General features: G+C 41.2%; 6 protein-coding genes, 4 non-coding genes and 1 pseudogene across 12 annotated transcripts; 3 read left to right on the top strand and 8 right to left on the bottom strand.

Annotated features, from left to right (window-relative positions):
* Positions 1–3,549: 3,549 nt before the first annotated feature.
* Positions 3,550–36,909, bottom strand: camk1b (calcium/calmodulin-dependent protein kinase Ib). 2 transcript variants are annotated; one of them, XM_034218305.1, is made up of 12 exons: positions 36,775–36,909; positions 31,671–31,784; positions 15,125–15,256; positions 11,161–11,235; positions 9,533–9,671; positions 9,281–9,407; positions 8,862–8,937; positions 8,585–8,697; positions 7,739–7,817; positions 7,504–7,591; positions 6,818–6,905; positions 3,550–6,619 (listed from the first exon to the last, which is right to left on the bottom strand). In XM_034218305.1, exons 2-12 carry the CDS (start codon positions 31,754–31,756, stop codon positions 6,522–6,524), a joined length of 1,101 nt encoding a protein of 366 aa, XP_034074196.1. In that variant the 5' UTR covers positions 31,757–31,784; positions 36,775–36,909; the 3' UTR covers positions 3,550–6,521. The 2 variants fall into 2 exon arrangements, with proteins under 2 accessions (XP_034074196.1, XP_034074195.1); XM_034218304.1 differs by lacking the exon at positions 36,775–36,909 and adding an exon at positions 35,127–35,139.
* Positions 36,910–38,914: 2,005 nt separating this feature from the next.
* Positions 38,915–48,360, top strand: nek4 (NIMA-related kinase 4). 2 transcript variants are annotated; one of them, XM_034218380.1, is made up of 16 exons: positions 38,915–39,209; positions 40,021–40,287; positions 40,378–40,575; positions 40,665–40,772; positions 40,902–41,056; positions 41,275–41,410; positions 43,839–44,498; positions 44,604–44,654; positions 45,341–45,490; positions 45,848–46,012; positions 46,172–46,238; positions 46,347–46,459; positions 46,594–46,682; positions 46,814–47,031; positions 47,115–47,248; positions 47,737–48,360. In XM_034218380.1, exons 1-16 carry the CDS (start codon positions 39,123–39,125, stop codon positions 47,833–47,835), a joined length of 2,697 nt encoding a protein of 898 aa, XP_034074271.1. In that variant the 5' UTR covers positions 38,915–39,122; the 3' UTR covers positions 47,836–48,360. The 2 variants fall into 2 exon arrangements, with proteins under 2 accessions (XP_034074271.1, XP_034074269.1); XM_034218378.1 differs by having other exon boundaries at positions 46,591–46,682; positions 47,737–48,359.
* A 158-nt stretch (positions 48,361–48,518) lies between these two features.
* On the bottom strand, positions 48,519–50,334 carry spcs1 (signal peptidase complex subunit 1). Its single transcript, XM_034218381.1, has 4 exons — positions 50,030–50,334; positions 49,270–49,329; positions 48,998–49,084; positions 48,519–48,815 (listed from the first exon to the last, which is right to left on the bottom strand). Exons 1-4 carry the CDS (start codon positions 50,063–50,065, stop codon positions 48,690–48,692), a joined length of 309 nt encoding a protein of 102 aa, XP_034074272.1. The 5' UTR covers positions 50,066–50,334; the 3' UTR covers positions 48,519–48,689.
* Positions 50,335–50,738: 404 nt separating this feature from the next.
* Positions 50,739–54,877, top strand: glt8d1 (glycosyltransferase 8 domain containing 1). The gene is made up of 9 exons (XM_034218286.1): positions 50,739–51,081; positions 51,212–51,310; positions 51,449–51,659; positions 51,796–51,913; positions 51,997–52,081; positions 52,276–52,388; positions 52,507–52,673; positions 52,759–52,871; positions 53,821–54,877. Exons 1-9 carry the CDS (start codon positions 51,072–51,074, stop codon positions 54,000–54,002), a joined length of 1,098 nt encoding a protein of 365 aa, XP_034074177.1. The 5' UTR covers positions 50,739–51,071; the 3' UTR covers positions 54,003–54,877.
* A 1,084-nt stretch (positions 54,878–55,961) lies between these two features.
* LOC117547520 lies at positions 55,962–59,161 on the bottom strand (annotated as a pseudogene).
* LOC117547546 lies at positions 57,265–57,401 on the bottom strand. Its single transcript, XR_004569202.1, has one exon. It is a non-coding gene; the product is annotated as a small nucleolar RNA SNORA47 (small nucleolar RNA).
* Positions 59,162–59,212: 51 nt separating the features above from the next.
* On the bottom strand, positions 59,213–59,346 carry LOC117547548. Its single transcript, XR_004569204.1, has one exon. It is a non-coding gene; the product is annotated as a small nucleolar RNA SNORA47 (small nucleolar RNA).
* A 1,406-nt stretch (positions 59,347–60,752) lies between these two features.
* On the bottom strand, positions 60,753–66,380 carry LOC117547497 (guanine nucleotide-binding protein-like 3). The gene is made up of 15 exons (XM_034218284.1): positions 66,274–66,380; positions 66,005–66,063; positions 65,691–65,834; positions 64,724–64,843; positions 64,552–64,632; positions 64,326–64,461; positions 64,091–64,194; positions 63,394–63,544; positions 63,160–63,247; positions 62,770–62,947; positions 62,344–62,486; positions 62,006–62,142; positions 61,591–61,769; positions 61,316–61,373; positions 60,753–61,231 (listed from the first exon to the last, which is right to left on the bottom strand). The coding sequence occupies exons 1-15, from the start codon at positions 66,284–66,286 to the stop codon at positions 61,131–61,133; spliced, it is 1,692 nt and encodes a 563-aa protein (XP_034074175.1). The 5' UTR covers positions 66,287–66,380; the 3' UTR covers positions 60,753–61,130.
* Positions 62,535–62,671, bottom strand: LOC117547545. Its single transcript, XR_004569201.1, has one exon. It is a non-coding gene; the product is annotated as a small nucleolar RNA SNORA47 (small nucleolar RNA).
* Positions 63,647–63,783, bottom strand: LOC117547547. Its single transcript, XR_004569203.1, has one exon. It is a non-coding gene; the product is annotated as a small nucleolar RNA SNORA47 (small nucleolar RNA).
* Positions 66,381–67,352: 972 nt separating the features above from the next.
* LOC117547498 (zinc finger and SCAN domain-containing protein 22-like) lies at positions 67,353–71,396 on the top strand. The gene is made up of 2 exons (XM_034218285.1): positions 67,353–67,728; positions 68,848–71,396. The coding sequence occupies exons 1-2, from the start codon at positions 67,548–67,550 to the stop codon at positions 69,765–69,767; spliced, it is 1,101 nt and encodes a 366-aa protein (XP_034074176.1). The 5' UTR covers positions 67,353–67,547; the 3' UTR covers positions 69,768–71,396.
* The last annotated feature ends 53,768 nt before the right edge of the window (positions 71,397–125,164 follow it).

Below are 125,164 nucleotides of genomic sequence, written 5' to 3'. Positions count from 1 at the left end.
CATTGTTCCTGAAATAAATCAGTCAAATCCTATTCTAGATCAGCAAAGGTTTTTAAAAAAACACTCTTTCATGATTTTCCTTGCTATCTATCCTGCTCTTTTCATGTGTTCTTCCTGACCCTATTTTTCCTTTTCATCTGCCGTGGTCGTCTGACGGACAGAGTCGGGGGTGAACTTCCAGCGAAGGCCAGTATCAGATATATATTACTAATGCAAGTAACATGGATATCAAGTTTCTGGCAACGTTTGACCCTAATTGCAGGCTGAATTTCTATAAAAGTGGAAAATTAGTGGCTATCCTCATACTGCCAGATACTCTCCATCGTGCTCCGCATCCTGTTTGTTATTACCCGCTGCGGTTTGCACAGTCATGCAGAACTTTGAGGGTCTGCAAGTTTTCATAAACTGCTATGCTTTGGCTTCAGGAGTGCTGCTGCAGTAATCCTCAGAGAAGGCCAAGAGTCCATTTGTTTCAGAAAGAGATTTCTGGGCAAACTTTGAAGAAATAGCCTTTGGGACTTTGTAGAAAAACACTTTCCCATCGTCTCACCCACTCAGATCGGCTAAAAGGAGTCATTCACAGCGAGTGAATTGTTCACAAACTGCATGTCACTCATCTCCAGGGCCAGGGAGAGGAGGGTGATCTCACTGCGTTAAGTCCCCCCCCTCCGCTTTGTTCCAGCCCCTCGGGGGACATTGCTTTAGATCAGTTGCTCAAACTCATACAACCTGGTTTTGCTCCTAAAACAATGCGAGTCTAAACGACTGAGGAGAAATGGAACTGGAAAATCTTTCAACATTAATGATTTCTGTCTGTTTTTCCGTGTTTTGGTCCAAAGAAAATATTTGGCCAAGATCTTTGGAGCTATCTGATGCTGCATCCAAAACAAATGCAAAACTGAGATATAAGGAAAAGTTCACAGTGATTAAGTGTAGAACTGTGTTTGTGTGTGTGTGTGTGTGTGTGTGTGTGTGTGTGTGTGTGTGTGTGTGTGTGTGTGTGTGTGTGTGTGTGTGTGTGTGTGTGTGTGTGTGTGTGTGTGTGTGTATGTGTATTGGTGCTGGCCAGTTCAACACACCATCTGAAACATTTGTGTGTGTGTGAGTTTAGTTTATATTATTATATTATCATTACAAGCCCCTGCAAAACCTCAACCTTCTCCTAATCAACACACACTGGTTTTTTTAACAACATATCATATGGCATTACACAGTTTGTGCAGCATGATGAGTTTTCATTTTGGAATTTTCCCTCTCATATGAAAATAAACAGAATATTAGACTAGACGTGGCGTGTCATTTAATTTGTTACCATTATTTTTTGTATTTGTCTGCTTCTACTGAGAGTTAAATGAAGTTGAGTTCAGCCATGGGCCGAGAAAGAACTGAGAAAATGGTGATGCAGGTGCTTTTATGAATGAAAGGTCAAGTACAAATTGAACTGTTTTAACGGCATGAATGGAGTTTTGTATTCCCTCAAATGTGTTCTAATAGCAATAGAGGAAGGTCAGTCAAGAGATTTTCCAAATAATTCCAAATAACGTTTTTGCACAGAAAATAGTGGGAAGAAGTGAAAAGCCCAACAACTATAGGGAAATCTCTCCGCACCTATAGACAGCACAAATGTTGAAGGACGACGCAAATATAATAGGCACATAAACCTCCCGAGAGCACTGACAGACAGAAGCACAATCGTTTCCTGCTGACAGAGAGGAGGGCAGTTTGTGTGCTCGCTCTTTCACTCTGCACACAACGCTTTTAAACCCTTACTCTTTGACAGAAGGTGAAACAGGTCACCTTGAATAATACAGGGTTAGTACAGGGCTATCCGAAAAGATGCCATTATAAGTTCAATTACAGCTTGACCACAGTATCTATCTCATAATTGTAATTAGAGTATACATTTATACCAGGTTCAGATTTATCCAAGGTTTCATTTTGTGTTCATCTCTATTTCAAACCAATAGGCATGTGCTTACACTAAATTAAGATTGTGAACTTGATAAACATTATACCTAGCATTGGCACTTAAACATTGACATTGTAAGCCTCATAGCATGTTTACGTTAGCATTTAGTTTTAAGTAACAAATGGCTGATTGAATAAACAAAGTATGATCTCTGCCAGTTATAAAGAACTGAAATGTGTAAGTGTTTTTCAAACAGTACTGTTTTAAAAACACTGCCATTTTATAAGATGGCAGCGTACTTGCTTACATTTCTAGATTCTGCATTCAATGTAAGTAGCTATGCTAGGGATTGTGTGTCTTGTTTGGTTGAGAGCAACCCATCAACACTCGGCACACTAGGAATTTACGTATGGTGCTCATTAGACAAACGTTTGAAAATATTGCTGACCTCGCTCACATAAATCAATTGTGCAAATGATTAAATTGTGAGTCGGCCGTAGTCAAAGAGTGTACTTTTGGCTGTTTCAGTATCGAGTCTCTATTTCACATTCCATGAAAGCACAGGCGAAAGTGCTCCATGATAAGAGCAGGATGTGAAGTAAGCACAATCTTTATCTGCAATAATATTGGGGAAATTAAACCCAGGCATAAATATGTTTGTCAGCCCTAAAATGTCCTCTGGTCCCATCCTAGATGTAATGTTCTACAGTGCCAAATTTCACTCTTGGTAATGTTTCACTGTGTTTCTTCCATTTGTCCACATCTAAACACCACATCCCTCTACCTTGTGATCACTGCAATCTCCTTCCCATTATTTTTGAATCAGTCCCCTGTTTCTGGTTTGACCGCATCATTTTTACTCTGTCTACTGAATGAGGTTGACCACCAGACTTACGCTCTCGCTCTGCTCTCCGGTCTCTTCCAGCGCAAATGCTCCAGAGAGCCAGACCACAAGACTCAATTACCCAGCATTCCTTGGAGAGGACGCGAGAGGCCTCGTGTAGCAGACTATGAAATTAACATTCATTACAAACCTCTAAAGCCACACAACTATTTAATGAAAGCAATAGTTGCAGAAGTTTACCATTGATAAAAGTATATCTCTCCTTTTATTTCATTAGTTTTTTCTTGCTGTTTTTTGTTTCTGACAAAGGACAGTAGAAGAAACCGTGATATTCTGCCTTACAAAGCTAAAACTACATTGAGTCAAAATGTAGACATTTATGATACGATTTGAATATGTTTTTATTGCCATATGATATAAATATATAATTTCAAAGACAGCAGCATGTTTTGTTATGTTATTGTTATGTTAGCAGTGTTGTGTAACAGACCTAAGCTAGTCAGGAGCAAGACCTAGTTAGCATTGATTGATATGAGCCACTGATATTGTCTCCTGTAATCAAAATGTATACATTTTGGTGAATTAAATAATAATAATGATCATATTATTATTATTATTATTATTATTATTGCGCTGTCCCTCTTAAACAAGGCAGCATCACATAGTCTTGGAGAAAAATGAGTTCTGCTAACAAGCTAAGTAGCTAACCTAGCAGAGTAGCAGTAATGGTGCCCAGGTTAGCTTTACATTGCATCTTTTTTCTTTCTTAAAAATTAACTCAGACAGACTCCTAATGCATAGACAAGGATTTTAATGTTTCACTTTTAAATCTTTTTCAAGCACAAATCGCTGGATTTCACAAAGAGCAGTATAGTCACTTTTCAATATCCCATGATGCTTTGCATGTGTATTAAACAGCAGTTACTGTAGCCTGAAACAGCATTTGCTAAAAGGCAACATACTTATAGTACAAATACTTGTCCTATCATACAATTGTCATCCGCAGAAGAAGCCTTCACACAAATCGACTATTTCCTTCTGTCTTATGCACTGTAAAATCCATAAATGAAATGTGTGCAGTCATATCAGTCCTGCTGTTTCCCTAAGGAGGTTGAGCGGTGAGGTCATGGGATACTTCTCATTTATGTGTTTCATCGTCACTTGTTTCATTCTCATTACACTGGAATTTCAAAATATTTTCCTTTACCAGGTTCCTTGCCTAAAAAAACACTTTTTTGTCAGGTTTTTTTGTTTAATCCTCACTCACACTGCTCAACTATAACAAGTTCTCATATAAGACTTTTCCTCCACAGTTTGTGAGGAACCTTTTCATTTGAGTATTTTTGGGATTCGCTGTGCTGAACCAAAAGGAGCTGGAGTATGATTTTCATTTTGTATATTGATAAAAATAATCCTCATCAGTCTGCAAATTACAGGAGCTGTAGCGACATTTAACTGCAGAAGATCAATGGCAGTGTTTGTGGCTACATGTCAAATTAGCCGAGTGGTTTTCATTGTCAGGAGATAAATTGTGATATTGTCAGCCTGCCAACATTTATAAATCTGCGGACACTGCATCAGCTTTCCTGTGTTTGTGTTTGGGTCATCCTCTGTCACAGTTATACAAGCACAGTACACACTATAAATCTCAGATGAATAAATAACTCTCAATTACGCTTTACAGTTTGGAGTCACAAGTTACTGTCCAAATATATTTAACAACACAATATAAATGCAGAATGAAGCTCAAACATGTTGAAGCAGCCCATTGAAGTTGTTGCTTGAAGCTTTGTTGAAATGTTAATAAAACCTTCTTTTTTTTTGCTTTTTACCCATCTGCATGGCACACTTTGGAAGAGCATTCTCAACTTGTTAAAAGACAAAACTCTCCTTTTAGACTCATCTCATGGCAACTGTTACATTATCACAATCAGTGTGCACACTATTCATTGTTGATCATAGGATTGGCACAATTCAAGCCACTTCATGCAAATCACATCAATACCAAATGTGTATTTTGTTGTTTTGGAGAAATAGACGATTCAAAAGAAACATGTGATTTGAATAATCAGAGAACAAATTAAGCTGAATGAGTTTAAAAATCTGTGAGCCATCTCGGACAATCCCTTAGTTCCTGAGTGTAACAGGCCAAACATAAATTAAAGAGGATTAAACTAATGTAAATAAAGCTCCTATACTTCTGATACTTACGCACTTAATGTCTTTGCATGTTTGAAAAACAATTGGATGAATGAAAAGTAAATACAGTATGCTTAACACATACCAACATAAGAAGCATTGATGGATGTACAGTAAAGATGAAATGAGTCAATCTGATGCATATTCACATTCTTTAATCCAGATTTCCTCTCTAAACAGGCTGCATGTAGAGGAATCGGGCCTGTGAAAGAAGTAAAGAAGTCAAGGGTAGGAATGACGAAATGATTACAGTACATGGTGAAAGATGCATATCAAATTTAGTTTTTTTGCTTTGACACAATCTGCTTAATCCTTCTAAATCAGCCTTCTCTGAATATGACTCTTCATCAATGCTCATCAGGCTTGCAACAACTATATTTTAGGATTTGTATCCAAATAAATAAACATAATTCTTGAATGTGTGTCATTGACTGGGCTGGCAATAATAATATTTCTGAAAAACATGAATTTAAGTATTTTAAACACTATTCATTATCTAATTTTGTATTGTTTATGTTATTTGTATTTAGTCAGTGCACAGTGTGTACTTCAATCTGATCTTACAGTACTTTACTACACAGCAAAAAGCATAGAACTGCATTTTAAAGCTTACAATGTGATACATACAAAATATTATTTATAGAGCCTGTGCTTCAAGGAACAGACAGAACGTTTCCAAAGCTACCCGAAAATAAACTCATCATACTGCATTTCCTAAAGGCACCTTAGACAAAGATATATCCCTGTGCTTGAGTGGTTAAAAAGGTTTGGGATTTGAAAAGGAGATAGGAGAAGCCCTTTCCTCTCAAGAAGCCTTACCGCTGCATGGAAACACTACATCGCCACGGGAAAGGCTGAATAATAGATAGATGGCGTGTTCATTGCATTTGAACTATTCTGTTACTGATTGTCTAAAAGCATCACTTAAAGACATCGATTAATTTCTGTAAAATTACAAGATTTGCTTTAATTCCTTTTAAATATGGGAACATGTGAAAAAATACCTTTCCAGCATAAACAACTTTGCATCAAACTGCATTTCTGCAAGCGGGTATATTTCTAAAACATGCATGGGGAAAACTCTCTCCTGATCATGCAGATATCGTCTCTGGATTTACACTCCACAGTAGGAGGTTAAAAAGACAACAACACACAAATATATAAAACAAACAAAGAGACAGGTTAAACAGAAGTAAAAACAGTGTCCAACAAGCTCTGTCCTGCCTCAGCAAAAACAATCCCCCCTGACATGCTGGTGGAGGAGGTTATCTTCCCCTGCTTTCTTTGTATCCTCTCCCCATTTTAAACTGATCCCAAACTAACAGCCCAGTCTTAAAAAGTAATCCTCCTGTGCATCATCATCACGTCTCCCTACTCCTCCTTTCATCCCATTTTAGGTCTTCATTCTCAGGCTGGACAGACGTGCTCCCCCTGCAGGCAAGAGGTTGGAACGACGCTGTATTCCCAACCAGACAAGGGGGGAGATGGTGCCTCCGGTTCCACCGATGGGGGTTAAAATTGGAAAGTCACTGGGATTGATTGGGCAAGTAAGTGGAGCGGGTGCTGGGATCACACCCTGCTGGTCGAGTGGCAGCGGTAGGTGCATGTGGACAGAGCGTCAGCGTCGCCATCTACGTTCGGGGAGCAGCCTCCTTCGCAACAAGCCTCTGAGAGGGAGAGAGGACATGCTATCAGCACTGTTTGTCATTAAAGCCATTACATGTGTGACATTAGATTACAACAGATAGAGTTTTTCACTGTGATTGGCTAAAGTGTTACTTTTGAACAGTGAGTGTGTGAGATAAGCAAATAACTCTGCTGCCGAGGTAATATAGCGACACTAGAAACTAGACTCCAGTGGGTACCTGGCAGGGTGGGGCTGGGTCCCTCGTGGCTGGTGCCCAGCTGGAGACGCCTCATGTGACGGACCACTGCTGTGGCATTGAATGCTTGCTGCAGAGGAAAAGACACACATGGAATTCAACTGAGAAAACTGTAGAATCTCATTACACCTGAAACTGAAAGTTGACTAACTGGGATAAGGTGAGCAGACTAAAGCAGTGGTTGCTGATATGTTTATGTACAAATATACCTTATCAGACTGTTACATTTAAATAGTTTCTAGAGGCTCCAAGCCTGTACATTATTCTAGTAGAAACTAGCAAGGATTAAAGAAAATATTTCAATATTTAATAATAATTTAATACACTAAAATCCAATGCCAGAGGTTTGTTTTTTCTTATTTTCCACACTGGAAATCGTCTCATGACCCCATGGATTCATATTGCGACCCTTGATGGGGTCCCAATCCCACTGTTTGACACTACTGGCCTATCATTTGTGACAAAGCAATAATGTTTCTAGCGATTTAAACACAATCAATTACCCACAATTAACTTGAAAAAGGTACTGTACTTAACTGTGGTTTCTGAAGTTTAGAACAAGACTGGACTGTTTATTGTAGTTAAAGTTTATTCTCTTTACGTGCAATAAAGATTCAGAAAGTAAAGAAATAAGACTGTGTCTAGGATAAACTCGAATTATGACTCACCTTCCACTTGCTCTTGGCAAAATTCTTCTTAATCTGAGCGCTAACAGACTCATGGATGTTCTTGTCCAGAGCAGTATCCTCAGCAATCCTACAAAGGGGTACGGAAACTTCAAGAGTTTGTGTGCCACGGGTAGAAGTCACATATTCATAAGCACCAAAATGCATAAGAAGTTTGAGTATCCAGGTTTTACACAGCATCATGATAAGAGGAGTTACAGTATGTTATAGTCAGTACCAGGGGTGCTGCAGAGCCTGATCACAGGTGTAACGTGTGTTGGAGTCTTTTTCCATCAGGTGGACGATGAAGTCTTTAGCTGTAATCAAAGAGAAAGGTTGGAAAAAGTCAATATTAAAAAAAGACACCCATTGCCTTGATGTAATCATATTTCAGTTATGTTAACAAGAAAAACACATGTTGAGGTAATTAATATGACAGAAAGTGGACGATGTATAATTTGTATAATTTGTTCCTAATGTTGAAGATATCCTCGCCAAAAGCAGGGAAACAGGGATCAAGTACAGAGCCAGGACTCGGGGAAAAACATGTGATCATTGCCTTGGCTTGTGGGCTCACCACCTGTGAGGTCAGAAGGCAGGGACTGGATCATTTACTATCTTAGAAAAGTGAGTCTGGAAACTCAATCTTGGGTAGGGGTGTTTTTTTCAGGTGGGTGGGTGGGTGGATACTAAAGAGCCCTGGCTTCCTATTGTGTTGAAAACAGGAAAACTCCATTGTTGTTTGCACAGTAATGTGCCAAACAGCTGTTAAAAGTATTTAGTTCTCTTAAAGGAGAAGCTGCAGGAGAGGACTTCGTTAAAAAATGTCATCATATTGCAGTATTTTATATATTTTAGACATGCGTTGATGTATACAGACCCAGGACCGTTTCCAAGCTAACCTGAGATCTGGAAAGTTGTTTTATCATTGTTTTGTCCTTTAGGGTCTCGAAAAAAAACAACTAATAAAGATCGTAATGCACACTTAAGCATCTGCAGATCTAAAGATAATTTACATGTGTGTAAAAAAAGCATGTCTTTATGATAGAAGTGAATACAAAATAGATTGATAAAAGCACTGAACCTGAATCAGAGATATCGTCCCAATAAGGCGAATCAAATTCGTATTCTGCCTTCAGGATCTGTTCGAACAGTTTGGCGTCGTTCTCATCGTAGAACGGAGGGTAGCCGCACAACCTGAGACACACATCAGAGCACAGGAGATTTAAATGACATTCACTGAAGTTTTAAAAGCAGTCAGCAGCATGCAAAACTAGCAGGTGACTATTATACATTAATAATGTGAAGATATACAGTATATTCATCCTGTGTTTGGCTCGGTTTATAATTTAAAAACTCACAGAATATAGGCTATGACACCAATGGACCAGCAGTCCACTGCTTTACTGTAGGGTTTCTGAGCCAACACCTCAGGGGCTGAAAGGAGAAAACAAGACATGTTTCATGATGTTTGACGCAAATGCAGCACTAATAGAATGTCACTTTTGTATTTAAGCATGCAAGTCAAATTAGAGTAGGACCGTGGTTACAAAAGTAATTACCAAATTAAACTGGATTATTTTTTAACTAGGCTAAACTGATTCATGACTTTGAATATCTCTATGAGCTTCCAATTGGCTGTTGATGGTATTTAATGAAAGATTATGCATTACAGTACCAGTCGGATATTTGCATTGTGCTAATATTGAATGCTACAGTGTTCCCAAAATGATTAATTCAAGCAGATTTTCAAATTTCAGACAGTCATTGACGTCTTTACCAACATATCCAGGTGTTCCACACGCAGTCGACATCACACTGCCAGAGCACTCGATTTTAGAAAGACCAAAGTCACTGATCATGATCTTGGAGTCGTCGTCCATGCTGTCGTACAGCAGATTCTCTGGCTGCCATCAGGAGGGACAAAACCAGAAATGTTGATACATATCTTATCACACAAATGCACTTTTTCTTAAAAATGGTCAGTGACATTTATATGCCTGCTAACTTTCCCATCATATTTTAGACTGACCTTGAGGTCACGGTGCACAATGCCCATGTCGTGGAGGTATTTGACGGCATCCAGAATCTGCTGAATGAGCTTACTGGCATCTTTCTCCGTGTAGAAGCCCTTCTCGATGATACGATCGAAGAGTTCCCCTCCCGACACCCTGAGGCATGAGGGAGAGATTCATTCAATAAAACAAGGGGAAGTTTGTGGAACATAGAGAAAAGTACAGAGATAACATGGGATATCAGCCCATTGATTAACTGACAGAGCTAAAGGATTACATTGTTGTTAATGGTTGTGAAGGGGTATGGATTGTGTATGCAGTTGGCACATATGTATCACTTGTATTTATCAGAGTTCCTAAAGAAAAGAGAATAATAATAATAACTTTAATTCATATAGCGCCTTTCATCAACCCAAGGTCGCACAACAAAGAAACATATAAGGACAAAACATAAAACAGGGGGCAGAAATGGAAGTGTTACATTGCAGGGGGGGGGGGGGGGGGGAGAGTGAGTTAATGTTGGAACGCTTTGTTGAACAGATGAGTTTTCAGGGTTGATTTGAAGATGTTCAGAGAAGGGGCGTTACGGATTTCAGCAGGGAGGGAGTTCCAGAGGGTGGGGGCAGCGACACTGAAGGCACGGTCCCCGAAGGTGCGGAGGCGTGAATGGGGAATGGAGAGCAGGCCGGAGTCTGAGGATCGAAGGGTGCGGGACGGGATACATGGGTGGAGGAGATCTGTGAGGTACTTAGGGGAGAGGGCATGGAGGGACTTGTAGGTGATGCGGGACTTGACCGGGAGCCAGTGGAGGTTGAAGAGAGTGGGGGTGATGTGCTGTTTTAAAAGAAGCCACTAGATGGAGACTTCAGTCTGTCTTCGAGAAATCTGAGGCAGTTTGTTTGAGCAGGGCACACACACGCGCACGCACACACACACAAACTTTGAGGAAGCAAAATGAAATAGGAAGAACACAAAACAAGAACTGAATGCATCTCTTGTTGGTGGCATTTCTTGTTCTGCAAGTTGATGATAACATGTATTACACTGTGGTGAAGCACTGTGTGTTACATGAAAGAGTGTGCCACAAACACAAGTGGCACACAAATACTGTAATGACGGAAAAATAGGTTGCTGGGAAAAAGAGGAAATGCTAAGTGAAGATACATTCCTAGCTGAATGTACACCCTACACCCCTCCCTCTGTCTTGTATGTCTCTGATTTGCCATTGACAGTGATTAATGCATAAATGATTGATGTTTTCTGGAGCCTCACAGTTAACAGCGCTTCTGATCCTGATCGGTCCTTCCTCTTGTTCTCTCTTTCTCTCTCTCTGACATTTCAGTGGCTGAGGTGGGTGGGTGGCTGACAGGCTGCAGGTGTGAGGGCGAACTCCCCACTGGTGCTCATGAGTAGGCAAGGTACAATGTTTTGTGTGTGTGTGTGTGTGTGTGTGTGTGTGTGTGTGTGTGTGTGTGTGTGTGTGTGTGTGTGTGTGTGTGTGTGTGTGTGTGTGTGTGTGTGTGTGTGTGTGTGTGTGTTACAGAGTGCAATTAATGGCATGTGACGTGCAGTGTGTGGGAGCGAGTTTAAAACACACACATCGCACAAATGAGACACAAACCCACACACACATGTGAATACTCACAGCTGCATGACGAGGTAGAGGTGTGATTTGCTTTCAAATATTTCCTCCAGAGAAACAATGTTGGCGTGTTTGATCCTGCGAAGGAGAAGAGATGTGAAATAAGGAAAGGCATTTCAGTCATTTTATTTAGCAATTAGTATTTGAAAGATTTCTTAGGTAGGGTTCGGTAAATGTAGGTCTCAGGCACATAGGTAACAGCAGTCACATGTAAGGAGGAGACACTGTGTGGTGGCATTCAGCTTCCTAATTGGCTGAACTCAGTGGTCTGCTGCCCTCAAGAACCATGGGTAGTGTGACAGGGGTGGAGAGATGACTCACCACATGGAGATTGGTATGATAACTGTGTGTTTAATACCTGTATTACACTCAGTAACCACTTTATTAGCAACGCCTGTACAATGTAGTCCTATAAAACAGCTCTGCCATGAATTCAGAATTTTTGAAAAATTGAGCACACTTTATGGCTTTGTGACATGTTTCAATGTAGTATGTTTAATAAACTGGGTGAAGGGTCACATTATACATTTTCGATATGAAAGAATTTGTACATTTTAAGTGTTTTGGACTTACTTAGAGGGGCAGTGGTGCATATTGAGAAATTATTAATGTTAGTTATCATATTGCTTTGTTATTATCATACAATAATTCAGGTATTATATCGGCATGAAATATATCAAATAATACTCAGCCCTGGATACATTTGTATGTGTGCGTTTTATCATGTAATTCACAACTTTAATACCGTCAAATTAAAAGTGCTAGGTCTAACAATCAGGGAAGATGCATTTTCATTCCTATAAAAACACATTTGAATTATTCTTTTTTTAATATTTTGTTATAATAATTTAAAGGGGGTTACCCATTCATTAAATTAACGTCAGTATCTGGAGTATGACTGGGTACTTGAGGGTTATTGAGTTGACTTGGTAAGAGGACAAAGACAACACAAAGCCATGTGCTGCCCTGTATATAACGCTGTATGAGTCAGCATGAGCTCATACTGGATTACGGCAATGACTCTTATCCAGATTGTAACAATACATGGACCCGCTTAGCTCTGAGTGGAGGCAGAGATGGACCCAGGGAAGGATTGAAACTGCCTAGTGAGCACACACGTGTAAAGTGTCTGAGCTCAAGTGTGCACTCTTGCACACAATTACTAAAAAATAAAATAGAACTGTATAGGTGCATTTAATTTGGATTTCTGTGCAGGTGGGGTTGTGGTGGATACTGGCAATGGTATTTGTCTAGGTACTGACCTGTCTATTAAGGGTTGGTAAACTATCTGAACATAAGTCAACAACAGAGTTACCATCTGAGTGAAGATCTGATGATTCTTTATCCAGAATGTGTTGCTTAATAATTAGGAAGTTTATTGATTTATATGACGAAGCTATAGGAATCGCGTTTTTCTAGTTGTATTATATATGTTATTAGTTTTTTCTCTAAACTCTGACACAATTGTGGCCTCGGAGGTTCTGTTTTCAGCTCAGTCAGTTTGACTGTTTGTTTGTCAGCAATAGGGAAATACTACTGGCCTGATTTTCATGACACTTGGTGGAAGGTGTTACATGGCACAAGGAAAAACTAATTACATTTGAAATGGTTCTGAATGGTGGGAACGACACATCCACGTTTTAGATGCAGATTTTCTATAAAGCCATGTTATTTTAAAAGTGTTAAAAAATACTTTCAGTGCATTCACAGCAACTTCGCACAGACTCCTCTAATTGGCACGGCTACAAATGGCTAAGAATGCAGCGATTACTCACTGTATTTGCACATGTCTGTGTTTGAGTAAATATTTGGTCTAAAAATGGGAAGAGGATGAACAGCAAACTTACCAATGATATCATATGGCTACATATTAGCGGTATATCAAACAACCATCAGATCAACCATTTAACAAACAGCTAACCCAACACAAGAGGGGCCATTGAACTAAGAAATGATCATAAATTCTAATAGAAACATTGTCACAAGTGCTTTCCACAGGTAGGAACTGCTGAATAAACACAGATAAAGTAAAGTAAGAGAAATTACAAGAGTCTTAAAACGAAAATGACGACAGGTTTGGCTGATCCCTAAGATAATTAGAAGAGGAGATGACATGGCCAGTTTAATGTTCTGCAACCCTTTCAGTCTAAGCATGTTTATAAGAGAAATACTTGTTTGTGTGCCCATTATCTGCTATAGTAAAAGACAAACAAACAAGAGGTTTATTTCAATGTCAACCTGGATGGTTATGGGGAGGGATAAGAACACATTAGAAATGAATTTCAATACATCAGATTAGTTTGATTTAATGTTTAAAAATACTCAGGTACAGGATAAATGCTAGTGTTATCAATACTTGGACTGATTGTTAGCTGGGTTTAGCTGTTGTATTGAATCAACTTGCTGTTATTACACCTTTAAGATGACTGAATATTCTCAATGGGAGGATTTCAAGACCTCACAAACTAAGGGAAATGTTAAGAGGATGTTTGCTTATAATTAGCAGTATTCATAGTATTAGTAACTTACCCTTAAAGGCCAGATGGGAGCTGTGAGTGAATCTAAACAGTAATGTTCAGACCGTGAAACAGCTTTTACGGTCTGAACATCACAGTGATCTGAAGGACTGCAGAGCTGAGGGGGACTGATACATCTCTGTGGGTTCATCACTATGAGTCATGCCCTTCACAGTACATGTAGTCATTTGATCCATTGTTAATATAAAAACATTGATTAAAGCAGCTTCAATATAATACTCCTCAGTCGGGTCGTGCCTGTGCTCTGAGTACTGAGGGGGAGTTGAGGATGACGCGTACAAATGAGTAATGAAGTCTTTGTATGAGTCCACACAAACTTCAGACAAAGCAATCCAACCACGATTTTCAGGCCAACTTCACCTCAGTTTACTCCATTTGTCAAAAATAATAACTGCTAACTAACCCCCACCACTCTCATTCCTCCAGCCTCACCTCGGGGGGATCATAGCAGCACATTGGCGAGAGTTGTGTCTCCTGTAACCTAGGCAACAAGAGCTCTAAAAATAACTTGGGACTCGATGTAGATCAGCCATTTTCACCGCGGCCTGTAATTCCCCGCATCTGAAGAGAATTGCGTCTGAAACGCTCCACGATTACAAGGAGTGTTATCTTCACTTCCCTTTGTCTTTATATGATAAAACAGTGAATCTCTTGAGAGAGAACGTGAGCACGAGCTCGTGAGGAGGAATCATGTGAGGTAGTTTTTGAAAGTGTGAACGCACCTAAGCATAGCGTTTTACAAAAACACTTATTTTGCAACACTGAGTAGAAATGCTGCTTTTCTGTGTGAGGATCATAAAACTATAGCACTGTCATCGTCAAGTAGATCATTCTAAATCATTTGACTGTTTTGTTATCATTCACCTTAAGTACAAGAAAAACTTGGTACATTTGGGCAGAAACTGCTTGTCGGGTTTATCAACAGGACATGTTTAAACAGGTTTTACAGAAACTTTTTCCTAAGTAGTAGCTCATTCCAATGAAAACTGTACTCCAGATTAACCGGGTGATTGCTTCCTGACATACAAGCTGTTGTTGATTTTCTCATTGGATGACTCGATACTAATTTGAGTTTCGTTCAGTAACTTTAGTGGACTGGCCTTTCTTGTACTGAATATTTGGATTAATAATGTGGATCCAAGTCTTACAGTGATCAAGTGAAAAGTAGATTAAGTTCAATATGATGCATATACATTATATATATGTCAAAGCATATGATATCTAGTAATGTGATACAACTTAATGAAGATACAGAGATGAATAATGTACCATCATGAGGCTCGTGGCTAGTATTTCAGATGCAAGGTTATGCCCAACATTTTGTTTTAGAAGTGCATGTCTATGTTAAAACAATATAATACAAATGAACCTAAAAAGAACATTATACATCAGGTTAGGACGAAATTGAGGGTCAGTTGAAGTCTGCTTACTTGTGCAGGACTGCGATCTCATTCTCGATGCTGTTTTCCTTTCCCTCCAAAGCCTTCTTGGGGATGCACTTGATCGCCACCAATTTCTGGGTCCTCTTCTCCTCAGCCAGGACCACCTCGGAGAAAGCTCCTCTGAAACACAAACACACAGGTCAGTCCATCAGCCCTCAGTCCATTCATCTCCCTGTGTTTAGGGAGAGCTATTCACATGCTTCTGTGACATTGTGGACAAAAAAAGGGGGAAACTCCTGCTTTGATGTAAATTGGTCTAAAAGCTTGTGATAACTTGGCCCCTTCCATCCAAGTGCTGGTAGAACTTGCTGATGCCAGATTGCGTTTATTTTTAACTTCAGTCTGCTGTTGAAGTCTTTGGGTTGCTGATGAGTCAAGTTTTGGAAAGGAGACAACTTGGTGGGATGATTTCGAAGCACCAATTACAAACGCTTATGAAAATGATAACTTTCAAGATTTGGTCTAAAAAAGTCAAAAGTAAGACATTTTTATCAGAGTTTTTTTAAATCCCCTATATATATTATGTTGTCAGTCCTAAACTCAAAGATGTTCAGATTGATATATAACAGTGAAGAGCAGGTAAAGGTCCATCTTTTTGACATTTTTATATGAAAAATGACTCACTTCATAAAAGTTGGCGATAATTGTTTTTACCATTCGATTCAGCTCTAATAGAAAGAGGTCACTTTCTTTCATTTATGTCAACATCATTCACTGACATTACAAATAATAATAACACTGAAATATTGGCCAGCTTAGTTTGGTACTCTAGACAAAGGTATGTGTATCATACAGTTCACTGTGGCCAGGTTCTGATACAATAACCATTACCAAAGCAGAGCAGCTAACTCCATTAATTATTTAATTTACATTTTTAAGTATTGCATTTTGACACCTATTTAACCATCTAGAATTATATATTTGATATGTGTACAGAGAACACTGCTCAAAAGTGTGATGTTAGGTTGTGACATGCTGAAGTATCCACAGCGTCGCAGTCTGCCCTGACGCCTTCTACTATAAACAACCACATTTCTTTCTCTTTTTCTCTATATGTCTCCCTGCCAACTGAAATCAACAATGGAAAATAAGTAAAGCAGCAGAACTGAAACTACAAGATTCTATTTCCGCCTTTTCCCATGACCCATTTAAGAGTAGAGGCAGATGTTTTTTCTAACCACGAGCGTTTTGGCTGAGGTCCAGAGATGTATTGACTCAGATCCAAAACTCTACAATAACATTGTGGAATCCTGACCCACAATTATGAATTTCCACTGAACCTTAGACCAATAGATTGGAACAAAAACTATGATGACACATTGCACAGGCATGACAGCAAACACTGATCTAATCAAGTGGGAGCAAAGTTTGAAAACAATGCTGCGGTTACAGGTAAAGCTGGATAAGGACCAACATAACTTACTGTCACTTTGGGTTTCATATTGTCTCATGTTTGTGTGTGACAAAGACATTTCAATAACACAATCACTTTGAATTGTCATGTCTTGTGATGACTTCTTATTATGGCTGCGAGCCTGGGACTAACGATTATTTTCATCTTTGGTCAATCTGCCAATTAATTGACTAATTGTATGGTCAATAAATGTCAGAAAGTAATAATACAAATGTTAAAAGTATTTGTATATATGTATATATATAGCGAGAGAGAATTTCAGTAGGAATTCCAGTAATCAGCCCCAATGCAAAAAATCTGTTGTTGCTTCAAACATTATGATCTCTTCACGTCATGTGGGATTGTAGAGATGGGAAAGTGTGAGATTCTCGGGTAAAACTCAAGACATTGCAGAGTTAGCTAGGTCAAATGTCAAAGTTTAATACACTCCCAGTTAGCATTGTGATAAGTCTGCTGCACTGTGTCGATACATTTAAAAAGTTGAGGTCTCGTTACATCACAAAATGTACAAACTAACCGCAGGAGGTAAACACTCTTTGTATTTCACAGCTCAGAAGATGGCAGGAGTGTCACGCAGTAACAAAGACCATTCAGACCTCATGGGAAGAGAGCATCATTTCTGGATGAAAAGTGGTTGTATTTCTACAGGGAAGTTTGCGTATCAGATCTTACTCATACTTCTTATGTTTTGCTACCACGCAACTCATGGTGAACACATGCATGTTTGTTTTGGAACAGGCTATTATCTAATCATTTTACTAGCAGTGTTGCCAAAAAGAATTGGCAGCATCAGCATCTATAAACATGTCTTTTAATTTAAAGTCGGATTTTTTGCACGGCAGCTAAGAATCAGACAATGCAATAACATCCCTTCAAGTTAAGTAATGTAAACACATACTGTATATATATGTGTTTGTTTGGGGGGGTGGATGTCAGCTGTCTTACAGTATCTCTTTGGCCACATATAGCTGTATGTGTGGGCAGAGAGGAACCACAATCATCCAGTCACTAGGTGTGTAGATACTTTATCAGCTTACCGGAACAAACAAGGAAGACTGCGTGTCTCCTCCATGCCACTGTGACCAGAAATGAAAGCTCATGACCTACAGTCCACAACATCTCTATTAATCATGCTGTAAATGCATTTTCAAAATGAACAGCAATAAAGAACCTCCTCTTGTTCCAAAATGTGTCAGAAACATTGCGGTGTACTCTAATGCTTATTGATTTTCTTTTCCTCCTAACTCTTAACGAGTGTGTTGCTCAGCTCTGAAATGGAAACATGTCTCTTTTCCTCAGGCAGACAAACTGGGAGCTTTAACAGGAAAATCAGTGAGTGTTTTCTGAAAGCGCACCAAGCATGAACTCTCTGACTTATAAATGTTTATATATAGCTGCAGTATTTACATTGGCTTCCTATCCAAAAACCTACGGTGCATTTGGTGACTCCATTTTAAAAAGGTTCATACATACAAACTTAAATGTGTACATTTTACACCATTGAATCATTATGGGATTCCCAAAGTTTGCTACTGTAGATGAATGGGTTTCATTTGGAAAAGCAGCAACAATTTTCAAGAATTGAGATATGTCAGTCTTTAAAATGTCTTCTGACCCTGGCTGGATATCAAGAGATCTCCCAAGGGATCCCACCCCCAATATTTTGAAACTCAAGACAACTGTAAATCGTGTCATAGAAAAGCACATACTCAGAAAGATAGATATAGCAAAAGGTGCACTACTTAAAAAGTAGTAACTACTAGTATTTAACTTACTCGTTAATAGGATTGATTTCACAGTTTAAATGTAACCACTGGTTCCTTTAGCAATCGTTATCCAGAGTAACCCACATACAAGTTCGCTGGTGTTATTCACCTCAAAAGCTCAAAGCTAAAAAACACAGAACCCATTTACTGATAAAAAGTAACAATTATCCTGGGAGTGAGGCCTTGTGGTCACACAAGTTCAACTGTCACAGAAAGGCCATTAGCTTTGGCAGAGATCCAGCTGTGTGGAGGAGGTTGTCAGTGCTGCAAATTCCTCTAAAGCATCTGGAAGATTTAGCTGACATTCTCCATGCTCCTACTGAGGGGCTCTGGGGAAGTGCCAAACAGTGGTTCACACAAACATTGGGAAAAACTGAGAATCCTAATGTGTCTTTGGAATATAGATGGTACCATTGTTTGTTTGGTTGTTTGAAAGCAAACCTTAATGGTGGCATATAGTTGCTTTGTGATGGCACATTGCAACATATTTCCCCTTTTAATAATTCCCCAAATGAAGTGAAACCACATGCCTGGATCAGATCAGCTGCAGACTAACTCTGTTTGTCAGAAACAGAAGTCTTTAACCCCCAACTCCCTGTAGCAAAATGGCCCTGCACATACTTTTCATGTTGTCTTTTTATTTAATCGGATAAAAAACAATTGAGATAAAATCTTTTTTAAATGGTGACCATGAATCAGGCAGCAAAGTTACATTTTAACTATGCGTCCAATTCCTACATTGGCCTCCAACTAAATAAAAACAATACATTACTATGATAAAGAGTCAAATATACTTCCTCCTTTCTGTCATAGAAAAGCAGTTTAACAGTTTCACTCTAACACAACAAGGTGTTATGTATCGTCTTTGTGCTGTATCTTTTGTTCTTTGGTTCTTGCTCTCTCCCCCCTCCCTTCTCTGTTTTCCTTCTCTGCAGAGCTGGGGGCGTGGCCGGCATTCTCCTGGCTGCAGACGAGGCACACCTGTTCCCAGTCACCTAATTAACCTGTGCCATTAAAAGCCCAGTCCTTACTCCACTACTCCATGCAGTTGGATGAACCAGAGTGCCTCTCTGCAGCCTAGAGCTTTGTGTGAACTCCAGTGTTTTTTCCATGGACAACTCTCTCTGTGTTCATCGGAGATTTTTCTGCTAACCCGCTAGCTTCCTGCCATCACTGCCTGCCTTTTAGTTGTTGTTGCATACTTCATTAAACACCTTGAAAACCTTACCTGAATCAGTCTCTGCTTTGGGGTCCTTTAAAAATACCAGAGCGTCACCAAGTACATTTAGCATATTGTGGAATATGCAGCACATGCCATTAAACAAAGTATGTGCATAATAGCAATAACTATATATAGCTAACGTCTGGCAGTGGTCTGCTTAGTTCTAATGCCAATATCACTTGCCTACAATTACAACACTATTGTATCATCCAAGTTATTAATGCGGCGATAACAACAGTTTTCCTTAGCACTTGTGAAGAGTAAGAATATGAGCTGGGTGAAAATACTCAAGTGTTATGTTTAATACAAATGCTGAGATGTCACAGCAATAACACTTTTGAAACGAGGGGAATAAATACAACATGTTTCCACATGGAAACAGATAATAAAGGGAAAAGTTGAGAGAAAAAGTACATTTACACTGACACAGTGCAGGCCCAGAAAAAATGAACAGCATAATTGTGATGAATATTTGATGGGTGCTGAGTTTGCCGAGAGCTTAATCCTGGGGAAGGTTTCAACTGGATTATAAAGTAAACAACTGTGTTTGCTGAGTTGTTCCTGTTCCTAACAGGACATTCTTATCGCCATCATGAGACCAGGAAGAGGATGCACACACAGACAAATACACACCCAGGTCCACTGTGCAGCTATTTGCCACTAAACCCTTAATAAAGACACGCTTACTGCCACTATCCAAACAGTAAGGCGTGTGCAAATACCCAACAGATGCATGTAAATACAGACAGGCAGCAACAAAATGCAAATATGTGGAACCTCAAATAGATTAAATATTTACATGCTGATAAAAATCATATACTCCATTGATGAACTGCAACAATGACTGAGCAATTTGCACTGCACAAACAGTGGACAAGCAAAATGCATTTTAACTCTAAGAACTAAGTTCAAATATTAGCTCAGTTAATTCAACCAGCTGTTTATTACGTCACTTGTTTCTGTCTACCACTAAGCTGCCTGTTTAAACTACAGACTTGGCGTGCTTAGTTTCTGTCACTTCAAGCAGCGTTCTTCTTCGTGTGTATCCCTTAACGCCTCACTCGCTTCATCAACACAATTAATAACCAAAGAATAAGGATCTCACATGCACGCATTGGTGCTTCTACAAAAAACACACGGTCGCATCGCATGACATAAGATGCAAACATTTAAACAGCAGACCAATTTAAGAGGCTGTACTCACATCTACAAGCCATGAAAGCTCTCTATGATTTCCATAGATACCATCAACAAAGACTATTACTGACACAATTTACATGCCGTCACGTTAAACACAATCTGCACAGACTTCTTGCTTTTGCCCTGAAGCAAGGCCCTCTCTACGCTGTTACCGCCATTTTCTCATACAGCTGTACCTTGCTCTTTGTAGAGTTCAGTCTGACTTCTTCTAATTATCTTTTGAGGAAAACATTTGTCCTGCTTTGTTACCATCTGCTGTGTTATATATAGATGTCTGTGCCAATGATTGTAATTGTAAAAATAAAAATGAAAGCTTTCCTAGTATGCTTTGGTGTTTTTTAGAAAATGGAGCTTCCCCGTCTATCTGCCATGTCATCTTTTTGTTATAAAAAACACATTTCTCAAACTCCAACCAATTGTGCCATCTGTCCTGCTGAGAAGTTGGTCAATAAGGTATGTAACAGATGACAAAATGGTAACTGTGGAAAGGTCAGAGAGACATAGGGAAGGACCATCTGGTCCAATCAGGACGAAAAAGACACCCGACTGGGATTCTGGCCCTGAAACATGAAAAGACCATATTTGCTCTGCGGGCCGTCCAAACACAGTGATCTACAAAGACACTTTACATAACAACTAGACCTAAATGTAACGCTCAATTGAAATATAAACAGCCATTTCTAGTCTAAATAAGGTAATCTATAATATTGATGAGCGATTTTAAGAGCATAAGATTCTGTTAGGAACCCTTAGTTTTTTTAACACAAACATACGATGGATTGTTTATGTATTATTACGCCTCAACGAATTTAGCAGCAGGCTCTATGTAGCCTTTACAAGCTAAAATGTTGTAACATCATCTATTTATGACGATAATATGTCAACCTTGTGATTACAGCTCCTTATACTGTCCCCAAGTGACCAAATACATCAGCGAGTTCAGGTTTGAGCTAATGTAATCAAACATAAATCAAAGTTGTTTTAATTATTTATCATACATGAATAGTCTTAGAATTAATACATATCGTGGGGTTTGGGGGTCAACACATAGCTATTTTTTTATACAGTCTGGGAAGCTAGAAAGTGAATTTAATTAAATGTATTGATTCAAATAAAACAACATGGCTTGTGGGCCATAATTATGATGAAAACAATCCAGCCACTGATACTGGTATTGAAAAGTTGCACAACTTGTACCATTGTGTTATTTTGACGGACAATTAAATGATGCCTTAATAAGAGGGTGGCCGTGATGCTTGTGTGTTAGACTCAGTAGCTGTGTCGCATCCCTGCACTCCACAGTATGGCTCCCCGAGGGGAAAAGTCAAGAATTTGTTTACGAAATATGAAACAAATAGTTTTTTCGTCAGATCCAGTAGGGAGTATGGTGATGGCGACAGTATCACTGGAATTCAATGATTTTCTCTGACTCTTCCTCCCCAAAGTACTTCACAAACATCTCTGACCATCTGAGAATCTGAATGTTAGAATAACTAACAATTTACATTTGGACATGTACATCAAACACCAAGAACCATTAACAACAGGCATTTTCACATTTGACATAGTACTTCACATTTGTAAATATGTCAAAGTGTAACAACTTTAAATTTAGGTTAACATAATAATGTTTTTACTTTTTTAAGGGCCAGTGTGTGACGTATATTGTGGTTGTTCAACGGGATCTTATACATAGCAGAATTACATCTTAAGTCTCCTGATGTTCAAGAAAGACCTTATAGTTAACAGCTCTTGTACACAGAGGATTATAATCCACCCTGAATCTCTAAACAGATTCTTAGCCATGTTTACCTGGTTATTTTTGGTTTTATGATCTGTCAATTTACCATTTCAATCTCAAAGTTATAAACAATATACATTCCAACAGCATTATAAGCCACTATTTTCAGCAAAGAAGTTTTGACAACAAGCCTAACACCTAAAACGGACCAACTTAATGTATCTGCTAAAGAGAGTTGATGATCTAGCACGATTAACACACATATTTAGCCCTAGAGGAAAAACTGTCTCTTAAAACGGAGCAAATGTGACATAAAACTCCGAAACATGATCCCACAAATGGATGCAGGCGATATCGTGCTCACACATTAGCCATTAAGTGGCTCAATAAACCAAACTTCAAGTGGTTTGTATTCCATGTCAGGAAAGAATAGATCCAACTTCCCACCGATGCAAGTGATGAAAGGACTTGCTTTGAAATAGAGACATGAAAAAACCAATATCCCTGTGGTAAAGTGGATTGTAATTGCGCTGCAAAGCCAATAACTTGCTTCCCTTAGGATTTCTACGACCAGAGATAAAAAGCACAAGGAAAGACTTCTCAAGCCAGTTTGCTGATATGTGGGCAGCTTTTAATGAGAAGAACATGGGCAAAAAGGGATTATACAAATTGCGAAAGACTGTGGGAAGATGAACATGACAAGCCTGCAAGTGTACTTAAAACTGTTGGGGGGATATTTTTGCTGTGAGCAGATGGAGATGCATAAGTGGGCCAGACAGTGGAAATAAACGCATGTGTGTGTGCATGTTTGTGTGTTTTCCAGGAACTGCAGGCTATGCCATGCTGAGCTGTGCTGTGCTGAGACGCAGGCTTCTGTTCGAATTAGGTCAGGGCAGGGCTGAAGGGCTGATGGTGCCATAAGCAGGGATGGATTTTCAGGATTGGGTTGGGAATCGTTCCAAGTTATCATTTATCAGAATAAAGGTTAAACTGTAATTGCTAGAAAGACTGTCAAAATGAATCTGAAGCTTACTTGATTTTCCTGTAATTTCTCTTATTATGGTTGATAGCTTTAATGTAACCAAAGAAGGTCCAAGCACTGAATCAAACTGAGAGGAGATGAACAGACACAGTAGCATGCCAGAAGCCTTACTCATAACTCATATACGGTCTCATCAGGCGCTGAGATAGCGTTACAAAGACAGACACAGTAACGTGTTGTCCTGCATGTGCAAAGAGGTCCAGCACATGAGGACGAGGGCGCCGTGTGTGCCTCCTCCCCTTTAATGAAGGAAAGTCTTAGCACTATCTAATCTTACAGCTTGGACACAATCAAATGTTTAACAAAAGAGAAGCTTAGCAAAGAAAATAATGCAGTCCTTTCTAGGAAGGCCAGTGGTGTGCATGTAGGAGACACTTTTAGAAAAACAGAAACTGATTAAGAGGAGTGAAGATGAGTGTAAATGTAATAAAACAGAAATGCTATGGGATACATTTTAATATTTGAATGATATAAATGATGGGCAGAGAGGAAGAGACAAAGAAAAAGCGAAGCCTGGAGAGAGACACAGATGAAAAATAGATGAAGTGGGACAGCTCTCATGCTGGGAGACTCATCCGCCCTATAAAGGTGGCTGTTTCCTTTTGTCGGAGGACCCACTTGGTTAATACTCATTTTGATGGATTTGATCCTGACACATAAACACTGACACATTTAGGAGCAACAAAAATAGTACACGAAAAGTCAATTTGGGCTCAAATTTCCTCAAACCTGATATTGCGGCAGTAATCTTAAACAAAGTGCCGCGAGGGACTAAACAAGAGAAAAAACACTGTGGATGCGCAAAAACTCAGTCTTTCCAACACAGTATGCGTTTGACCTTTTATTTCCAAAGCAAAAATGCAATATTCCATATCCATATACGTATATCCTTGTATGCGTGCGTGCGGTCAACAACAATTGTCCTTCTCTAGCTCACTCCCCCATCTATACAAAATGCGCAGGTAAAAGCAACCGGATATAAGCACAAACGTCACCACACCAATCCAATGACACGCCCACCACCTATAGTGACTCAAAAACATGTACCGTAATAAATACAGAAAAACACTTCAAATGTGGCTCCTACACCTGATTTATGGGCTTCTTGCTGTTTATACAACTCAACTAAATGTTGGAATTGCATGCAAAAAGAAAATAAGTAGACAGATGGGTGGGCGGTCAGAGGCTGCTTTGCCTCTTCACTATCTGGACGATAAGACAATCAAAGCAATGATGCAAAAGCACTTGTAAATGAAAAGTCTGGTATATCTTTGTGCTATCAGGCAACGTTAGCAGTAATATGATTTATAATGTCCTTGGCATGATTGAGAAATGCAGTTTGTTGTGGATGACTAGTTTGTTTATACCAATGCTTAAGAATGTGTTTGTAACAATATGCCTTTTCTAGTATAATGCAAAAACCTAAGTTCTAAATGTCCAATGCTCATACTGTATATAATACGGCTGCCAGATATATTGTATCAGCATCTACGTCGCAATGTGTGCATTTGAATTATTGTCACATTGCAGGACGTGCAATGTCAAGAAGGGTAAGTCACATCATGCTACAACCTTTTTGCTGCTTGATTCAAAAAGGGAAACTTGCACGGTTGTCATTTGCCATTACTAATCTCGTCTCCTAGTGAGTGACATGAAGGCTTACCATGCACAGAGAACCAACAGTCATTCTGCATTCATTTATTAGACAAACAAAGCATGCCTGGCTTGTTAAAATATGTCTCAATGTCCTATTTTTCCAATATCCTGTTACGCCTCGTCTATAACTTTCTTAATCAAAAGAATCTTCAATATTAACAAATATGTAATTTTAGGTTGAAGTGGACCCTAAGTGGTATGTCCTGCAGTGCACAATTATTAATATAAAATAAAATAAATTGAGACGGATAACGAAGTCTCCAGCTGTATCAAATGTTACATTTCTCCTTTTAATATAGTTGCATTAAGTGATTCACTGCGTATGCTCTCACGTCTTGGACCTGGTTTATAAATGGTAACATCTATCACCTGGCTCTTTGTGCTCTCTGAATTTCCAGCATATAAGCTTCATAAATACTCCAACCTCTCTGAATTAATCAACTTTGTCCGTTGAATATTTTACAAGATAGCTCTTAAAAGGAAGATTACATTGAAATACACATTGTACATAGATCATTTGCATTAGTTTAGTTTTCATTCATTTAATTAAATTACATTTGACTTTAGGTTACAGTCAAAGCGACATGTGCTTCTGAAAGTGGACGCACAATCACTTGCGCATGCAGACACACACACAAACACACACCCTAATGAGTGTTGAGTTATTGAGCCTTTCCACTCACAACCAGAGAGCCCTCAGCCCGAGTGGTAGATCAGCGTTAAAACCCGTATAATGTAGCCAAGAGTCTGAGCGGGCACAAGTAGAGCAAAAGGCTCCTCTTTTAAGTATTTTAACCCAGCCCACCAAATTATGAATCACTAAAAAACAAGTCTGTGTGGATTCTGGGTAAAAGATTCAAATGACATGATGAAACACTAATGCCTGGGGTATTTCATTATGTGCTTTAATTCACTAAATACGGTTTAAAAAAGGCAATGTGGAAGGTAAGCTCACTCTGAAGTCGTGATGTACAAAAAATGCCTGAGAAATGTTTTAATGAGCGATCTGTCTGTGAAATAAAAAATAACAGCTTGTGGGCGAGAGGGCTCCTTGCTTTGGAAAAAAAGATGTGTGATGAATGGATGTTATGTGTTCATTTTGAGAGGGAGGGAGAGAGAGACGGGAACACTGGAGCCAAAGGTCATCAAGAAGAAAAAAGCCCACAGGAAGGACAAACAGAACAATTACAAACCAGCAATTACAAACATAGGCGCTCGTGGACATTCAGAAAAGTGCAGAAAAGAACAAACACGCAACTAGAAACAAAACAAGTGTTGTCTCTCCCTCGCCCAAATGTTCATCCACACACCACTCCTCCCAAATCAATATTGGCCAATGAGATGATGCGAGGGCTGGGGCGACTGGGTCACCGTTCGACATGAGTGACATAAACAGGCGCAGGCCAATCCATCAGTGCAAACGATTTTCGATGATTACATCACGCTCCCTTACCCTCCGCTTCCTCCCTTACCCCATGCCTCTCTTTGTGATATATTCTGGTCTGTATGCTGGGAATTTCCCCCTCACTGCTCTCAGCATTCATTTGAAAGACAGAAAGAAAACAGTTTATCAGTAGAAAAATCGCAAAAGCAGTAGAAAAAGCGCAAAAGCTGGCAGCTGAGTGTGGGAACTTTCAAATAATATAAGTCTCTTTATAATAATGTTTTCTACACTATATCCACATCACAGGACATGAAGATTGAGAATATTATTTACTCCTAATGACGACATCTGTCATAGACCTGTCAGCTGGTTGTTTGAGATGGAAATATAAGTATAAACGGTGCACTGCTAAAAATAGATTTTGCTTTAATATAACGGAGTTGCAGCAAAAACAACAAAAAATATCAATATTCATTTTCAAAATACGTGACCTGTGAGTCCATAAGCTGTCAGGTTTGAAGGATGATGTACTGAACAACATACTGTATGCTGAAGAGTGCTGGGTTAGTCAATATTTGAAATAAAGCCAAGCGGAGCGCCGGGAAGCCAAGGGGATTCAACTTGTATTTGTCCTTGAGGGGCAATTGGTTTTAGTGGCGAGATAAGATGATAAAAATAGAAAAAGCTTACATATGAATATAGATTTAAACCTTGCAAGCAAGAATGTGTGTGTGTGTGTGTGTGTGTGTGTGTGTGTGTGTGACACAGTATAAAAGGTGAATAACCGTAATTATACTAACAAATAGCAGCTTTTGAGTGTTATCCGTTTAACTGTTGAGTAGATTGTAATTTGACTGCATACTATTGGTGATGATAACTGAGGAGGAGGATTGTTTCGGCCTTACGTGTCCCGATACAATACCAGCTTTAACCTAAGCTGTTAATCAGGAACACAGTGTGAGACCAGGAAGCATTCAGAGACCAGGTGACTGGGAGGGCGAGCCAAAACGGAGCTGGATTTGTGACAGCTGGGATGTGGTTTTGGGCTTGGCTGGACAGAGATAGACAAACAGAAAGGGATACAGAGTTGGGAGGGGTAGATAAACATTAAGTAACAAATGAGAAAAAAAAGAGGATTTGAGTGGATTGCAGTGACAGTGTCTGCATTATTAATTCCCATCTGTCAGCAGCTGGAGATTCAGAGTACATCCCACGGCCGTCTGTTTTAAAGTCCCTGTATCCTTCAACTTGTGTCACAAAGGTCAGACATTTGTAAGAAATAATCAAATGCAATAACTATTTATTTGTGTATATTTCAAATGTAATTTTTACATATTAACATAGATACAAGATAATCAATCAGTCAAGAAATATATCTTTCAAGTAGAAGACAGTTTAAATATAATATACATATGGATTCATTGATTGGCTAAATCAATTTTGTTTCGTGTTATTTTTTAAATACAAATGTTTTTAATGTAGGAAACAGCATCACGTTTGGTTTAGTGATTTAGAGGTGATTTGTAGCACCTACGAAAAATCTCCTCCAGGATCCAAATATCAGTGAGGCAGGCTCCAGACACATAAACACATTTATAGAGAAGTGTCTGCATGTGTGTCGTTTTTCTGTGTTTTTAAAGAGAGAGCCAGTTCATCTCTTGCACAATGCACACATATGCACCCGTTGAAGGATTATTAATAGCAAATCAAAAACTTTGTTTCCATAGTGACTGTTTGAGTCCATTATGGAAAGTGTCTCCTGTTGTTACCAAGACAACAATCCAGCAATAGCAAATGAATGTGGCGCACAGCTGAGTGATGCGGTGAGCCGGTGATCTCTCCATAAACAAGCTGAGCGCAAAACTGGGAGCAGGTGGACGACTGGAGACTTTGTATGTATTCAGCCATCAGTGGTGCTTATAAGGCCTCTTCTAGTGGGCATGATATTGCTCTATGTACCTGTATATATTGTACACGTTATCAATGCACATAGGGTGCTAGCAAAGTAATCTAAACATTTGATAATCCAGAGTTTCCTTTTGTAGTAACTAACCCAAACTGGGAAGATCCTTTTTCTGAGTTAGCTGTGTGTGAACTACATACTCTAGGTGCTTTTAGGAGGATGTGTTGTATTATAGTGCTCAGTCAGGCGTTTGAACAACACATTGAAGTATATTTTTCCAGTTGTCTGTCACAATTGAGGGGGCATTAATTTTCCTAGTTGAGAAAAAAAAAAATCGGATTATTCCAACACCACATGATTCATGATTACCCTATCTTAACCTGTTAACCAAGATGAAATATAATACGAGTGTTTCCGCACCATGACTCGGATCTGCTCCAACATCTTATACTGTAGTCCCATGCTACAACATTCCACCAATGTTCATGAAAACCAAGCCAGAAATGTTAAAATGTTCCTGCTACAGATGAACAGACAGAGAGGAACATTGTCATTGGTGTGCACATTTCGATAGTTAGTTATTGCACATTTCACATCAAATTATTTGGCTTTCATAGCTCTTTTTGTTGGGTGGGATTTTGTCTTGGAGTGTTACAGACAGAATATATGGTGAGCTTCTTTGTCATACTTTTGTAGCAAGGTTTAAAACTGTGGTTCAGCTTCAGTCGTTCTCGTGGGATTCTTACAATAAATGTGTTTCCCTCTGTGCATCAGTGATTAAATAGGATAAGACTGGCTTTAATAAACCAACAAAACACACTTAACTTCAATCCAGGATTCAGTCTGTGTTTACAGAACTTAATCCTGTACTAACAAGGATGTCGGTGTATGCACTGTGAAGGGTGCATAAAATGAGACACCTTGGATAAACATCCTGTCTTATGACACTCAGCATCCCATGATTAATGAGCGATAATTCAAAGTGCAGTAGCATTAAAAGCTACACTTTCACTCCCAAAGCAATTTGTTATTTGAGAGCAAATTAAGGTTTTGGTTTCTGGAAGCTAAGCAACTATTTAGACAGGGGGACCAAGTCAACTCCAGGAGGGAGCCAGAAAGAGTCCTGTCCTGCAAATCGAATATTGGTGCGAGTGCCAAACTACATCTGGGTTTGGACAAGTGTACTGTATAGCTACAAGAATTATGTTCTGGCTCACTTGCATACATATAGAATATAATGCCATATAAGTCTGGATCGAGAGATGCGGCAAACAAGTTTTAAAAAATATACTCGGTAGGCACTTTAAAGGTGGGGTAGGTAATTTTGGAGAAACCAGCTTGAGTGCGCTAGAAGTTGAAAACACACAACCGGAAAAAAATCTGCCACTGGCAGGTAGGCCATCCAGTTACTTTAGCCGGGCCGGCTAAAATGATTGGTCGTGCTTTTTACAGTACTACGGCTTCCACAGATGACTTTTTTTTATGGATTGTCAAAGCACTTAAGATATTTATTGCTATCGGGATGTTAAGAGCATTCCATGGAATATAACAAAAAGTGTATCTCGAGCCGGTTTCTCAAACTTACCTACCCCACCTTTAAACCCAAGTAAGAAAAGCATAACCTAAAAGCGTATACGTTATAACACTCATGTCAAAAACTGCTGAAGTGGAATTGAACCTGCCAGTGTCTTACATTAGGCATTGTCCATTAAAATGGGAAAATATAATGAGATAAGGCTCTAGACATTGCATATTTAATTTAAAACGTATTTTTAGCAGCATAAAAATGGACCCATACCTGAAGTAAAAAAAAAAGATTATACAAAGAGCTTGTTTTTGGCTCGACTGTTGAACAAACCTGGAGCATGACTCATCCCAGCTAGAAGTTAAAGCTTGAACTGATGTCAAGGAAAACTCATAACTGAGAATGTCTGTATATTTCCACATGTAGATGCACTATGTTGGCCACTCTGGCAATACAAATTATTTTCGTTTTTGTGAAGTTTAGCTTTAGTAGATCTTTGTAGTCATGTCCTTAGAACGATCCTTGAGAGCTACCACTGTATTAAGTACACAAGTCAAATGTAATGTCTCCTTCAATAACTGCTATCTATTAAGGGTCGGTTTCGTTGACACAGTGTCAGAGGTGTTGACTCAACTCTATGGTAATTTATGGGATTGTATATTTAGTGGTGCTGTATAACTGTGAACTGCCTTCCTTAAGAGGTGATACTAATGTTCTGTCTACAATAATTTACATGCAGGGAGGAGAATATCAGCCGCTCAACATAATGTTTTGTCGTGGTTTGTTGACATTGTGTTGGAGAGGTTAATCAACAGGGTTTTTTTTATGATGCAGTGTAAACAAAGGAGTGGCATTATAATCTTCACAAATATATATTGCAGTGTTATTATACTGACAATCTACTGCAGGGCTACTATATTAACTTACTTTAGACTAAATACATTATAACAACTATCCTTTGGATTTGAAAAAGAGTGTTCCCACAGGATCTGTCATGCTGCTCATCACAAAATGTATTCACTGTATTAATGTGTATCAAATGCACAAAGAGAGTGCCTTTCTTGCTGTAAATATTGTTTTTTTTAACTGTTATTGAGCTTTTGACATAGCTATTTGTGTTAATATACAAACTAGAGGTCAAACTCTGTGCCATTACACTTACAGAGCCATGAGAAGAACAGCGCCGTTGCTACTGCTGGCTATGCACTGACACAGTTACCACATATGTGCTGCTTGCTCCACATCAGGTTCCCATCATTAGAGCCTCTTTTCTCTAATTAAGCATCGAGCTGTTTTTCTCTAGGGACAGCCCAGCATAAATATACTTTGAGCCGTAACTCGTTTACAAAATACAGAAGCTTGTAAGCAGGTTAAACTGTAATATATTCAGGTATAACACACAGTAAGATTGCACTTGCGGCATAGTGGGGACACACACATTCCTATATTTACTGCATAGTAGGGACACACACAGACGGTTATACTTGCATTATAGTTTATAAAATTCAAAGTGTTGGGAGAAGTCAAACAAATGCAAATGTTCTGTGTTTTGTCGATCTGGCTTGCAAATGAGCATTGAATGCATCGTTACTCTGCGCAATGATTCCCAGAGTGTGAAAGAGACATCATACTATGCTGAAAACACAAGGAGTTGTTTTGCCCCTGGCACTGACACACTTACGTTCCCAGGATCTCTTTGAAGTCATACTGATCCTTCACATCTGTGGTCTTCTTTTTCCAGGCATGGCAATCGTCACCCAGTGGCATCTTCTTGTTGTTACGGTCCGAAACAATGCTAGTGAAGAGAAAAGGAGGAGGAAATGCTCATTAATACCAAAAGTTGAACTGTTTCTCCCCGCTTCCTGCATGAAAAACAAAACGGTGCTGATACTGCAGCTCACTTTTCTTAAATGGTTGATTTTATTGAAGTTACTAGAATTGTCTTTGGGGATTTTTCATACAACTTGGATTACTGACATCAGCGGGTTTCTTACCGTTTTTGACTGTGATGATGCAATACATGATAACATGTTGGAAAACACTGACATATGATATGACCTGTGCATCTTCAGACATAAAGGCGATTCAAAGTACTTTACATTAACCATTTGTAAAAAAAAGAAGCAGGTCCAATTTCTGTTTAACATTGTTATGTTGTTGTGTAGCAGGCATTTCACTTTATGGTGTCAATGGCAGGTGTGTTGGAGGAGAGTACTTCCCTCAGCTTAGTGTCGCACAATGAACAGAAGTAACGCACCCATTGTTCAGCACAATTAAATGTCATGATGCTAAAAAGATTTTAAAAAATGTAAAAACAGGTTCAGGCCAGGATCTGGTCTAAACGTACTAGTTGTAATCGTATCAGCGAACAAACAAACAGATCCTTACAAAATGTGACAGTCTGATAACATCTACATCGTTGCATGGGTCCGAGGTGACATTAAGAATGTAGTCAATTCTGTTTCCTGTCTAAAAAACACACCGAACGTATCGTATGACACTGGATACAGACCAACAGGCACAGGCTGCATTCAATCTATTCTACAGAAATGCTTGTCACAGGTTATAACACTCATTGTTGTCTTGCAACTCATGACACTTTAGGGTGGTTCAAAGTGATTCCTGCCATGTTTGCAGCATGGCAGAGTGAAGAAGAGCTGCTGTGAATGTATAAGATTGTTTTATTTTTCTGGCCAAGTATCTTTATGACCTCTCCAGCTTACAGTGGAATTGATGGCAGAGAGGGTAAAAGTCATGGTCAGTATCTACTGGTTAATGAGTCAGTTCAACAATATAGTGATCCATTTGATACCACATGGTTAACAGCTGCATAAAACCCTTGTGTAATAACTTTATTGTCAAACGTTCAATGTCTGAAACACAACGAACTGTGTGTCTGTCAGAAGATTCCCACACACACTGTTGTATAGGAGACAAGCTTATCTGAATATAAAATGTCAGCTTATCTGTAATGTGTGTGCATTTACTGAGCTTGTATAATGCTCAAGCTTAGGTGAGGGGATGTGTGAAGCATAAAAACACCTTTAAAAGTAATAAAAAACAAAGGATGTTAATTATTTTTGTCTCCCTTGCTCATGTTTTCAGAGGAAGTTAACATTCAGATGTTTGTCCTCATGACATTCTCTGCTGTCACAGCTATCATCATCTAAACCCAGAAAGTGCCTTTAACTGGAGGCCTGAAGGACTAAAATAGCTCTGTTCATATCAGCGCGCCCCTCTCCTCCTCTGCTCCTGCTGCCTGCCTGGCAACTTCACAGTCTGTCTACATGAGATGATGTAACGTATTGTTCTCAACTGTACAAGAGCCATTTTGTTAAAGACATTATAATAATCATTTTCCTATTATTTCTGAGTCGAATCATTAAAATGCTGAATTGTGTTTCTGACTGGCACTGGGCCACACACACACACACACACACACACACACACACACACACACACACACACACACACACACACACACACACACACCACACACACACACACAACACACACACATACACACACACAACACACACACACACACACACACATCACACACACACACACACACACACACATAACACACACACACAACACACACACACACACACACACACACATCACACACACACACACACACACACACACACACACACACACCACACACATCACACACCCACACACACACACACCACACACACACACACACCCACAACACACACACACACCACACACACACACACACACACAACACACACCCACACACACACACACACACACACACACACACACACACACACACACACCACACACACACCACACACACACACACACACACACACACACACACACACACACACACACACACACACACGTCAGAAGTCAGCTTCATACGTGTCGTCATGGAAACCCAAAGCAGCTGTATCTGAGAGTGGACATTGCGTTAGCAGCTTAGGTGGAATTCATTCTGGACACTTGAATGGCTATATGCTGTTGATTCATTTCCAAAAACCACAACAAAACACAAGAGCGTCCATGTTTTGTTATTGGATATGAATAAGAACAGCATATCTCACACAAAAAGCAATGACAATGATATAACCTGATCAGGTATACACAGCATCTGAACAATGTAACCAAAGGTTTCAGGAACAAACTGCACAAAGGATTACATTTCAAATTGTTATCATTCATCATTTCCTCTACCGCATTTTGCATGCCATTTGAAGCAACTTAAGTAAAAGGAAGTATTTCCAAACATGGCTGGTAAAGCAGCATGCAATGTGCTTAGAGGAAGCAGTAAGAGGAAGTCCAGTCAAATGTCTGCTGGTAAATCTGCACCTTTAAAGCCTCTCTGTTGCTGGAAGGTAATAACTACTGTAGGGCACAAACAAACAATACATAGCAGACTGTAACTCTAGTCCTCAGGACGTCTTCAACTTGACACCAGTCTCTTTCTTCAGAATTGAGGATCCATTACCAAGCATGATTTTTTTGTCGTCTCACTTTGCTCATATGGAGATTCAGAGAGATTTGTGTTAATTCATTCACTGATATTGAACATCAAAAAATATCATTTTAACATCATAGCCTTTTAAAATCTATAAATGCATCTGAACTTTGATCGGTACTGGGTGTGCTCATTTCAGAAATCGACCAGAATTTACAGACAAACACCTCAATATTCTTCAAAACACACTTGGATTTCACTTCAATGGCGCAAACATCCACATATGTTTAACTTCTATATTTACATTTCATACAACACATGTCAAAGCAATTGGAGTTCAAGAGACAATGTTCAGCAAGTAGGGTCTGCTTTTCAAACAAGGCAAAAGATATTGAGTAAGGTTCAAGTTACTGACACGCAGGGGCAGATAGGGGCAAGTTTAAAAATGTGGGAGAGTAAAGGAGAGACACATGCAGGTATCGCATGAACAAGGCCAAAAACAGCCAAATCATGTCGACTTTTGGCCAACGGGTGAAGATGAGCTGCTCAAAACCCACGAAGCAAAAGGATTGAAAAGGCTGGAGGAGATGCATGATATTAAAGTCACAAACCCTGACTAGTATGTAACATGCAGTATTCATTCTTTTCACAAAGGTTTACACAAAATATAGTCGCAGTACTCACTGGTTTCCCATTCCTGTGATGTGCAGAAGACAGAAGAAAGACACACACACACACAACCACAGTTAAAGGTGACGAAACGACATGTGGTAACTGTGTTGTGTGACATTTTATTTGTAATGGTGTGAATACTTTTAGCAACACTACTCCACACACGAAGGACCTAGAACATACTAACAGACAAACTTAGAGTGCTGATACTAAAACTAGATGTCTAAAAGCTAACTTAAAGCAACTGCTCTTGAACACATCACTTGTTTTGTGTGAACTGGATGGCTCCAGTCTCAGCGGAAGACGACCAAGACTTGTCATGTTAACGGTCTGCTTTCCTTGTAGAGCAGATGCACTACACTGAAAGCCTAATAGGTCTAGTTTGTGTAATGATTTTAAACGTATTTACTTATTTCAGAGCTTTATCAGGGTATGCGCATAGGCTACGTCTCAAATATTGTAATGCTTTCAGAGCTGCAGAGGCACTACGCTCATTATCAATCTGAATACTGCCCTGAAGAGAAAAGCTGAGCATTCTCCTCACACCTGGCTGGGCAGGTTTTGTATCGGATTCCATAGAGTATAATGCATTTTTTGAAGGACAATAATAGTATTTTCTAAATCCCAGAAGTGTTATGTTTTCCCATAATGGCTTTATTCTCTCTCTGTAAAGAACATCAACCGAAGTGAAATGCATGCAGCTGGAGCCAGCACAACAAAACTCCATTCACACACTTAGTACAAAAAATACAAATGATTCATGGTTTCAAATGGTTGAACTGAAGATAAGAGGTATCTGTGGTGGGCGAGTGTATTTTCTCGTAGGCCAGTGATCCAGATAGTTCCGGATTCCATGTTTAATAACTTATACCCTTCATTATAATCTATTGATTACCTATATATTCTGTTCTGCATGTCCCTCGATCCATCAACCTATTCATCCACTGGCTCAGTGACAAACACAGAGATATTGACTAACAGCAGTCTGTAAATCTTCTTTAAAAGTGACCTTTTTAAGTCTTATTCCATAAGAGATTAGAATGTTTTTTGTGTATGAAAGAGAGATGAAAGAGAGAAACAAAAAGAGGGAAAACGAAATTAGAAATGAGTGAGGGGGTAAAAATACACATCCTGTCAGGTTGAGTGAGAAATCCTGCATGCTATTTTTGCAGTGAAGAATGATAATAATAATAACACCATCGCTGTTTATATGTGGTCAGACCATATTATAGAAAACAAATCTTGACCTTATAAGGTTACAATAATTCAGAAAGCAGTGAAGTTATACTGGTTGCATGGAAGAAGACAGGTGTCACTTCAGTCCCTCATACAGCCCATTATTGCAAACTGCAGCTTCAGTTACACAGGTCCTCTGCATGTGAGTGACAGTACATAACGAGACTGACAGTAAACTTCAGCAGCCTCCACTGAAATATAGTTTTAAAGTCAACAAACCCCTGTCAGAGAGTTGTAAAACGTTCCTATAAAGGCAAATGAGTGCATGTTAAGCGCTTGTTAAGGTTAGCTAGTGATAAATGCTGCCAGAAAACGAGCTGCCAAAAAAAACCCGGGCAAAAATCACCGCTCTAACATCCGTCTAGCCTTTGAGAGTCAGAGTTAAAAGTTTGTGTCATGACAGTGCAGCAGCAGTCCTTCATACCTGAAATGTAACGGGGAGTAATGTCCAGCAGCCGTGTGTCCTTCCGTCTGTCCGTCTCTACAACTCGGAGCGCTCGCACGCGGAATCTGTACTAACCTCACCAGCAGCGCTCCTCCTGACGTCACCTCAGGGCAGGCCGGCCCACCGACCAATCAGAGCCAGAGCTGTAAACACAGGTAAACATTTTTGCCACGCTATTGGTCACTTCCCCGTGACACCCTTGCTGCACTTATAACAGGAGGTGAGCAGCCTTAATGGTTTTATCTGGTGGCCCTATTCTGAAAACCAAGCAGAGATGGAAGAAGTACTCAGATCTTAGTTGTACTTAAGTAGAAGTATATATACCAAAGTGTAGGAATACTCTGTTACAATTAAAAGTCCTGCAATCAAAATGTTACTCAAATAAAAGTATTAAAGTATTGGCATCTACATATACTTAAAATACCAAAAGTACTCATGCAGATTGGCCCATTTCACAATCAATATATATTTTATGTTTTGATTATAATTATTGATGTGTTTATCACATTTATACCGCAAGATTGTACTTAAGTACAGTACTTGAGTAAATGTACTTAGTTACTTTACACCATTGAAATTATGGCATTCAAGCTACCAACAAAGATGTATTAATACAACAATATTACTCTTTAAATAATAAGTCAACTGTACAGTTTGTTGGTACTCTGGCACTCATTACATTTGAATCTCAATAATCTGGATTGGTAGACTTGATCATCTATCCCATTTCAGCATATTTTGTACTTTTCTTATATATTGATGAAAATCAATGGAAGTTGCTAAATTATTTGTGGTCGTAGAAAAGTATTAATGTATTCACAGTAAAAATAAAAATGGCTTTGCAGATGCAGGGATTATCTCTAAAACTCTGGATCACATGATCACTTCTTTAATATATAGACCTGATCCAGAGGTAAAGGTCACACACAATGACAAAGACCAAGGCTACAAAACTGGTTCACATAACTAATATACGCCTTTTAGTAGGCTGATGGTAGAGTTTGTGGTATGCAAACTTCTGACCACAAGTACTGTTTTAGGCTCATTGATTTGATCTTCTTTTTCAATTATTTGATTTGATTTAAATCTACTTTTTAAATATTTTTAAATATTTTGTCTTGTCCTAACGGACCTTGTCCATTTATCCTGCAAGGTGCGAGCAGACTTTGCTATAGTGAATTTGTGCAGATTGTCTCAGATTGAGTTGGTCTTGTGCTCCATCTGGTGGATAGTGGGCCACAAACAAGCAAGGTCAAGAATATCACAAGTCTGCAGAAATCTGCAATAGTTATAGTGTATAAAAAATGTTCTCTCTGACATGTCATGTCAGAAAAAGTACAGGTGTAATAAGTAACTCTAATTAATGAAAGTTACATCTCATTGCATGTAGGCCTATCTACATGTACATGTCAAGGGATAACGGTATGGACACCATTCTTTGCAAAAAGCAAGAACTTAATGATTGGGTCTATCAAAAATAAACAGCTAGGCCTCTTCACCTCTAACCTTCACTCTTAAAAAACTACAATTTGGCATTACCTTTAAGGCATTTCTAAGGAATGGCTTCTGTTAAGGATGCTGCCAATACCAGCTGTAATGTGTAACTAATGTCCTGCAGGTCACCCTTGAAAAAGATATATTTTGATCTCAAGGGGCTTTCACCTGGTTAAATAAAGGCTACAAACAAACAATACTTTATTCGTTAAACATTGAATTTCCCCCGTGGGAATTATCAGTGGTTGAAAAAGTAGAACTACCACAGAATAGGAATACTATGCAAAAGTCCTACATTCACATTATAACTAAAGTGTTATTTAAGTGTTTTTTATATTTCACATCATTAGTCCAAATATGCAAAGTAACTAAAGGTATTTAATAAATGTAGTGGAGTAAAAGTACACAATCTACTTCTGGATTGTAGTGGGGTAGAAGAACAAATTAGCACAAACTGAAATACTCAAGTTAAGTACAAAGGTGTACAATACTGTAGGCCTACATCACTGGGGTTTATTAATAAAGTATGTATCCTTCTTCGCCGATGGGGGCGCTGTGGTGCACACGGCACTGTTTCTGCTCCAGTAGGTCCCTCTCAGCTTCGTCGGCAGGGTGCTGACAGTTGCCTAGTGACAAAAAACTATCCGCTGCTGATTTCCTGCGTTCAAAACCTCATCGCTGGCACTCTGAGCTGAAGTTTTCCCAACATATTTCACAGGTTTATCTCGACTGTGCAGCTCGAGTATGGGACGAAATAAACCAGTTATTGTTCGTGGACATGTCGTGTAATGTCTGCGTTTCTGGTCGCGTTATGAAGATTTTCCTGAAGGACAATGAATAATTATATTTTCATCAGGGTCGTCGGGAAAGGGAGCTATGGGGAGGTGAACTTGGTGAAAAACAAAACAGACAGAAAACAGGTGATGTTTGTGTGTTTGTGGAATTCAATACAGCCCAAAACTACTTAAATAAGCTACGTAGCTTTAACAATTGGCGTTGCTTGAAACGTTATAATCAACAGGCATGACTCTACAAAGACTCAGCTAAGCTTCAACTAGCTTAAAGTTAGCTAAAGTATGCTAAAACATAAGATTTGTTTACGCTCTTTTATATTATGTTTGATATGTATGCACACAATACTAGTAACAGCTGGAAGACAGGACTCAACTGTAATATGTTAGTAAAAACTATTTGTGTTGTTATTTATTACAGGAAAATAACACTCAGCTGTTTCCTGTCTGCATCGTTAGGATTTGTAACAACAACATTTCTTATATTAAACCATTCAAATTAAAGAAACGGTAGCTGGATGATAATTGTTCTGACCATCATGGGGACTGTTATCCCCCTCTTGTAAGGGAAGTTTGTAGTTAGAACCTAAGCTATAAAACAATAACAAAACATAATTAATGTATGTTGGATCTCAGACTCTGTGGTCTACACCTCTCTTCACCTTTTACCAAAACATGATATGATGTCAATGAGAACTGAAGCTGATTTGAAATGCTTTTTCTTTTCCCACTTTATGGGGACTTTTCGCATGTTACGCCAGGTATATATCTTTTATTTTATTTAACCAGGTAAAAGACTCATTGAGATTACAATCTCTTTTCCAAGAGTGACCTAGGTATTTTGGTTTCTAAAAGTGTACAATAGAATAACAAATACTGTTTGTTTTCCATAACTTCCATCCATCAGGGAGAGTCATTGTGCCTATTCTCTTTTCTCCAGTACGTCATTAAGAAGCTGAATTTAACCACCTCCTCGAAGCGGGAGCGGCGTTCTGCAGAGCAGGAGGCGCAGCTTCTTTCCCAGCTGCGACATCCCAACATCGTGACGTACAGGGAGTCTTGGGAAGGAGATGACTGCCAGCTGTACATTGCCATGGGTTTCTGTGAAGGCGGTGACCTTTACCACCGACTCAAACAGCAAAAGGGCGAACTGTTACCTGAGAGGCAGGTGGTGGAGTGGTTTGTCCAGATAGCCATGGCTCTCCAGGTACTGAAAGCCATGCAAGGTCAGACATCATTTATTCTCTTTATATGAGTACAGGACACCTGTAGTCACTGTTGTGATTTTGCTTTGCAGTACTTGCATGAGAGGAACATTCTTCACCGGGACCTTAAAACACAAAACATCTTCCTGACAAAGACCAACATCATCAAAGTTGGAGACCTTGGCATCGCACGGGTGTTGGAGAACCAGAATGACATGGCCAGCACTCTCATAGGGACCCCTTACTATATGAGTCCAGAGCTCTTCTCTAATAAACCCTATAACCACAAGGTAATATGGTTGAATGCGTTTACTATGTGTTTTTATTAGTGAATTGTCATAGTACTGCTTTACAAATGGATTTTCTCTTGTTTCTTTAGTCAGATGTATGGGCCCTGGGCTGCTGTGTGTATGAAATGTCCACACTGAAACATGCCTTCAATGCCAAGGACATGAACTCGCTGGTTTATCGCATCGTAGAAGGAAAGGTAGATATTCTAGGTTTTTAATTGATTCTCTTTTCTCTAACTAGTACAGCATATTATGTTTCTGAAACCTTGATTTGGCCAAATAGTTTCAAAACGATTTATAACATTTCCCTCTGGTTTTCTCCTCAGCTGCCACAGATGCCCAGCAGCTATGACCCCCAGCTGGGAGACCTGATCAAGAGCATGCTGTGTAAGAGACCTGAAGACAGGCCTGATGTCAAACTGATCCTCCGACAGCCCTACATCAAACGACAAATTGCAATGTTCCTCGAGGCCACTAAAGAGTAGGTGGCACCGACAGCAGACTGCCTAATTGTTCAATTCTAATTTCATTAAAGCTGTTCATTGTATGCACATTTCATTAAACATCTACTGGAACTATTCTGTACATCAGTCAGATATTTGTCTCTTTTATTTTTGTTCCACTGAAACAGTGAGCTGCTAGCCTTGAGCAGAATATCATCTTTTCTTACATGTTTGTGTTTCATTTGGTTCTGAACAGAAAAACGGCCAAGTCCAGAAAGAAAGCTGAGGGGGGCAGTGGGGATTGTGGTGCCAATAGTGGACAGTCTGTGGTGTCATCTCAGCCAAAACCTGAGAGAAGTCCCCAGCATGCACCTCCAGCCAGGGCCAAACGGGTGAGTGAGTCGTGAGTTGCAACACTGGTTTAACACAGACAACACACAACTATAACATCACTTCTGTCAAGCGACTTTGTTACCCACTTTGAAAAAAAGGTTGATGATATTCGCTCTTCTTTTTCTGACTCACCTTTACTCACCGCTGGGTCACCAGACCCTCCTTCCACCAACACACTTACCTCCTTTTCCCCTCTCTCTCCAAGTGAGGTTCTTACCCTCATTACCTCTGCCCGCCCTACCACCTGTCCTCTGGACCCTATCCCTTCAAACCTCCTTCAGACTATCGCTCCTGATATTCTACCGTTTCTCACCCATTTCATCAACACTTCTCTAACTTCTGGTCACTTTCCAAACAGTCTCAAGGAGGCAAGAGTAAACCCTCTCCTAAAGAAACCCACTCTCAACCCGTCTGATGTAAAAACTACAGGCCTGTCTCTCTCCTCCCGTTCCTGTCTAAATCACTTGAACGCGCTGTCTTTAAACAACTCTCCTGTTATCTCAATCAGAACAACCTTCTGGATCCGCACCAGTCTGGTTTCAAGGCAGGTCACTCCACAGAAACTGCTCTCATTGCTGTCACTGAGGAACTGCACACTGCCAAAACTGCATCCCTCTCCTCTGTCATCATCCTATTGGACCTGTCTGCTGCATTCGACACGGTGAATCATCAGATCCTCCTTCGCACTCTCCAAAAACTTGGAGTTTCAGGCTCTGCACTTTCCCTCCTCACCTCATACCTGAAAGACCGTACCTACAGGGTGACTTAGAGAGGGTCTGAGTCCGACCCTTGTCAATTAACTACAGGGGTCCCTCAGGGCTCTGTTCTTGGTCCCTTCCTCTTCTCCTTGTACACAAACTCGCTCGGATCAGTCATTAGCCCGCATGGTTTTTCTTACCACTGCTACGCTGATGACACCCAATTAATTCTGTCCTTTCCCCGCTCAGAGACCCAGGTCATTGCACGCATCTCTGCTTGTCTAGCTGACATCTCTCAGTGGATGTCTGCTCAACACCTCAAGCTCAACCTTGACAAGACTGAGCTGCTCTTCCTTCCGGGAAAAGATTGTCCCACTCTTGACCTAACAATCAACATCGGCACCTCAGTTGTTTCCCCGACTCAGACTGCAAGGAATCTGGGTGTGACCCTAGATAACAACCTGTCCTTCACTGCAAACATCGCTGCTACAACCCGTTGCTGCAGATACACGCTTTACAACATCAGGAAGATGCGTCCCCAGCTGACTCAGAAAGCGACTCAGGTTCTGGTCCAGGCTCTCGTCATCTCACGCCTAGACTACTGCAACTCCCTCCTGGCTGGTCTACCTGCATGTGCCATCCGACCTCTGCAGCTCACCCAGAATGCAGCGGCTCGTCTGGTCTTCAACCTTCCAACATTTCCCCACACCACGCCGCTCCTCCGCTCACTTCACTGGCTTCCGGTAACTGCTAGAATCCACTTCAAGACACTGGTACTTGCTTACCATGCTGCGAATGGATCTGGCCCTTCCTACATCCAGGACATGGTTAAACCGTACACCCCAGCACGTGCACTCCGCTCTGCATCAGCCAAACGACTCGTTGCGCCCTCGCTGCGAGGGGGACCCAAGTTCCCATCAGCAAAAACACGTGGGTTTGCTATCCTGGCTCCAAGATGGTGGAATGAGCTCCCCATTGAAATCAGGACGGCAGATAGCTTGCACATCTTCCGGCGCAGACTGAAAACTCATCTCTTTCGACTCCACTTCGAGCGATAGAATTATTAACAAAGCACTTTTATACTAATAAAGGACTGGCTTATCTAAAGCCAGTTGAGTAGCACTTGAAATGTTTGGCTCTATGAAACCTGATGTACGTATATGATTCTGTTTTCTTCAAGGTTGTGTCTTCCTGGTCGAATGTACTTATTGTAAGTCGCTTTGGATAAAAGCGTCAGCTAAATGCAATGTAATGTAATGTAATGTAACATATTTTAGATTTATTCCTACAGTTTCTCAACCACTCAGTATTAAATTACTGTGTTGTTATTTATAGAATTGTAATTTTTCATTGGATTAGAAGCCTATCATGTCATAGTTATCACAATGCTATCAGTGGGCGGCTGTACTTGTCCAATAGCAAGCAATAAGGATGGTTGTAACCGTAATGTTTCTGATTGGATCAGTTAAACAGAAGCAATACAACATGTATAATATTCTTGCCGCATTGTCTTTAAATGTATAACATACATAACACTGTATCCAGGTTTTACAAATCAAACAATTTAGTCATGAATAAGTTTAATTACTGAATAAAGATGTTTTTTGTGTGTGATTTTATCCTGGCTGTTAATGTTGCAAAGGTTCCAGTGGATTGCTGTAAACACTAAAGCTTCTTCACTTTCTTCACAGTGTTTATCTTGTTTTGGTTTCTTTCTCTTTCATTTTAGAAAGAAGAGAAATCACAACACAAAGTTTGGAACGGCGTCGCAGATCATTCTCCGGTCCAAAAACCTCCATCACCCAAACCTCCTTCCCCTGACGCTCTCATTGCATCCATGGCAACCATCAGCAACATCAATATTGATGTCCAACGTCAGGAGGATGAGGACGTGATGAAGAGGCAGGTGCAGGGGCCCCCGTCCGCTGTGTCTCATCACCGTGGAGGGAATGAACCCGTGACTCACAGTGTGCACAGAGACAGCCAGGGGAGAGGGAAACCAGATCCCACTCCCCCCCCTCCCCCTGCTAAGCCCCCTATGAAGTCTGTATCAGGTGTTGGCAGTCAGGGAGCAAAAGAGAGGATGGCACCCAATGGACTGTTGGGTAATCATCCACAGGCTGCACCAAACCTTGCGGATACATTTTCTGTGATTGAGAAACAGATGTCAGATGTGGATAATAAGGATGACACCATGGAGTTACTTAAAGAGGCTGACCTGCAGAGCCCAAAGCTGGAAGCTGAGAGAGAGGAGGCTCTTTCTACACCTGAGAGGAGATCTGCACACAAAACGAATAAAGAAAACATTGAAGTTAATATGGACGATAAAGGTGACACCATTACCCTGCTGACGGGAGCTCCGACCAAACACAATACCCCTGACATCCAAGTAGGTGCTCTTATTAATATGTAGTATATTTGTATTTGTCTCATAAAGGATTCTTGTCTATTTTGAATGTGTTCATTAATTTATTATATGTGTTTGTGTTTGTAGGAAAGCCTAGAATCTACTGAAAAGATGTTAGAGCCGTTCTCTCCAAAACTGGTGAGCATTACAATTATTTCACTCTTTAACCCGTTAAGCCCCATAGCCCCCTCCGGCAGGGGCTACAGGCTTTTATTTTCACGAAACTGTGTCTCAGGGCTTCTTAACATTTAATATCTATGAATGTGTCATACTCACTTAACGGGAAGAAACTCAGCTAACTGACGATATGAACCATTTTTACCGAAATAAAATGAAGCGTCTAAATGAGCCCTGAGGGAAAAAATGCTAACGCACTTAGCACAGAACTCTAGGGATAAATACTTTATTACCTATCGAAACTGCACAAACAAGATTATCAGATTAAAGCTGAGATTCCACATATTCTAGAGGTATTAGTATCATCACTGAGCGATCAGAACTCGCGACATGGGAAGCAAACCCAGACATCACAACACGTAGCTTTAGGTAGCAAAAACGGAGATATTCTTACCTTTTGCTGTTGTTCTGATCAAAAGTTGTGTTCAATGGCATTAAAACGAGAAAAACGTGGCTGAAGGTTAATCCATAGGTTAATCCAATGTGTCTGTGTCGCTTTGAAAAGATTACTGATAATCCATCATTCCATTTTTATGTCAAAAACTGAGTTTTCATATTAGCTGAATGTGTGACACAGCTGTGCTCCCAGAGGCATGACGTTGGAAGATTTTAGCCACTGAGGAAACAATGTTATTGCATCTCTTTAGGAGCCTGTTCTGGAAGAATCTCCCTCACCAGCCAGTAAGCCGGGCCGGACCCCTCCGTACCCAACTCCCCTGTTCCTCTCATCAGAACCGTCTGTGTCGCAGCAGCACAGAGGCAGGGACGTTAGACGGACACTTGGGGATCAGGCAAAGGTAAAGACAAATAGATAAACTCAAGGACTGTTGGTGCTGTGGATTAAAAATATAAAACATTTTACGGGATTATTAAGATTGGACAACTTTCGAAAACATAAGAAAGAAACGTTTCCACCATAACATATTTCTGCTCAAATACTGTCTTCTGTCTTCTCCAACTGAACATCATATTGCATTTGGGAATGGACACGCAATTTATGCTAGGAAATATCCTCTTTAATAAGTACAGTACATTTCTCAGCAGTTTTATATCCAACCAGTTAATATGACAAATTTGAGACTTAAAATAACTAAACGATCTATATTCATTCATCTTAATTCAACTTTGATGTATTATGTTTTGCCCTCTGTAAGTCCAAGGTGGCTGCTCCTAGACCTTTACCTCCACTCCCTGTTGAGAGCACAGCCGTGGAGAGGACGAAGAGGAGCAGGAGGAGCACAGAGGGCAAGAAATCCAGTGCAGCTGCCACCTCCACCTCAGTGAGCTCCTCGAAGGACGGGTTCTTACCGCTGCCGCTGGTGAGAGTTCTTCTCCACTCACGCACAAGAACAAAAGCTAAATAGACTACAAAACAAAATTAAAACGTATTATTGGCCTGATTATTATTGGGACGTTGTTATATTCTTGCCGAATTTAGCAAATAATAATCACAGAACATTTGTCGATTTTACTATCAGGATCGTCCTCTCACTGCCAGAGAGAGGAGAAGACTGAGGCAGTCCCAGGAGGTTTCCAGCCATACAGGTACCTCGTTTTCATTTCCTGAAACACAAAAATCATAGTTGGAAACACAAAAAAACTGTAAATTAAATAGTTGAATTTATTTGGGTAACTTTCCTGTTGTTTCCACAGACGTTAGTGCTGTGAGAAGGGCATCTTATGATGTCACTTCCACCAAGGAGGAGCACCACAACTCTCCATACACCAGATCTGTTTCAGCATCTTTCACTGAGATCAACTGTAAGGTATGGACACCCCATCTTTTTGGATGACTATTAGAATGAAAAAAAAAAAAAGGGCTGCATTTGCCTTGTGATTTTTAAACAGAAGTGTGTGTGAAATGTCCGTCACAATAGTGGGATGTGTTTTATTACAGCAGGATAAGTTGCCGGAGCAAAGGTCAGATGAAGACGAGTGCAGCTCATCCACAAGTTCCACAGAACGTTTGGAGGGAGACTGCAGGGAAAAGTAAGAGCATACTGCTGTTCATTTTATTTATCTAGAAGGTCTGATATCATACTAGTTTTTTGTGTAAACCGTGTAAAAAAGTACTTTTGTACATTGTGCTGTATTATCCCTGATTTATGGTTCATCTGCAGGAAGACCGATTCAGGTGACATGCACGATTTAGTCAACATGATGACCCAAACTTTGAAAATGGATATTGGGGACGGTGTGACTGAGGTGGACAACGGTGGATTTAGCTCTACCTCGTTGCCAGAATTCAAGCTGAACAGGAAGTACAGAGACACCCTGGTGCTTCATGGGAAGGCTCGAGAGGATGCGGAGAACTTGTCACTCGGTGAAATACCAATCGGTTAGACATTTTGATCAAACGCTATCTTGCATCATTCAGGCATTCTGGAGACTCTTTGTGTTTGACCGGCTTCTCTCTCAAAGGCTCGTCGTCTGGTCCAGCCAAGATCAGGAGAGCCATAGAGAAACTGAGGACAGATGTGGTGAAGGGTCTGGGGGTCAAGCTGCTGGACAGGGTCCTGGAAATCATGGAGGTGGAGGACGACACCAAACGAGAGGTATGATGTTCAACAAATCACACCAAATCATATGTACTGCACCCGGGGTTTAACAAAAAAATCAGGAAGCAGCTAAATATGATCTTGGGAAATACGTGTGTTCATTTTTGAAAATGATCAGGAGTATCATGGTTTGCTAGCCTTAGGTGCAATACATTGTGCACCAGGAAAGTCCCTAAGATGAAAGAGTGGTGTACAAGTTACATACAGAGACTGATTTATGAGTTTATGATGCATTAGGGAGGTCAATGCATTCATTTAATCTTTGTGTTAAGAGTTCCGAAAATCAATAAATTAGACTGACTTCTTTATGAAAATGTATGTTATATTTAAGATCATATTGTATGATATTCTGTCCATATCACACCTTAGAATATAATAACTGGTCCATGGACAGTGTAATCGATTTGTCTGAGATGTCAAGCCAGATAATCCAGCGGTCCTTTGTTTCCTAAATGATAAGTTAGCATCCTTTTTTCTCACTGCAGCTGTGCCTTCGAGATCAGATGGGAGATGAGAAGTACCAAGCCTATGCTGTGATGGTGAGGCAGCTGAAATTCTTTGAGGATATTGCCGTCAATGGCTAGAAGAAATCCTGAATACAACAGAGAATATGTTCAATGATACCAATTGTGAAAAGAGGCTTTTTGATTGATCTCTAACAAGAACATTTGTCTACGGGAGAAATATTTCAGCTTTCAAGTGTGCTCACCGAATATGAATTGTTGCCTGCCCAGACACCAACACAAGCTTGTGCATTAATGTGTGTAGATTGAATTTCCACAATGCTGAAGTGCGAGCAGTCTTCTGTTAATAACTGTTTAAAATTCCTTTTTTACCTCGTTTTTCCAAAAATTACTGCTGTCATTTGCAGAACGTCTATGCATATTTTGAGTCATGTTAAAGCACTCTTTGTTTTTCTACTTTCTGTAATGGATACTTGTTTATTTATAATCCATCTATACATTTCAATAATTGTTTCATCTATGCTGTTTCTTTGAAGACACCTCCCTGTATTCTAATTTCTTATACACAAAATAATGTAATGTAGATGTATTGCAGATATTAACATTTGAATCTTTTCTAATAAATTCTAAAATGTGATTTCTTTATCGGTCTACAACTTGTTTTGATGTCAAGAACCACAATAAAACAACTTTGTCATTTAAAGTGACAAATATAGAGTAACACTATATAAAAATGCATATTTTGGATACAATAACATACTCAATAACTCTTACAGGTAGAGAAATACACATGAAACATCCCATTTGTAAAACAGAGAATCAGATGTTTATTATTTGGACAGTATTTCACAATTGACTTACAAACACTGTAACAATGTTTCCTTCCTAAATGCTTCAGATGTAGACTGTGAAACACAGTTCCAAATCTTTTCTGATAAAGGATGTATTAACAGCCGGGCAGGGAATGTTCAGAGTTATTTATGCTTCTTCTTCTTGAGGGCTTCCTGAGGTTTTTGGCTTGGCTCCGCGCTGGTCTCTGGAATAATTGGCTGCCAGGACAGAGGATTCTGTCTGTACATCGGCCATGGAGGCAGCGTCAACTAGTCAAGAACAGACAAATATATTATTTAATGATGGCTGTTGTTTATGCACCCCTACAAGAAGTACACACATGGTATGCAACCACAAAGCAGCCAGCAATCAGATTGAGATTATTTATATCAACACTACATCGTATCTATATGTCCTCGCTTCGCTAAAACCATCACTGAAGGATTCTTACCACACAGGACACCACAAATCCAGCCAAGACGATGTACACTGTCCATCCAAACTGTTCAATGATCAGACCGTACACAAATCCAATCACCTGGAAAGATGATACAAAATATATCAGTGAACCTGACAACAGGTACACAATATATATATATATATATATATATATATATATTGTGAACCTGACAACAGGTACACAATATATATATATATATATATATATATATATATATGTAAGAATCTTTGAATTGCTGGTTTGCATGTGTCGTGGTTAGTTACCGCTGAGATGAGTATTATTCCTTGGAAAATCTGTTCAGCCAATTTCTGGCCTTTATAATCCTGTAACATAAGGAAGGGGACACACATCATTTAGGCAACATTTATCAAGCATCAAACAATGTTGCTACAGGCTCATGGTCCAGATCGAGAAAAGTATACAAAACCATATTATATTTTTGTATAAATACTATTCAGAGAAAATGTTAACACATTTTCTCTGAACTGGGATTGGAAGCACTAAACCTTGTTTGATCATTGATTAGGAAAATACAGTAATACATAAGATTTAAGACTAACATTTCACTTGCACTACATCATCTATTGCTTGGATACATTTCTTATAGCATCATAATAATTTAGTTGACGTCTATGTAAGCGTGCATTAGTGTAAATGAACCTCAAATGTGCAGCAAAGACTGGTGAACAATATTCTCTTAGCAGGCTAAACATTTCACAAGATCAGTACAGATTGAGACAAGGGAGTAAATGGGTCCACCACTGCAGAATAAATAACCGACGAAACTGATACCTATAAACTGAGAGTTGCCTTTTAGCCTTGTTTAGCTGTTTAGCATAATGGATCAGAGACATTGGATGGTTGGTTAACATATTTTGAAGGATTTAACAACGTTTGCTAGCAGCTGTTATCAATACACTGGTTAGGTAGGAAATAATGTCACCGTTAGCTTGATACAAAAGCATGAATTAAGAACTTGCTAAATAATTCCTCTTCACGTTAAAAGGGATACAAATGTCTTACCATGTGCGATGGGATGGATTTGAATATCGACAGCATGTTTTTACTTTAAGTAAATTAAAGCACAAACGGAGAAATTGTGGAGCAAACCAAACCGAAGTAGTTTGACTTCCGGTTTGAAAAAGCTACGTCGTGTTGTGAAGGACCCATCCGGGTACTTCTGAGGGTTGTAACATTTTTACCAGATTTTTACCCATAATTAAAAACATTATAGTAGCAAAATCATTATGAATACAAATGCAATTAAAACTAATTGTGTATTTAACAAATATTTAATCTGAAATATGAAACTGTGTTTTTTCTTTATTTTATGTATTTTGTTATGACTTTATATGTCTACCACTGATACCAACTTTTTTTAAATGATGTTCATAATGTTCTTGAATAAATAAAGGAACTTCACAGATCTATAACTAACAGGGATTAGGTAAAGTCAGCGCTGGGTAAAGTGCGCCGCGTTATGAACACAATTGATTTGGTGGTAGTGAAAAGCTTTGCCTGACTACATTACCTTTAGTCAATATGTCTCATGACTTAAACCTATGCATATTTAATTATAAAATATTGAACTTGTATTCCCAGTCACTAAATGATATCAACGCACTAAATTAAATTCACAATGATTTCTGTAAATATTGGAAACAGCAAGCTAATGCATTTTTACAATCAGGCAAACGCAGGGGCAGCTATCACTATGTGCATTTGTGCTGGCGAATAAACTTGTTGCTGCTGTTGAGTTGGCAGTTTGGCTTCAGCGTGTATTACTTTTGCTGTCCTCCCTGCTTTCTTAAAAACTAAACCTTCTGTTGCTAAATTTAAGCAAAGGAAGACACCGTTAAAAAGCTACTAGTTTGCTGAAGGTCCCGGTGTGTTTTTATGTGGACCAGAGCCGTATAAAGAGATCTTATACGGCTCTGATGTGGACCTAACACAGAGATCCAGGTTCATCTCAGTCCTCTTTAGCCAGCTAATGCATCCTGGGCTGCACTCAGATCAAGTCTGAGGTTTCTTACAATTATTTGATTTTTTGGCCGTTTTCGTGACAATGAAGAGAGGTGAGTCAGTGTAGAGGAGCATATACAAATTGATACATACGCAAACTGGCTACCACATTTACCACACTGCCACTGTTTAATTGGGTTGTGCACCACAGCTATCATTAAAATCAGCTAATCTCTTTTTCAGTAAACTTGATCATCCTTGTGCTGCTTGCTGTTGCCTTCCTGATCATAGTTGAACGAAACCTCCTCAACCTAAGTGACATTTTACATTTGGAAAATCCAGGTATGTCTATTTATTATTTGGTGAAGAGTATTGCATATCAGTTTTGTAGCTTTGCCTCAGAATATCAGATGTATTGTTGTTTGAACATCTTTTCAAACTAATTCAGTGCGAAATCTAAAATGTGTCTTTTTTATGCAGATGCAGGGATAGTTCTTCCCTTTGAATCCGAGGTGTCTCCAGACCTTAGACTAGAGACAGTGAGGAAAGGAGAGGAGATCCCTGTCCTCATCACTGCTGCTGAGGAAAGATTGGGGGCGGTGGTTGCTGCCATGAACAGTGTCTACCAGAACAGTAAAGCCAATGTTGTGTTTACCATAGTGACTCTGAATGACACGGTGGATCACCTAAAGTAAGAAAATGGCACCTGTCTGTCTTGCTACAGTCTGCATACCATTATATTGCTTTGGGCAGATGTCTTTAGTTAAGCTAAGAGAACTTGTGAAAATATTAATTGTCTAACGTGACCTTTTCTTCCTTGTCAACAGTGAGTGGCTTACAAAGACACGGCTAAAAAATGTCAAATATAAGATTGTTATTTTCAAGCCTGAGCTCCTCAAAGGGAAGATATCTAAAGATCCTCAGACGCTGGAAGCTGTCAAACCGGTAAGCCAAAGGAAGGTTTTATTACAGTTTTTACTGTGAATATTTGTCAGTTACAAACATTGTTAATCTGTCTTTTTTTTCAGTTGACCTTTGCCAGATATTATCTACCTGCATACCTACCTGAGGCAGAGAAAGCTATCTATTTGGATGATGATATTATTGTACAAGGTAAGACGCCACCATAAAGGAGGATATTACCTTGGCCATAAACGTGTAAAGGACTATTTTACAGCCATTTTGCGTTCAGAAAAATGTGTTTTTAATGCATTTATTATGATCATTAACTACATGCCAAAGCAGTCAAAAAAATGTCCTCTGTACGTGAATCAAAAGTGTAATTTTGCTGTTCTTCTGGATCTCAGGGGACATTCAGGAGCTTTATGAAAGTAACCTCAAACCAGGACACGCAGCTGCATTTTCTGATGACTGTGATTCAGCATCTTCTAAGGGTTTCATTCGAGGGGCTGGAAATCAGGTGGGCCATCTCTTGGAGTTTTTTCAGTTATGTAAAACAATTCCAAGAGTATCATTATGTGGAATGTTTCTATACGAAGTTGCCAACATTTGATTCTATAATGTATTTTCTCCTATAGAATAGCTATATAGGTTTCCTGGATTTCAAGAAAGATGCTATTAAGAAGCTAAGCATGAGGGCTAACACATGCTCCTTCAACCCCGGGGTCATCATCGCCAACCTGACGGAGTGGAGGAACCAGAACGTCACCCAGCAGCTGGAGCACTGGATGGAGCTGAACACACAGTACGTCACTCACACAGGGGAGAGGGTGGATTAATGAAAGGCTAGTGGAGTCTTTCTGTTTGCTCATCTGCTTTTGTTTCTTCAGGGAGGATCTGTACAGTAACTCGCTGGCAGAGAGTATCACCACCCCTCCACTCCTCATTGTTTTCTACAAACGCCACTCCATGATCGACCCGATGTGGCACGTCAGGCACCTTGGTAGGTTTTGCTTACTCACTGATAGGACACTTGAACATTAGGGGTTTTTCTCAATGAAGCCCCGGTTGTAGATCTAATTGATTTTACACACAAACAATTCCAATTGTTCTTTTTCTGTAAGGTTTGTGTGATACAGACAGCAACATGAGTTTATTTATGAGTTGTGATACTCTTTTTAAACAGAAGAGGGCATTATCTTGTTTTGACTTCATTTTATTCCTATGTCACTACCTGGATCAAAGTGCAAAGATGTGCCAGCCACAGGGAACATTTTATAAATTGCGGAATAACAATCATGTTTTAAATCGGAGATGTGGCAGGTTTTTGCTTCCCCAAGTCAGAAAATGCAATAGGTGAGAAGAGAACAGATAAGATCAAAACAGTGTGCAAAAATGGCAAGAGAAGAAAGGGCTATCATGAGCTCAATTTCATTTTAAAACAAAATGTGTTTAAGTTTCATTTTTACAAAGAAAAAAGGAATGATGCACTTTTCATAGTCTACACACCTACTGGTAGATTTATGTCTGATAAATTGTCATCTTTTTCAGTTACTTACCTACCGTCTTAATGTGAGAAAATGTAGGGTTTAGGGAATGGAATCAAATCCTGAGTTAAGTGTATCACTTGGCATATGAGTATACACTTGTGCTTGAGAAGCTTATATAGAAATTATTCAGCATTTCAGCAAATACGATGGTGGTTTCCATCTTCCCCTATAACTCTTGGAAATGATTGAACTTGCCAAAATGTTTAACTATTCCTTCAACAGACTTGTTGAGGCAGTTTTCTTTTGTATGAGCATCTGGTCAGTTTAATTATACTACTTTTCTTTAGGACGTTTTCTGATTAAAAGTTAAACATTTAAAACGTTTTTGACACCAAATACAATCAACAGTATTGACATTGTTATATTATATTATTATATGATGGCTAAAACTTGTATTTTCAGGCTCTACAGGTGCTGGAAACCGTTACTCCCCACAGTTTGTGAGAGCTGCCAAACTCCTCCACTGGAATGGACACTACAAGCCCTGGGGGAGAACATCCTCCTTTTCTGACGTGTGGGACAAGTGGTTCATACCCGACCCCACAGGAAAATTCAATCCAGTCCGTCAACATGCAGAAGACTGAACAAATTGTTGAGCAGCCAAGCCCGCCCGGTCCCAGCAGGATCACACCTCGCAATACCTCAGGAACTATATAAGGCCTTTTCACTAACCAGCCCTAAGCTCCTTCTGTCAAACATCTGGACCTGTGTTCTCTCACCTTCACTAAATGCACATTTTTCCTTTTTTGTATACCAATTGCATCCTATAACTGCTTAGAGCACACACACACATACTGCCCATGGTTTGGTCCAGAAACCTAGTGCCCTTAGATTGCTTTTGAATATAAATAAATATGAATGCGTTGTTCCCAGACAGCAGTAATGAGATTTGCCAAGACTACGATGTATAACTGAGGCAGTCCAAGGAGTGGTGCTTTAAGGAGCTTTGTTTACATGCAACTTTGTACCAATTTACTTTATTTGAATCCTAGGTGGTTAAACAGTTACCTCATTCCCTTTTTCAATTACATTCCTATCAGTTATCACTGCAATCTGAATTGTAACTGTTAGCCATGCAGAAACCTCAATGAAATCCTTTCTGTGTATAAGTAGTTTTAGAATAAATTGCACACATTAAGATCCGTAGGTCAATGTTGAGATCAGCCTTTCCATCAAACATTTTAAGGTTATTCTCAAATATGAATTTAGTGGGATTTTCAATATTTTGATTCTTCCCACCTATACATTATGACTTCTAAATGAACACTAATTCACTACTGTATTGCCTCACAGGTTGAACTTGTTATTATATGACCTTATATGCAGACCACTAAGCACATGTTACCATGCTTCATATCCCCTCATTCAGGATTTGTATACACGTTGAAAAGCATTTGCCTTGCTGGTGTAAATATTTGTCACCCTTTGTATAGTACATAAATACAAATAATTACATTTTTATCATTTATATTTGTAGTTCTCAACATTTGCCCTTTCTAAGATCATGCTAGGTTTTTTTGCAATACTTCCTGAAAACGGGTATGAAATCGGGGTCACAGGAAGAACGCTGTTCAAAGGATGCAACAGCATGAAACTGCTATATTGTAAATTCGAGATTTACAATATAGGTTTTGTATTTGACTGCAAAATATTTAGGCTTTGTTATGTGTTTATTACATTTATAGTACATTGTCTATAAACATTATTTGGCATGAATATTTCTAATGACATCTGGACATTTAAGACAGGTAATCTTTTAACAACTTCTGGGAGAAGAAGTCAGTGGATATGTTCATGAGCACTAGACCATGATGACAGATACAAGTGGGCACTGATTTGTCCTAGACAGCTGAAAGACGTCTAGGATAAAAAGGGTGAGTCCTCGTCTGGACACTGTCCCAAGGTCTTCCAGTTTCAGAAATTGAAGAAAAGGCAAAAACAGTAGTCAAAAATGATTCAAAAATCTACTTTGCCTGACAAGATATGGACAAAGTCACCCTGACATTAGAGAGGGTGACTTAGAAATATTTAGTGGGATTTGCAATATTGTGATCTTCCCACCTATCAATTTTACTTCTATAAATGAACAGGAATTCAGTAGTGTATTGTCTGACAGGTTTTATATAACCTTATAAGCAGACCACTAAACAAACATCACATTGAAAGGCAATTGCCTTGCTGGTGTAAATATCTGTCATCCTTTGTAGATGAAAGAAAATACATCGTTTAAATATTTTGTTGTGTTTCAGAATTTGCCATTTGCAAGATCAGTCCATGATTTGTTTGTAATACTTCCTAAAGAGTAATGAAATAGGAGTCACAAGAAGAACATAGCATGAAACTGCTATATTGTAAATTCACGGTTTTGGAATGAGGCAGTGATGTAGATATAGGCTTTGTAAAGGGTTTATTACATTTATAGTACATCGTCTATATACAATATTTAGCATGAATATTATTACAAATGACCTCTGGACATTGCTAATGGAGCCTCGCAGATGGGGCTGCTGCAGCGAGCTGTCCAATCAGAGCACACTGGGCTCACGTGTGTGAATATTTAGTCTATTTGCTGGGCAGTCGTTTGTCCTAAACAACTGAAAGAAGGTCAGTCCTCATCTGGACACGGTCCCAGTTTCTTTCAGATTCAGAATTGAAGGGGCAAAACAACGTAAACTTCAAAATCATTCTGAATCAACTTTGCCTGACATTTTGTGGTCAAAGGCACCCCAACAGTCCGCCTTGTCTGTTGAATGCCGACATATCAAGGTCTGCATGTCTTCCACACAAAGAAGGCAGAGCTCAGTTAAAGTCTGTGTTGAAGTCATAGGCGTCTCCTGTTGAAGCCGCAGAGACGCTCATGTCGACGGGGACAGACTCAAACTGCACACGGCCTGGGTTTCCTGGAAGACAAGGCCAGACATCAAAATAATGCTAATGCTGGGAGAGCATTTGGTAATAAAAATGAAGTTTCAAACAAAACTTACTTTTAATCAGAGGCTCCTCTGCTTGTGTCCCATTTGCCTCGGTTGCCTCCTCTGGAGTCTGTTCAGGCTGAGAGAAAAGCAGATAGTTCAACTAAAGTCCAACAAACCTCAGAATACACAGAAAGTCCAGACAGCAGGATCAGAGTTGGATTAGAAGTCTTCATATTATTCAGGCTTGCGTTTTTTGTCCTCATTTCCAGCAGACCAGACAGCTAGCATTCTTAAAAGGCAGCTGTGTATTCTGGTAGTCTCTAAAAGGAATAATAAAGCACTTCTATAGTTACCTGATTCTCATCATTCTCATCTGCTCTCTCTCAGGCTGCATCAGCAGGGGTTTTTCCTCAGTGACGTCCTCAACTCTCAGCAGGCCTGCAGTCGGGCCCTTAGAGGTTAAGCCTATACTGCCGGCTTGACATGTAGGCTGGGAGGTCGCGGTTCTCCGATGCCTTGCAGTGATAGCTTAGCTTAGCTCTGAGGAGACAAAACAAAGACAGCTCTGTGAGCCTGACATACAGTAGCATTCCCTTCTCTTTACATTATAATAGTTGCATTATCCTCCACAGTGTTGGGATCAGAGTTGGATTAGAAGTCTTCATATTATTCAGACTTGCGTTGTGTCCTCATTTCCACACTGATCAAGCATCCTTCAGCAAAGAAAATAAAACACTCACCCTGTCCAGTCATCGAGGAAAGCCGTGGACGCCTGCTCTGCGTTGGGGATCCCCCCCTTCTGAAGATATCCACGCTTCTTGGCCAACAACGTCAAAAACTCCAGGGAGTTTCTGAAGTCGGGGACATTATATTGAAGCATGATCTGAAACCACAAGAACGCTGAAATTAATATGTTGGAAAATATATCTTTGTTTTGTTCACAAACACACTACACATCAGCTCTGCGTATATGACAGAGCCACTGAATTGAGTGGTTAGTGAGTTACTTTAGGAGGCTATAACCAGTTATAGCAGCACTGCAGGCTGCTCAACCTTCTCAGTCCTCCAGATTACACTGATGTATAAGGGAAATAAAAACACAGAAAACCATCTGACAAATGCAACAATTAAAAAAGAAATCTCTCCCGTGATGGAACTCCTCTTACCTGGCTGTGGTCACACTGTTTGAGCAGAGTCCGGACCGCCTCATGCGCGCTGACACCCCCCTCCTCCACCTGCAGGCTCCTCAGAGCCATGGAGGCTGGCGGGTTGGACGGCGCCGCCATGATGCCAGGGCTGTCTATTAGCTTCACGTTCTTCAGGATGTGCACCTCCTGCATGGATCTGATGGGGTGGGAACAGGAAACATTTCATTATTGGGATACAAAATAAGAAAAAAGGGGAAAGTTAATTATCACTTTGTACAATTTGGACATAATCCTTCACTAAAGCAGAACATGTTTGCAATTCTGCTAAATAGGCGCGATGATACTAAACCCAGAGAAAAAGCTTGAGTTGTGTTAGGAGTTAGCATTTTATGCTAATTTGTCACTCACTTTGTGATGCCTCTCTTGACTCCAGCATTGCATGCGAGGATCCCCTTCATACTGTTGATGAGACTGCTTTTTCCCACATTAGGAAAACCTGAAGGCAAAGAGGATATTGCATCAAAGATAAGCATTCAGATTACACACTTCAAGAAAATGTAAAGAAATTAAGACTATAATCAGTTAAATATATTTATCCCGCAGAGCGAAATAAGCCAATTAAATGATTTGTATTGTGCTTACCTACTACGCCCACTTTGAGTTGAGCCTCATTCTCTGTTTTAGTAGCATAATTTGACAGGAATTCGCTGAGACAGCCGTTTCCAGAGCAGGCTGCTGCTCGGGATCTGTCCAGGACTTCATTGGAGGCTACTATCCTGCTCTTCCTGGCTCGCTGATGGTGACACACAAAAAACAATGTTAATAACCGTCAAGTTTTTTTCATTTTTATTAAAAATGAAGTTTCAAACAGAACTTACTTTTAATAGGAGGCTCCTCTGCTTGTGTCCCATTTGCCTCCTCTGGAGTCTGTTCAGGCTGAGAGAAAAGCAGATAGTTCAACTAAAGTCCAACAAACCTCAGAATACACAGAAAGTCCAGACAGCAGGATCAGAGTTGGATTAGAAGTCTTCATATTATTCAGGCTTGCGTTTTTTGTCCTCATTTCCAGCAGACCAGACAGCTAGCATTCTTAAAAGGCAGCTGTGTATTCTGGTAGTCTCTAAAAGGAATAATAAAGCACTTCTATAGTTACCTGATTCTCATCATTCTGCTCTGCTCTCTCTGAGGCTGCATCAGCAGGGGTTTTTCCTCAGTGACGTCCTCAACTCTCAGCAGGCCTGCAGTCGGGCCCTTAGAGGTTAAGCCTATACTGCCGGCTTGACATGTAGGCTGGGAGGTCGCAGTTCTCCGATGCCTTGCAGTGATAGCTTAGCTTAGCTCTGAGGAGACAAAACAAAGACAGCTCTGTGAGCCTGACATACAGTAGCACTCCCTTCTCTTTACATTATAATAGTTGCATTATCCTCCACAGTGTTGGGATCAGAGTTGGATTAGAAGTCTTCATATTATTCAGACTTGCGTTGTGTCCTCATTTCCACACTGATCAAGCATCCTTCAGCAAAGAAAATAAAACACTCACCCTGTCCAGTCATCGAGGAAAGCCGTGGACGCCTGCTCTGCGTTGGGGATCCCCCCCTTCTGAAGATATCCACGCTTCTTGGCCAACAACGTCAAAAACTCCAGGGAGTTTCTGAAGTCGGGGACATTATATTGAAGCATGATCTGAAACCACAAGAACGCTGAAATTAATATGTTGGAAAATATATCTTTGTTTTGTTCACAAACACACTACACATCAGCTCTGCGTATATGACAGAGCCACTGAATTGAGAGGTAAGAGTTACTTTAGGAGGCTATAACCAGTTATAGCAGCACTCCGGCTGCTCAACCTTCTCAGTCCTCCAGATTACAATCATGTATAAACACAAAATTAGTAGCCGTTTTTTCTAAACTCCTTAAACATTTCCATTCATTTAAAATATGCTGCAAAAAAGCTGGATTTGAGCGAACATGTGTTTAGATGCCCATAGCACAAAGGCTTGAACTTAACTAGGATGGGTAATGCATCCAAAAGCTGACATGTTTCTAATAGAAAAGTAATGCCAAAAACAACAACAACTTTGGACTTGGATCAACAGCTTTTCGTATAAGCATTATAAATTGCAGATCTAAACACGCGTTATTGATCACAAACATAATGTTACCCTTTAAAGCAGTGTTTCTCAAACTTTTTCATACCAAGGACCACTTAACCAATAAAAAAACACTCGCGGACCACCTAACTCTACAAATATCCAAAAACACATCGTTTTTCTAGAACAGATTACAAATCACCTGGAAATTGTACAAACAGGTGGCAACATGTGTGACGAAGGTGTTGCGCTGGGCTATATTATGCAATCGAAAGTGAAACTTAAGTTGGCTCCATTGCAGAGATATTCCCGGGAGAGTGCGGAAAACTTATTTATTTCAAATGTGAAATGTTACCAATATACTCACGGACCACTAGGGGGCGCTCACGGACCACCAGTGGTCCGCGGACCACACTTTGAGAAGCACTGCTTTAAAGGGAAAGGAAAACACCGAAATCCATCTAACAAATGCAACAATTAAAAAAGAAATCTCCAGTGATGGGACTCCTCTTACCCGGCTGTGGTCCCACTGTTTGAGCTGAGTCCGGACCGCCTCGTGCGCCCCGCCAACAGAGATGCAAGTCCATTTGGTGGGCACTGATTTGTCCTAGAAAGCTGAAAAACATCTAGGATAAAAAGGTGAGTCCTCGTCTGGACGCTGTCCCAAGGTCTTCCAGATTCAGAAATTGAAGAAAAGGCAAAAACAGAGACTAATCAAAACCCCATAAGTTCAAAATGATTCAGAAATGTACTTTATATGACAAGATATGGACAGTCGCCCTGATATTAGAGCAGCCTTTCCATTCAACATTTTAAAGTTATTCTGAAATATTTAGTGGGATTTGTAATGTTCTGATCCTCCCACCTATACATTTGACTTCTTTAAACACCAATTCAGTAGTGTATTGTCCGACAGGTTTTATATAACCTTATATGCAGACCACTGAACAAACATTGAAAGGCAATTGCCTTGCTGGTGTAAATATCTGTCATCCTTTGTAGATGAAAGGAAATACATCGTTTAAATATTATGTTGTGTTTCAGAATTTGCAAGATCAGTCTATGATTTTTTGTAATACTTCCTAAAGAGTAATGAAATAGGAGTCACAAAAAGAACATAACATGAAAATGCTATTTTGTAAATTCACGGTTTTGGAATGAGGCAGTAATGAATGATATAGGCTTTGTAAAGGGTTTATTACATTTATAGTACATCGTCTATATACAATATTTAGCATGAATATTATTACAAATGACCTCTGGACATTTAAGACAACATCTGGGAGAACGCGTGTGGGAATATTTTCGTCTATTTGCTGGGCAGTCGTTTGTCCTAAACAACTGAAAGAAGGTCAGTCCTCATCTGGACACGGTCCCAGTTTCTTCCAGATTCAGAATTGAAGGGGCAAAACCACGTAAACTTCAAAATCATTCTGAATCAACTTTGCCTGACATTTTGTGGTCAAAGGCACCCCAACAGTCCGCCTTGCAGTCAGCTTGTCCTTGAATGCCGACATATCAAGGTCTGCATGTCTTCCACACAAAGAAGGCAGAGCTCAGTTAAAGTCTGTGTTGAAGTCATAGGCGTCTCCTGTTGAAGCCGCAGAGACGCTCATGTCTACGGGGACAGACTCAAACTGCACACGGCCTGGGTTTCCTGGAAGACAAGGCCAGACATCAAAATAATGCTAATGCTGGGAGAGCATTTGGTAATAAAAATGAAGTGTCAAACATAACTTACTTTTAATAGGAGGCTCCTCTGCTTGTGTCCCATTTGCCTCCTCTGGAGTCTGTTCAGGCTGAGAGAAAAGCAGATAGTTCATCTAAAGTCCAACAAACCTCAGAATACACAGAAAGTCCAGACAGCAGGATCAGAGTTGGATTAGAAGTCTTCATATTATTCAGGCTTGCGTTTTTTGTCCTCATTTCCAGCAGACCAGACAGCTAGCATTCTTAAAAGGCAGCTGTGTATTCTGGTAGTCTCTAAAAGGAATAATAAAGCACTTTTATAGTTACCTGATTCTCATCATTCTGCTCTGCTCTCTCTGAGGATGCATCAGCAGGTTTTCTTACAGAGATTTCAACAACTCTCAGCAGGGGTTTTTCCTCAGTGACGTCCTCAACCCTCAGTAGGCCTGCAGTCGGGCCCTTAGAAGTTAAGCCTATACTGCCGGCTTGGCTTGGACATCTTACATCTGAAAAAAGCAAAATGTTGACAGTCAACAGACAGAAGTGACTACATGTTATTAGAAGCTACAGCACACAGACTGGTCTACAAGCCCATTAATGGCCCCTGCCGTGTGGCTCATTACATCATACATGAAGAGGACCAAGTGTTACATTCAATCCCCATGCTCTGCCCCTTATAATTGAATAAAAAGGGGTCTGCCGATTTTAAATTGCTGATAGAAGACTCAAAAACCCCCAATACCTTTCAGAGTTCCCTCGTTGCCTGTTTTTAGACTGTTCAGATCCCAGCCGGTCTGCATCTCAGCCACAACAGCAGCGGACATGTAGGCTGGGAGGTCGTGGTTCTCCGATGCCTTGCAGTGATAGCTTAGCTTAGCTCTGAGGAGACAAAACAAAGACAGCTCTGTGAGCCTGACATACAGTAGCATTCCCTTCTCTTTACATTATAATAGTTGCATTATCCTCCACAGTGTTGGGATCAGAGTTGGATTAGAAGTCTTCATATTATTCAGACTTGCGTTGTGTCCTCATTTCCACACTGATCAAGCATCCTTCAGCAAAGAAAATAAAAACACTCACCCTGTCCAGTCATCGAGGAAAGCCGTGGACGCCTGCTCTGCGTTGGGGATCCCCCCCTTCTGAAGATATCCACGCTTCTTGGCCAACAACGTCAAAAACTCCAGGGAGTTTCTGAAGTCGGGGACATTATATTGAAGCATGATCTGAAACCACAAGAACGCTGAAATTAATATGTTGGAAAATATATCTTTGTTTTGTTCACAAACACACTACACATCAGCTCTGCGTATATGACAGAGCCACTGAATTGAGTGGTTAGTGAGTTACTTTAGGAGGCTATAACCAGTTATAGCAGCACTGCAGGCTGCTCAACCTTCTCAGTCCTCCAGATTACACTGATGTATAAGGGAAATAAAAACACAGAAAACCATCTGACAAATGCAACAATTAAAAAAGAAATCTCTCCCGTGATGGAACTCCTCTTACCTGGCTGTGGTCACACTGTTTGAGCAGAGTCCGGACCGCCTCATGCGCGCTGACACCCCCCTCCTCCACCTGCAGGCTCCTCAGAGCCATGGAGGCTGGCGGGTTGGACGGCGCCGCCATGATGCCAGGGCTGTCTATTAGCTTCACGTTCTTCAGGATGTGCACCTCCTGCATGGATCTGATGGGGTGGGAACAGGAAACATTTCATTATTGGGATACAAAATAAGAAAAAAGGGGAAAGTTAATTATCACTTTGTACAATTTGGACATAATCCTTCACTAAAGCAGAACATGTTTGCAATTCTGCTAAATAGGCGCGATGATACTAAACCCAGAGAAAAAGCTTGAGTTGTGTTAGGAGTTAGCATTTTATGCTAATTTGTCACTCACTTTGTGATGCCTCTCTTGACTCCAGCATTGCATGCGAGGATCCCCTTCATACTGTTGATGAGACTGCTTTTTCCCACATTAGGAAAACCTGAAGGCAAAGAGGATATTGCATCAAAGATAAGCATTCAGATTACACACTTCAAGAAAATGTAAAGAAATTAAGACTATAATCAGTTAAATATATTTATCCCGCAGAGCGAAATAAGCCAATTAAATGATTTGTATTGTGCTTACCTACTACGCCCACTTTGAGTTGAGCCTCATTCTCTGTTTTAGTAGCATAATTTGACAGGAATTCGCTGAGACAGCCGTTTCCAGAGCAGGCTGCTGCTCGGGATCTGTCCAGGACTTCATTGGAGGCTACTATCCTGCTCTTCCTGGCTCGCTGATGGTGACACACAAAAAACAATGTTAATTATAGTCAAGTTTTTTTCATTTTATTGCTGAAAGTCTGTAAATCACAGCATTTATTGGAAAATATATCTTTGTTTTGTTCACAAACACACTACACATCAGCTCTGCTTATATGACAGAGCCACTGAATTGAGCGGTTAGTGAGTTACTTTAGGAGGCTATAACCAGTTATAGCAGCACTGCAGGCTGCTCAACCTTCTCAGTCCTCCAGATTACAATCATGTATAAACACAAAATTAGTAGCAGTCTTTTCTAAACTCCTTAAACATTTCCATGAATTTAAATATGCTGTAAAAAAGATGGATTTGAGCGAACATGTGTTTAGATGCCCATAGCACAAAGGCTTGAACTTAACTAGGATGGGTAATGCATCCAAAAGCTGACATGTTTCTAAAAGAAAAAGTAATGCCAAAAAACAACAACCTTTTACTTGGATCAACTGCTTTTCGTATAAGCATTATAAATTGCAGATCTAAACACGCGTTATTGATCACAAACATAAAATGTTACCCCTTACCACTGTTTTGTCCTGGATCTGTTGTGATGCTTTGAACGCCACAACTGGAAACTCCAGCTGTAAGCACTGGATCCACTTCTCCACATTTTCCTTTGGTACCAGATCTACAACAAAAGACAATTAAAAAAAACAACATTTAGAGTCCAGACAAGACTTATTTAAATCCACAAACCCCTCATCAGTGTGTATGTGTGCTTGACTTGAAATCATATTGCAGCATCTCATGTCCATTTACCTATTTTGCTTAAAACCAACAGCAGTTTCTTGTTGCCTCCCCTCTGCAGCACCGCCTCCTCCAGCTGTGGACACCGGCACCCCATTGGATCACGTGCATCAAGCACTTCTATTACTACATCAGATGCATCAATTACCTGAAAGAAATTCAAGGGAGAGCAGGTTAAATATCAGGTCAAAACCTTTTTTTCTACAATAAAACACTGACTTGGATTGTGAAGTTTTACCTTATTTAATTCAGAGCAAAGGTACTGTTTTGAGCCCTTGTCTGGGCCGGGCTCTTTCTCTGGCTGTTCGACAACCACTTCCTATGGAAAGAAAACACCCAAAACAATCAAATTAAGTGATTGAGTGACAAAATGTGTTACTGAATAAATATTTAAGCATTTGCCTTTGTACCTGTAGAGGCTTCTTGGCTTTGGGTTCCGTTTCTTTTTTCCCGGTAACTTTCTCCCTTTTTCTCTTCTGGGCCCGCTCCACTTTTTTTGCTTGTTTTTTTTTGTCTTTTATTTCGTCAATCTGCAAGAAAGAAAACATGAACAATAAATACAACGGCTTAAAACTATTATATCAAATGTGAACAACTGAGGGGTACCCATTGCCAAAATACTGGTTAAGTAACACCATAAACCTCGAAAGCAAGTACCAGCCATCTTGTTGTAACAAAAAGTTGCTAAGTAGGGTAGTTTATTTATTAAAGTTATGCATGCAATACTGTTTTGAAACACAGGCTAGGCTTAGGCTAGTAAAAATATCATCATCTGTGATATAAGAGCAAACTGTCTTCTAAAGATCCATGCTGTTCGGGCCACCTGGTGGTTGCATTGGAGCACATAGTTTCACTTTTTAGAATCTATTGGAGCATTATTCTCACCCAACTGTATAGCCTGGAGCTAAACTAACCAATATTCATTATTATTTTTAATGTTTTAGCAGATTAAGTGTCCATACCCGTTTTTGAAATAAAGCTCAGAGAAAACAGTTAATCTGTCAACTTGGTCAAGTATAATTTTATAAATCAATCATATGTTGTAAGTCGTGAATCCAAATGTATAGTCCAAAAACAAATTCAGATTCATTATTCACAGAATCTTCAGAAAAGATAATGGTGGTATTGCAACTTAAAACTATATTAATCTAGACAAAGATTGTATACAACATTTTTAAATCATATTTTTCACCCTTAAAGCATCTCCATTTAATAATTAAAGCTGATATAAATGCACACAGTATGTAAACTCAAGTCTTATTTATAGTGTGTAGTGTATGCATTTACTACAAATTCCATATAATTTATTTATAAATTGATTTTGTATATTGGCACATATCTCCATTATGAATATAATAGAGTACGCATGATGCCCACCTCTTGCCTCCTCTGCTCGGCCTCGCGGAGGACCTCCTCTTTGAAGGGAGCGCTGTTGGGCACGCCGAGATCCTTCTTAGGCCTTTTGCTTGCTCCTCCTTTCTTCTTTAACTCTTTTCTTAGTTTTCTGGTGTGATCCTTGACCTAAACACACAACAAAATGTAAACAATTCCTTTAAAAACAATACAAAATCTAAACTAGTAACACATGTGGGTGTCATTAGCGTTAGCAGCCTCGTTCACATAGGCCTCATGGTGTAAACACATGCGAACCTTTATCTTTACAGGAAAGTATTATAAAAAGTCAGACTTACCTTTTTCTGTATTTTATAGCGTTTGGAGCATGACACCCGCTTGCTTGCTTTCTTTAACTCTGAAGACAAAAATAAAAATAAAATAGTTATGCGTCGGTCATTCAATGTTACCCTAAAACGAGGCTAAAGCAGACTGACAAATTGTGTTTTTTTTGCAATCAACATATAGTTTATTAGCTGGGGAGAATCAACCAAATCATACATAATTAAGTAGTTGTTTTTAAATAAGCTTACATATACATTTAGCATAGCTATCAGTGCGCACTTACTTGGTCGCTTCATGGTGGAGCTGTAGATCTGCCAATGTGCTTTTTCTGCTCTCACACGTGGAGCAGTGCGCAAGTTTGACGCTACGTCATTTCCGCTTTTGTCAGCGACACGGCACCTGTCCCGCCGCCTGGCGAGCTGGAGTACAAGTGTTCAAGCGGGAGAGTTTAACCACTTTAATAATTTCAGAGATGTATCATTCTTATATATTTATAAACATGTTATTAAGAAATGTTTTATTGTTTTCCTGTTTGTTTAGTTTTTTGCTTGTAAATCTCCATATTTATTGTACGTTGGTTCGTTTGACATGTTTGAGTCACTAAAAAAGATAGGGCTGGTAACTGAGCAGAATGCTATACATACTATGTGAACACAAATAAAGAATTAAACAAATAAAAAAACTTCCAGGTCATGCCACCTGTTTACCTAATTAATTAATTAATTAATTGGTGATGAAACAATAATCTACAAATTCACATTAAAAAGTTATTTGAAATACTTCCCTTGTTATTAAGTCCTGCAAAAGTCGAAGAAATATAGAAAAGGGAAACATTATAAAAATTGAATTAAATATTAATTTTTTTATGACTGTGCCCCTGAAGTGAGCTAATATTCTAATTTGGTTTTCAAACACAATTTATAAAAGTCTCTCTTGAACTCATACTGCGATGATGGTGTCCACAAACTGTCCTGTATAGACAATTATGTAGTTCCCAACTTCCCACACTGTGTTGTTTGTAGTTGGGACTTCTTATTACTCAGATAGAACATTTTCAAAATAAGATACAGAATGCTTTGTTTGGTCTTCATGTATAATATCAAAGCTTGTTCACAGGGGGTGTGCTTGACATGAGAACCACAAAAGTGTGCATCCGTTCAAATGTAATGATATTACATGGCCCTTTGACATATTGTGCCTTATTGAATAATGAGCCTTGAAATAACAGAGTTCTAAGGTCATAGTGCATTAGTATAAACTCTATACAGTACTGTCTTTTTCTGTTACGGTGATGGCAGCAGCACCATATTCAGTGACCTAATTAGTGTTACGTTACAGCATTCAAAGCCGCAACTAACCCAAATCCGTCGCCTCTGCAACTCCAAAATCTAGCACAATCAGTGGGGTCACAGCATGGATGGGTCACAGACAATCTTGGGGGAACGATGAAGAAGGAGCAGCAAGCGGAGAAGACATAACTCCGGGTCACGTGATTGGGTCGAGCATCTTTTTTGGTCCATTTTGGAGAACAGCGAGTGCTCCGTGCAACCCAAGAAAATGACCAAACTGCAGTTTTTAAACGTCTTTTTGACTGAGCGTCTCATGCTCGCTGCACAGGAGATATACAAATCTGTCGAGGATACTATTTTGGAGTACCAGGAGGAGATAGCGATCAGGGAGCGGGAGAACGACCATTTGAGACGCAGGCTGCGAGACGCTGGGATCGAAATATGGCCAGGTTAGCTCCGCAAAAAGCTAACAGTGCAGTTGCGCCCCTTTATTTACAGTCTGCCAAGTCTTGTGGTGGCATTTGGTAGTAAAAGGGAAATGACCACCTAAAAAATAAATGTCACAACACACCAAATACTGTCAGAAGGATGTTGACTCACTTCCAAACAAGTTAACTTTAGCCAGCTAGTTGACTTTAGCTGCTGTTGTTGTGGAGCGGCTAGCGCGTAGCAACCTTTGTTCGTTAGCAACCAGCTAGGTTAGCCTATACATGGTTTAGCATTTAGCTTAAACTGCATACTAGTGTGCGTTTATACGTAGTCAGTGTTCTTATTCATGATTTATCTGACAGATACAACTGCAAACATTTTTTTGTTGTGTCACTTGTTGTGTCACAGTGTTTGTTTTTGTTTACTCCAATATAGTACAACTCTAACCACACAGTAAACTTATGGCTGAAACTACTGCAAGTGTTGCCCAAGGTGCCATTGTTTATTCTGAGTGTAAATACGCCAAGTACTCTTACATTTAGACCAATTTGTACAAAATGTTTACATACACTTTCACCTGACATCTATCTTTTTGCTTTACAATTGTTAAATATCTCAATTACATCCACTGTGATTAATGGTACACAACCCTTACAATCTCAAGGGTTTCCCCGGTATTTACACGGACTGTTTTGTAGAAGACTTAAACACATTAAATGAGAAAGTATTGCTTACCAGCCCCTGATTTTTGAAACTTAATTGATAATTGATCCAGGAGGCTAGACTGTTTATTGGACAGCTTAGTTCCAACCAAGACATGTTGTGTGTCACCACTGTTACAGATTTCAATTAGATATTTCTATTCAAAGTTTAAATACTCTTAGCACTTTGTCTATCGGATATTGTTGGAAACTTGAATTATTTTAGCGCTCACAGAAAACATAGAAACATACATCCATGAAGGACCAGGTCTGCAAAACTGAATTAAAATATTTAGTTTGTTTGTTGTTTAGTTAACAGGACAGTAAGTTCAGCTCAGCATTTTTCATGTAAAAATATGTGTTGTGAAGAGGTGGTTTACCAAAAAGCAATGACGTGAATATTTTAATCTGAACCTTTTCCTTGTGTTGTGTTCTCAGATCGTCCGTCCATGGCGCTGTTGGAAGAGGAGGATGGTGAGCATCCCCGTCGTGAGTGGAGTCCCAGCATGGGGCATGAAGAGCGCATCCCAATTCAGATTAAGGATAAAAGAGATCTCCGGCCCGTCCAAGGAGATGATCAGCTTCGTGGTCATGGCTCTTGCGCCACACCCGAGAACATGTTTACTCCCCCACGTGTTGTGAATGAATATCCCCAGGAAGGCCCGCACACATCCAACCTTCCTCAGAGTCAAGGTGTGGAGAACAGGGAGAGGGATCCTGCATCTCGGGGGTCCTCGAGACACGTGAAGGTGGAGAGTGGAGGAGCCCACAGAGGCTCTACTTCCTCCAACAGCGGCGCCCAGCCCCTCGCACCAGTCAACCCAAACTGCTCGAATGAGAACAACATTGACATTATTGGGGTTGAGAATGGAGGACAGATGGTTGGTGCTAAGGGAAATGGAGCTGGTGCTAACAGAGGGCAGGCCTCTCAAATGCGCAATCAAGGAGCCAATGCCGTGGACTGCCCTCATCAAAAATCGCCCCTACAAGGCCAAATGTCTTCGTTTAGCTGCAAGGTGTGTGGGGAGGCGTTTAGTCATGCTGGCCACCTGCATGTGCATGTACAAGTGCACACTCGAGAAAAACCGTACCGCTGTGGAGTATGTGGGAAATGCTGCAGCTCCTCGGGCAGACTGCAGGAGCACCAGCGTAGTCACACGGGAGAAAAACCATTCCGCTGCCAGATTTGTGGAAAGGGCTTCACACAGATGGCTCACTTGAAGGTACACATGAGAATCCACACTGGGGAGAAGCCATACAGCTGCCCTGTGTGTGGCAAGTGCTTCAGCCGCTCTGACAAAATCAAAAGGCATCTCCAGACCCATAGCCGCGAGGGAACATACTTCTCAGGGCAATGATGTTAGTGTTGATCCAGTTTGTGACTCCTATTGATGATGAGGGATATTTACCTACAAAAAGCTAAAAACGCTGCCAATAAAAAAAAAAAGGCTTTTATCTTCCTACTTTCTAAAAAACTAGGGATTCTGCAACTCATAGAGAAGGTTTCTTATCTAACACTTCTCCGAACCATATTCCCTCAACAAAAGTTGTATTAGCCAGTTTAGTATGTCATCTACTTATTTCTTTCACCTGTAACTGGAGTATTACATCTTTTAACAGAGTTGAGTTATTAGCTAGACTTTTCTGAATTATGTAGACTTTCCTTAGGCATAATTAGCATGATGAAGTCTTCCACATATGCCTTGAAACTGAGATGCATTAAGAAATCCAACAATGTTTAACACGGTCATGGCTTAATACTAACCTGTCATTTCATATTCATCAGTCTACTGTTGAGTTTCAAATCTGCAGACATGACATCTTTCTTGTAATACTTATTTTAGGTCCTAAAAGGAGAAGACAGTACATGAAATGATCCCCATTTTCTCAATTAATAGAGAACTAATGGCCTGCCAAATGAAACCTGTATGTCATCTGGTTAAGACTAAAACTGCCAGCAGTTTTTTTTATGTAGCAATTAAAAAAAGGCACTAAGTTCAGGTGAACAAAAAGCCACTGAAATGCAGCTTGAAACTGTGGACTTGACTGAAGTACACAAGAAGTCTGACCTCGCACTTACCTCCTTTCTTAGTCATTATTTGAATTTGTTGAGTGCTGTTACATAATTGCACAGCTAAACACTGCCATCTCACATTGTCAGTGCTTCATGTGGTCCATTGAAATATGGATCGATCTATTGTGAGACTGCTCCACTATTTCATGAACTAATGTGATATTTTGTAAAGTACCACTAGTCTAAATCTATCGTTCATTTTGGATTCTAATGGTGTCTTTTTTTTTTTGTATGACATGCACTATTGCATCTGTCTAAGACGGTGCTGAAATTCACTCTATACTAGGGCCATACAGTGTTAGCTGAACTTTTCTTCAGGGGTCTCAGTCTGAAAAGATTTACGTTCACCTGTGTTTCCACCTCAATGTTCATTCACATGGGAGCTGCCTCGAATATGGTTGATTTTCAGACGTGATGATTGGTTTGTCATGGAATCACACACTTCCACTGCCCACCTTAGACTGATCCTGACCCTACGGTCTCCTTTCTCCTCTCAGGACTAATGCTGCATTCATAACAAGAGGGCATACCAGAAATACTAACGTCTGATTTGAAACACCTTTTTCAAAAGTCAGAAACTCAGGGTTTGTGAGTTTTCTCATGGAATCTGTCCCTGCTTGTAGCAGAAAAATCGAATTTGCATCTGAATGTCCTGCAAGAAGAGGAACTAAATAAAATGTGTGACAGAGTATGTCAGGGCTCAGTTGTTGCTCTGGGTCGCACACCAGTGAACCCTTAAAGCGTGATGAATGCAGCATGAGACAACTTCAGCACGACCTCACAGCCGACCAGCAACCCTACACTCACAGTATTGTCGGGAACATCTATGCTCCCCCTGCACACACTAATGTACAGTGTTGTCTCATGGCGTATTAAATGTTATTTTTTAATAAACTAGCAATTGAGTATCTTTTGCAATTGTCTTGTATTATATGCAAACAGAGATAATGTGAAATGGAGCTGATGATCCCTGCTATCGACCTACTTGATACACAGAGGAAAACCTGGAGTCTCTTCGGGGACAGGTAATTGTATACAGACAGACTCCGGTTATTAAATTACAGGTGTTATAGCATTAACGATGCCCCACATAGTTGTGACACTGAGTCAATATCCATCATATCATAATGGTGTCAGATATACAAACATGGGTGTCAGATATACAAACATGTCTCTAAAGTGTTTGGCTCGAAATACCAAACAGATCATGCATTGTCGCATGCCATAAACCCCTCTGTTTCAGTCCTGTTTAAGAAGTGCTGATTTTGTATCTAGCCTCTGCGAGGTGTTAAAAATAAGCCAATAGTGCTCTCGAGATTCAGGTGATTAGGTGGGCGGGTGTTACCTTGGTTGGTTATTGGCGAATGGTTGCACAACCCAATACCACTGTGACACAAGCTGTCAAAATCTGATGAGCTCATTTTCAGACAGGGTTTTATATAGATGGATCAGGACAAAAAGAGAGAGAATCTTTTTACCCGAAACTTTCTGAATCTCTACACAGTGGGGACACATATTTGTGTATAAAGTAAATAAAAAAGTGGATTTTGCACAATAGGTGACCTTTAACTCTAAATTATACTGCTCTGCATTAAAACACATTGATGTATACACCACTAAAAATCCTATTTTCCAATAGTGTATAACAAAGACCCACACTTTACTTTATGTGCCTGTAGTAACAGCAATGCAACACCTGATGGGGTACTTTCCATCTCGATGGTTTTCACGAGTGAACTTGCCAATCCTTTTTTGAAATGTCCACCTTCTTGAACAAATGTTCTGGTATGTAACTTTATTTATTTATTTATCTGACTGATTAAATGAAACTGGTAAAATTGAGATGAGTGGCTCTGGTTCTAAAATTATACTTAAAGAAAAATAAATAAATATAACTTCAATTTGTATTTGCCATCAATAGGTTATAGCCTCGAGTATTCAGCCAATATACTCATAATACATGATCTGTCTTCTGCTAATGTATACACCAGTCAATCATGCAGAATGAATGAAAAATTATGTTTTTGAGATATGAATTATTACTCAGTCCTGTGATATGAATCATGGTCATAACAATGTATTCTTCTGCAAACAATGAAGCTGGATTGAGTTGAATGACAGGGAGATTTACCAGGACTCATTTGGACAGAGCCTTGTGATTTGCAGTGAGATGCCTTGTCTCCTCGAGGTGCTGGCAGGGAGGAAATGGTGGATGCAGACGACAGGAAGAGCCAGGAGGTCCAATACTATGAGACCAGGAGACTGAGGGTATGAGAGCAGTTCATATGCAAGATTTCATTTGTTCATATCAAATGTCAGTAGCTGCCAAACAGAAGTTATGAAGTTCAACATCCCTTGTAGGTGAATCAATCTACCATCCAAGCTTTCTACTCTATTATTGTCTGATGATATAATGTATCAGTACAATGTGTTATCAGCAGTCAATATCAGATGCTGACGTGTTATAATATTCATATGAGAATCGTGCATCATCTAATCTTTTTTAATTGTTCTCCTCGTATAATTTTCATTGCTCAGTGTTTGATTTTTAAAATATACCCCTCATTGATTTAAATTATTTCATGTCAAAAAATGTAATTATATTTCCAGTGAGCTTTAGCTGGAGGCTTTTCGGTCTATAATTATATACGGTTGTGTAATTGACACCTAGAAAATGTGATTCAATTTCAAATTATTAAAAAATATATCTTCTCCCTTAGGCTATATCTAGCCAAGGCCAAATTCGCCTCAGGTTTTGAGATAAATATTACATTTCTCAGATGTCTGCCTCAATCCCACCAAAAAAGGATATCAATGGAAGTTTATCAATTCCACAGCAACAACCACTCTTTCCAAATCAGACTTCATTTTACTTGAATAGTTCACAGACGTTTGCACCTTCATCACTTACCATCCAGACTATTTATCTCGTAGAAAGTGACTATATGAAAGCCTGTTTGGCCTTTCAACATCCACCTTTTGTGTATTTGCAACACCAACCCATTTCATTGCAATCAGCTACTGAGCTGCTTTTTTGTATAGCTGGTGGTTATTGAGTGACCTTTGCAATTGCATTCTTAAGAAAAGTGCACCCAAACATGGATTGTTGCCTCCTTTTGTCAGACAATTGAATCAAAAACATCCTGGGAACTGACAGTGGTTTCCTAACTTCCTATTAAGGGAACATTTTTGATCAATCAGCCATGTCCTTTATATCTAAAAAATAGCAGAGAGCATCAGTAATTTATGAGCTACAGAGGTTTCAGAGCAGATTGATTGAGTGAGCGGTGAGATGAGTGTTCTCGGATCTTATTAAAATGTTGATGGATCTCCAGTTTAAGCATTCAGGTAAGATGTCAGTTTACAACACACAAGGCTGGCAAGAATATTAAGTTTCATAAATATGATTTGTGGTTGGCTGCACGCTGGAAACGTAGAGGGCACTGGAGATCAGTCAAGGGGTCTCATATATTTAGTTTCTACATCCCATTTGTAAATAGGTCTCTGACGGCAGGTTAATATATTTCAGCCTCAGGACAGTTATCTGTAAAAAGTGGTTTAACAAATAGATATATAGTTCAGGATGGGCAGGAACAGAGGAAAGCTGTCTTATCATTTATGTTTGGGCATTCAAAGACTGTACCTGATCTTTGTGTGTTGCATGGTGTGCACTTGTTGTTTCATTTCATTTAATCGTTTATTTGAAGAGGGACAATGTACATTGATGAACATTTTTAACAATTAAAGGTGGGGTAGGTACATTTGAGAAACCGGCTCGAGGTAAACTTTTTGTTATATTCCATGGAATGCTCTTAACATCCCGATAGCAATGAATATCTTAAGTGCTTTGACAAAAAATCCATAAAAAACATGTCATCTGTGGAAGCTGTAGTACTGTAAAAAGCACGACCAATCATCGGCCCGGCTAAAATAACTGGATGGCCTACCTGCCTGTTAGCCTTCCATCTGTGCACAAATGTATCTCGTGCCCTCAATGGTCATGTGCGCGTTCGTGTGTGTTGAAGGAGGGGCTCTGTAAAGCCCCTGTCACACTGTCCCGAAATTGACACCCGATGGACACACGAATATGGAATTGTGAATTTTGCACGAAGATGGCCCCGAACCACACACGAAGGCAACATTTACATTACATTTAAGACATACAACTGCAATGAAAGTACCAAAAACAATTATGTTACAGTACTATGATACTGTACTGATATCTTCAGACTTTGTTCTTTACTTTATCCGTCGTTATATGTAGGCCTAGAAAATATTACGTTTTCTCCGTAATGTTGTTTCCATAACAACAACAACTTTCTGTCAACTGTCCTTCAAAATAATATATTATATCCTTTTTAGTCTCACAGAACACAAATTGGGTTATTTACATAATATATTTACATGATTTTGTTGTGCAATAAAACGGCAGCAACTTCGTGAGCGGTGGCAAAATCTTTGGCATGCCAAAAAATTGCGGAAGGACCTTGCGAAGGTTCATTTTCGTGTTGAATTCGTGTGTCAATTGTGCCCTTCGTAAGGCCATCGTGAGGTCATCTTGTTATCATCGGTGCCATCGGACATTCGCCCCGATCAGAGTGAGGGTGAATGCACCGATGATAACACGAAGATGACACGATTTGACAAGATGCCCTCACGAGTGCCTTACGAAGTTGCCGCTCACGAAGTTGCTGCCGGAGCCTGAGAAACTCCACCGGCGGTCATACGATGGCTTAAGATGCCCTCACGAATGGCCCGATGTTGCTACGATCACAGCCGAATTTGAACATTTCCTTTATCGTGTGTCCATCGGGTGTCAATTTCGGGACAGTGTGACAGGGCCTTTAAGGAAGTGGCAGATTTTTTCCAGTTGCGTATTTTCAAATTCTAGGGCACTCGAGCTGGTTTCTCCAAAATTACCTACCCCACCTTTAATGCTTCAAACTGTAAATATGCCGGATTTGAGCTTTTAGCTCATTTCCATCCGTAGTCCCTCACATACAACATTTAAGAACATGACATTATATACATAGCAAAAATAAATACATGATATGCAGAAAGAGCATGAGCAGCATACAAGCATTTACCACATGGCAGTACAATGTTGCAGCTATGACATAAAGTGCAGGAGAAGATACAAGAGCTACATCAAGTGCAAGAGAAGATAAAAGAGCTACATAAAGTGCAAAAGGAGATACCCCTGTAAGTGCATTTAGCGGTGATTACACATCTGTTTGTTGCTCAACCATTCTTTGAGTTGACCTTTAAAACTATTGAGAGTGGGACAATCCCGTATCTCAGTTGGGAGACAGTTCCAGAATGAGCTGCCTTTAATGGAAAGTACATTTTGACGGAAAGTGGTCCGTCTATGGTGGACTTCAGACTCCTCTGGTTTCTGACCTAGTGCAGCGTCCAGTGTGTTTTCTGTGGATGTATTCCCCTCAGGGAGGGGGGAGGGGGGGGGGAAGGGGGCTGTCCATGTAAGCATTTATTAAAAAAACACACACTTTTAAAAGACTTAAAATGGTCAAAACTCAAGAAATTGTGTTTTTCAAGGATGGTACAGTGGTGGTATGAATTTGGCTTTCTGTCAAACACCTTGATAGCTCTCTTGTCTCTTCTATTGGTTTCAGGTTTGTGGCACAAGCAAACGACCAGTTTGTCAAACAGTATTCAATGTGGGATAGAATCATACAGTGGAGGTATGACTTTGCAGCATTGACAGTTAAGAAAGGTCTTATTTGTTTAAAATGTTGCAAGTTGAATTTAATGGTATTGGATACTTTCTTAATATGTTTCTTAAAAGTCAAGTTCGAGTCCAGTATGACTCCAAGATACTTGAACTGGGAGACTAGTTCTATTTCTGCTCCGTTTAAAAACACATTGGATCCTTCGATTTTGACTGGTCGTTTACTGAACATCATGCATACTGTTTTTTTTACATTTAACTGTAAGCAAATGTTGTTCAGCAGCCAGTGTTGAACCTTGTCCAAAGCATTAGAGAGACAGGATGAGATCATTTCAGTGTTTTTCCCATGTACAAAGATGACCACATCATCGGCATACATTTGCACATTCAACTCAGGACCATAAGGCAAGTCATTCACTTGTACGTGAGTGTGGTGCTCTGTCCCTGGTTTTACGAGTCAGCTTTATGTGTCAGATACACATGTTATCCAGACATCTATTGACTTTTCTCTCACTCCAGGGGAGCAGCATTCATCTCTTCAGATTAGACTGCAGGGAGCCTGTACACTATTTTCCTGTGGCCCTGCAGGCAGCCACTCCAGGCCCATCCAAGGAAAATAGTCGGTATCAGCACAGTCTGAGCTGTACTTTACTGGAGAACACTGTGTATACGAAAACCTCATTGTTGATCAAGACAGCAAAATTGATCAATTTACATCTTCTGCCAGTTTGCATAAATTACGTAAAATGGGAACATTGTCTTGCATAAGGCAGTCAATTACTCTGTTTTCTGCACAATTTCTTATTTGATAGAATAATGAGAGATGGCAGTTGGAGCCTGAGTGCATTGTGTTTCTTCATGAACACATCAGTCATCATTTAAATGTAAAACAGCCTTAAAGGAATTGTTTGACATTTTGGGGAATATGCATAATTGCCTGATTAACGTGACATCACTGGGAAGTTGACACACAACCATTAGAGATGCCAGGAACTCACTGAGTCTGGACTAAAAATAGTGTGGCATAAACCCCTCTAGCTTGCCACATGTAGTTGCGTGCAGATTAAACAAATGCGATACAACATGTTAATCAGTGAAGGATTGTAAATACATGTTGGTACATTTGAACTGTGAGGCCAGCTGTTTAGTCTTTGTAGCGTGGCATTTTCTTTGAATGAAACAAAGCTAAAATTACATTTAGTTGTACTCATCAAAACTCATATGTATCCATAAGGTTTTGTGGTTGAGGAGTTTCTCGTGAAATACCTGAGGAGGCAATCCAAACACTCATAATAATAGAATGTAGAGAATAAATAAGTGTGTTTTTATTTAATCAAGAGGAAAGTCTATAGAAAGGATCCATCTCAGAGATGTCAGATGCTGTTTATGAGTTTGGCTCAGACTCACAGTTTGCTGATTTAAAGTTTTTGGAGCTTGACTGAAGCTATCAGTTTTCCTCTGCCAGTTACTGAGCAGATGATTCAGATCAGCGTTGACAAAGTGCATCAATATTGCCAGAACGTCTTAGGTGAGAAAAATACAACATTGTCCTACTGTTTAGCAGAGGAACATTTCGCAACTGTGTCTATAACTATGTGATAGATCATGTTAAGAAGGCTTTTATTTAAACATCACATTTTGACAAAACCTTAATAGAAAACCAAAGCTATACAGATTACTGTTCTGCTTTTCAGATTTGCTTTTAGATCACGTCGCTCTGCCGATGATGAGTTATGACCTTCTGAAAATAATCTAATCAATCTAATAGTGGCCTATTGGAAAACATTGTTGTTTTCATTTTCCAGCAGGTTTGACCCTACTCCACACACGCACGTACGTACGTACGTACGCACGCACGCACGCACACACACACACACCAATATCCGTCTGAACGCTCTATGACTCATCGATTTTATCTTCACAGAGAGGAGGTGGCAGGATTATGCCTGCATCTGTATGATCCCTGTATTATCTCGAGATACAACAATGCCTCTGGAGGACTGTGGAATTGAAAGCATATATTGTATGCTGCCAGGAGTTTAAGTGATTTCAAGGCCAGCCTGGGAGATGAATGAATGATGATGCTTCCTCAGTGACGTAGTCTTTCACACACACATACGGGTTTTGGGCCGAGGGCGACACCGTACTTCCGGTATCCGCCATTTCACACGAGGTGCAAGCAGAATATCATAGTCTATTGCCTTAATCAATATAGTCAACTCTAAAATACCACATATATGCATTGGCATGATAATATTATTGTGACAAGTGGGGTATTCACCTGGTGTTTCCAGAAGATAGACGTAGATGCTGCCAAAATCGACCGAATTCCACTTTCGAGGATCGTTTTTCCATACATCTGCAGGCAGTCTGGAAGGGCAATCCGACAACCCACACAGCTCTAGTTTACGCTGGTAACGACCTAGAGCACACCCCTCAAGTCCAGAGATGTAATCCGAAGACATGCAGCGATTTCTTCAGTCGTTAATTCAGAAAAAAAACCTAGTGCGCTCTGCCTGGCTACGTTAGCTAGCTGTTTATATTAGCACCTCCAGGATTTTTGCACCTGCAGAAAAATGGCGTATTTATATATATACACTGAACAAAAATATAAACGCAACACTTTTGTTTTTGCTCCCATTTTTCATGAGATGAACTCAAAGATCTAAAACATTTTCTATATACACAAAATAACCATTTCTCTCAAATATTGAAAAACCAGTCAGTATCTGGTGTGAGGGGTAGGATTAAGGTTAGGGTAATGTTGTGAATCGAGTGGCCCATGGTGGTGGTGGGGTTATGGTATGGGCAGGCGTATGTTATGGACGACGAACACTCGATTCACAACATTACCCTAACCCTAACCCTACCCTTAACCCTAATCCTACCCCTCACACGAGATACTGACTGGTTTTCGGACCCCCCCAGACCCCCCCAATAAAGCAAAACTGCACGTTTCAGAGTGGCCTTTTATTGTGGCCAGCCTAAGGCACACCTGTGCAATAATCATGCTGTCTAATCAGCATCTTGATATGCCACACCTGTGAGGTGGGATGGATTATCTCGGCAAAGGAGAAGTGCTCACTATCACAGATTTTTTCAGATTTGTGAACAATATTTGAGAGAAATGGTTATTTTGTGTATATAGAAAATGTTTTAGATCTTTGAGTTCATCTCATGAAAAATGGGAGCAAAAACAAAAGTGTTGCGTTTATATTTTTGTTGAGTGTATATATGGTGCGCGTTGCATTGTGGGTAGCTCGTGACGTCACTGTGTGTGAAAGAAGAAGGTCATTGAAGACTACTGGAAACAAAGATAATTAAACAAGATGATGAAGTTGTAATTATTTCATTATTTTGTGCAAAATGTCCCTTAAAACGAACATTACTGCCACGGACAAAAACTCCAAGACTAATTAATAAGAAATACTTCCCTCCTTTTAATTTCCCTCTTGAGTCAATAGGCGCGTTCACACCACAGTACTTTTCCCACTTTAGTTCCGATATAGTTCCGAAATGTTGCGTTCACACCAAAAAGAGCCGGAACTCAAATTAGTTAATGATAACCTTTTCACCCCCTGCTAGAGAGCAGGGGCCTCATTTATAAAGGGATATACGCTCAAAAGATGGCGTACGCCAGTTTCTACGCAATGTTTGCGATTTATAAAATACTAACTTGACGGGAAAATGTGCGGTCCTCCACGCAAACTCTAACCCATGCGTACGCACTAAGCACAAAAACGGGAGAGACGAGAAACTGCGACATCTTTGGCAGAAGGAAGAATGGAGAGAAATATGTGGAAATAATACCATCAATAAAATGTTACCTCTCATTTATCATATATGAAGAATTCATTTTCAAACATTGATTAAAGCCAATCTTAAAATGTTTAAACAAACGCCTGTTTGCGATTCCTCAGTGCACACAAAAACATAACTTGGATAAATAAATAAATACGGATATGTTATTGAAAACCACCTCGAATATGTTGTGTTAATGTTATGAAATGTTTTCTCATAAATGATGCGGTAAGCAGAAGGACAGAATTACGTCTAAACTGACGCCGTTTTGCATTTCTATAGGTTGTAGATAGGAGCATGGTTTTATATAGGCTACTGTCATGTTTAATCGTGTTTTATGCCGTTTGCCAAGACTTGATAAGTCGCTCGTAAAACACAGGAGGTATGGAAGCTAAGAACACCATATATGGTAAATTGTACAGCTAATATAACACAACACATTAGTTGTATTTCCTTTAACTGGTGGATATAGGGTTGCAGCGCTGGAACACAAACCACCAAATACAAAAACATAATTCAGATCCAGTTGTCATGACTCCACATCGGGGGGATTCCCCGTTCACTTCTTACAGTTTCTCATCAAGGTGTCTCCTGTCCCCGCTACAAACACACTGCCTGAGGAAGGCTATGTGTATTGTTTTTGTCATTAACCTTTTTCGGGCCATTTATTTATTTATTTTGGTGACGATCCAACCTCCATGCTGCTACTCTGGTTCAAACTGCATCCACCAAACAATATGATTTATCTCGACCTCCCCAAAATAACCAAAATCCAACACGGTGTGAGATGTCTTTTTTAGCTGTTCTGTCGTCATTTCCTGCGATCTTCTTCATGCAGTCAGTCAGAATGAATGAATGAATGGGCGTTTCTTTGACTATTTATAGGCAAATATGGGCGTAAAAGCTGCACCGCATTTCGAGTCGGTTGTGATTTATAAAGGGAAACCGGCGTAGGAAGTGCTGTACGCACTTTCCTCGCCGGTACGCAATGTTTGGTGAATCGGAAAATGTCGGAACATTTCTGTACCTATTTTTTGGATTTATACTACGTAAGCAACCTTCCCGTGAATCCTACGCACGGCGTTATAAATGAGGCCCCAGGGACTTTCGTGGGAGAAAAAGGTTCCTATGTCTGATTGGCTGGGCGGATTACAAACCACGCCCCGTAAAACTCCCAAAAGGTTTTGTGAAGCCGCCATTTTATTATCCTCGCATTAGCATTATTAGCATTAGCATTAGCCCAGCGCAGAAACGCAGAGAGACTAATTTACGGCAACACAAAATAAAACATTGTAGCGGTGGAGATGAGGAGGTGTCGGCGTTCTGGCGATTTTCTCGGAAGGCTTCAGTAGAAGCTGCTGGGAGTCCCAGCAGCTTCTACTGAAGCCAGTCCCCAGCGCCATATAGACTGAGAGTAACGTCATCTCCGTTCACTCTAATGGACCACTTTTTTACTGCAATGGCGGATCGTGGAGCCTCTCAATCGTTCCCCGGAAGTTAGCGCCAAGGCTAGCAGAGCTATAGAGTTGCAGCATAATAGACCGTTCGTGACGGACTTTTAAAGGTAAGAAGAAGTTTAAAGATTTATATTGCGGATATTATCAGTACATCTGATTCAAATTAACATGTGTATTAAAGAATGTCAGTGGATTATCCCTAAATTAGTAGATTTAGGGAACGTTTACAGATAACAGATTAAGCTAGGATACCGAAGCAAGTTAGCAACACACGTTGAACAGCCTTTTAATTGTAAATTCCGTTCTCTTAATGTCTATTTGGTCCAACGTTGTTGAATTAGAGAAGAGGGGCTTCTAAACGGGATTGTATGCGGGGGTGGAGGGAGTTAAATATTAGATACATATAACTTTGGTGCGTGTAAGAGTGAGTGTTTTTAGCAGAGCCATATTGTGTCCTTGTGATTATGTTGATTATTACCTGTCTGTATAATGTTGCAGCTCAGCTGATTTTGGATTGATGGCAAAGGGAGAGGGACTTAAGTGAGAGTGAAAACACAAGGTAAGTTTAATACTACTGTTTTATATAAGTAAACACCTTATCTCCCCAAGGCAATTTCCCATCCAATAGGTGTGCTATATAGGTGTGTATAACCCTTTCTCCTGTCTGTTACTCCCTCTTTCAGCACAAGAACCAGAGGGGGATTCAATGGAGCCTGAATACCTGCACTGAGACCCTCACCCTGCACCCTGAGTCTCAACTCTGTGTTTTTCAAGCCTTTCCCTGTTTTTTTGTATTGAACAAAACATTAAGCTTTCCCAATGGTGTGGTTTTCGTTTTGTGAAAAAGTGCAAATGCAGTATTTGTATATAATTAGATCACATCTATCTATATGGCGCTGCCAGTCCCCAACTCCGGAGACTTCCGGCCGGGGACTTTGGGCGGCAGTATACGCCGTGAAGTGGTTTGCGGCCTGCCAGTAAACCCAAAGCAGAAGAAGAAGAAGTGACGTCAGCGGCTTCATTTGCCTAATCCTCCCCCAGGGACTTATTCCGGTGTGAACGCGATCTGTACTTAGTTCATGAGAACTAAAGAGTTCTCATGAACCTTTGTGGGAAAAGTACTGCGGTGTGAATGCGCCTAATGAGGCCAAAGTCTCTGGTGCTATTAAGAGTTGTGGCCTTACACTAATGTGGTTTGCCATGTGGACTAATTATAACATTGAATCTATCGGAAAAGTCATAATAAGCATCACAGGAAATGAATTTGTCGTAATAGGATTACAGACCTCAGTCACAAATACCATCAACAGTAAACAAAAGAAACAAAAAGTAAAGCAGGTACTGTACTACCCAAGGGCTGGGGGGAAGTGCCTGGACATAAAATGCTTCTAGAAGTTGAGCTGTTCAAAGGCTCACAGAGGTGAAACAAATATAAAGAAACACTATAATGGAAATGTGTGTGTGTGTGTGTGTGTGTGTGGCCTAGCATTACTATACTTATGGGGACCTAAAAATCTGTTTACACAGTCACGTATGGGGACTCGCCTCCCTTATGGGGACAAAATGGAGGTCCCCATGAGGGGAATCATTAATTTTAGGGTGAAGACTTGGTTAGGTTTAGGGTTTGGGCTAGGGTAAGGGTAAGGTTAATGGTAAGGGTTAGGGTTAGGCATGTGTTGGTTATGGTTAGGATAAGTGAGTGAAAGAAACAAGTAAGAGTAAGGACGATCTGGAGAATGTTTTGTATGTGCATAAGAAGAAAAACAGGACTTGGTTGACTTTTGTTGTCTGTTAACAATGGAGGTATTCTGAATTCAAGAACAACAACCAATTAAGTTCCCCTTATATACTTTATGCAACGTGCACCTATTCTGTAAGGTCTACAATCATGTTTGATCCTACTGTTCTTGTGCACAGTCAAATATCAGTTTCTTTAGATCAGATACACTGATGCCCTTCCCCCTCTCTTTCTATTCAACTCATCTCGGCCTCCTTCCTCATAACATATTCTTTATTTATCCCCCTTTCACCTTTCTGCACCTCTCCCTCCTCCACCTCCCTCCCATCCATCACTTCCCCCTCCGTTCTCACTCTCTCTTGCAGCCTATCCGCTCTTTGCCCTGCCATAATATCTCAGAACGGTCTTTTAATGTTGATGTGCCTGGTGCACATGTACTGCCATAAATCTCTGGGATTACTGGCACAGTTGTAATTCTGATCCCCCTATCCAGGCAAACAGGGAAATCGGTGTATTTTTACACCAACTGGCAGTGATCGCCTGTAAGTGGCAAAATAAATCACCCAGCTTTAGAGTTTTATGATGCTTAGAGGGATAGCAAATCAAAAAGGATTGACAAAATCGTTTTTTGGCCTTCCTTAGAACTACCTTCAGTTTCATAAAACAAGTCAAACACCTCAGAAGCATATTGGTTGTGTCTGAAAAAGCAAATGTAAACAAACACTACTTCTTAAGCATAAATAGAACATATATATATAGTATATTTCACATAGCATTACATCAGGGAACCTCAGTGCAATCGACTGTTCCCTAAGTCCTTCCCTCTGAATGGCGGGTTTCCTGCGGTAGCTTAGCAACAAGACACTAACTAGGCACTGGCGGTCTTTCGAGCTTGGTTTACTTCACATGTTGAAGTGTGTCAATCAGATATTCCTTTTTTTCATTATTGTAAAAAACTGAAAGAACAAGACCAAAAGTGGTAGGTATGTTTACTGCAGATTTCCCACATAGACTTAGCCACCATGATGTTATTTAATGGTTTGTTGACTACAGTTGTTATGCCTTCAGTTTGGCACCTTGGTTGTCGCCATCTTGTTTTTCTTGAAGCCAAAGGTGACCATGTTTGGACGTTAGCATAGCATATAAAAAAAAGATATATGTAAGAAACCCCAACTTTCATTAACAGAAAACACACTGCAAGAAAGGGGTAAAGTTCTTGGACATATAGAAAATAAAGCATGATGCATGTATTTTTTTTACAAAATAAACATCATTCTGTTTTGGAGAAAATTTGAAACTAGCTATTGAAACCAAAAACTCAATAAGAAAATGTTTACTGAGAAAATCCATTGAGAAGTAAAAATGTGGTTTTATCCAATCTGATTTCTTTTTGCTACCAGTCCCCTTAAAGACTATTAGACATGGCTAAAGGGACATTGGCTTGACTTTTTCAGACCCGAATGTTGTCTATGTGATAAATCCACCATTCTTACTTTATGTGCCATATGAGAATGGAGGCGTAGCAACAGTCATTAAGGAGGCAGGGCCTTTTGTTCCTTTTTATTCTTGCTTTAATGTCACCATTTGTTTATTGTTCCTCACTGGAATGAGTGGCATCTGTTAAAGAGCTGTTCACCTCATGCTGTTGTCCAGCACTTGTTGGTTATATGGGCTATTTACTGCACTTCATCACATGCTGTTTTTTACAGGATCCTTTTATGGACTTTTCTGCTTCACTGGACAGTTTTAAGTGGGGAATAACATGAGGGATGGACAGGTGACATGCAACATATTAGTTACACACAGAAGCCAGTCTTTGTCCTCATATTACCCCTCTCTCCAAAGGTTCCCTTGGTGTGGTCTCATAGGTTTCCACACCAATCTTTAGTCAAGCAGCGAGGAATTATGTGTCACTTCTTCCAAGAATATTTACTTGGCTAGAGTCACATTTGAAACAATATGTTTTAGTTTTCAGTTTTAGTCACACTTTGGTGCAATTTCTGGGAAAGTCATATTTATTTTGGCATTTCTTACCAGATTATTCTGGTAGCAAATTACTGTAATTGCCGAAATACTGTATTTACTTTAATACTGACGACTTTTAGTTGGCAACTACACTATTTTGAGAAAAGGAGCAGAAGAGAGAAACCAGTTGGCTGGTCAGTGAGTTTAGTGGGCCTCATTAGAGATGAAGCTTCATAATAGAGGATTCTCACTAACAACCCGGCGCTATGACCTCGGCGGGCCAACGGGGGCAATGGGGTCCAGAGAGGATAGGCTTGGATGAATACATCAGGATTAGACGTGCCCCACTCCGGTCACTGGGGCTACTCTGTTGTTTATCCTCCTAGAAAATATTTTTCTAGATGAAACAGTTACCCTGAAAATCAGTAACATTAATGGACTCACCCATTAGACCAACTGGCCTCGGTCCAGGAAAGGATAAAGGGTTTAATAATTAATGGAGGACATTTCTGTTTCTCCAGCATGCTTCCAAAGGCTGAGCTCAATGTTAGAAAACAATATACTAAAAGTATACATTGAAGCCAAAAGGACATATTGATCATGTACACAGAGCCATTTGTTTTACGAACTTATGTAAAATTGAGCATAATAGCTATCTTAGAACTTTAGGAAATATCTGTCTTAAAACTAGGCCCATTTAACCCCTTTAAACTCACAGTTAAACTCACAGTTAATTAAAAAATGTAAGGAATAGATTTCTATACTAATAATTTCTCAGACTGCTGAGATGACCACTAATTAGACTTCCTTGGGTATACAACTTGCAGGGAGGGTTCAGGCAAGTCATCTGTGGAATAGGAAATGCAATAAGAGGATGTTCAAAACAACTGATAAGATCAACAAACCCTTGAGTCAAAGCTCTCCCTCTTCCTCCACTCTCCATCAAAGCATTCAGATCTCTTTCATCCTCATCTCAATGCAGTTTCAAGGTGCACCGTATCATGTCCAGGTACTCAAAAACATTTTGCTTTTTTATACATTGCCGTATAAAAGCTCTGGAGAGATATCTTTTAAAATGATGAACTCCCCCACAACAAAGTTATCGTGACCTTGGCTCAGGACAGAGTCCTCAGGCAACCTAAGTGAATTAATTCAGCTCACTTATCTGTGTGCATTCAGTCTCTCAAAGATCTCTCTTCTTCCTTTTCCTTCCACTTAATGGCTGAAACCTCATATGAACCACCATATGTTTTAATATATGGGCTATTTGTTTTTGACTGGGTTGGCATATGATTGAAACCTTGTGTTATTCATGATAATTTGTATAGAATGCATTTATTTGTGCATTTATCTGTTTAATCTTTGGCGGTGCATATGGAGATAACATATTCACAGGTGTGTTTTTGTTGCCTAATTTGTTTCTTTGGATTTCCACTTGTTTCGAGTGTTTCAGCTCCCAGCAAATTACATTTATTTAAAGGTCCCATGTCATGGCCATTTCTACTGATCATAATTCCATTGTTGAGGTATACTAAAATAGATTTATACTGTGCAATTTTCCAAACTCACATTGGTTTCTCATACAGCATCTCTGTAAAGTATATGTATTCACCGGTATTCACTCCCTGTCCTAAACGGCTTGTTGGAGCTCCTGCCCCCCGCCCTCCCTGTAAGCCCAGTGTGTTCTGATTGGTCGGGAAGTTGCGAGGCTCGTTGCTGCGAGGAGCGGACAGGCTTCCGGGTCGGCGATACAGCGAGAACAAGCGAAACTCATCCTGAGCACACACAAACACTCACAGCCGAAGTAAAAACAGTAAGTGTGGCTTGATATTGAGTAAGAAAAAGGTTTATAACGCTGTGAGAATGGGTCTGCGGAGAGCATTTCTCCGCGATCCTAACTTAGCAGCCCGAAAAACGTTTACCCATTTAAACAGTCGTGGTAGATACCTTGTTTGTTTTAAACATCATAAATACACAAACAACAATGAATACTTGCAGGTTGTGTACCCGAATCTCCCGCTGGTCCAAACAAAGTAGGAACAGCATCGTTCTTCAGTGCCCTACGCAGTACATATCCGGCATGAATCGCTGAAAGGTTTGGGAAGCTTTGTTTCGTGAAAGGCTGGCAGAGGGTGTGGCCTCTGGGTATTCACACGTCACAGTACCCAGGAAGTAAACAATGGAAAATGAGAAATCTCCAACGAGGCGTTTTGGGGAGGTCTTTTCTGTGTTTTACTCGCTACAGGGTGTACTTTGAGGGTTTTTTACTCTGCAGACCGTTTACATGCATAAAACCTTCATAACACACAAGGGGACGGGTAATAACCGGAAAAGCATGACATGGGACCTTTAAACATGACAAAAACCTATTTTAAACTAGCCTTTTGTTAATGAGCACATAGTGAAAACATGACAAGCTGACAAAGAAAATAGAAACTTGTTAACAGTGAACGGTCACATCCAAACAAATATCTTTTGGCGTATCCTCAGAGGTAATTCTATACAATACACAGTGAGTCACTGAAATGGATTTATCAAATGTCAAAAAAAGGAGCAAGCTGAAGAGTCTCTGAAACTGTGAGCCGGGTTCCTTGGAGAGGAGCAGTCAGTCACGGCGCTGTGTTTCTGCATGAATGGTCAGGCTGTTCTCTGAGGCAGTGACGTATCCGAAAAATGTCAGAGCACCGACACAGTGGTAACACCGTTGGAGCCCACAGCTGTCCAAACCGCCAACATTTCAGCTCACTCTTTTCTCTATAATATTGCTCTTCTTTCATATGCTCCAGATTACACTACTGGTGAAATGCACTGCAGAGGGAGGCAATATGGAAAGTGAAGAAACATGTTTCTTGTGATTTACAAGCTTTTAATTAGTCACAGGATTGAGATACGCCTTTCTGTGTCATGTTTAGATAAACCAAGACCTGATCAATGTTTTTCTTTACTTTCTCTAACCAACCTTTTCAAATCTAAAGGTCACCTGGGTGGATGTTACATGAAGGGCTACTTATGCCTTCTTTGTGTCCTGTTAGAATGTTTTCATGACCTGCAATCTATAACCAACATGATGTTTGAAGCCCTGCAGAGCTGACATTTGTCGCTGCAAAAGAGTTGTATTACAGACACAATGACCAACCTGGGGAGAGAAGGGCACAGACAATTTGAAGACATTTGGTGTCACCGCCATTATAATGGTAATCAGCGAAATGCATAAAATATCAAAATATTCCACAAACATCAGGCCCCCATGGCTGTATACAGATCAGAATAAAACAGAGAGAGCTCTCTAATGGTTCAACAGAACATAACAATCATAACACACTGAGAGCAAAATTATATTCACAGCAGAATCAAAGCCAGTGGAGGCTGAGGAAAATGAAAGGAAACTAGCAACAATAACAATCGCTTGACACACCTAATTCATAAAAAGGATAAATCAATTTCTTTATATGGACATAGATTCATATTTTAAGGAACATGAGTATTTGCGTTCTTTCTGAGATTTAGACGAGCAAATCAATAACATTCATGTCTGTATGCTAAATACAAAGCTACACATGAGACGTTTAGCTTATCTTAGCTTAACTTAGCTTAGTGTAGCTTAGTTTAGCTTAGCTTAAAGACAGAGGATTCGGGGTAAGAGCTAGCCAGTCTTTTTTATGCCTCGAATTTTCTACATTTTATAAAGTTATATGATAATTGATAATAATACATTATTTAGTGAGCTTTTTGTTACCTTTGTACAAAGCCAGGCTAGCTGTTTATTGTGTCTTTATTCTAGCCAGCTGCTTGGTAGCGTTCCATATTTCAATATCTTTCTCTAACTCTCAGAAAAAAAAGCCAATAATGAATTTCCCAAAGGTTCAGCTCCATTAATGTTAATTCTGACATTTGTTTCTCGAAGATGTGGTGGCATAAATGTCAACAAGCCAACAATCCACTTAGCTTGTGATCTCTGGTCCTGAGCAGAGTCCTGGTATAGTGACATTTAGGAGTGTCCTTTGAAGTTTATAAGTAACAGGCCTTTCAAACACCGATACTCATAAGTGATGACATGCTCTCAGCAATGCTCTCTTTAGTGAGCAACATAAATGTTTTTTCTCCCAAGAGGATAGCTTTGTTTGTGTATTTCTTAACTTTAATGTTTACATATGCGAGGCTGCAAAACCACAATTAAAACCCCATTACACTTTATTACACTGGTGGGAATTTGTCTAGGCCTGAAGGAAAACTGCAAAGTGGTGACTGTGTGGAAACTGGCCCCAAGGTTAAGGACAGAATAAAAAGACATCTGTGAAGTGCCTAAATGACTATCGCCCAGTCGCGCTTACACCAATAGTCATGAAGTGTTTTGAGAAACTGGTGCTTGCCCATATCAGAACAATCATCCCACCTGACCTTGACAAGCATCAGTTTGCCTACAGGCCAAACCGCTCCACAGAAGACGCCATCAACTCAGTCCTCCACACCTCTCTGACACATCTGGAATTACCAGGCAGTTATGTGAGGATGCTATTTTTGGATTTTAGCTCTGCATTCAACACCGTCATGCCCCACAAACTGGTCAGCAAACTGAATATTCTTGGCTTTGGCTCTTCACTTTGCTCGTGGGTCATGGACTTCCTGACTGACAGACCACAGCAAGTCAGAGTCGGTAAGCACCTATCATCAGTGGCGTTTCTAGGTGTACAAAACTGGGGGGGCAGAAAGAGGTCGGGGGAGAGAGAGAGAGAGAGAGGGAGGAGAGAGAGAGGGGGGGAGGAGAGAGAGAGGGGGAGTGTCAAATTACATACTGAAGACCACAGGAGCAACACTGTGAGCGCATACATTTACGTACACAGCGTGGGGATGTCATAGTAATGCACCTTCATACGTGGAGTAAAGGTCACCATCACAAAGTAATTCTTAACAATAACAACAACCGTAATGCTTTAGCATTAAAACACCATAGACTGTAAATATAAGGAAAACACAGACACTCATCATCGAGGTCACAATATCAATCGATCCAGCAGAGGCAAAACACAGAAGATCAACAAAATATATGACATAAATGAACTTACCAAAGCTGAAGGCTCACTTGAAAAGAAAAGCGGCACGGCGGTCCTTCCTCTGACAGAATGTGTCTATCACTTTGGGGATGAAGTCCTGTAGTTGCTGGATCAACTGGCTTTCAATTGAAAGCATGGCCAATGCGTTAAGTCGCGGCTGTCCCATGGTGTTGCGAGTGAAAGTCTTTATCCTTTTGAGGGTGGAAAAGTTCCTCTCTGACTCGGATGTCGTCATCGGAGTTGTCACTATTATTTTGACCAAAATAACAGTCTCAGCAAACGTTTCCTCCAAGTTGTTCTCGTGAATGGATTTCAACAGAGACAGGGCAGTGTTTCCAGTGTGAAGCTCACTGTGGCGGTAGAGCGTGGTCAGCTCAGACTTCAACTTCTCCTTGTTTCCCAACGCAGGCCACAGTTTCACGGCGCAGTCAAGCTCAGGTGTAGGAAATGACAGGACATGCTGTGGGAAGAATGAGCTGTCAACAAGCTTTGCAGCGATCAAATGGTCACTCTGTGAGAACCTCTGTTCCACCTGTGAGATGACTGTGTCACAAGCCTCCTTCATCACCGGCGCTGTGCTGCTGACTCGTCGGCCTGGCTCGTCTGTTCCATCATGAGCAGTGGCGGCCAATGCATCAGTTTTCTGCCTCATTTTCTGAACATTTTCCTTGAAACGGCAGAGCGCGCTGTTGATCACAGGTGCATCGATGCTTCGTTTTTGCAGAGTGTTGTATAGAACATCCACTTCTGGCATAAGCAACGAAAAAAACTCCAGGAGCTGCATAAATGCTCGGTCCCGCAGTTTCTTTGACAGGCCGTATGCCTCACTTATGGTGACCGCATCCCATCCTGGTTGTGCGCGTATATGCTTCATACACTGAAGTAGTGCATCTCGGGTCTCCCAAACCGCGTTCACAGTTCTGCTTTTAAAGTTCCATCTCACAGCCGGTGGCCGTGGTATGCGTCTCTGTGTTGCCTCTGCAAGAGCTGCAACACGTTTTGGAGCACCGGAGAAAAAAGTGGAAAAAGCAGTTAGATCTGTAAAAAACACCTTCAGGATGCTCATCCTTGCTGAACACAGTTGCTGCAGGGTCAGGTTCAGTTGGTGGGCGTAGCAGTGAACAAACTGAGCGTTTGGGTACGTCTCCTTCATCACCGTCTGTACCCCGCGCTTACCGCTCATGACGGCCGCCCCGTCATAGGTCTGAGCGATTAGCTTTTCTTTCAGTTTAAGGGGTTCCAGAACAGCCTTGATGCTGTTAGAGAGACCTACACCAGTTTTGTCCTTTACTTCCACAAACTCCAAAAAACGCTCTGTAACTGTGAGGTCAGGCATAATGTATCGCAGCACAATCACCATTTGCGATTTACAGGAGACATCGGTTGTCTCGTCGGCCTGAACGGCAACAAATTATGTGTTGTCCACTTGCTTGGCTATTTCCTCCCTGTACACATCATACATGCAGTCCAAGAGTTCATTCTGTATGGTGCTTGATGTCCCTTTGAAAACAAGCTGAGCTTCGTAGTGCCGTTGAAGCCTGGAATCGCCCTCACACATTGTCTCGAAAATTGACCTGAATATCCCTGGATTCAGAGAGTCCGCCGACTCGTTGTGGCCCCGCAGTGCTGTCTCACATTTCCCATACAGTTTAATACAGGTGATGATCCGACCAAGCACGTACCTGTTTTCTTCCACCTTCCTATTATGAGAATCAATGCCGCGTCTGTAGGCGCTGTCAATCTGAGCTGCAACATTCACCCTTCCAAGTAATCCCAATTTTACGGCATTTTCCAAATGACTGTTGCTGCTCTCATGCTTCATTGTCCTCTCCGAAAGATGCTTTAAGTCCTTGTAACCTGTCCTCGACCAAGTACCTTGATCTTCACCAAAAAGCAGGCAAGGAAAGCAAAAGAGGGAATTCTTCTGGATGCTCGCCGTTAGCCATTTATTTTTAGCAAACCACTCAGCGTTAAACCCACGTTTAACTTTGCCCGCAGTCTGGACCATTTGGAAATCCGGTGGATGGTGGGCACCGAGGCGCTTTACCTCCAGTTTCTCTCCGAGACTAAGTGTCTCAAATGTGTGCTCCAGTAAATTGTCAACTTCATTAATTTTCTTTCAGTTTTTTACTTCTTTTAATCGCTGGTGATGTTAGCTATATGCTGCTCTCTCGTCTCCTCTTCAAACTACACGTGACGTTTCGCAGCACTGCACACGTGAGTACTTACAGCCAATCAATTCTGAATTATGTGAGATGACTTATGGTGGGGATGGGAGCACTATGCCCCTACGGTCATTATTTTTTTGCCACACACATTAAATAGAAAAATACTCTGAGCATGCGCAGTGTAGTTTTTACAATCACCGTTCACTTAGACCAGTGTTTCTCAAACTTTTTCATACCAAGGACCACTTAACCAATAAAAAAACACTCGAGGACCACCTAACTCCACAAATATCCAAAAACACATTGTTTTTTACAAATCGCCTGAAAATGGTACAAACAAGTGGCAACATGTGTGATGAAGGTGTTTATCTGGGCTATATCATGCAATCGAAAGTGAAACGTAAGCGTGCTCCATTGCGGAGATATTCGCGCGAGAGTGCGGAAAACTTAAATTACTTAATTAATTTCAAATGTGAAATGTTACCAATATACTCACGGACCACTAGGGGGCGCTCACGGACCACCAGTGGTCCGCGGACCACACTTTGAGAAGCACTGATAGACTGTGAGAGGGAGGGGCAGGATCGGGTTTTGTCCCACATGGCTCTAAACAGCTCAAAACGGCACTCTAGACACTAATTAGAAGAACACAGACTAAAACAGAAATGTACAGACGAATCAGATTATTAAACATGACCTTAAAATATATTTTATATGTTTTTTAATTTATTTTTTAGTATTTTTTTGTAATCATTATTTGTAATACTTTCTTCTGACACTAGGTGGGGCTGTGCCCCACCTGCCCCTAATGACCCGCCGCCACTGCCTATCATCCCCCCTTATACTAAACACAGGAACCCCACAAGGTTGTGTGCTTAGTCCCATGCTCTTCACACTCTTTACCAGCGACTGCACCCCCATCCACACCTCCAACTCCATAGTAAAATTTGCAGACGACACCACAGTAATCGGTCTTATTACAGACAATAAGGAGACAGCCTACAGGCTCGAGGTGGAACATCTGACTGACTGGTGTAAGGAACATAACCTTGTCCTTAACACCTCCAAAACTAAGGAGCTCATTGTTGATTTCAGGAGGACAAAAAAGGAAGTCCATCTCCCCCTCCACATCCATGGAGAAGCAGTGGAGAGCGTGGAAGACCTACGGTTCCTTGGAGTCAACATCTCCAATAAATTAACATGGACCTCAAACACCTCAAACCTGGTGAAAAAGGCACAGCAGAGACTGTTTTTCCTGAGGAAACTAAGACAGGCCAGGCTTCCACAAAAACTGCTGGTAAACTTCTATCGGTCGACCATTGAAAGCACCCTGTCCAGCTGCATAACTGTGTGGTACACCAGCTGCACAGCCGCGGAGCGGAGGGACCTGCAGCGGGTGGTGAAGGCTGCTCAGTGCATCGTTGGGACTGAGCTGCCCAACCTTGATAACATCTACAAAAGTCGACTGCAGAAGAAAGCCAGCAGTATCATCAGAGACATCACACACCCCGGCCACTCACTGTTCGAACCGCTGCCATCCAGCAGACGGTTCAGGTCAATAAAAGCACGCACCAACAGACTGAAGAACAGCTTCTTTCCCAGAGCTGTGGCCTCCATCACTCCCATCCCTGTCCAACCACTAAACGCACTATAACATGCACACATACAAACACACTACTTCCCATCAAAGACTGCAGCCTAAAATACCATGTTATTTATTTGTATATTTATTAAGTATCAACTGATATTTTTTTTAGTAACTATTTATATTTAAACATTGTAGCTTTATATATTTTAACATTCTGGTAAAGTGCATAATGACCCTGATTATTATTGCTACTATCTCTGCTTTATCACTGTTTTTATGGATGTGTTCTTATTTATGTTATGTATTGCATTGAGAGATGCCAACTGAATTTCGTTGCACTGATGTGTGATGACAATAAAGATATATTCTATTCTATTCTATTCTATTCTATTCTAGAATAACAAATGACATCCCCATATACAGTAGGGCAAAAAAGTATTTAGTCAATTGTGCAAGTTCTCCTACTTAAAAAGATGAGAGAGGCCTGTAATTTCCATCCTAGGTACACTTCAACTATGAGAGACAGAATGGGGGGAAGAATCCAGGAAATCCCATTGTAGGATTTTTAATGAATTAATTGGTAAATTCCTCGGTAAAATAAGTACTATTTGGTCACCTACAAACTCCACTATGGCCAAGACCAAAGAGCTGTCAAAGAACACCAAACAAAATTGTAGACCTGCACCAGCCTGGGAAGACTGAATCTGCAATAGGTAAGCAGCTTGGTGTGAAGAAATCAACTGTGGGAGCAATTATTAGAAAATGGAAGACATACAAGACCACTGATAATCTCCCTCGACCTGGGGCTCCACGCAAGATCTCACCCCGTGGGGTCAAAATGATCACAAGACCGGTGAGCAAAAATCCCAGAACCACACGGGGGGACCTAGTCAATGACCTGCAGAGAGCTGGGACCAAAGTAACAAAGGCTACCATCAGTAACACACTACGCCGCCAGGGACTCAAATCCTGCAGTGCCAGACGTGTCCCCCTGCTTAAGCCAGTACATGTCCAGGCCCGTCTGAAGTTTGCTAGAGAGCATTTAGATGATCCAGAAGAGGATTGGGAGAATGTCATATGGTCAGATGAAACCAAAATAGAACTTTTTGGTAAAAACTCAACTAGACGTGTTTGGAGGAGAAAGAATGCTGAGTTGCATCCAAAGAACACAAAATACTGTGAAACATGGGGGTGGAAACATCATGCTTTGGGGCTGTTTTTCTGCAAAAGGACCAGGACGACTGATCCGTGTAAAGGAAAGAATGAATGGGGCCATGTATCGTGAGATTTTGAGTGACAACCTCCTTCCATCAGCAAGGGCATTGAAGATGAAACGTGGCTGGGTCTTTCAGCATGACAATGATCCCAAACACACCGCCCGGGCAACGAAGGAGTGGCTTCGTAAGAAGCGTTTCAAGGTCCTGGAGTGGCCTAGCCAGTCTCCAGAAGTAGTAGTAACAATCCCCTTTCAATCACATTAGTATGCATGAAAAAGTGACAGGTGACACGCCCCCAATTATGCAAATGAGCTAAGTCCCGCTTCCCATTGTTCGAGATCCTTTGATGTGAGTGGGTACAATTATGTTAATGAGCTAAGTCCCGCCTCCCTTTGTTCGAGATCCTTTGATGTGAGGGTGAGGTGTTATAACAGGTAGGTGTGAAAAGCCCCCCTGTGTAGTGCCTTTGTTGTCTAATCCTTTGATGTGTTGATTAAGGCAGTCTCTCTGAAGTTATGCTGTCTGGCCCCTGTCCCCTCACACCCCTTTGTAGTCTAATCTTTTTGATGTGAGGTGTTATAACAGGTAGGTGTGAAAAAAGCCTCTGATGTTAATCTAGGTGTTGATTAAGGCAGTCTCTTTGAAGTTATGCTGTCTGGCCCCTGTCCCCTCAGAGTTGTCTAATCTAATTAGCCTTTGATGTTTGCCCTTTGATGTGAGGTGTTATAACAGGCAGGTGTGATTTCACACTGGTGTGTTATAAGCCTTTGATGTTAATCTAGGTGTCTCTTTGAAGTTATGCATGAGACTGTCTAGCCCCCCGCCCCCTCCCAGCCCAGGCCTCTCCCCCTTTTCTCCACCCCTTCCTTTGGCTATGACGCCAGCAGATAGTGGGGGGTGTAATTAGGTGAAAATAGAAATATGCTCAAACTAAATTAAAAAGCCAGTAACTTCCACTTACCAAGTCACCTTTCAAAAAAGAAAAATGGCCAAGAGACGCCTCGATATGGGTTTAATCAGCGAGACGCCTGTGACAACTTACCGCCATCCGTCCGGAGCGCCAGTCAAGAAACGAATGCAGCATCTGTGCGGGGTTCAGACGCATACAGCCGAAGATCTGTGCACAAACTTATCTCGTGCCCTCTTTTGGTCATGTGAGCGCGTTCATGTGTGCTGGAGGAGGGGCTCTGTAAGGAAGCGGCAGATTTTTCCCGGTTGTGTATTTTCTAATTCTAGCTCACTCGAGCTGGTTTCTCCAAAATGACCTACCCCTACCTTTAAGAACAATTAACACACACACACACACACACACACACACACACACCACACACACACCACACACCACACACACACACACACACACACACACACACACACACACACACCACACACACACACACACACACACACACCACACACACACACACACACACACACCACACACACACACACACACACACACACACACACACACCTCCCCCCGCCAGCCAGATCCGTAAAGACGGAAAACCCGTCCCCGTGAGTGCCGGCACGCCGGTTCCACGGGGTGGGCCGAAGAGGTGGAGGGCGCCGCGGTCACGGGATCTCCGTGTCGGCACCTCTCCCTTCGTCTCACCTCTCTACTGAGGTCTTTGAACGCACCGTGGCCCGCCCTCGGGGGAGGGGGGCCGCGCGCGCCGTCACAATGCCGTCTCTTTGAAACGGACATTATGGGGAAAAGTGGAATTGTGGAGAGAAATTACTCTTACTCTGGGATAAATGCAATAGTTTTTACTGAATGCATTTTTCCCACACACATACCTCACTCCAGAACTAGAGTTTACAAACGTAAACCACCGTTCTCCTGCGGGGGTCCCTGAACGCACCGCGGCCACTCTCACGAGGGCCGCGCGCCCACGTATTAATGCTGTATTTCCCATTGCAACGGTGAAATGCATTAATCGGCAACAGCACGCCGGCAATAGCGTCTCTTGAACCCGCACAGTGCTTTGACAGCACTCGGTTTATTCCACTCACGTGCACACGCCCCCCTGCTGGCTCCCTATACTGGGGTTTACAGCGGGGGCGGGGAGTGTAGGACAGTGTTTCTTCCTCTGGGAATCGGCAAGAAGCAGCCACGCTGCGACTAGTCCTCATCCCGTGAGCAAGGAGATCGAGCCAAAGAGTCCTCCATAAACACGGGGGCTCCCAGGAGATCAACACGATCCTCTTTGGAAAGTGCCACGCGGCGTGATATCCCAGGGACATCACACGGCGGGCAGCGGCGGCGGCCTGTGATGAAGTAGGGTCGACCCTATATCATGTGAAGCCACCGAGCACCGGTTCCCCCTGGGGCAAGGCCCGTGGACCAAGCTACTTATTCGGCCTTGCGGCCCAATAATCACTCTGACCTGGTGAGGCGATGGCATCTCTAGCAATGAGTGAGTAGCCCACACACCCGCCACCATGATCATCATCCAGGGAGAGTACAGCCCTGGGCGGTGGACTTCCATGGACGCCAGACCCGGAAGGAATGGCAAACGTGAATGGCACCGCCTCGGCCATATCCTGGTCCCCCAAACACTCGAATCTAGCAGTGGCGACTCCCTGGAGGTATGATAACTCTTTTTAAACGTCTCTCAGTCTTTCGTGGAATCACTTCCGCTGCTGAAGAGAAAAGGATGATAGTCAGGAGGTGAGGCCTCCTTTTATACGGTGTGATGCGCGCGCATTCAGGTAGGCCCGCCCAAGGCCGGCTACGTCTATAGAAGTCTCAGTGGGAGAATGCTCGCAGGGTAAGGTAGTACCCATAAAGTCCAGTAGAGGGCGGAGCCTGTGAGAGATATAACAGCCTTGTTTCACTGAAATAGCCTCAAAATGACAAAACTGCCATTAAGAGTCAGATGATCGACGAAATCTACTAAAACAGAGTGCTTTTCATGGTAGTGGTCAGCTTTTAAACATAAAAGTGTATCTTTCGGTAGCTTTTTGAGAGAATTAAGCATACATCTGTCAAATGTTCAAAACTGCCTTGTTTCACTGAAATAGCCTCAAAATCACAAACTGCCATTAAGAGTCAGATGCTTTACAAAATCTAATAAAACAGAGTGCTTTTCATGGTAGTGGTCAGCTTTTAAAAAGAAAAGTGTATCTTTCGGTAACTTTTTGAGAGAATTAAGCATAAATCTGTCAAATGTTCAAAACAGCCTTGTTTCACTGAAATAGCCTCTAAATCACAATTTGCCATTAAGAGTCAGATGGAGTAGATAATGAAGTATTTGTGTCCGTAGATTTCGTTAAGAATCTGACTCTTAATGGCAGTTTGTGATTTTGAGGCTATTTCAGTGAAACAAGGCTGTTTTGAAACATTTGACAGATTTATGCTTAAATTCTCTGAGAAAGTTACTGAAAGATACAAGTTTGTGTTTAAAAGCTGACCACTACCATGAAGTACTCTGTTTGAGTAGATTTCAGCACACAGGGTCTGACAGAAAAAACATAACATTTTTAAGTATCTAATAATATACTATCCACATAATATACTAGTTTAACCCCTACCAAAAAAACCAACATTTAATAATTACATGATATTATAAAATAAAATAAAAAGTACTGACCAGAGTTTTTCAAGATCAGATACAGGTCAAGAAAATGCATAGAGGAGGTATGGTGCTGGCTCATTAGCCCTCTCACTCTTCTTAGAATGATCCTGTGCAATTTTTAAAAGTTGAACTCCTATCCCCTTATAAAACAAAATAACAATAGCCCTTAATTAACACTAATCATTTAAAAAAACCTTACATCTAATTTAGAGAGGACAACTAAAAGTGTAAGGTTTCTTTTTTTAAAACTAACTCCATCCCCTCGCTTCTCACCTCTTAATCAACATATAGATTAACATCCCAGGCTTATCTCAAACCCTCACATCAAAGGCCAACTCCAACGTGTGTGTGTGTGTGTGTGTGTGTGTGTGTGTGTGTGTGTGTGTGTGTGTGTGTGTGTTAATTGTTCTTAAAGGTAGGGGGTAGATCATTTTGGAGAAACCATCTCGAGTGAGCTATAATTTGAAAGTACACAACCGGGGGGAAAATCTGCCACTTCCTCACAGAGCCCCTCCTCCAGCACACATGAACGCGCACATGACCAAAAGAGGGCACGAGATAAGTTTGTGCACAGATCTTTGGCTGTATGCGTCTGAACCCCGCACTGATGCTGCATTCGTTTCTTGACTGGCGCTCCGGACGGATGGCGGTAAGTTGTCACAGGCCTCTCGCTGGTTAAAGCCATATCGAGGCGTCTCTTGGCCATTTTTCTTTTTTAAAAAGGTGACTTGGTAAGTGGAAATGACTGTCTTTTTATTTAGTTTGAGCGTATTTCTATTTTCACCTGATTCCACCCCCCACTATTTGCTGGCGTCATAGCCAAAGGAAGGGGTGGAGAAAAGGGGGAGAGGCTTGGGCTGGGAGGGGGCGGGTAGACACAGTCTCACGCATAACTTCAAAGAGACACCTAGATTAACATCAAAGGCTTATAACACACCTGTGTGAAATCACACCTGCCTGTTATAACACCTCACATCAAAGGGCAAACATCAAAGGCTAATTAGATTAGTCAACTCTGAGGGGACAGGGGCCAGACAGCATAACTTCAAAGAGACTGCCTTAATCAACACCTAGACTAACATCAGAGGCTTATATCACACCTACCGGCTATAACACCTCACATCAAAGGATTAGACTACAAAGGGGTGTGAGGGGACAGGGGCCAGACAGCATAACTTCAAAGAGACTGCCTTAATCAACACATCAAAGAATTAGACAACAAAGGCACTACACTTTTCACACCTGTTATAACACCCATCAAATGATCTCGAACAAAGGGAGGCGGGACTTAGCTCATTAACATGATTGTACCCACTCACATCAAAGGATCTCGAACAATGGGAGGCGGGACTTAGCTCATTTGCATAATTGGGGGCGTGTCACCTGTCACTTTTCATGCATACTAATGTGATTGAAAGGGGATTGTTACTACTACTTCCAGATCTCAACCCCATAGAAAATCTTTGGAGGGAGTTGAAAGTCTGTCTTGCCCAGCGACAGCCCCAAAACATCACTGCTCTAGAGGAGATCTGCATGGAGGAATGGGCCAAAATACCAGCAACAGTGTGTGAACACCTTGTGAAGACTTACAGAAAACGTTTGACCTCTGTCATTGCCAACAAAGGGTATATAACAAAGTATTGAGATTAACTTTTGTTATTGACCAAATACTTATTTAAAAATCAGACAATGTGATTTTCTGGATTTTATTTTCTCATTTTGTCTCTCATAGTTGAGGTGTACCTAGGATGAAAATTACAGGCCTCTCTCATCTTTTTAAGTGGGAGAACTTGCACAATTGGTGGCTGACTAAATACTTTTTTGCCCCACTGTATATCACAGATCTGTGGAGGTCACCCTAACATTTCAGGTATGGAGAGACTGTTCAATTCCAGTGTGCAGCATTACAATGAGCTTCGGCTCTGTGTCTGTCTGAGTCGATTCTGGAGCCAGAGGAAAGAAATAGAGGTAAGAAGGGAGCTATAAAATGAAGGCAGAGGGGTTGAGAGGTGAGTGAGGAAAAGTTAATTAGCAGTGAAAACACTGAGAGAGTGGGTTGAGGTAAAGAATGCAACTGTGGAAATCTTGTTGTTTATCCTCACCATGACTGTGACTAATGTTTTTATAATGTTTTATAGGGTTATTTATTATCTCTTTTCACACTGATTTCTGTAGTGACAAATGAACCAATTGTGATTTGTATTTCTTATCATGCATACACTTTTTCAAACTAAAGCTTGTTTCAGTTCACTGATTGTCTTGCTCTTTGGGATTCTGATCCATGTGCAGCTAGCTCATGATGGTGGACTCTTCAGCAGAATGAAGCATACCGCCATAACAAAGCCTATAAACTATCCGCTGACAACACAGACTTGTGTGGGTGCGTTTGCAATTTGCAATTAATCTCACATCAGAGTACTATTACCCGATGACTCAAAGCAGCATGTTTTGACGCAGTTACCGCATAGCTCAGCAAATTTCTTAATGAAACTGACCTTCAGCTAAATTGTACAAAATGCACGAACGACACATTGTGGTTATACACGAGGATATGTGCAGGAGTTATTGTTGTCAAGTCGCAGTGACATCCTGGTCCCCTCTGGTTAACTGTAAACCTCACATTGACAATAAGACTCCAGCAAGTCATAGCACCAATGTATATTAGTTCACATTTTCTTTTGCAGCTTTTTTAGTTATTTGGTTGAACTGTGAGCCTCCTTTGGAAAGAAACTTGATTAATGACTTAATAAATGCTAAATGGCACAGTGGATTGAGTTACAGGACAGTGGATCAGATGCAAGGCTGTGGCTCTCTATTGGTGAGCTATATGGTGCTGGTAGGCAGATTGTTTTACCTTCCAGAGCCAGGCTAGCGGTTTCATCCTTTTTCCAGTGCTGTTACTAAGCTTTATAGTTCCCAGAATGTCAAACTATTCTTTAAAACAAATTAAAATAAACAGCCATACTAAAAAACAGCTGTGTGTTATTGGTTTTACTTTGGAATTGGAGAGTAATTGCAAAGCCCATTCAGACATTCAAACCACATTTCCCCCCACAATGCATAACTTTACCATCAACAAGTTTCTGTTTTGACAACTTGATTTATTATAATACAATTAAGCCTGGATTTCACCCTGATAATTATTGTTGTGATGTGTTTGGCTCTATACATGTGTTTTTCCCACAACAGTCTGGTCTGTGAGAAAAAGTGGTGAGAGAAAGGGAAGTGTTTTAATGTCTGACCAGTAAAACGTTTTAATTGGACTACAGCCTTTATACAAATCAAAGTGAATGTCAAATTGTGTACTAAAAATGCATAATGGATGAGTCTTGAGCTTATTCAAAATGAAAATATTACTATTATACCCAGCAATATCTTTTAGAGGGCATTATTATGCCAGAGGCTTTCTTGCTTTCTTTCTTCATTTATATTCTGGCTGCCCTAAATAGATTTCAGCCTGTCCTCCTACAAAAAACGACCGGTCGATTGTTCAGCAGCTTAATAATAATTAATAATACGACCCCGAGTCACGTTTTAAAGTGTAGCACCGTGTAAGAAACAACATGCTCCCGTTGATTGCAAACGCTCCGGAGGGTCGTTTATTCACAAATAACCCTCTCTGGAAAATCCTAAATTGTGGAATAGTTTGGCCATTAAAATGCTTTTTGATTAGATTTCTAGCGAGAAGTGTATATTGTACTTTTGTAATCTACGTCCAGTGGATGTGTAGGATCTATAGTTTGATATTACGAAGATGATTTGAGGTCTCGCCAGGAGAACGTGTATATGTGGCAGCTTCCATGTAAAGTTAGCGTCAACCCCATGGATGGTCAACCCTCACGGGATGAAAACAGTATTTCCGGTCTTGAAGTTTTCATAATAAAACTGGAAGTATTCCCCTCACTGTCAAATGATTACACAGTGATATCTGCATTACTCATCCACTAAAAACCATCAGTTTATCCTTGTTAATTACACAATATTGATTGGTTTAAATTGTGTACAATGCTTTTGTGTTTTTAACCTTCGATTCGGAGAAATAAATTGTTTTTTCGGAGTTTAGACACTACAGAGTTTCCGAAGACACTACACTACCCAGAATCCCCAGCTATCGTTTGGGACTACAACATCCGCCTTGCTTTACAAACCCCGTGATTAGTCCTCAAGCTCTGTGATTGGATGTTGGAGTGGCAGTCAGTGGCGGAGGCAGGACATGTTCAGTGGGGTGGCCAGGATGGAACCAGTGATCATTTTGGGGTGGCATTGAAATAACTATTATATGAATATAAAAATACATCTCACTAGAAAATAAGATTTTTTTTAAGGCACCTACAACACACCTCTACATTATTTGGGATTAAGCTAGTGGAATAGATCAAATAATATCCAGTATATCTAACTATTTTTTTCTTATTCCCGCAGGCAAAGTAACAACGAAGCTTACATTATACAAATGTAGTGCAATATACAGACTGTTTAGCTTATGGTGATCAGCAGCCCTATGAGCTCATTCTCTCAGTGTATCATCAGGAATACAGAGACACACACACATCATTTAAATAAGAGTTTTTAAATTCAATTATTAGTTAAGAATAAACATCTTAAAGTAAATAACAATAAACAATAGCCCTTAACCCTGTAAGGCCCCCGGTTGTAATTTTACAACATTACTTTAAGCTATCCAAAAAAGTCAGTAAATGTTTTTGTTTTTTTAAAAGACTACATTTACATAGTCAAACGATCCTTTTGTTCAGCCTCACAATGCTATTGGGTAGGAAATGTGTTTATAGGTCCTGCCTTCTGGCCATATATATAAGACTAACATTCCTGACAATAGATCTCAATAGTCATCTTTTATGGTGTAAATGCCTTTTTAATAATAACATTTTTGAATGGAACATTCTCAAAATGAATGCATCAATCCAAATAAATATAACTTAAATATGTGGGAAAATACTGTGTTTGAAATGTATAATTGAAATGAGATGTTAGCTTTTTGTTTTGATATATATATATAAACCTCTGCATTTTCTATATAGATATTAACAGTACTTAATGTCAGCTTAGTAAAAAAAAAACATAACAATTATTATTTACAATGGACTACGCTTAGCTAACAGACTAATGTGCAACTCGATTTTGACAGGAAAGCTACTGGAGACTTCTAGAATTGTGTGAGTAACATTCTGTTTTTAGACTTCTCTGTTTCAGTGTGTGTACTCTGTATCAATGCTCGGTAGTTGATCTGACTGAAATTGTGATTTTAAATCTCAAAACCGCTACAGTATCTGTCAGGCAGAAACTTGGGAACAAGTAATTTGACTGAAACCTTAAAAGTCAACTAACTGACTGCTAGGGTTAACTTTGATTTAAACATTTGTAGAATACTAAGAGCTTTATTGAATAGGTGTAACTGTATTAAGGGTTAAACTCATAACTTTATAACTTAGGGTTTAATGTAATTGACTTAAAAGACAATAACAAATCAGGAGGAAGCCAGTCTAGATTTCCTTTTGAGGGCCACCAGTTGCAGAGAGTTAACTAATTAAAGGGACGTTGCCCCACAGCTGTGAGAACTCAGCAATCAGGTGTCCATTTTATGTAGCACTTTCCTGGAGCGTCAGCTCCAGCGTCAGACAGGCTAAGACTGGCAAAGACATTAGAGTCCTGCGGGAGTCAAAGACTGGCAAAGACATTAGAGTCCTGCGGGAGTCAAAGACTGGCAAATACATTAGAGTCCTGCGGGAGTCACGAGGGAGGCAAAGAGGAGGCAAATCCCACTTTGATTGAGCTAAGTATCGCTGGTGTTTTATTTTATTTGGTTGTTTAGCCCCGCATGCTATAATCATGCGTATTTTCTCCATTCCTGTTTATGTGTCTTCTCGCAATTATCACTGGCCCCGTGTATCTCGTAATCAATATAACCGGCCTGCTCTCGTCTATCCCACATGCTCCACTGAGATCCAACATCTAGTTTCAGGCGGCCTGTGGAACTGCCAGTCAGCTGTTCCCAAGGCTGACTTCATCTCTGGCTACGCTTCCCTGCAGTCCCTGGATTTCCTTGCTCTCACTGAGACGTGGATTACTCCATCCAACACATCCACCCCAGCAGCTCTCTCCACAACATATTCCTTCTCCCATACACCCAGACCCACTGGCAGAGGAGGTGGCACTGGTCTCCTGCTCTCTCCCAAATGGAGCTTTTCCCTCTTCAAGCTACCTAACTTCACTCCTTCCACCTTTGAATTCCATGCCGTCACAGTAACCCATCCTATACAATTAACCATTGTTGTTCTCTACCGTCCACCAGGCGCCTTGGGGGACTTCTTGGAGGAATTAGATCATCTCCTCTCACACATCCCTGAAACTGGTCCTCCCGCTGTACTTCTCTGAGACTTCAACCTCCAGACAGGGAAGATAGACGAACTAACATCTCTGTTAACCGCCTTTGCTTTCTCACTGTCTCCATCCCCACTAACTCATAAAGCTGGCAATGTCCTTGATCTCATATTCTCAAGGAACTGCGCTACTTCTAACCTCTCTGTAAACCCGCTCCACACATCCGATCACTTCTTCATTTCATTCTCTCTACCCCTTTCCAAACATAACAAACTAATCTCTTCTCATCCTGCACCTGTCCGCCGTAATCTTCGTTCCCTCTCCCCCTCTACCTTTGCCTCATCGGTGCTCTCAGCCCTCCCTTCCTCTGACTCGTTCCAACTCCTGCCTCCAAACTCTGCTGCAGAAACTCTCCTCTCTACTCTCTCATCCTCTCTGGACTCTCTCTGTCCTCTCACATCTCGGCAGGCTCGTCAGTCTCCTCCTGCTCCCTGGCTAAATGATGCACTGCGTGCTAATAGAACCGTCCTTCGGGCAGCAGAGCGGAAATGGTGGAAATCCAAACACCGTGATGACCTCCTAACCTATCAGACTCTCCTCTCCTCTTTCTCTGCTTCGATCTCTCAGGCAAAAAGCACTTTCTTTCAAGATAAGATCCAATCTTCCTATTCCAATCCCCAAAAACTATTTTCCATCTTCTCCTCCCTCCTGGACCCCCCCAAAGCCCCTTCCCCCCTCCTCCCTTCTGTCAAGCGACTTTGTTAACCACTTTGAAAAAAAGGTTGATGATATTCGCTCTTCTTTTTCTGACTCACCTTTACTCACCGCTGGGTCACCAGACCCTCCTTTCACCAACACACTTACCTCATTTCCCCCTCTCTCTCCAAGTGAGGTTCTTACCCTCATTACCTCTGCCCGCCCTACCACCTGTCCTCTGGACCCTATCCCTTCAAACCTCCTTCAGACTATCGCTCCTGATATTTTACCGTTTCTCACCCATTTCATCAACACTTCTCTAACTTCTGGTCACTTTCCAAACAGTCTCAAGGAGACAAGAGTAAACCCTCTCCTAAAGAAACCCACTCTCAACCCGTCAGATGTTATAAACTACAGGCCTGTCTCTCTCCTCCCGTTCCTGTCTAAAACACTTGAACGCGCTGTCTTTAGACAACTCTCCTACTATCTCCATCAGAACAACCTTCTGGATCCGCACCAGTCTGGTTTCAAGGCAGGTCACTCCACAGAAACTGCCCTCCTTGCTGTCACTGAGGAACTGCACACTGCTAAAGCAGCCTCCCTCTCCTCTGTCATCATCCTTTTGGACCTGTCTGCTGCATTTGACACGGTGAATCATCAGATCCTCCTTCGCACTCTCCAAGAACTTGGAGTTTCAGGCTCTGCACTTTCCCTCCTCACCTCATACCTCAAAGACCGCACCTACAGGGTTACTTGGAGAGGGTCCGAGTCCGACCCTTGTCAATTAACTACAAGGGTCCCTCAGGGCTCTGTTCTTGGTCCCCTCCTCTTCTCCTTGTACACAAACTCGCTCGGATCAGTCATTAGCCCGCATGGTTTTTCATACCACTGCTACGCTGACGACACCCAATTAATTCTGTCCTTTCCCCGCTCAGAGACCCAGGTCGTCGCACGCATCTCTGCTTGTCTAGCTGACATCTCTCAGTGGATGTCTGATCATCACCTCAAGCTCAACCTTGACAAGACTGAACTGCTTTTCCTTCCGGGAAAAGATTGTCCCACTCTTGACCTAACAATCAACATTGGCACCTCTGTTGTTTCCCCGACTCGGACTGCAAGGAATCTGGGTGTGACCCTAGATAACAACCTGTCCTTCACTGCAAACGTCGCTGCTACAACCCGCTGCTGCAGATACACGCTTTACAACATCAGGAGGATGCGTCCCCAGCTGACCCAGAAAGCGACGCAGGTTCTGGTCCAGGCTCTCGTCCAGGCTCTCGTCATCTCACGCCTAGACTAATGCAATTCCCTCCTGGCTGGTCTACCTGCATGTGCCATCCGACCTCTGCAGCTCATCCAGAATGCAGCTGCTCGCCTGGTCTTCAACCTTCCTAAATTCTCCCACACCACGCCGCTCCTCCGCTCCCTTCACTGGCTTCCGATAACTGCTAGAATCCACTTCAAGACAATGGTACTTGCGTACCATGCTGCGAATGGATCTGGCCCTTCCTACATCCAGGACATGGTTAAACCGTACACCCCAGCACGTGCACTCCGCTCTGCATCAACCAAACGGCTCGCTGCACCATCGCTGCGAAGGGGACCCAAGTTCCCATCAGCAAAAACACGTGGGTTTGCTATCCTGGCTCCAAAATGGTGGAATGAACTCCCCATTGACATCAGGACAGCAGATAGCTTACACACCTTCCGGCGCAGACTGAAAACTCATCTCTTTCGACTCCACTTTGAGCGATAGAACTATTAACAAAGCACTTATATACTAATAAAGGGCTGGCTTATCTAAAGCCAGTTGAGTAGCACTTGAAATGTTTTTGCTCTATGAAACCTGATGTACTTATATGATTCTGTTTTCTTCAAGTAAAACAGTAACAGTAACAGTAAGTCGCTTTGGATAAAAGCGTCAGCTAAATGCAATGTAATGTAATGTAATGTAATTTCCACACTTACCTTTTCTCTTGAAATACTGGGTGACATACTGTCCCTCTCGCTTTTCTTTTTCTCCTTTCTTTTCTTTTTGAAGCCTGACTTTGTTAGTAGTTGAGACATGGCACACACATAAGTAGCATCCCTGCTCACATGCTCTCACTCTCTGCTAGAAAGTGCCGTTTGGAGGTGGAGGCGGGACCAAACCATTACATGTAAATAGAAGGGGGTGTACAGAGGCTTTGGATAATTAACTTTTGGAAGAAAATAAGTTAAATTAATTATAAGTTTAGTGAGTAAATTATCAAAATAACGTTCTATTAATGTTAATTCTTGATGAATGATGAAAGGTTACTTACATTTTTTTTTCTTGATGTTCTAAAATAGTTTGGGCCCCCGTGGTGAGGGTGTTTGGGGTGGCCAATAGGGTGGCCAGGATTCAGCCACCCCCCAGCTCCGCCACTGGTGGCAGTGCGACAAGGTTACGCCGAGCGTCAAACAGCTCTTTGAAATGGAATGGAACCACGGCAGACTATCCAAAACTGGACTCCAACGTCCCCCCTCGAAATACACATGCTGGCTATTGTGTGTCTATACTGGGAATTGTAGTTTTAAAAGACGTTTTCGTATTTCCCACAATTAGAAGTTGCCAGTATTAAACTGTGTACACCCCTGGAGGTTTAGGGGATATGAAACACATTGGTGTTATCAAATTTAAAACATATAATTAATAAATGGGGGGAAATTGCTTGTGTTCATAATGGGCAGCATTAATATATACCAACATGACAGCTAAGGTCAGAAGAGCTTTATTTAACAGCTGGTCTTATGTCTGTGACCCCTCCTGTTGTCAATTGATAAGCCTGAAACATGCAATTGTATAGGTTCAGAGGCACATTTTTCAAATATGGCAGTAGCCATCGATCATCTTAAGATAAGATAAGATAAGATAAGATATACTTTATTGATCCCAAGTTGGGAAATGTTTTTGTTACAGCAGCATGTACTACTTTGTTCTACTCCACTACAATTCAGAGGTTAACCTGGTATTTTTACTCTGCTACATTTATTTTTGTTACTTTGCAGATTCTGATTAATGATGTGAAATATAAACAACCCTTAAATCAGACTTTAGTTACACCTGAGTAAATTTCAAGGAAGGTGATTGTCATGTGCCAAAATAAACTGCAATATATTAGACGTTAAGATGGACTTTTATTAATCCCTCGTGGGGAAATTGTTTCTCTGCATTTGACACATCCTAGTGTTAGGAGCAGTGTGCTGCCATTTTGAACGGCGCCCGGGGAGCAGTGTGGGGAACGGTGCCTTGCTCAGGGACACCTCGGTAGCACTTGGTCTTGCCGGACTTGAACTGGTGACTTTCCAATTGCCAAGCCAAGTCCCTATCGACTTCACCACCACCGTCCCAGTTAAGTACTTCGTCAGACTTAATATTTATCTGTGGATACCCCCAACGTTTTTTTCTTATTCAAAAGAAGACCTTAACTTAAAGTATTCTTTAATGCTTAAATAAAGCCTTATTAGTTTGTCTGTTTTGCACATCCTCCTATTAATATCTTTGGACGTCCTGCACTAAACTGTTTTATTGTAGAGATCACTACAGAATCTCCTTGATATTTTCCATTCTATATTTCTATCATTGACCTTCTACTTTCACCCTATTTTGTATGTAGGCTACTCTTAATATTTAAATGTTTTCATCAAATATAACGTATTCAACAACTAAATTCAATAACGTGCTTTAACCACTAGGAGGTGCGGGTTAAAAAAACAGTGGTCTAGACCAGTGCTTCTCAAACTTTTTGCAGTAATGTACCCCCTTTGAAAATTTTTCTCAGCCAAGTACCCCCTGACCGACCCCGAACATTTTTGATCGAAAAAGCCTATACAAATAATTCCAATATAGTGATGTTCCCTCAGTGTCCATCCATCCATCCATCTTCTCCTGCTTATCCGTGGTCGGGTCGCGGGGGTAACAGTTCCAGCAGAGAGCCCCAAACTTTCTTTTCCCTGGCGACATCAACCAGCTCTGACTGGGGGATCCCAAGGCGCTCCCAGGCCAGAGAAGAGATATAATCCCTCCACCTGGTCCTAGGTCTACCCCTTGGTCTCTTCCCAGCTGGACGTGCCTGGAACACCTCCCTAGGGAGGTGCCCAGGTGGCATCCTAACTAGGTGCCCGAACCACCTCAACTGGCTCCTTTCGACGCGAAGGAGGAGCGGCTCAACTCCGAGTCCCTCCCGGATGACCGAACTTCTCACCTTATCCCTAAGGGAGACACCAGCCACCCTGCGGAGAAAGCCCATTTCGGCCGCTTGTATCCGCGATCTCGTTCTTTCGGTCATGACCCATCCTTCATGACCATAGGTGAGGGTAGGAACGAAAATGGCCCGGTAGACAGAGAGCTTTGCCTTCTGGCTCAGCTCCCTTTTCGTCACAACGGTGCGGTAAAGCGACTGCAGTACCGCTCCCGCTGCTCAGATTCTCCGGCCCATCTCACGCTCCATTGTTCCCTCACTCGAGAACAAGACCCCGAGATACTTGAACTCCTTCACTTGGGGTAAGGACTCATTCCCTACTTGGAGTGGACAGTCCACCGGTTTCCTGCTGAGAACCATGGCCTCAGATTTGGAGTTGCTGATCCTCATCCCAGCCGCTTCACACTCGGTTGCGAACCGATCCAGTGAGTTCTGAAGGTCGCAGACCGATGAAGCCATCAGAACCACATCATCTGCAAAAAGCAGTGTTGCAATCCTTAGTCCACCGAACTGCAGACCCTCTCCCCCATGACTACGCCTCGAAATCCGATCCATGTATATTACAAACAGGATTGGTGACAAAGCGCAGCCCTGGCGGTGGCCAACCCTCACCGGAAATGGGTCCGACTTACTGCCGAGGACCCGGACACAGCTCTCGCTTTGGGAGTACAGAGATTGGATGACCCTGAGTAGAGACCCCCTCACCCCATATTCCCGCAGCACCTCCCACAGTAACTCCCTGGGAACTCGGTCATACGCCTTCTCCAAGTCTACAAAACACATGTAGACCGGATAAGCGTACTCCCAGGCCCCCTCCAGGATCCTTGCGAGAGTAAAAAGCTGATACGTCGTTCCACGACCAGGACGGAATCCGCATTGTTCCTCCTCAATCTGAGGTTCGACAATCGGCCTGACCCTCCTTTCGAGTACCTTAGAGTAAACTTTCCCGGGGAGGCTGAGTAGTGTAATGCCTCTGTAATTGGCACACACCCTCTGATCCCCCTTTTTAAAAAGGGGAACCACCACCCCGGTCTGCCACTCCTTCGGTACTGTTTCCGACTTCCACGCAATGTTGATGAGACGTGTCAACCATGACAGTCCCTCAACACCCAGAGCCTTCAGCATTTCTGGGCGGATCTCATCCACCCCCGGGGCTTTGCCACTGTGGAGTTGTTTGACGACCTCAGTGACCTCCCCCCGGGAGATTGGTGTTGATCCCCCGTCATACTCCAGCTCTGCCTCTAACATAGAGGGCGGAGTTGTCGGGTTCAGGAGTTCCTCAAAGTGTTCCTTCCAACGCCCTAACACTCCATCAGTTGAGGTCAACAACGTCCCATCCTTACTGTACACAGCTTGGATGGTTCCCTGCTTCCCCCTCCTGAGGTGTCGGACAGTTTTCCAGAACAACTTTGGTGCCGCCCGAAGGTCCTTCTCCATGTCTTCTCCGAACTTCTCCCACACCCGCTGCTTTGCCTCGGCCACGGATGAGGCTGCTGCCCTTCGGGCCTGTCGGTACCTTGCAACTGCCTCGGGAGTCCCCCGGGATAACAAATCCCTGAAGGCCTCCTTCTTCAGTCGGACGGCTTCCCTGACCACCGGTGTCCACCAGGAGGTTCGAGGATTACCGCCCCTTGAGGCACCTAGGACCTTGAGACCACAGCTCCCCGCCGCGGCTTCGGCAATAGAGGCTTTGAACATCGACCACTCTGGTTCAATGTCCCCAACCTCCACAGGAATGCCCGAAAAGCTCCGCCGGAGGTGTGAGTTGAAGGCCTCCTGAACTTGGGCCTCCTCCAGACGTTCCCAGTTCACCCAAACTACACGTTTGGGCTTACCAGGTCTATCCAGAGTGTAGGTGCCATAACACTACTTAGCTCAAGTTCATTATTTGTATTATTTGTAGGTGCCATAACACTACTTAGCTCAAGTTCATTATTTGTATTATTATTATTTACGTCACCTTTATTTGCTTGTTGAGCACTTCCGGTAATTGTCACATGGGTGTGGTTTGGTTTATAAGTCACCTGTTTGATGTCGAGTGCACATGACAGAGGGTGAGCTTGTGCTGTCATTTTTTCTGTTGACCGTTTTGTCCATAGTTACTATGTTTTGATTTTGTTTATTAAATATCCTTAAAACTATATTCTTCAACATGGACTTTCTTTTCGAAAACGCGTCACAGTGTAAAGCCAAGTTTAGCCTCTCGGCGACTCAAATGTAACTGGGGATTGAGCCGCCACATTAAGTCAACAGAAAAAACGCCGGTGATTCCCATCAGAGACCGAACTGGACGGACCGGCTGGCTTCCTAAGCTTACGGATCGCTTGGACGCTTCGGATAACGGACTTAACATTTTGTACCTTTGGAACCTTCGGATAGTTTTCCTTGATCGATATGGATTGGAGTAGCCACGAGGACTCACTTATGGACACTCATTGACTGCAGCGCACAACAAGCTAAAAGCGGTAGGCACGATTATTTATTTTCTTGTGTATTTTTGCTGGACACAGTTTGGGAAGCGTGACCGTTTGTCCATTGGGGACTTTGGCTTTTGTTGTGTGTGTTTATTATGCCGTGAGCGGCGGAAGTTTTGTTATGTGTTGTGCTGTGAGCGGCGGTTGTGCGTGCTTGTTATGCCATGAGCGGCGGAAGTTTTCGAATTGTTTGTTTTGCTGTGGCGGCCGGGCCCCGCTGGTTTATGTTTCATACCAGTGAACACTGTCGTGTTACTTGAAATGCTAAGGCACCACACATATTGCATCAAATATGAGTGACACAAACGGTGAAATGGAAAAAAGGGCTGTCAAGCTTACTAGTAAAGCCTTGGCTTGCAAAATCGAACAACTACAAAAAGAATGTCAGTCAAACGTGCAGAAGATTAAAGGACGCACACAGGAAATCAAACATCTAATGAAAAATGATGAAAATGCAACGGATGTTAGACTCAAACTGGACAAATTAATTCATCAATATGAAAATGCTAAAACAGCACATGAATCAGTTATTATGTTGCTTTCCGAAGACGACCTGGAAATACAAAATAACTGGTTTCAACAAATAACAAAACATAACAATGATTTTATGGAGGATGTACAACAATGGCTCTTGGAAACAGGGAGGAGGCCCTTTCTGAAAACAGGTCATGTGACTGTCAATGAACCAATCGCTGCAAACACAGATATTCCTCTCATTCTACCAGACAAGGCACCCGCCGATGTAAAGGAGCAATTGGAACACACTGAGGCTCAGCAGGACGTTCTCTTTCCCCCGTCAAACATGAAGGCTACATCATGCACACAAGATGATATACAACCTGGTGACAGCATATCAAACATTGGTAGCAGAAAAAGCAGGCAAAGCTCAAGATCAAAAGTTTCCAGCACCGCATCTGCACACATAAAAGCTGAGGCCGAAGTGGCAGCCATGAAAGTACTCCAAAAACTCCTAAAGGACAAACATGTCCTGGAAGCACAGGAGCAGGAATTGAGGAGGAAAAAGGAGCAAATGGAATTAGAAGGAAACATTGCTGCCACCATTGCAAAAATGAAAGTGTTAGCAGCCCCCAGGGGATCAGCTAATTGTTCTATATTATCCAATGGCATGCAGTCATATTTTGAAACGGGACAAAGGGAAATACAGTTTGTACCATTAAAATAACCAATCATAACCACCTGTTAGAGTTTATTGAAGGATAAACGTGTTTTCATAATATGTTGTCATTTTATGTTGTAAAGAGACCATAGTCAGAAAAGAGGAACAGAGAATAGTCTGTTCCTCTTTTCTGTGGACCATACACACACACACACACACACTCACCCACATGATTGCGAGTCACAAGACTCCCATTGACAAATAAGCCGTTGGTTACATACACTTCCTCATGCATGATTTGTAACTGTTTGTTGAAATAAAAAGAGGGTGCCAAGGAGAAGGCGGGCAGAGTTGGTTATGGAGTTGACATGACATGTCACTCGCTGATTCTCCTTGCAGCAAGTAAACTGGAAACATGAGTCCTGTTATCTTTGTTCACTGGGTTCTGGTTATTGAACCGAGCTGGGGTTTACTCTTACAAAGTAATATAGAAATACCCCACATTAATTGGTCCTTCGAGCCGGATTCCAATACATCGTGACGGGAAGGAGGAGGGAAAAGACACGCCGCAAGTCTGTCGACAGCCGGGATCATCAGCCGACCCAGAGAAAGACCCGGGACGCAGAATTCGTGGCCGGGCCGGTGCTTATATGTCCAACCTCCCTCATCCTCGGCACGATTGACGGAATCCAACCGGACCAGTGACCACAGATAACGGGTAAGATAAAAAGTTGATATACATGGTTTCTCCGCCATTTAAGGAGGTTGAGAAAGGTTTCTCCGCCGTTAAGGAGGTTGATAAAACGTTGATTGAGAAAGGTTTCTCCGCCGTTAAGGAGGTTGATAAAACGTTGATAGAGAAAGGCTACTCCGCCGTTAAGGAGGTTGATAAAACGTTGATAGAGAAAGGCTACTCCGCCTAGGAGGAGGATCGACGTGCCTTTGGTTACACTTATTAGTGATTGAGTGAAAGCAGTGTGTAAAAGTGTCACCAAGTGGAATCAGCGCACAGAGTGGAAACCTAATGGTGATAACAAAAACTCTGTGGTCTGTTGAAGTACACTAGTGGTGAATTAGGAATTAGGTTCTGACCGGCACGTTGTCCAGTAGGAACACAAAGCTAGAATAATGGGGTCCAATGGGAGTAAGCCTGCCGCTACAGGGGACATGAGATATATGGAAATATATAGTCATGGCAGCACCAGTTATTGTAGCAAATGGTATAAACTGTACGGCTTCCGAGGAAAGTTGGAGAAAACAGCAGTAAGAGAATTAAGCGACAAATTGAGGGCAGAAACAGCTGGAACAACACAAGGCAAGAAAAGAAAGAAGTTAGAAGCTCAACTGCGGGTCGCAGCTTTATAGGCTGAACAAGCCCATAAAAGGACAGGTGGTGCAGAAGAAGGTATGATAGCAGCGGCTGTTTCAGTGAAAGCAGACGAGGAGACAGGGCGTTCAGGGTCAGTTGACGCTGTACGCCGCGAGAAAGAGAGAGCGATAGTGGAAGAACACAAAGCGCAGGAACAAAGAATAAAAAGAAAGCAAGAGAAAGAGAGAAAAGACAGGGAAAGAGAGACACAAAAACGCATCGACATAGAAATGGCAGATGCATTAAGCCCACTGCACACCAGAAAAAACAAGGGGGAAACCAAGTTATATCCTGTTGAAGAATTAAGAGAAGCAGAACAATCCTTCGATGGAACAGCATATCAGGGTGATGCTTATCCATTAGTACAAGTGGCCAACCCGCACTATGGAGTTGACGGTGACCTAGAAAGAATGTTAAAAGTGTTCCGCCCATGGACAATGGATGAGTGTAAAAAGGCTTGTGAGGGACTGACTCCATACAAACAGGACCCGGCGCAGTTTGTCCTTGACCATACTGCATTAATAGCGTCATATGGTTTAAATGGACATGAAGTTTTAAGAACCCTTATGACAATTTTTGGCCACGAATGGGCCAGAGTAAAGGGAGATTTCACCGGGTCCTCGCCCAATGGAAACCCCCTGGAACCAGGTCAGCAGGACCTCATAAATGCACTCGCAATATTTCAATCGAGAGGGTTTTTGCACTGAGACGAGACTTTACTAAAGTCTCAGGGTGTAAACAGGGAGAAAAAGAGTCAGTACAAGATTTCAGAATCAGAATGGAAGATTGTTTCCGTATCCATAGCGGAATTCCACCCAACAATGCTGTTGACTCCCCATATGTGCAGCAGCTGAAACAAAGCCTGATGAATGGGTTCCACCCAGGTATTGCTGACTTTATCCGCAAGCATAATGTTAACCATAGGACATGCGACTTACAAGAGTGCCTAAATTATGCAGAACATGCAGCAACCCAGATCAAAGAAAAAAGACATAAGAAAGCGTCAGCATCAGCTTTCTTCATAGGAGAAGATGGGGAAGAAAATCAGATTTTCTTTGTGGGACCAGGACAGGGGAGAGGCGGGTTTAACAGAGGACGAGGGAATGATAGAGGAACAGGCAGAGGCAGAGGAGGAGGCAGAAACGCAGAAGGCAAATTCCTCTGCTACAGGTGCGGAAAGGAGGGGCACATGGCGAGAGACTGTGAGGAACAGAGACCACAGAACAAAGAAGGGGGACAAAAGGGACAGTACAAAGACGAAAGACATGGCCCCCCCCTTCACATAACCTACATAGTTATGACAACTGACTAGACGTAGAAAAGGAAGAAGAGGACGTCCACACACGTTAATGAACGGCCTTAAGCCAAATATGGCATGGTTCTCAGTGATAGACTTGAGCAATGCCTTTTTCTCCATTCCTGTAGAAAAAGACTCACAAGGATGGTTTGGGTTCACACATGAAGGAACAAAATACACATACACCAGATTACCTCAGGAGTATGTGGATAGCCCAACAATCTTTTCACGAGGAATAGCAAATTGTTTGGCTACATTACAGATACCTGACACATCGCAGATTTTGGTATATGTAGATGATATTCTTGTTGCGTCACCCACACAGGAAGAAAGCACAAAAGTCACACTACAAGTACTGACACATTTGGCCAAAACAGGAAACAAGGTTTCAAGACAGAAACTTCAGTTTGTGAAAGAGGAAGTGATCTTTTTAGGCCACAATTTAAACCGAGAAGGGAGACGCATACACACAGAGGGGAAAGTGTTTCACAACCGATACCTCTTGTGAAATTAAGGGATATGCAGAACAGCGCACCCGACAGAGAAAAGAAGAAATGGTTGACAGATGGTGCAACCACAGACCCTGAGGGAACATTCAGAATAAACAACAAGATAGTACTCCCTGTTAGTCTCTATTAAACAGCAGCACATTTGAGTCATGGGCCGTGCCATGTCTCAACAGGAGGGAGATGGTGACAATAATAAATGAACACTTCCATACATACAACTATATTACATTTTCTAAAAACTTTTGTAGAGCCTGTGTAGTATGTTGCAGACAATGCTCAAGGCAATGAGCGACCACAGAGAGGAAAGTAGAAACATGCATGAGAATCACACCCACGGCAAAAGGGTTGTCTCCCTTTGAGATCATAACAGGAAGGCAATTCAGATTACCAATCACAGACGAGGTGAGGGAGGAGGATGATGCTGAGGCAGAGACTACATTAACTGAATGGATGAGCAGACTCTTCAGAAGCAATGAGATAGCTCGAACAAATAACCTGCCAGACATTTCTACTCCCTTGCAGGACACTCGAGTGCAGACTGGTGACCAGGTCCTCGTGAAGGTGATTAAGAGGAAGCATTGTCACTGTCCACGGTGGGACGGTCCCTACACGGTACTGCTGACAACACCGACTGCACTAAAAATCGCCGAAAGAACTACGTGGATACATCAGAGCCACTGCAAAAAGATAATACCTCTCCAACTTAACGACGGATAAGTGGTGGAAGTCCAGCTACAAAGGGCGGTGTTTCATTAGGAAATACTGGTCTCAACCCCGGTGAAGAAAACAACAGAACCACTATCACAACTAGACTATGTTGGGAGAGGTGTTGTGTGTAGTGACCCTGCTGGGTCTGACGCTAATGACTATAAAGACACTGTAACCAGCTAGTAATTATGAAAAACAGGAGGGAATGTTAGAGTTTATTGAAGGATAAACGTGTTTTCATAATATGTTGTCATTTTATGTTGTAAAGAGACCATAGTCAGAAAAGAGGAACAGAGAATAGTCTGTTCCTCTTTTCTGTGGACCATACACACACACACACACACACACACACACACACACACACACACACACACACACACACACACACACACTCACCCACATGATTGCGAGTCACAAGACTCCCATTGACAAATAAGCCGTTGGTTACATACACTTCCTCATGCATGATTTGTAACTGTTTGTTGAAATAAAAAGAGGGTGCCAAGGAGAAGGCGGGCAGAGTTGGTTATGGAGTTGACATGACATGTCACTCGCTGATTCTCCTTGCAGCAAGTAAACTGGAAATATGAGTCCTGTTATCTTTGTTCACTGGGTTCTGGTTATTGAACCGAGCTGGGGTTTACTCTTACAAAGTAATATATAGATACCCCACACCACCACAGACAGAGCTGTCACTAACATTGATACAGCTCCCCTAACACCCAATGCAGGCATCAGGAATCTAGATGAACATTTACATGTAGCATCTCCAGATCCAGTAACTGCCACAAGCAACAGTGACAAGTGCAATATATTTTCAGTCATGGAAAAACAAAATGAAATAACCGCTTTATTAATCCAGCAACAGTGTCTATCATCCATGCCCAAGAAAGACATTCCAGTGTTTAATGGTGACCCACTTCAGTACCAAACATTTGTGAGATCTTTCGAATTTAATATTGAAAGCAAAAACCATAACCCCAGAGACTGCCTCTACTACCTGGAGCAATATACAACAGGACTGCCCAGAGACCTTGTACGGAGTTGCCAACATATGGCATCAGACAGTGGATTCAGCAAGGCCAAATGGTTACTGCAACAGAACTTTGGCAATGAACATAAAATTGCTACAGCATACATGGAAAGAGCTCTTTCATGGCCATTAATAAGGGCTGAGGACACAAGGGCTCTACAGGCATACACGGTCTACCTTAGAGGATGTTGCAATGCGATGGAAGATGTAAACTACATGTTTGAGCTCAATATTCCAGCAAACATGCTAGCCATTTTAAAGAAACTTCCATATAGGCTGAGGGATTTATGGAGAACTGTAGCGTGTGACATCCAGGAAAAACAACACCAAAGGGCTGCCTTCAAGGATATTGTGGAATTCCTTGAAAGGCAAGTAAAAATGGCTACAGATCCCATATTTGGGGACATTAAAGACCCCCTCCCGTAAGCAAAGACATAAGAAGGCCACAGCCTCATCCAAGAGGAAGCCTCTTTGCAACCAATGTGAAAGTTACAGAAAATAAACATGACAAGCACTGTAGAGAAAGGGATTTTGTCTGCTGTGAAAAACTGCTTGTATTGTAGATGTGAACATGCTCTGGAGATGTGTCCACAGTTAGAAAGGAGGACACATCATGAAAAAAAATCACATTTCTTAAAGAAAATGGTCTTTGTTTTGGCTGCCTGTGTAAAGGACACATAAGTAGAGACTGCAGGAAACGAATGAGGTGCAACATATGCAATCTAAATCATCCCAGAATGTTGCACGTCTACCAACAAAGAAAGGAAATGGAAAATGAGCAGGAGGAAATGGAAGAAGCATCTGCAAACACTGCTGAAGCCTCAATTCAGACAGGTGGCCTTACTGGGGCCGGTGAAGATGGTTGCAAACTCTGCATAGTACCAGTCCAAGTTAAAGCCAAAAAGGGAAACACAACAGTGCATACCTATGCATTTCTTGACCCAGGCAGCACTGCATCGTTTTGCACATTAGGGCTTATGAACAAACTTAACCTCCAAGGAAGAAGGTCAAACATTCTGCTGAGAACTATGGGTCAAAGGAAGGTCATTGAAACCAGCATTGTGTCAGGCCTAGAGGTTGCTGGACTGGATAACAGCGACTTTTGTGATCTACCCGGCACATACACTCAGAAGACTATGCCCGTGCACAAAGGAAACATTCCACGTCAAAACGACATCAATCAATGGTTGCATTTGAGGGATGTTTGTCTACCTGAAATTGATGCTGAAATTGAGTTGCTGATTGGTTCAGATGTTCCAAAAGCCCTTGAACCAATTGAGGTAATCACGAGTGTGGGGGATGGACCTTATGCCGTAAAAACCATGCTCGGATGGACAGTTAATGGACCATTAGGAGGATGTCCTGATGATACTCAGGACAAAACTTCAATAAGTGTAAACAGAACATCAGTTGTGCAACTTGACAAGCTGTGGGAACAGCAATTTAAGACTGACTTTGCCGAATGTGGGCGAGACAACCAAGAACCTTCCAGGGAAGACAGTTCTTGGATCTGGTTTCAAAATCTGCCCACCTAGTCAATGGACATTATTCTATTGGATTACCATTTAGAGAAAAGGAAATATGCATGCCCGACAATAAAGGTGTTGCTGAGCAACGCACTCTGAACCTTAAAAGAAGATTTAAGAGAGATCCTTCCTTTCATTCTAATTATACCAACGTTATGTCTGAGATGATATCTAAAGGCCACGCAGAGAAAGTACCGGATCATGTCTTGGAACGTAGAGACGGCAAAAAATGGTATCTACCACATCACGGAGTTTTGCATCCACAAAAGAACAAACTTCGAGTAGTGTTTGACTGTGGAGCAACATTTTGGGGAGTTTCACTAAATTCTCAGCTCTTTCAGGGGCCGGATCTGACTAGTACCTTGCTGGGAGTTTTGTCAAGATTCCGTAAAGATCCTGTTGTCATCACTGCAGACATCGAAGCCATGTTTCACCAAGTGAAAGTTCCAAGTGAAGACCGTGACTTGTTACGGTTCCTCTGGTGGCCTGATGGAGACTGCAGTCAGAACCTGGTGGAATATAGAATGACCATGCATCTCTTCGGAGCAACCTCATCCCCAAGCTGTGCACATTTTGCCCTTAGGAAATGCGCTGAAGACAATCTAGAACAGTTCAGCCCTCAAGCCATAAATGCAATTATGAATAACTTTTACGTAGACGACTGCCTCACTTCAACAGCTTCAGAAGAAGAGGCAACAGCCCTTTATCATGAACTACGAGCCATTTGTTCCAAGGGAGGCTTTCTACTAACAAAATGGATAAGTAACAGTCGGCATGTGTTGGCTGCAATACCTGAAATGGAAAGAGCAAAGGAAATAAAAAATCTGGATTTGGACCATGACAATCTTCCAGTGGAGAGAGTGCTGGGTGTACAATGGTGCGTTCAGTCTGACGTCTTCAAGTTCAAAATCATCTTGAAAGATAGGCCGCTCACAAGAAGGGGGATTCTCTCAAGCGTCAGTTCAGTGTATGATCCCCTTGGAATATTGGCACCAGTTGTCCTCACTGCAAAAAAGATCCTGCAAGATTTGTGTAGGAGAAAGCTTGGCTGGGATGACAAATTACCAGAATCTATCTTACAGGAGTGGATGAGTTGGACCCAAGACCTTCATAAGCTGGAAGACTTCAAGGTTGACAGAAGCTTCAAACCTACCGACTTTGGAACGGTGTCATCTGCTCAAATGCATCATTTCGCTGACGCTTGCGAAGAGGGTTATGGAACTGTAAGTTACCTGTTTCTGCAGAACAACTCTGGCCATTCACATTGTGGATTCGTAATGGGAAAAGCAAGAGTGGCTCCGTTAAAACCAGCCACTATCCCTCGCATGGAGCTGACTGCCGCTACTATGGCAAGCCGAATAGACACCATGTTAAGAAGGGAGCTACAGATGGAACTATCAGATTCTGTATTTTGGACAGACAGCACTTCCGTACTCAAATACATCAACAATAACACCTCAAGGTTCAGAACTTTTGTGGCCAATAGAGTTTCAGAAATTGCCAAAGTATCAAATGCACTACAGTGGAGATATGTTAACACCATAGACAATCCAGCAGACATGGCTTCACGAGGTTCGACTGTAAAATATTTTCTGAAGAAAGAAAACTGGTTGTCCGGACCTCAGTTTTTACTTCGACCTCAAGAAGAGTGGCCCCAAAACCCTGATGGATTGAAAGTAATCTCACTAAAGCATAACCGTTAACACTACTCAGATCATGTCCGAGGAAATGGATCCTGTCAACCAATTAATCCATCACTTTTCCTCTTGGAATGGTTTGAAAAGGGCAGTAGCATGGATGCTCAGACTTAAAAGACTGCTTTTGAATCGCAGCAGAAAGAGAAACAAAACAAGTGTTGTTCTTCCTCAACTAATTCCAGATAACATACATCAAAGAGGTCTATCACAAAAGGAGAGAGGGAATCTCAACAGGCAAGAAAACAATGGTCTCACAGTTGAAGAACTGGCAAACGCTGAAATAGAGGTAATCTGTTTCTGCCAAAGAAAGAGGTACACCGATGAAATCTCAAATCTGAGAAAAGGAATAAACGTCAAGAAAACCAGCCACCTTCATAAACTCAACCCCATCCTGGAAAATAATGTGTTACGGGTTGGTGGACGACTTAGCCGGGCAGCAATGCCGGAGGATATGAAACATCCTGTCATAGTGGCTAAAGACTTTCACATTGCCGATCTTATTCTGCGAAATGTTCATGAAGAAGTGGGTCATGGTGGTCGCAACCATATGTTATCCCGACTATGCCAACAATATTGGATTCCTGGAGCTACCGTAGCAATAAGAAGAACGTTGTCGAAATGCGTAGTCTGCCGGTGTATAAATGCTACTCCTGGACAACAACAGATGGCGGATTTACCCCTGGATAGAGTCTCTCCTGATTATTTCGGACCCTCTGGAGTGAAGCGTGGAAGGAGCATTGTGAAACGTTATGGCGTTATTTTCACATGCTTAGCAATAAGAGCAATTCACCTTGAAATGGCATCATCTCTTGACACTGATTCGTTCATCAATGTGCTACGGCGCTTTATAGCTAGACGTGGTCAAGTCAAAGAACTCAGATCTGACAATGGCACTAATTTTGTAGGATCCGAACGCGAGTTGAAGGAGGCAATTGAAAGTTGGAATCAAGGTCAGATCCACAATACACTTCTCCAGAAAGGAATTCATTGGATCTTCCATCCCCCAGCTGGCTCACATCATGGAGGTGTTTGGGAAAGATTAATCAAATCAGTACGAAAGGTTCTCAACTCCACTCTGAATGTACAAAGTCTCGACGAAGAGGGACTTAACACAGTCTTATGTGAAGCAGAAGCTATTCTCAATAGCCGTCCAATCACCAAAGCTTCTACAGATCTAAACAACCTAGAAGCACTGACACGAATCATCTTTTGCTCCTTAAGACAACACCATCCCTGCCACCAGGACTGTTTCAAAAGGAAGACATTTACGCTCGCCGCAGGTGGAGACAAGTTCAGTATATGTCAGACTTATTCTGGAAAAGGTGGATTAAAGAATATCTTCCCCTACTTCAAGAACGACAGAAATGGTCAAAAATCAGATGCAACTTCACACCAGGAGACATCGTGATCATTATGGATGACTCAGCGCCTCGGAACTCCTGGCTTACTGGAAAAGTTGCTGAGACCATCGTTGACAAAAAGGGACTTGTGCGTATGCTTCGGATCAAGACCAAGACTGGTTTCCTGAGCAGACCAATTAACAAAGTTAGCCTTCTTCAGGAGTCAGAGGACTTTTGCCAAGTCTAAATGGACTATTTTTGCCTATTTTATTTTTTGTCTCCTACCCCCTGCACACACACAAACCACACTAATCATTTTTATTGATACTGATTAGTTACTTTTCCAAAAAGACTGCAACATATGAACTCTGAACAAATAATCCAAGAAAGAGATCTAGACATATATTTTGTGTGTATTGTCATTTATTATAGTAATTATAATGTTGTGAAATGATAATTAGGGGCCGGTATTGTAGGTGCCATAACACTACTTAGCTCAAGTTCATTATTTGTATTATTTGTAGGTGCCATAACACTACTTAGCTCAAGTTAATTATTTGTATTATTATTATTATTTACGTCACCTTTATTTGCTTGTTGAGCACTTCCGGTAATTGTCACATGGGTGTGGTTTGGTTTGATGTCGAGTGCACATGACAGAGGGTGAGCTTGTGCTGTCATTTTTTCTGTTGACCGTTTTGTCCATAGTTACTATGTTTTGATTTTGTTTATTAAATATCCTTAAAACTATATTCTTCAACATGGACTTTCTTTTCGAAAACGCGTCACAGTGTAAAGCCAAGTTTAGCCTCTCGGCGACTCAAATGTAACTGGGGATTGAGCCGCCACACAGAGGCTTCCCCCGCCACTCGACCCAACTCACCACCAGATGGTGATCAGTTGACAACTCCGCCCCTCTCTTTACCCGAGTGTCCAAAACATACGGCCTCAGGTCCGATGATACGATAACGAAATCGATCATGGACCTTCTGCCTAGGGTGCTCTGGTACCACGTACACTTATGAGCATCCTTATGTTCGAACATGGTGTTTGTTATGGCCAATCCATGACTAGCACAGAAGTCCAGTAACAAACCACCACTCCGGTTCAGATCAGGGGGGCCGTTCCTCCCAATCACGCCCCTCCAAGTGTCTCCATCATTGCCCACATGTGCGTTGAAGTCTCCCAGCAAGATTCAAGAGTCCCCTTCAGGAGCCCCATACAGGACTCTTTCCAGGGTCTCCAAGAAGGCCGTATACTCTGAACTGCTGTTGGGTGCATAAGCACACACAACAGTCAGAGTTTCCCCCCCATAACCCACAGGCGTAGGGAGGCGACCCTCTCGTCCACTGGGGTAAACTCCAACAACGAAGCACCCAACCGGGGACTTGTGAGTATCCCCACACCCGCCCGGCGCCTCACACCTTGAGCAACTCCGGAGAAGAATAGAGTCCAACCCCTATCCAGAAGTAAGGTTCCAGAGCCGACGCTGTGCGTAGAGGTGAGCCCAACCAGATCCAACTGGTACGCTCCACCTCCGCACAAGCTCCGGCTCCTTCCCCCCCAGAGAGGTGACGTTCCACGCAGGGCCGCCCCTGGCCAACTTGGGGCCCCAAGCGACATTGTGAGATGAGGCCCCCCCCCCAACCGACAGGAGTGAAACACATTTTTTTGGAAACAAAGTAGGCTACTTATATAAATATAATTCCTGTTTATTATTAGTATCAACACAGTTACTTTTGTATATAGTGAGGTAAATGTGCATGTACGTCTGCATTTCCTGCCAAATACTAGCCTCAAAAAGATTAAAATATAATGAATGCAAATAAACTACTTCTACTAATAATAATAATCATAATCATAATCAATTCAATAATATAAATACTATATTTTATTATAATTTAGTTGTAATATTGTCAAGACAAAACATGCTTATGACATGCTCAAAAACTGATATTTCTTAAATCTGTATTCTAGTTCCCTCTGTCAGCAATGTATCAACAACTACACACACATTTCTATCAGTATTTTTCTGTGTTGTGGTTGACATGATGATGACTGTTAGGAGTTAAGGGGAGAGGCTGAGCATCACCATGAA

Source organism: Gymnodraco acuticeps, unplaced genomic scaffold (genome assembly GCF_902827175.1).
Source record: "Gymnodraco acuticeps unplaced genomic scaffold, fGymAcu1.1, whole genome shotgun sequence".
NCBI lineage: Eukaryota > Metazoa > Chordata > Actinopteri > Perciformes > Bathydraconidae > Gymnodraco > Gymnodraco acuticeps.
The sequence above is the reverse complement of the archived record's forward strand: the minus strand, read 5'-3'. Positions and strand labels throughout refer to the sequence as shown.

What these genes read in the sequence shown, in the direction of transcription:
- camk1b (XM_034218304.1), bottom strand. An exon ending in TTGTGCACCGTGACCTCAAG is followed by an intron (nt 9,408 to 9,532) that starts GTCAGTCTAAAA and finishes TCCTGATGGCAG; the next exon opens with CCAGAGAATCTGCTGTACGA. An exon ending in ACCCAGCCCCACCCTGCCAG is followed by an intron (nt 6,620 to 6,817) that starts GTACCCACTGGA and finishes TCTCCCTCTCAG; the next exon opens with AGGCTTGTTGCGAAGGAGGC.
- nek4 (XM_034218378.1), top strand. Translation starts at nt 39,123, where the DNA reads ATGAATAATTATATTTTCATCAGGGTCGTCGGGAAAGGGAGCTATGGG. An exon ending in ATAAACCCTATAACCACAAG is followed by an intron (nt 40,576 to 40,664) that starts GTAATATGGTTG and finishes TTGTTTCTTTAG; the next exon opens with TCAGATGTATGGGCCCTGGG. An exon ending in ATCGCATCGTAGAAGGAAAG is followed by an intron (nt 40,773 to 40,901) that starts GTAGATATTCTA and finishes TTTTCTCCTCAG; the next exon opens with CTGCCACAGATGCCCAGCAG.
- spcs1 (XM_034218381.1), bottom strand. Translation starts at nt 50,065, where the DNA reads ATGCTGTCGATATTCAAATCCATCCCATCGCACATG. An exon ending in GAATAATACTCATCTCAGCG is followed by an intron (nt 49,085 to 49,269) that starts GTAACTAACCAC and finishes TCATCTTTCCAG; the next exon opens with GTGATTGGATTTGTGTACGG. An exon ending in GATTTGTGGTGTCCTGTGTG is followed by an intron (nt 48,816 to 48,997) that starts GTAAGAATCCTT and finishes GTTCTTGACTAG; the next exon opens with TTGACGCTGCCTCCATGGCC.
- glt8d1 (XM_034218286.1), top strand. An exon ending in CGCTGGAAGCTGTCAAACCG is followed by an intron (nt 51,914 to 51,996) that starts GTAAGCCAAAGG and finishes CTTTTTTTTCAG; the next exon opens with TTGACCTTTGCCAGATATTA. An exon ending in TGATGATATTATTGTACAAG is followed by an intron (nt 52,082 to 52,275) that starts GTAAGACGCCAC and finishes TCTGGATCTCAG; the next exon opens with GGGACATTCAGGAGCTTTAT.
- LOC117547497 (XM_034218284.1), bottom strand. An exon ending in GTTGGTTTTAAGCAAAATAG is followed by an intron (nt 64,195 to 64,325) that starts GTAAATGGACAT and finishes CTTTTGTTGTAG; the next exon opens with ATCTGGTACCAAAGGAAAAT. An exon ending in TTCCTCGATGACTGGACAGG is followed by an intron (nt 62,143 to 62,343) that starts GTGAGTGTTTTT and finishes TTGTCTCCTCAG; the next exon opens with AGCTAAGCTAAGCTATCACT.
- LOC117547498 (XM_034218285.1), top strand. Translation starts at nt 67,548, where the DNA reads ATGACCAAACTGCAGTTTTTAAACGTCTTTTTGACTGAGCGTCTCATG. An exon ending in TGGGATCGAAATATGGCCAG is followed by an intron (nt 67,729 to 68,847) that starts GTTAGCTCCGCA and finishes TTGTGTTCTCAG; the next exon opens with ATCGTCCGTCCATGGCGCTG.